General features: G+C 44.7%; 3 protein-coding genes across 6 annotated transcripts in view; 1 reads left to right on the top strand and 2 right to left on the bottom strand.

Annotated features, from left to right (window-relative positions):
- Erich6b (glutamate rich 6B) overlaps positions 1 to 44,019 on the top strand; it is a 51,544-nt gene extending 7,525 nt beyond the window's left edge. The window contains exons 3-14 of the mRNA XM_037208383.1: positions 5,448 to 5,985; positions 10,158 to 10,206; positions 12,378 to 12,547; positions 21,109 to 21,186; positions 24,967 to 25,049; positions 31,942 to 32,078; positions 32,996 to 33,057; positions 36,050 to 36,204; positions 39,531 to 39,616; positions 39,780 to 39,932; positions 41,721 to 41,949; positions 43,458 to 44,019. Of these exons, the coding sequence (XP_037064278.1) occupies positions 5,514 to 5,985; positions 10,158 to 10,206; positions 12,378 to 12,547; positions 21,109 to 21,186; positions 24,967 to 25,049; positions 31,942 to 32,078; positions 32,996 to 33,057; positions 36,050 to 36,204; positions 39,531 to 39,616; positions 39,780 to 39,932; positions 41,721 to 41,949; positions 43,458 to 43,667 (1,884 nt within the window). The 5' untranslated portion in view covers positions 5,448 to 5,513 and the 3' untranslated portion in view covers positions 43,668 to 44,019. The remainder of the gene's footprint in view (positions 1 to 5,447; positions 5,986 to 10,157; positions 10,207 to 12,377; positions 12,548 to 21,108; positions 21,187 to 24,966; positions 25,050 to 31,941; positions 32,079 to 32,995; positions 33,058 to 36,049; positions 36,205 to 39,530; positions 39,617 to 39,779; positions 39,933 to 41,720; positions 41,950 to 43,457) is intronic.
- Positions 44,020 to 49,509: 5,490 nt separating this feature from the next.
- Cog3 (component of oligomeric golgi complex 3) lies at positions 49,510 to 110,641 on the bottom strand. Its single transcript, XM_028878256.2, has 23 exons — positions 110,338 to 110,641; positions 103,110 to 103,256; positions 98,599 to 98,660; positions 97,360 to 97,525; positions 96,619 to 96,693; positions 95,505 to 95,597; positions 94,477 to 94,602; positions 92,530 to 92,610; positions 88,402 to 88,445; positions 87,449 to 87,575; positions 86,182 to 86,273; positions 84,835 to 84,974; positions 82,609 to 82,769; positions 80,550 to 80,655; positions 76,536 to 76,660; positions 73,484 to 73,573; positions 70,887 to 71,007; positions 68,224 to 68,312; positions 67,981 to 68,115; positions 60,414 to 60,489; positions 57,471 to 57,598; positions 56,629 to 56,727; positions 49,510 to 51,136 (listed from the first exon to the last, which is right to left on the bottom strand). Exons 1-23 carry the CDS (start codon positions 110,509 to 110,511, stop codon positions 51,107 to 51,109), a joined length of 2,487 nt encoding a protein of 828 aa, XP_028734089.1. The 5' UTR covers positions 110,512 to 110,641; the 3' UTR covers positions 49,510 to 51,106.
- A 5,490-nt stretch (positions 110,642 to 116,131) lies between these two features.
- Positions 116,132 to 142,844, bottom strand: Slc25a30 (solute carrier family 25 member 30). 4 transcript variants are annotated; one of them, XM_028878270.2, is made up of 10 exons: positions 142,739 to 142,844; positions 134,465 to 134,595; positions 132,496 to 132,643; positions 126,604 to 126,698; positions 125,228 to 125,313; positions 122,526 to 122,621; positions 121,768 to 121,892; positions 120,499 to 120,637; positions 117,982 to 118,062; positions 116,132 to 117,186 (listed from the first exon to the last, which is right to left on the bottom strand). In XM_028878270.2, the coding sequence occupies exons 2-10, from the start codon at positions 134,526 to 134,528 to the stop codon at positions 117,145 to 117,147; spliced, it is 876 nt and encodes a 291-aa protein (XP_028734103.1). In that variant the 5' UTR covers positions 134,529 to 134,595; positions 142,739 to 142,844; the 3' UTR covers positions 116,132 to 117,144. The 4 variants fall into 4 exon arrangements, with proteins under 4 accessions (XP_028734103.1, XP_028734110.1, XP_037064276.1 ...); XM_028878277.2 differs by having other exon boundaries at positions 142,671 to 142,757; XM_037208381.1 differs by lacking the exon at positions 142,739 to 142,844 and adding an exon at positions 141,994 to 142,537.
- Between the last annotated feature and the right edge of the window lie 1,335 nt (positions 142,845 to 144,179).

Raw genomic sequence — 144,179 nt, 5'->3', positions numbered from 1 at the left:
CTTTTGGGGGAATTGGGGCAAGTTAATTGACCATGTGACCTTGACCCATTATAGCTCACCTGGAAGCAAATTCCAACCTGAACCTCCATGGGACCACATAAAGTTCTTTTTGGATCCTACTTATTGTAAAGATTTGCATGCTTGCTGCAGAATACAAATAAGACCCAGTCAGGAGCCCTACCCTGGACCTTTCTAGGGCTGTTCCACATTTACAATGTATCTGAATTCCACAGCACAATTGGCCACAGGAGTTTCAGATGAGGAGTTAGTCTTAGGTGCATGGCTAATCTATAATATTGTGAAGGAGGGAAAAGCCTAGAGTCATGTGTGGCAAAGCAGAGAATATGTTCAAAATCACACATTTGGATTGGAGCCCGGCCAGGACGCGTGGTTTCTCCTCCCAACCCTGGCTATCACTTGTGAGGAGCCAGATGCCTGCTGGCCCCTGTTTCAATTTTGGCTTCTTAGCACTCTGGTAGTGTGGACAGGGTACACCCCCAAAATACCAACCTACCACAGTCCAAAAGTGAGATGTCTGAAGTTGAGTGTGCCACCTGTTGTACCCCGCTTTGTTGCTAATAGCTTGGGATGTCTGAAAAGGTTAATTAGAGGGGTTCCTGAAAATTAGTCTAGTAAACTTCTAACTGAAGATGGGTTTTCATGTAAATGAGTTTCTTTTTAGCAAGTAGGAACTCTGTCTACCTTATTCGTTTGTTCTTTCAAATAATTGCCATGAAAGCCTCTAGATATTTGAAGGAATTCCTGTTGTGTGATTTTTTTTTTCCTGGGGAGGCATGAGCAAATATTCACTCATTCCACAGAGGGCATTGATGTCAAACCAAACAATTACTCCACCCAGTCTAGCATAGTGAAGCAATGAATTTATTGGGATTACTCACAGAAGCATAGAGGGGGACTTTCTTGCAGAAGCGTGGGTGACAGAAAGCCAGCTCTGTCACCAGGAAGACCACCCAGTGTGGGTGATGACTCACAAAAGCTTCTTCTTCAGAAAGTCTTCTTCAGAGACCTTATACAGCCTTAGGGAGGCTCTTCCTGAGTCTTGTAACTTTCTGAGCACCCTGAGATGTTGCTGGAGGGCTTCTCTCCAGGTTCCCCAAGCCCCGCAGTCCCACAATCCACTTATAAAATAATCACTCAGACGCTTATATTACTTATAAACTGTATGGCCGTGGCAGGCTTCTTGCTAACTGTTCTTTTATCTTAAATTAACCCATTTTTATAAATCTATACCTTGCCACGTGGCTGGTAGCTTACTGGCGTCTTTACATGCTGCTTGTCCTGGCCGTGGCTGCAGTGTCTCTCCCTCCTTCTTCCTGTTTCCCCAGTTCTCCTCTCTCCTTGTCCTGCCTACACTTCCTGTCTGGTCACTGGCCATCAGTGTTTTATTTATATAGAGTGATATCCACAGCACTGAGACTTGCAAGTTTAGTGACAGTTTTAATACAGAGGACATAGCAGCACTACTGTCCCTAAGAGCTTGAACTGTTACATATCTTACTCATCTACTCCTAAACTGAATGTTTTATCTAGACTTTGGGATTAGACACAGCTAGAACAGAACCCCAAATGTGGTCCTTAGCAGCCATGGTCTAGGTAGGTCAACCCAACCTCTGGGTTGTTGCTGGTTGTTTTTTTTTTCTTCCTCTTTATTGGATGGGTGTAAATTTTTAAGTGAAAAAGAACATCAAAGCAGCTACCTTGTTCTGTTATAGGTACACAGTTGATGTTCAGTGAAAGACAGACAGCCACCATTCCTGCCTCCCCTGCTCTCACCCTCTTACTTTCTCAAGGTGGGTGGTTGTTTAGCTAGGGCATGTGAAGCCAGCCATGGGAGAACTAAAGCCAGCGTCCAGGGAAAAAACGCTAGCAAGAATCGCTAAGAAGTGCCCTTCTCCCAAGAATATATCCCTCTAGCCCCATGATGACTGGCAACACAGCACTCAGCCGCAGTAGACCTGGGTCCACTCCCAGGTGGCCACTTGTTACCTGTCTAACCTTGAAGGAGTAATTTGATTTCTCTGATCCGTAGATGCTTGAGGGGAGGTGACGGTGACTACAAGCAGCCATGGTACATAAAGACAGTCAGAGCATGTGGAAGCGTTTAGCCGATCAACCTATAACACACAGTCACGTCGTGGCGGGGAATAGGATTGAACCCAAACCCGGAAGCAAGAAAAACATCTCTTTTTCATAAAAAGAGAATACAAGGCAAATTTGAGCCCGTCAGTTTGATACTGATGATGGACACAATTCTAGAACATTCCTAGGAGATAACAGGGTTCTGGAGAATAAGAAATGTCCTGAAACATGTCACCTCTCTCTAATCGCCCCTTGGAGAAGGGAAGCCTTGAGGGGATGGGAGTCTCAGTGGAGGGGCTTCAGGGAGCCCAGGAAAAGAGATTCAAAGAGCTGGGGTGGGGAGGTCCCAGAGATTCAGTGGTGCTACCGGGAAGCAGGAACAGGAGCCTGAAAAGCTTCATGGAGCCAGATAATCCTAAGAACTGTGTCCGAGGCCTAATTTTCTCAGGAAAACAAAACCTGACACATGTCAGAGTAAGACCCCCTGACACACTTTGGCTTATTTTGATCCTCGGGAAGAAAACAAGTATTATCCTCAAACTGCTTTTATTTTTCGGTATTTGTAAATAAAGATTGCAAACACTCATGGTTTCCTTCAAAACCGAACCCCGCTTCCTCATCTATGAAGTGGTTACCATCAGGACCCTCAGAGGGTTACAGGCCTCATACCATGGATGCCATGGACGTGGCAGACCCCACCCCCCACGCCTCGCTGAGGACAACAATCAGCAAGGCGGAGGCCTGTAGTCCCTGTCCTTTGGGCTCTGTGACATTCTGTCTGTCAATGGTTTTAATGAAGACACAGGAAGTGAGGCTGGGAGAGAGAGAAAATGGATGGTGGGGGCTGGAAAGCTAGCTTTCAGTCTTAAAGGTTAAGACTCACGACTGAAATATCACGAAAATGGATGGTGGTGGATGGTGGTGCAATAAGACTTTGGACCAGTGGGGGGAGGGAATAGCTCAGTCAGATGAGAAAGAAGTAGATGCTGCCAGGCAGTGGTGGCGCACACCTTTAATCCCAGCACTCGGGAGGCAGAGGCAGGCGGATCTCTGTGAGTTCGAGGCCAGCCTGGGCTACAGAGTGAGTTCCAGGAAAGGCACAAAGCTACACAGAGAAACCCTGTCTGGGGGGGGGGGGGCGGAATAGAAGAAGAAGAGGAGGAGGAAGAGGAAGAGGAAGAGGAAGAAGAGGAAGAAGAGGAAGAGGAAGAAGAGGAAGAGGAAGAAGAAGAAGAAGGAGAAGGAGAAGGAGAAGGAGAAGAAGAAGAAGAAAAGAAGAGGAAGCTGAGAACACTGAAGAATTGAAGACCCTGGCCTCAGACCTTCTCTATGTGGGAGTACAACATGTCACCCATCTTGCTACACAGTCACCTCTGCCCCAGGCTCTGGTGCTGTTCCTGACCACTGTGTTAGGAGGCCCTCGGCACAGTATCACGCAACCAGAGGACAGGCAGAATGGTGGGAAGACCCTGGTGCCCACACCACCTGCTGGATGGGAGAACTTCAGAAGTTGGAATCTCCATGCACACATGCTATACATCCTAGAATTAGCATCACTTGACCCATGTCGGATAGGGATCTGAGCACTTGGGTCCTTGCCCTCAGGGACTCCCCTTCTGGACACAAAATAGACAATCACAACTGAGTGCAGTCCTTAGTGTGTTAGAAACTTTAGTGGGTTGCAGGGATCAGAACTGCCCAGCAGGGCAGGAATGGTAGATCGGGCAGCTTGATAAGAAGGTGCTGTGAGGAGGTGAGGGTGTGCCAGGTACAGATCTAGGGAACCAGCCCACGGGACAAGGAGAGTTCGGGCACAGTACTGTGGTGACAAGGAATTGCCTCTTGGTGCCATGACACCCGGGGCCAGAGACCAAAGGAAAGCCTCACACTGTTTCCCCAGGATCCTCAGATCTGACAGTCAGAAAGGTAGACCAGAGGAGGTGTGGGAGGAGGACACTGGTAGCAGCCAGGTCAGCACACCATGCTCTTGTCCATCTTCCTGTCCTTTCTACCCAAGGCCACATGCGTTGTATAAAAGAAACCCGTTCACCCTTTGGAACCAGCCTGCTTTCTTTATGCCTTTCCCTTGCTCCCAGGACTCAGTTGCCACACACCTTCAAACGTCTTTGTCTTCACTTCATTTCCGAGGCCTAAGGCATTCCAGCAAGTCATGGAGCTGCAGCCCCAGTGAGAAATACAAGGAAGAACTCAAGCGCTGAGCATCCCTCTGTTTATGGAAAGATTCCTGTAGGCTCTTAACCCACAAAAACCGCAGCCAGACACGGAGGCCTCTCCGATCATTCCCCTGGAAAACAGGCTTTTCTTCCTCTATGTCTAGTATTGAACCAGTCATCTGCCGAGGGAGTATTCTCTTCTGTTTGCTTGCTTGTCATAGCTACTTAGGTCTTCTTTATTTATTACAACTAAGAATGTTCACTTTGGGATAAAAAAAAAATGAGATCTAAAAATAAACCTCACTGAGGGGAAATCCATCATCCTTTCGTTTACTATGCAATGTGTAAGGCCTTATGCCAGAGCATCGACCTTGACAAAGTGCCACACACTTCACCAAGTACATGCACACAACCAGGAAGTAAGTTAAGCAAAGCACCTAGCATGTGACTAATACCCTCTTTGCTCATTCATTTATTCATTCATTCATTCGATTGATTTTGCTGAGCTCCTATTGCATGTACAAAATTGACTGTCGTGAGTATATGTGAAGGTGTTTCATTGCAACAGCCTCTGAGACAAAACACTTCATCTTGGAAGGAAGCTCTGTGCAGGATGTTCTAAGTGGAGGCGAACATCCCACCCTGTAGGAATGCTTCTTAAACTTCAGGAAATAAACAACTCAATAGCTTTAGGAAGTCCCTGAAACTAACCAATTCACTGGGTGACTTCCATTCCCCAGCTACAGGCAGAAGACACCATGGCAGGCACTGAAGGCCCTGGAAAACAGGGGCTGACTGCATAGCCAGGAACAGCTCATCTTTGAGCAGGGGCCTGGATGGTGCACCTCTGTTTATGGTGGCAGTCAGTATTTCTCAACTGAATAAATACAAAAGTTCTCTAGTGGTCACACCACCAATCCCTGGCCATGCCTTCACTTTCCTGCCTGTTGACTTCCTGTTGTGCTGGGTATATTTCCCTCCACCAGCTACTGAGGGCGAAGCCTCTGGTCCTTCTACTTGGGACAGAGGCAGGTCTTCATACCACCATGCACTCATCTGTACACATAAAGGGCCTCAAGAGACTACTGAAGGAATTGAGTGGACGAGTGGATTTCCATGGTATCGGTGGGCTTGTACTTACTAACAGGGTTTTATTCCTTTCTTGGCTTCCAGGATGGTAAAGTAACATTGTAACATTACCTGCTACTGAAAGGACGCGTCTGCTCAGGCTTCCTCATCATGTCTGGCAAGACTTCATCATCAGGATCTTCAGGTTCTGGCTCTCCCGTGGCTTCCAAATCCTCCACACAGACGGCATCCTCGGCTCCCTCAGTTCCCTCGGCTCCCTCGGCTTCCTCGGAGGGACAGGATAGTGAAGAGCTTGAGGATGAGAGTTCATTGGAGGAATCTCTGTCTAGTCTGGAGGATGAGTCTGAGGAGTATATGGATGACGAAGAGTCTCTAGGGCCTGAGGAGCTTATGGAGGAGGAAGAATCTCTCGAGGAGGAGTACTTGGAGGAGGATTACCTGGAGGAGTACGAGGAGTACAAGAAGTACGAGGAGGAGGACCTACAGGAGGAGTATCTGGAGGAGGATGATTATCTGGATGAGAAAACATTTTTGCAGAGGGAAGCGTATCTGTTTAAAGGATCGTTTGTGAAGGAGAAAACTTATTTGAAAGAAAAGGAATTTCGGAAACATCTGGCAAAGGGTGAGTATCTGCAGGGAAATGTGTCTAGAGAAGCACCTGGAGGTAGTGAGTATCTGCAGGGAAGGGTGTCCGAGAAACATCTGGAAGAGGAAGAGTATCTGCAGGGAGAAGTGTCTAGAAGATAATCTGGAAGGGGAAGAGTATCTGCAGGGGAGGGTGTCTAGAGAAGCATCTGGAAGGGGGAGAGTATCTGCAGGGGAGGGTGTCTAGAGAAGCATCTGGAAGGGGGAGAGTATCTGCAGGGGAGGGTGTCTAGAGAAGCATCTGGAAGGGGGAGAGTAGTTTAATGACACAGAGCATCTGGCCCTGAGTGAGATAGGAAGAGGATTGCTCTAGCTCCCTAGGCACTCAGGCAGAAAAAGCAAAAACACCGGGCCCACGCTGCTCTGTCCATGGTGCTGACAGAGAGGATGCTCACAATGTCTGCATCTGAGCACCCTGCCTACAGAGCATCCAGGAGACTTCAAGGGTGTGAAGGACCTATTTGGTTTGCTTGTCCATCTGTTCTTTTGCTCATTTGTTTGTTGAGACGGGGTTTCATTTATCCCCAAATGGTCTCAAATTCACCCTGTAGCCCAAGATGACCTTGAACATCTATCTGATCCTCCTGCCTCTACCTCCCGAGTGCTGGGGTTTCAGCCCGCTACCCCCACTCGCAGTTTATGTACACGTTCTGAAAGCACTCTGCCAGTTGAGTGACATCCCATTCAATCTGTTCGCTATAATAACAACACTGTCCTTTTTTAATGAGGAATGAAGTTTTATCACGGGTGCTTTAGAAACCATATACAATATAGGAAAAAAAGAAAAAAGTTTGTAAGGATGACACTCAAGGCTGTCCTTCAGGCTCCACCCACATGTGAACATGTGTACACACAATAAAACAAAAAAAGAAGAAGAAAGCAAAAATTGCCACCAAAGATGATGGCTTTGGTTCTACTCTCCTTAGACTCACATACACATATATGTGCACATATAACAGACTAATTGTATTACATAATTTACTAATAAAATTTTAGTTCTGTAGAAGTTACCAGATTGATAAATTTTACCTTTTGGAAAAGGATCATGCTCTCAGTAGCACTTGCTTGTAAGGTATACTGATTTAGGTATCTGTACCTTGAGACTATAAATATTATATTCCATGAACATAATTTTATATTTTTTAAATTGAATGTATTAATTTTTCTTTTTAATATTTGAACTGACATAGCACCTGTACACATTAATGAGCGTGGCATCACAATGCTGAGTCAGTGTGCAATGGTCCGATGAGGCAGCTGAGAAATCTGCCCTTCATACACATGTCTCTTCCTTAGGGTGGGAACATTCAAAATCCTCTCTGTTCACTCGTTTGAAATATTCAGCTAGCTGCTGTCGGCTGTAGTTATCCTGCTTTTCTATAGAACATTCGAGTCATTCCTCTTGTCCACTTGTGCCCTTTACCCATCCTCACCCCATCTCTCCACACACCCATCCACACTCATCCCAGGCTAAACCACAATGTTGCTCTTCAGTCCGTGTTATGGATCATTGTCTCCAATTTCAGTGTTACCATTTTCGTCTCATTTTGTTTTGTTGACAGGGTCTGCCTATGTAATGCTAGTGAGCATGGTACTCACTACGTAACTGAGGCTGGCCTCAACTTGAGGGCATCCCGCTGCCTCGGCCTTCTGAGCACTGGGGTTACAGGCCTGTCACCCCTCATGTATTGTTACTTTTATAAACAGCCCTTTGAGAGTGAAAAGTAGCTCATTTGGTAGAGTGCTTGTCTAGTACCCATGAGCCTTAGGCTTGATCCCCTGCACCACAGAAACTGGATGTGGTAGTGCATGCCTGTACTCACAGCCCTCGAGAAGCCGAACAGGATAATCAGCAACCCAAGGTTATCTTCGGCTGCATAATGAGTATTTCCTAGAACACAGACCTACAATCTAGGCCAGTCTGCTCCCCAGGGTACCTGCTCAACTCCCTAGAAGGACTATTCTTACAATGCTACTGAGTGACAGCTCTCATCCAAGGGCTGGCGTTTCTCTAGAGCACTGTTCCTGTGATGGGCAGCATCACCTCGAGTTGGGTTTTATTCTGGCGGCAGCCGCCACTGTGCTATTTGCTAGCTCTGGCTAATGTGTCCTGACACAGAGATCCATGTGGCATCGCCCCACGATGTCCGTAACTGCATGATAATATCTAGTTGGGTACAGAAATTTAAAACCACAGTTCATCTGCACCACCTTGATATAGACCTAAATTAAGAACTAGACAGTTTCTCTGGGTTCAGTTTTGTTACCCTCCGCCATTATCTTTACATCCTTTTGCATCTCATCAGACATAGCATCACTGATTTCAACTACCCTCATAGACGTCGAGCTGCTGCATTGCAGAAAGAACTGTGCCGTGGCTGGGAAATCCTCCTCTGTGAGCCTCTACCATCAAGCTTCCTCTTGGGATCTAATATCCCTGCTGTCCAAATACCAAGTGTAATGTTAATGCTGAAAAATAGCAACTTGTGCTTTTCTTCTGCACAGTATGGATCAAGCATTCTTAGCGTGTCCCCTCTGTGTGCTGGATCTCTGTAAATATATTACCCACTAGAGCAGGACAAATACAATGCTGTCGAGCAAATGGAACTGTGTATAAAGCACAGGCTTTGGAAATAAATGACCTGCTAGCAAAAATTGGAAAAGCACTGAAAACCCGGCAGGGGAGTGTGAGGACAACTTTAAAGGCACAGGGAAGAGCTCCTTGGGCTATGCCAACCCCGTACCACACTAGATTATACAAAACAGGTTATGAGGGGGTTGAAAAGAGAATTCTTAGGTTTTTTTTAAAGAATTTATATCAAGGTTTTTAATGTAGAATATTCTTCAAATATCTTTAAGATACAACTACTGTGGGACATGGTATTGAACAAGAATGCCATCCTGACCCATAGCAGACATGCAGCAAACTGAATCAACCAATCAGATTTATTTTATAAAGACACACACATACACACATGTGCACACACACACACACACAAATACATACACACATGCACATATACTTATTTTTAATAAATTAATTAGCATTTATAAAAAAGAACCTTAGAAAGAACATATGAACTACCATCTCTCATTCTAATAGGTTACTAGGAGTTAGAGGTGGGTCACTAACTTCAAGAAGATTGAGGGACCCTGTCTGGGAACAGCAGGAAAGGGTGTTGTTAATCAGCTAGTAATGTCTGCCACAGAATCAGGCAGTGAAGTGTGACTGCCATTTCTTTATTAGTGGCAGATAGGAGTCTGCCATAAAGGAAGTTTTTCTTTCTTAGTGGCCTGACTTCTTAGGCCTGAATGCCAGCTCTGTCCCACTTATGAGTTACCTGATCTTGGACAAGTCCCTTAATCTCTTGTCTTGGTATCTTCTCTTGAGGAATAGTAATAGACTACCTTATAGGATGCATCAGACACACAGTATTTTGAGACAATGTGAAAGTTGTTCATAATCTTATTATATATTATTCCCCTGCCACTGACTTGTGAGGGATCACATTTTCCTGCTTTGTGAAATGGACATAACCAAAAGCCAAGAGACCATGAGCCAGTGAAGAAGGGCATGTGAAACGCGTGAATGTCAGCACTGTCCCTGGAGTTGATGACAACTGTACTTGAAGTTCTTGATGTCATGTCATTAAAGACAATCAGATTATTAAGTGACCCCAGTGATTAAAATTCTGGTGCATGCCTTGAATCCCAGCACTCCAGAGAAAGAGGCATGTGGATGGATCTCTGTGAGTTTGAGTCTGGTCTACCTAGTGAGTTGCAGGACAGCCAGGGCTACATAGAGAAACTCTGGATCCAAAAAGAAGAAAGAAAAAAAAAACCTTTCTAATCTTAAACATCCATGGCCCCTGCTCCACATGACACCTTTGCTGCATCCCTTCATCCTGTGGCAGAGGGGCACTGTGAGCACATAAGATTAGTAGAGGAAACCTGGATTCTTGTCTGCTTGAGATCTCCCCAGTTTAAAACCTCCTAATGTTAAAGGGGACCATTAAGAGAGAGAACACTGAGGTGAGACCCTCTCATCCTCACCATCAGGGACTTAACAAGATAGGTTTAATGTGAAGAAAAATGCTCCCTAGGGATTGATAACGCCTTTCTGTTCTCCTCCCCCCCCCCCTCCAATAGAACTCAAGGCAGTCGGCAAAGCAGCAGGCAAGTCCAAACTTAAAGCAAGGTAATAATCTTTTGGGATAAGCCAGGTGAAACTCACCTTTCCAAAGATGGGGAGGGGTGGAGAGGGTCTTAGGGAGCAGGTCCCTGAGGAAGGGCATTGAGTAAGGAGCTCCTGGAAGTCTCCACACTACCTACTTGTGCTGTGCTGCCACTCACAGGGGAGGGTTCCAAGGTCAAGTGTCTGGGTGCTCAGGATGTCCAGCAATGAAAGGACAGGGCCTTCTGAGTTTGGTCAAAGTCTAGATCAGGGACAGGTACTAACCAGGGACGGGCAGTAACTAGAGGCAGTCAGCAAAAGGCTGGTAGGCAATGCTCTCCCTGGATGGAAGGGTGGATGGCCAAGGAGAAGCTGCAAGCGACACAGGGGAAGAATCAGCTTGAGCATATTCCCTAGGCTTACAGTGAACAGTGGCTAAAACACTGTACTAGGGACCGGCATGCCCGAGATGATGGAAATAAACATGTCCATGGAATAAGCACGTTCTCCTATGTACCCAGCTCTAAAGAAACCAGTAGAGACGTACCCAAGTGTCCCGGCATGCTGTCTTTGTCTTTTGTCGTGTACCCTAGGGTCACCCCACAAGCGTACTTGCAGAGGCCAGGATGGGTCATCACCTTTCTCCACTGATGAGATGAATGGACATGAGGTCTAGAAAACTCACAAGGCCATTTTTGGGGGTGGTAAGAAGTTAGGGTGAAATCCCTGCTTTACCACAAATCATAGCTCAGAGCAGCGGGCTGATCCAGGCAAGACAGCCCCCCAGTTCTGCTCTGCACTGACCCCTCTGGTCTATATTCCACACCTCTAGGGGCCAGGCAGGGTGGATCTGATGGGAACACCACACACACACACACACACACACACACACACACACCACACACACACACACACACACACACACACACACACACACGCACACACACAAAAGGGAATGGCTTGTCAAAGACACCTTCTGTTCAGTTACTCCTTCACTTGTTTAGGGGATTGGCTAAAAAGGGGACAGACAGACAGACAGACAGACACCCTGTCACGTCGATCTCACAGCTCCAGGCAGCCAGCTAGGCACTGCAAAGCAACTGCTTTTTCTCCCAGCAGCCAGGTCTTCACCTGGGAGGAAGTGTTTCCCCCTGCCAGGTGTAGAGAGAGGAGAGGAGCATCAGCCCAAGGGAGGTACTCCACACTCAAGTACGAAGGGTCTTCTTCACTCTGCTCCTCGTGGGTCACTGGGTAGACACTTAGCAGGCCTAGAACATGAGTCATGACCCCAGGTCATCTAAATTCCAAAAGTACAACCCCATCCCATCTTTGCCCATATTTCATTGAGAACATGTTCAATTCCCTGGGGTCCTACAGAAAACTCTGAGGGCCAGAGAGTCCTGGAGGGATGCTTAGGTGTCCATATGTCATTTGGCCTGAGTCCCTCAGAGAAGGACCCTACAGTTTCTTACCAGACACAGTCACCACCCCAATATCTCTCAGATCTGTCTCTTTGGGCCTGTCTCTGTCAGCCAGTGAATATTAAATAATTTCATGGTGGACACTCCCTTTCATTCCTTTGAATTTCAATATGGTCCCAGTGAAAATCCAGATATTCCTGAGAAAGGACATAGTGCGTTGGAATTGTCCTTCTTGGTCCTCAGCTGCAGGGAACCCACATCTTCACCCCAGCACCCCACCATCTACATCTACAACCCTTCAGACGGGAGTGAGCCACCTACAGGAGCACACCTCCATGCTTGCTTTTAAACTACTTGTCCTGGCATTCTATCCTTGTCTTTTGTCATGGTATGACATGTACTTCTGTGGTTGTCCCACTCCTGAAGCAACTGTGAGGCAGGAGGAGCCTCTAGAGATAATAAGCAGGGTTCTGAGCCAGGACTGTTGGGGAGTGTTCTAGAATATTCTGCTGTCAATGAAGGCATCCATAGATCCTTTCAGGTTTTAGTGAAACAGCACCTGGCTCCATGGAGGGGCACATAGGTCTTATTCTCTGTGATCCATAAGCTAGTGCCTCCTAGTCTTCTGGCCTCTGCCACCTGGGACTGGTTGGTGGCAGTCTGCAGGAGAGGAAGAGTAGCCACTGTCCTCCCGACCCCACAGTGCCATACATCTGAGATCCTAGCCTGACTTCTGTATGGAAACTAACCAAGCCTTTTGCTCCCCTTTGACAGGACCAAAGTTTCCAGTACTGTTCAAGGAATCAATCTCATGGCTTCCTCTCCTTCGAGCTCCGAATATGACCTGAAGTTCACAACATCTTCTTACTACAGTTTGACAGGAGTCTCTATAACCCTAAGAGACCAGAGCAGTCAGACAGAATGGCCCTACAAGAGCAATTTGGGTAAGGGAGGCTACATCCTACCAGGACACCATGGCCGGGTTCCTATGCCTGAGGTGGGAGGAATGACCCTGAGGCGTGTGTGTGTGTGTGTGTGTGTGTGTGTGTGTGTGTGGTGTGTGTGTGTGTGTGTGTATGTGTGTGTGTGGTGTGTGTGTCTGTCTGTCTGTCTGTGTCTGTGTCTGAGGTTTGAGTGTTGTCTCCCGTACTTATAACATGGCACAACTCTGGGTGATAAGATGCCAAGCCAGACATATTAGGTAAGAAGTGAACTCCCCTGGCAGCCCTGTCACCCACCACCACACATCCCAGACCCTCTTGGAAGTATCTGCAAAGAACTGATACAGGCATTGCCTTGCTGTCTCCTCTCCCCTGTCCTTTGCCATAGGAGCACAAGCAGCATTTCCCCCTTGGACAAAGGCATTGCCTTCACACATTGTGCACTGGTTCTTTGAGGCAATAGACCATGTCCGGATAACTATATGGAGACTCTCAGCAGGATTCAGGCCACCTCAGACTGTGTCTTGGCATGCAGTTGAAGCTAACTCCATCTCAAATCCAGGCCAAACCATCATACAATAACATACACAGAAGAGATTTCAGGGAGATGGCATCAATGGTCTCAATTCTCTACCCAGTTAAGATCAAAGGCCCTTCCCCCTGGGTCCTAGGGGTGGAAAGCTGAACAGCATTTCCTACCATTGTTAATCATTAAAGTCCAACCTTGGTAGGATTGACCCATGGCTGATTCACAGTGTTACTTCCCATCTGTAATCATGACAGCAGTAAATTGGATTCCCCGTAACCTCACCTCCCTGCCCCAACCTCTGCCTGCTAAATTTTGTGGCTCAAAGGTGGCTAAACAAAATTAGAAGCCACTCCAGAAACAGAGGAGACATAGAGGACAGGCCCACACAAGCCAGTGTATGATGGGCATGTTTTCCCAGGTTTAAGGGATTCCTTGGGTCTACACATGGATTCTCAGGAACCAACCCCGCCCCCCAGAACTGGAACTGTGCAGAGTTAGTGACATCTGTGGGAGAACACTGAGCTTTTATCTAAATATGCATAATTGAGGCTCTAAAGGGACTTACTAACTGCCTAGCAAGTGTCAACACTAAGTTGAAAGAATATGGGACAGAATCGGATAAAGAAGCTTTGTAGGAAGGAAAGGCCCAGGGTCTGACCATACCTACTGCTAACTGGAAGGCCAGCCTCCAGCAGCACTAGGGTATGCAAAAAAATTCATGAATGTGCTGAGGGCTAGACTTTTCTATCTGGGGGGAAAATAAGGAAACACACACTTTCTGATGTTAACTTTCTCTTTTACTTCATCTTGAAAAATCCTCTCTGAAAATCTGTCTCCATATAGTTACATTCCACACAGTTACATTCTCCATACATTCTCCACACAGCCACACATCTATACACACAATTACATCTCTTTTTTACACAGCTATACATCTCATCTACAAAACCCTCTCTTCACCGGGTGGCAGTGACGCATGCCTTTAATCTCAGCACTCAGGAGGCAGAGCCAGGCGGATCTCTGTGAGTTCGAGGCCACCCTCATCTACAGAGCAAGATCCAGGACAGGCACCAAAGCTACACAGAGAAACCCTGTCTCAAAAAACAAAAAACAAAAACAAAAAACCTCTCTCTTCTATCCATACATCTTTCCTCAGCTCTCTACCCTGCTACATTTCTTCACTCATAACTTGCATTTCTCTTCTGCATCACTCACTCACTCTCTCTCACTCACTTGCTCACCTTTTCACACACTTCTCTGCCATATAAACATATCTGTCTCCACAGCAAAGATCTAGACAAATTGACATTGAAAATCAGAACTTAAACAATAAACAGTTAGTTTGCCGAACCTTGAGTGGTAGGGAGTATGTGCAGAGAGTCAATTGCTACAGGGGATTTATGTCTACTAAAGTTGTTTTGTGCCTGACTTTGGTTCAACAAATACTTGGGAATTTGTCCTTGTATATTCTCTGCAGGGGCAGCTAGTCTGTTTTGAATTTGCTCTAAAGTCTAAAATCAGCTAAATGTGTAAAAGGCTGTCTTTGTCCTATTATTATTTCTATTCATCAAAATTATACAGCTTAAGCAGAAATCATCTTCCTGACCACCAACAGCTATATGTGTGCTCAGTGGATGGAATATATACAGAAGATAAACACACAAGCAGTGGGGAAACACCCATAGCTGTTTTTTAGATAAGAAATATAGCGGCACATGAGAAAAATTATAGACAGAAGCAACCAGTCATTTACAGTTAGTATCCCCATGGTCTTTACCAAGTGGGGCTTCCCTTCATAGTGTTATTCATCTGGTGGGTCGACCTGTTGAATACTAGTTGTCACCTGCTGTATATACCCACAGCCTCTGGCACATACCATTGTGGACACACACCAGAAAGACCCTCTAAGACCTTTGTGCCTCCTTCCTCACAATCATTTTAGTATCCATGCTTAACAAATACCACTCCTGCATCCACATTCAGGTTGTAAGCATCATGTACTCTGATCTGTGTGGGCATATTTGCAGCTATGCATCCTCCCAAGACTGGGTCCTTAAAGCCATCAGATACTGAGTAAACATTTATGAAGAACTGGGCAATCCATAGCCAATGTCCACTGGTGAAATATTAATGGCATCAGCAGCCACAGGTGTGGACTATTTTGCAGCCTGCAAGCCGAGCTCAACAACGACACACCCAGATTCCTACAGTTACTTGGGGAGAGAATCATGAACAAGTCTGTGGACTGTGGGCTCACACAGGGTGCATGGCTTTAATCAAAGGATCCTAGGCAGCATCGAGGACTGGAAAAGGTCCATACCCACTGCAGAGGAAAGGAATTACCTCTCACACTTCCTCTGCATTTTCAGTTACTGCAGGGAAAGGGACTACAACCTGTGGACAGGCCTGAACAGACTTTTGTTACATACTCTTGTCTTTCATTTTGGTCCCACTCAGTATTTCAAACAGAATCACCTGCCATCCTTCCTCTGTGCTGCATATCCAGTGGACTTTGTCCCGGGTCACTGTGTACTATCTAAGCCTACAGGATACCCTGAAACACCACGTGCTGTTCTTATAAAAACCTGTGTGTGTTTCCAATGCTGCTCCACCCCACCTCATCCCACCCTACACACCATCCCCACCACCATGGAAAGGGATTTAGAAGCTTCTAAAGTGATAACACTTGGTGGTTGCCTCCAAGCACCATACATGTGTTTATCAGCTCTCTTTAGTTGTCTCTTGTCAATTCATCCCAGCAAACCTTGGGAAGAGGAAGCCTCTCCCTTTTCCCAGGAGTCATTACAGCAGAGATTGAAACACAAAAGAGAACAAGCAGCTGCTGACAATTCATGGAGCATTTTCTTTCCCCTTCTGACTATGGATTATAATCTTTCCAGAGGATCTCTGATGGTAACAGGCACATGATTGTATGGTCAATGAACGGAGCAAGCAGAAGAACAAGGGGTGGGGAAATTTAGCGTCTCTCAGGGCTTGGTGTCTGCCAAATACCAGGAGCATATTTATGTCCTAAAAGACCACGCTGGCTGAAGAAGGCTGTCCTCTCCAGGGGAAGTCCCTTAGGTCAGGGAAACAAGATCACATGACCAGGCTAAGCCATGGAGGCAGCTTCCAAAGGCAAGCCCATCGTGCCTCCTGCCACATCATCCTGTGAACTGATTTTCAATTACTTCCCATTCTCAGCTTCATCCAAGTGTGTGCATGGACCAAAGCCCTAATTAATACAGAGATGCCCACCAGGGGCATCACAGGCTGGCTACGAGCTAGAGAGAGAGGCTAGAGAAAGAGCTGTGGCTTCAGCTTCTCCAAAGGGGATGTGAGAAGGAGACACACAGGAACCAGAAGCACAGATGGGGAAGTGCAAAGTTGAGTCAGGAAATGGGGAGGAGAGACACATAAAAAGACACTCTGTGGTGATAGAAAGGCCCCTGACACCATGGCATACTTTACTAAAGATTCCTACTAAAGGCATGGTGACACATGCCTTTAATCTCAGCACTCGGGAGGTAGAACCAGGCAGATCTCTGTGAGTTTGAGGCCAGCTTGGTCTACAGAGTGAGATCCAGGACAGATACCAAACTACACAGAGAAACCCTATGTCAAAAACAACAGCAACAACAAAAAATTCCTACACAGGACAGGGCAAATAAGGATCTACTTTCTTTGGAGAAAGCACCTTCCACTTATTGCAGAAACATGGCAACTGACCACGGGGCTGAGACTTGGTACTGAAGGCCAGCAGGGAAGGGTGGAGGTGAGACTAGACATGGCCTGAGTGTCCTCCACACCAGGTCCAGCAAAGATGCTCACTTACTTCCAGCCCTTATCTGAACCCTTGCCTGAGATGACCTGAAGTCTGCATTCTTAACACGGTCCCTGGAAGACTTAGCAACCTGAGCAGTGGAGAACTGGGGGCCTCTATTCAGTTCAGAATAATATCGTGGGGCCAAGGATCTTGTGTCTGAGGAACTCTTCATGATAAGATTGTTTAGAACACACAGGTCAGAAACAGTATCTTGTATGGCACAGATTTCACTCACGAAACTGCCCAGATAAATCCCTGAAACTTGTTCTCCCAGAGGATGGCAAGTCTGACATGGAAAGAATACTAAAGAGCAGGAAATGCCTCACAGTCCAGAAGGGAGGACCAGAAAGACTGTTTACAGCCCCCGAGAGACTGTCTATCTAGACACATGGCAGGTCATAAACAACGGAGACCAGAAATCCTAGCACTGAGTATTACATCTGTGCTCAGAGAAATCGAGACTTAGCACCTGGCACGTGGCTGGCAGCTATCCACTTGTTAAATCCCTTGGAGGATGTGATTGAAAACCCCCCTCGTGACTCAAGATAAGGTTGTGCAGGTAAAAAAGCACATCCTTCTCCAAAGAGACAGACAGAAGTATAAGCAAAGGCACTGTGTTTTAAAATGTGGATGAACAGGAGAGTGATTCTCAAAGCCACCTGGCAAGAGAGACGTGGCCAAGGTTGGAAAGCTCCCCAGAGTGGGAACCGGTGTGTGTTCACACAGTGTGTCCCTTGGCAGACATGGACTTGGATTTTATTTTTTCAGTGCTGGAAATGAAACCCAGCAACTGAGCATGCTGATGTGCTCCACCAAAGTCACATCCCTGGTCCCTAGTCTGTGATTCCAAAGAGTCATGTGCAGAGGTTTAAAAAATATAGGGGTATTTCTAGACATGAATGAACAAAAATAAACGGTGCTGAGCTTTAAGAATGTGGTCAGGAAAACTGAATCCCAGGAGAAACATTCCTGTCAAATAACAACAATAATGATAAAATAAAAAACAGGGGCTTGTGTTTGGCTGCCCCAATATCCACCCCATCTATGATCTGCTGCATCAGGGGGGTGTTCAGGAAGAATCCCATTGAGGGCCCAGTGTCAACGATGTAGCAGGAACCAGGAGCTTTGTACCAGACCAATGATTCTTTGAGATGAATGCCTGCATGTAAAAATCTATGGATAAAGGGGTTTACTGTGTGATTCACTGTGTCACACTGCAGCTTCCATGATGAGATTTTTCCTTTCTTCCTTTTTTTTCTCTTAAATTTTATTTTGTTTTTTATTATGGGGTGGAGGAGATGGGTGAGATCTGGAGACATGATGTGAAAGACACAAAGAATAAATAAAAAGAAAGTCAGAAAAAAAAAAACACACCAAAACCCAGGGGCTCTTTTATTTACACCTGCTTGTCTGTATGTGTACACCATGTGCATGCAGTACCCACACCACCCAAAAGAGGGCATTGGACCCCTGGAAGAACTACCATTTTCAGGCAGTTGTGGACAACCAGATTTGGGTGCTGCAAACCAAACCCAGGTCCTCTGAAAGAGCAGCAAGTGCTGTGAACCACTGAGTCGTCTCTCCAGCCCCGGGGGCTCTGTTAAAATGTAACTAGAGCACAAAGAAGGTTGTGATCGACCTGGCCCCTCTCCTCGGTGCTGGTGAATGGCACAGAGTCAAGCTCTACATCCACTCTTTGATATCTACTTCACTGGGAAAGAAAATCATCTTTGGATTAGAAAAAGCACAACAAACTGCATAAGAAGCAGCAGAAACCAAAATGGTTTAAAAGTCAGAAGAGAATGGCAACCGCTGCCTTCCAATCTAGACCCAACAGCCCCCAAATATAGAGAGGATAAGAATGACTCAACCATCTTTCTGGGATCCAAGGAATTTTCAGAAATTGGGGAGATGAGCTCATGGCCAGTCTAGGACAGGTATTGAGAGTAAAATGGCCTCCACAAACCAGTATGCAGCTAGCAGGGACAATCAGTTAGCGTCGGTTGTCATTTTTTGACAAAATGGCCATTGGCAAGTATAATAATCCTACAGAGTCAAAGCCCACCAGGCCTTTAATGCCCAAAGGCTTCTCAGTGCTTGGGGACAAGACAGCAATATGAGGTGGATGCTGAGGAGGGACGAAGAAGCATTAACAGAACAGCACCCAGAGAACCGTTGACTAGCTCAGGCTCAACCTGGTCGGTCTCTAGTGGAAAGCCACGGAGCTCTTCCCAGGGCAGCCTTTTGCAAATATGGAAGGGATATTCCTATTTGTGGGTGAGCTGTATGTGATAATATAATCAGAGTATAATCAGATAATATAAGTACAGGTGGAGGGGAGGCTGTGTACTGTCAGACCTCTCATTCAACATGTCCCAGTGAGTAAATGGGACGAGAAAAGTTACCATAACCAAGTGTAACTAGAGGCCCAGCCTGGGGGTGGTGTGTTCACTTTGGGGGAATGCTACGTTCTACAGGGAAAGAAGTATATTGGCTGGGGCACAGAGGACAGCTGGGGTTAGGTGAACCTGGACACCGTAATCCGAAGAACTGTTGAAGTAAAGCAGGGTACTCAGTCTGGAAGATGGCGATGGCTGTCAAGTGGTTGGGGGTGCGCAAAGCTACAAGCTGCCTCCTTCCCGTCCGCCCGGTGGAGCTGGGACAGACCTGCTCAAGGCAGAGGAAAGATGGCCCCTGCCAATCAAGGCAATTCCGTGCTGGCTAACTTTATATCAACTTGACACAGGCTAGAGTCGTTTGAGAAATGGGAACCTCAGTTGAGAAAAGGCCTCCATAAGAGCAGGCTGTAGACAAGCCTGTAGAGCACTTCCTCTATTAGTGACCAATAGGGGAGGGCCCAGCCCATTGTAGGTGATTCCATCCCTGCACTGGTGGTCCTGGGTTCTATAAGAAAGCTGGCTGAGCAAGCCATGAGGAGCAAGCCAGTAAGCAGCTCCCCTCCCTGGCCTCTGCATCAGCTCCTGCCTCCTGGTTCCTGCCTGGTTTGAGTTCCTGTCTTGACTTCCTTCCATGGTGGATTACAATGTCAAAGTATAAGCCAAATAAACCCTTTCCTCCCCAAGTTGCTTTTGGTCCTGGTGTTTTACCACAGCAACAGTGACCTTAACCAAGACAGGTGTGCTTTCTGAGATTAGTATCCTGTGCTTATGGAGGTGCTGGGGCTCATGCTGAAAGATGGTAGGTGCTGGCGGTGCGCGTGCCTGGGTCTCTCTTCCAAGCACTGAGAGCCTGATACAAACCTAACCCTCCTGTAAATGATGGAGCAGTGTGCTTTCTTTTCCTCATGGGCCTGTTCCTCTTCTGCCGCAAGAATGGAATGCACGGTGTGAGTGTGTGTGTATGTGAGAGGAAAAGTGTGTGTGTTTGAGAGGGAGAGTGTGTGTGTGTGTGTGTGTGTGTGTGTGTGTGTGTGTGTGTATGTGAGAGAGAGAGAGAGAGAGAGAGAGTATGTGTGTGTGAGAGAGAGAGAGAGAGGTGGGGGGAGAAAATGTGTCTATGTGTAGGTAAGGAGTGTATGTGTGTGTAAGAGAATATTGTATAAGAGTTTGTGTGTGTGTGTGTGTGTGTGTGTGTGTGTGTAAGAGAATATTGTATAAGAGTTTGTGTGTGTGTGTGTGTGTGTGTGTGTAAGAAAGAGTGTGTGTACTTGGGTGCACACCTGTTTAGGAACAGGAAGAAGAGATAGTAGCACAAAACCCAAAAAGCAGAAAGGGCAACGCTTCAGAAGACACAAACCAGAGTGACCGTGAAGTGTGTGAGGTCTAAGGAAAACACTGTAAAGAACTGCAAGCTCAGCAGATCTATCCGCCGGCTGTTTCCCATAATGCACCCCATTATGTGTCTCCTGGGGAGCTCTTGGCACACACAAAAAAAGCAGAGAAGTTTCCTTGCTTTGGTGACAAGAGTGCCCCACTGTGCATCCCCAGGATTTAAACTTCTGAGACCTCCCTGACCTCCAGCCCTGCCAGCCCAGGGACAGCCAGGGGAGACCACTGATTTCCTGCAGTCTTGCAGAAAGTCACCAAAGAAGTCAAGGCGGCCATACCCTGAAGCCTCCACCCTTCCCCTCCCTCAGTCAGCCCTTGGGCACCAAGGGCCCCAATGTACGGGCTCCATGTGTTCAGCATGGACCCGTTGCAAAGCCCACGCCTGGGATCAGAACGGCTACTCTCTTTCATCTTTTCACAGGAACGCCCTTAAAATCAAAAACAACACTAGATCAAGACGACGCCTCCGCGTTAACACATAAGAAATCTGACTTGGAAGGTAATGCTTGGGATGACTTTAAATGACCGTAGAAGGTACTAACCCAGCCACAAGAAGGTAAGAAGTGCAAATGTAGCCTGGCCCGGGCTGAGGAGAACGCTCCCTCAGCCAGGCATCCTCACTGACGGTCCATGGCCAAGGCATCACTCCTAGAACGTAGCACCAAGGAAAGACACCGAATCAGAGGCAGGGCCCTGGAGGTTTTCCAAGGAGAAGAAACAGCATCTATGATTGGAGGCAGGTGGGAAGATAATGGTCATCAGACATGGCATTTTCTTGTTCACTGAGCAGGATATTGAAATGGGCAAAATGTAATGAGAAAGAAGAAACAGGAACAGGGGGAAGGGACCAATGTTTACTGAGGGTCACTACAGGCCCCAGACTGCTGTGAACCGAGCTTCTCTCTGCCTGTGCGATCTCAACCTCCATCACCTCCCCTTACCCCTCAGCTTAAGAGGTGATTTTAAAACCAATTCCCCCAGGGATGAAAAGGTCCACATATGTGGCAGTAATAATTTCTCCTATTCTTTTTGGCATTTGAGGCCCGTAAAACAGAGAAAGGCAGATTGCAGTAAGAGTCCAACTTGACCTATTATTTAGAGATTCCTGCCGTGTGCTGTGCGCTGGGGAGGCGCCCCGGGTGATTGCTCCCTTGCTAATGCAGCTTATATATATCAAGTCCTGGAGAGGAACCTGGGGACATGCTGGCACACAGCCCCCCGAACCTCCTGAAGGAGAATAAAACAGAAAATAAGAGTCTGCAGAGGAAAGCAGAACGGCCGGTGTGGGAAAGGGCCAGAAATCCGTCTCCATATTCCAAAGTACAGGGAGGAACTTATATATGGGCCTTACTGGGGACCAGTGCAGTAAGACCAAGAGATGCAGGAAGGACCTTGGCAGTGGGATTTTGTGATGGGAGAGAGAGACAGGGCTTCATTGTGAACACAGCCTTGACAAGAGGGATTCACATCCAAAGAGCAGGCAGAGGTGAATGGATAGAAATGCCTGTGAAGGAGGCATCAGGGGGAGCAGGTTCTCACTGAAAGCCAGCCCGAGGGATCAAACACCTAGCTTGGTAGATTTTCTGAACCAGTGAAGAACCAGGCCTGGGCTTGAGAAGCTCAGGTCTCGGGGGTGTGGCGCTCCCACTAAACGGACTCAGGAAGGCCTTTGCTACAACTAGGTTTCAGAAAGACGTGAACAGACAGGCCAAGGAGACGACAGTTGAGAAGGTGAGTAAACTTTGGCCAAGCAAAGGTTCCTGTCATTGGAATATGGGGACCAATGCTCCCACTCTGTGTGGGAAATGTACACGGAGCAAACACCCCAAATTCAAGTGTGCGGTTCTATCAAGAAGAGCCTTGGCAGAGAGGCACCAAGACAAGGTGGAATCAAAATTTGCTCTTAATCAGATGAGAGGGAAAGCGTGCTACTGGGGACTGTGTGTCATCGGGCATCGGGCTCCGTCAGGCCTGGTCTCCGAGCCACCCTGAAGAGGAGCATTTTTGTCCTCGGGGTACAGGTGAAGGGCTAGGCTGTCTGAGGGGCGAGCGACATGGCAAGTGGCACAGGTTTTATGAGACAGGGCCACCTCTTGCTCCCGGCCTGGTACACCCCTCTCCCCACCCTCCGTGGAACAGATAACGATCTCATCAGCATGGAAGCAGAGGCCACAGGAAACCCCCAAAGGAGCCATTAACTAGAAATAAAGATTCTGTTATTCAGTCCAGTCACAGCTCCGCCACCGCCGTTGACGGTGTTCCGCGGACACGTGGACGGAGCCCGGTGATGTTAATAAGCTTAATAATCACACCGAACCCAGCCCGGCTGCACCGCTGCTTAGTGTTCAGGGGTGCCAAGCTCACCTCCTTCTTGCAGGAAACGCTACTCACTCTCTTCCTTCGGTTAACTCTAGATTATTCGGTAAAGCCTGTTAAAATAAGGAGTCACCGGTGAGGAGGTTTTGCCGGGCTGTCAGGCCCCAGCCAGGCTCAGACTCCATGTCTGCTGGCCACAGGAGTCAGTGGCGCCACATCGCAGAGCCTCTTACCTTTGCCACCTGCCCTGCGGTCTCTTGGGCTCCTGTCGTGCCCATTCACCCGCTCCTCTTCTCCGATGCTAGCCACAAGGAGCTCCTGAGTGCTTGCTTGAACCCTGATGGGTTCTTGTTGGGTGTTCCTAAATGGCTTTTCAAAAGTACTGTAGGGACATACCGTGTTCTTAGCACCCCGGTGATGGTGGCATGCGTGCCCCTGTAAGGGTAATGGGGGAAATGGCCGCCTGTGAATTCTCAGCTACCACAAGCTTGTCTAGAACAAAGCACCGATATGCAGATGAAATTTGCAGACAGAAAGAACCAAGTCAGGCACCCTGTCAGGAGTATGAAGGAGTAGAGGCTTTTTCTACTGAACCCAAAATTAACACGTGGGGACCACAAGGAGTACCCCTACCCTGGACCCCAAATGCATAATAAGGGGACAGAAGTAAATGTACTAAGCCATCCCTGTGACTCCCCGTTGGGTTTCCAGGGCTCTCTGGATGTCCTAGCTTGAAGGACCTGTATCAGCCTGAAGCTGAGGCGACAAGTCACTGTCATTTCCCTAGGGAGCCAATATTCAGCTAGAGCTGCTTCCTCCGAGCCCTGCCTTGGGAGCCACACCTTCCCAGGAGTGGGGGAGAGAGAAACCAGAGTTATAATTATCAATTCCACAATTCAGTTTGCATCCCCATCACCCTGAAGGCTAGAAACCCTTCTCTATTTCCCAAGCCTCCAGGCTAGGGCTGACCATGAAATGCAAAAGCGTGCACCTTTTCTGGTAGACGCTCTTGACCGTTTTGGACTGGGGAACCCTCTCCTAACTTGATTAGCAATGGTGAGCCATAGGCAAGTCTAGACATCAGCAAATTTGAGAGAGCTAGTGGGAGATCAATAAAGTTCTTGGAACTTCTGACATAAAACTAAATCTCCATAAAGTTCTTGGAACTTCTGACATAAAACTAAATCTCCCGCCGGGCGGTGGTGGCACACGCCTTTAATCCCAGCACTCGGGAGGCAGAGGCAGGTGGATCTCTGTGAGTTCGAGGCCAGCCTGGGCTACCAAGTGAGTTCCAGGAAAGGCACAAAGCTACACAGAGAAACCCTGTCTCGAAAAACCAAAAAAAAAAACAAAAAACAAAAAAACTAAATCTCCCTTGAGAACATGAAGTCCCCCTTGATAATCCACAAGGACCTCTGCAGCTAGCCCCTGCCCTCCATTTCCTCTGCTGGCTCCCCAGTCACCTTCTTACTGCTCCACACCAGGTATCCCGTGCTTTTGCAGTTTTCCAACATGTGTGTACCTGTCTCTCCAGTCTCATTACTGGGCAGCAGTAGGGCAGGGCGGGACGGGGCGGGGGAGGTGGTAATACCACCCAATCTCTAGCCATCTGCCTGCTCTCCATCTACTTCATTCAAGCATTACTTTGCCAAGCTGACGTTCACCAGACATCAGGACCACAGTAGTTTCCTTAAGTCGGCCACTGAAATTACTTATTCCATGCCTATTTTATTATTACCCCCATGTTGAGTCGTACATAATTTGATGAATTTGCATCCTTGGTGATGCCTATGGTTTTCTTGTTGAACTGATGAGAGTGAGGTAATAAATCTATTTCCTCTCTCTCTCTCTCTCTCTCTCTCTCTCTCTCTCTCTCTCTCTCTCTCTCTCTCTCCTCTTTTCTCTCTGGTTTGATTTTCCCTCCAAATGCACTTCCTTTCGACGTTCCTTCCCAAACTGAAAGCCTCGGAGAGCTTCCCTCAAGGGTCCTTTTGGGACACTATACTAAATGAGCCTTTTGACAAGCAGGAAGATGAAGCCTATGAAGTAAGTGGGTGAAGAACTGCAATCCCCTACCTAGAAGGAGACACAGCTTTCACATAGCTACATGGGAGCTCCCATCACAAGTACCTCAACATCCCAGGGCTTTGCCACTAGAGGACATGAAACACAACCAGACTTATTATTTATTGCCTTCAGTAGTCTGATTCAACCTTGATTTTTGAATATTGAAGTTACCTTGTGCACATGATTTTTAAATATTGAAATGGTAAAAAGGCTATAAAATAAATTTTTCAACTCTCCTCTTTACCTCCCAGAAATAGCTATTATATAGTGTACTTTATGGACATGCCTGGAAAATTTAATACATATTAAATATACTTATTACAATAGCACAACTAGCCACTTATGAGACCAGAATATACATTCTGTCTATTTCTCACTTTTCCCTGGGTAATATATTTTGACCTCCATGCACGCTCCATAGCCTCCATCTCTCAGTCGTACGTGTAGAAGGAAGGTATAGGCAAGCCAACCCAACCAAACTTCTGCGGACAGGGCAAAGGGCTCTCTGGGTTACACAGACCATAATAGGGTTAGAAGCCTCACTAGATTCTGGCTTCCTCACTCCCCCACCCCTGGCCTCACTAAACTAAAGGAAACATTCTCCAATTAGCCTAATCAACTCCCATAGCCCTTCCAAACACCCGCGGGGACCTTTACTTAACTGGTATCCTATCCCTATCATTGGGTACTTTTCTGGTAGATGCAGTATTTAATACATGCACGTGTGTGTGTGTGTGTGTGTGTGTGTGTGTGTGTGAGAGAGAGAGAGAGAGAGAGAGAGAGAGAGAGAGAGAGAGAGAGAGAGAGAGAGAGGAGAGAGAATCTGTATCCTTGACTCAAAAGATAATGACAGTTGTGATTGCTGCAGCCTGAGAGACCAGCTCTCAAGGCTGCACCTAGGGTTTTCTTCCCGCGTTGCAGGACTTTAGGAAACTTTTATCTGAGGGTCTTTAGGAGTAAATTTCTATCCATCGGAGGGAATCAGACTCAAACACGAACTGAGGGTATCTCACTTGATTCTCTCTAGCTTTTTTTTCCCAGCTCTAATTCTACCTATTTTCTTTGTTCTACCCAGCAATATACACATTTTACAGGAGGTTTGAGGCAGGAAAAAGAAAAGTTGCCAAAGCTACATCTCAGGGTCACAGCACATTCCTTGAGTAAATGATAAGGAGCAGAGCAATTTTCCATGGCAACGCACAGGTAGGGCCTTGGTGCTCAGCACTTTCCCAGGGACTGGCATTGAAAGTGCCCCAAACCTAAAAATATATTCTCTTACCCTGTTTGTAACACCAGATCACAAGGAAGGGAGCTGGTAACCCTTTATTTAAGGCTGTGAGGCCAGACCATCCTCTGTAGCCCTGGCTAATTGTGAAACTTTTTTCACGGTTTAGCTAGACATAAAGCTATTTCTCTCTGGACTTGATTAATTGTTATTTGGGACCTAAACAGTGAACAATTAGTTAGTTGAACCCTAAGTTTTATATCATATACTGAGGTTAGAAGTTTGTGCAGAGTGTTAATTGTTAAGGAATTTAGTAGGGAGTGGCCACTGGTCTGTGTTATCAGCTAGGCCTGGCTAGAGAGACTAGCATAGTATTTTAGGTTGCCTTGTGCTCAATAACCTTGATTAGACATCTGCAACTTTGTCTTTGTGAATATCTGTAAAGTTGTAACTTGTGATCCATTTACAAAGATGTTCAGTCTAGTTTGAATTTGCTCTTGAGGTTTTGAATCAATTAATTGTATGTGGCTTGTCTTAGAACTGAGAAGAAATTGTTGTTGTTGTTGTTGTTGTTTATGCCAGTCTGAGCTAGTGATAAGAAAACAAGGCCTAAGTGTCTTAGAGTCTTCATGGAACAACAGATCTAGTTATGAAGCATATCCTAGTATGTTTTCTATTTATCAAAATTATACAGATTAAGGAGAAGTCATCTCCCTGACCATCCACAGATATCTGTGCCCATAAGATTGAGATGTAATCATGAGCTTACATTACATACACACATCACATGAAATTACACATTACAGTGCAGGTATTGGGTCTCCCCACAGCTGTTTTTGCACATGTGAAATTACAGACAGAGGCAATCGTTTTCAGAGTCTGTGGTCCTGTAAACCTTGCTTGACAGAGTTCTTCCATCAAGGAGTAATTTCTCTGATGGATCAACACCTGAATTATCCATTGCCATCTGCTGTGTATTCTTGTGGCCTCTGGCGAAGCCATTGCTACCAGCAGCTCTCACTAGTGTGTGATGACCACACCTGTAATCCCAGCACTGGAGAGGCTGAAGAAAGAGAGACTGAGTCAGCCTGGGCTATGCTGTAAAGCCCTGTGACAGAAACAGAACAAACAAGACTGGCAGGTTTCCATCCAAGTAATTTCATTCATTTTCCTCTTCCCAAGAGACCGTGAGAGAGCCCCTCCATGAAGGTGAGCAGCAGGACCCATCTGGCAGGGTGGAAATGACGATGTGTTGCCTTTTGCACTCAGACTGCATGATAATGGGGTGTTTTTTTCCTGCTCATAGGCCTCATGTGTCTCCTCTGTGAGCACCCAGTGGGAGGGTCTCTTGGCTGTCCTTCCATTCTGCTGCTTACAGCTTTTCCTACCCGGTTTATAGGAACTTCTTTTTAATTTATTTGTTTTGTCTGCATGTGTGTCTATGCGCCACAAGCATGCTTGGTGCCTACAGAGGCCAGAAGGAGTCAGATTCCCTGGGACTGGAGTTACAGACAGTTGTAAGCCACCATCTGGGTGCTGGGAACCAAACCTAGGTCCTCTGGAAGAACAGCCAGTGCTCTTAACCACTGAGCCATCTCTCCAGCCCTGTGGACACTTTTTGATAAAGAAAGAACCTAGTCCTTTTCCGGCATCTGTGTTGTGAAGGTTTTTTTCAAATCTTTGTATTTCAAATCCTTAATGGTCTTCCCCACAACATGGTCATTTTTCATTTTTATGTAGTCTCATTGATCAATATTTTCTCTTATGGCTCTCAGCTATTATCTTATGTTTATTAAAAGGTCTTTTCATACTCAAAAAGGATTTTATAAATCACTTGGGTTTTTTTTTTCTACTTCTGTTAGGATTATTTTAAAAAGTATAACTGAGATGTATTTGAAACATATACTATATACTATTATTTACATACATATATACATAAATGTGTATGTGTATGTATAGATGCATATACATGTAAATATACATACATATATACACATATAACTTAGTAGATCCAGCCAGAGTGCCCTGAAATATTGAGAATCAGTTTTGCATTTCTAAAAATCACTCCGGTAGTTTTGTAGATGGTGGGCTGCAGTGGAGAAACTGAGGACAGGGAGAAAAACAATTTCACAGGATTAGTACAGACGAGCAGTAATGTTGTCTGGCTGCTCAGGGACGTGACATGGGATTCAGTGACACTCAGGAGACTGGGAAAGCCCAGAGGAGAAAGGCACGCTTGCAGGTTGAAGCAGAAACTTCCACTTGGTCCACACTGAGTGCTAAGTGCCTGTAGGAGATCCAGATACGGTCCAGCTAAAAGCCAAGGAGGAAGATCTTGGTTGCAGAGTTTGGTGTGGGATCCTTATTAGTCTACCAGAGTACTGAGGGGCAGTTGGCTTAAACAGCAGAAGTGTGTTGACTTTCAGGCCTGGAGGCTGGAAGCCCAAAGTCTAGGTGTTGGCAGTCTTGACCCTTCTGCGAGCTCTGAGGGAAGGCTGTGCCTCAGGCCTCTCTCCTAGGCTATGGATGGCATCTCCTCCCAGGTCACATCATCTTCTCTCCCTAGCCTTTAGTATCCTTTAGTATCCTCTCCCCACTTAGGTAAGGGTCTAAGTCATATTGGATGAAGGTTACGGTAGTTCATGTCGATTGTCGACTTGACGAGATCTAGATCAACCCGAAGACAAACCTCTGGGCCTGGCTGTGAGGGGTTCTCTCTCCCTAGCAGTGAGTGGCACCCCTCCATGAGCTGCGAACCTGGACGGACATGGAAGGAGAGGAGGAGGTGGGCAGCTGTGCAGTGGGCCACTCTGCTGCTCAAGGGCTGCTGCCCGCAACTCAGGGACAGCGGCGCCAGGCCACAGACACCAACCCCCTGAAAGACAGACACTCAACAGCTCTGCACCACTGTTACGGAACACCAGACACAGGCTGCTCACACTGAAACTCATTTGGCCTCACTGGTCTGGAGGTTCATATCCAAGACTGCGGTAGCCCCACCCATTTCAGGCCTCTGTCGTCTCCTGAGCCAGAAGCAAGGGGCAGTGGGAGAGGAAGGTCATGCAAGCCCTTCAGGTGGTGTGCCTCCAGCAGCCGAAGACCCTCTCACTAAGAAGTCCCACATCTTAAAGTTTCCATTACCATCATGGAGCATGCAGCCTTAACACGTGGACCTTGCTGGGTTCATTCAACTTCCAAAGTGTGGTTCTCAGCGGTATAACCTAGCAAAACAGTACTTCTCCAAGCAACCTGGTAGAAAACATGTACTGGCAAGTTGAGCTAGCCTAGGAGGAGAAATGTCACATGGTACAGGCAGCTGCTAATACTTCAAAGGAACCTTTTGAGGGGATCCCAGAAGCCACTAGAGTACAACTAAACAGAAGGAGCTTGAGCTTGCTTAGTGGTATCCTGACACCTCAATCCACTTGTTATTTCTAATTACTATTAGAAAATTGCTTATTTTTACTCCTAAGATACATGAGTGCACCACAAGTTTTTCTGTGCAAACATTTTTTTATTCTAACAACCAGAGATTTACCTAGGGGGGTCTCTGGGCATAGGAGACCTTACCTCTCTGGTGCCAAATAAACTCACCATCATGGAGAGAATAAATAGCTTCACCCAACAGGCTGAACAAGCAAATGGAAGGACCCCCCACATGATGTCACATGATGTCACATGGCTGGCTAAATGGAGTAGAGCAGCACAGCCTAGGTACAGACATGGACCTTGCGTGAACCCATTCCTTGGGTCCTACTACCTGGGGAATACAGTGGGCACTGTATTTTCTGGCAAATAGAACATGGAATGTAAAGTATGGTGAGAGGTCATTGGCCAGTCATCCCATCCCTTGGGAAGGGATGTCACCAGGGACATGGAGGCAGGAATGCCAGAATCAAGGGCCTTTGTAGCAGGAATCTTAAAAGTTCTTATTAATAAAATCAAACCTGAGGCCAGTTATTGGGGTAAATACTGGAAGATCAGAGAGACAGAACAAGCCACAGCTATCTCACCTCACCGGATCCTCAGCTGGTCCTGTTTCCTCAGACCGGAAGCCTCTAAGTCCTTATCCAGAATGAATCCCAGCTGAATTGTGCTGCTTCAAAGCCTGAAAGCTTAACCAGCCAAATGCTTAACCAGCCAAATGCTGCTAGTTTCTGGTCCTCACACCTTATATATCTTACTGCTTTCTACCACCACTCTCTGGGATTAAAGGCTGGCTTTCTGGGATTAAAGGTGTGTGTCATCTGCTTGGCTGTTTCCAATGTGGCCTTGAACTCACAGAGATCCAGAGGGATTTCTGTCTCTGGAATGCTAGGATTAAAGGCGTGTGCTATCACTGCCTAACTAGTGGCTTTTCTTTTCTCTGACCCCAGATAAGTTTATTAAGGTACACGATATTTTGGGGAACACAATACCACCACAGGCCTTAACCTCAAACTTCCCTGAAACAATGGTGTGGGCAGTAGAGAAAAAGATATTCAGAGATGAGGACCGGGCAAGCCAGTCCTAAACTGTCCCCTTAACCTAGAAATACCACAAACCACAAGCTATATTCCTGTAACTAGCCCACATCATATGTAACTTTGAAAGGTTAATGTCAGTCATTCACTCTAAGAGGTCAACAAGTTAATGATACACAATCTGTTATCACATATTGAACAATAATAACCGTAACAACCTCAACTTGGAGATACACTGGGAACAGGTAGGCTCAGTCCCTAGTTCCTCTCCAAGAAGTCTACCTTCATCTCTATCAAAAAAAAACGTGGAAAAAAAAAAAAACAACTCACCTGTGGGTCCGTCATAGTCAGCAGCAGGGCCCTGGGACAGAATGGTCCCATTTATGAACACATAGACAGAGAGGAAGACCACAACATAAGCCCCTTTGAATGCAGAACTACCCCATACACTAGATGTTACAAGCCTTGACCTTTAGTAAGCCAGCCATCCCTGGGAGTTCAGTCACATGTAAGGTACAGAAAGCCTGCTACATACTTCAAATATGGAGATGTGTCTGTAGTCTATAACCATTTCCACAGTCAAAACATGATTTTATGTTCCCAAAAGATTTCGTAACATACAGATACTAAATATAATTCTTCAGGGAATTGGGGGAGCAGGCAAGAAGAAGATCTGATAGTAGTGGGAGATTTCTTTATCCTTTTGTATTTTTATGGGGTGTGTGCGTGTGCGTGCGTGTGCGTGTGTACCACAACACATTTGTAGAGGTCAGAGGACAAGTCTCAGGGGCTGGTTCTTGCCTCTCCCGTATTGAAACAGAGTCTCTCTTGCTTTTTCTGCTGCCACTCTGCAAACTCCATGCTAGTTATCCCAAGCTTCTGGGTAATTGTCCTCTCCTATCATAGGAATGCTGGGATTACAGATGCAGGCCACCACATCGAGATATTTACATGGGTTTCAAGAATCAAACTAGAGCCATCAGGATTGGGTGGCCATCATCCTGGCCCTGGAAGATTTCTTTAAGAGAATCCTCCTGGCCCTTCGGCAGCCTCACATGCACAGTTGGTATTTCTTAGCAATATATTAAAGTATCACCTGGTATGACTGGGGTCAGAAAAGTTATTAGCTGACAAAGCCTCAGTCTCCACTCCCAGGCTGTTTCATCCTGTGATCCTTTTGCAGTCTCTTCCCAGCTCCTATCAGTCTGTGTTTAGGGAGATAGTCACTGAGCTGGCGTCTCGCCACCAACTGGAAGAGGAGCTGGACATGCCCTTGAGCAAGCTGATGGAGGGTGAAAACAGGAAGAAGCTGGGGCTCCTGTAAGTAACTGTCGAGGGCAGCTGGTCAGTGGGTGCCAGGAAACCAGATGTGGTAACAGGGCAAGGGTAAGCCCTGAAAACCTGGGGAAGAGACCCGAGCTAGGGTCAGGCTGGAGCCCTGAGTCAGGACGCAAGCCTGGGCCAGACACATGCACATGGGTAACGCCCAGGAGTCAGTGCACATGCGATCCAGTTACTAGACCCAGAGTTCACATGGAAGGAACCGTAAGGATGTGGGGCACAAAACAGAAGCCAAGGCAAGCAATGCCTTTGATTTGTACATTGACGTGAGCTCAATGCCTTGATCGTTGTGGAAGGTGGTGCTTGGTCTGTCTTTAAAGATAAGTCACATTGGCTGAGCCAACTTGACCTTTTCCTACCAGGACCGATTTGCTGTCTATTTCCCATGGATATTAGTGTCATTTCTATTTGGTTGGATGTAGCTATTTGAATGGTTGCATGTTGCTTTGAGTTTCGAGGGGTTTCCAAATGGTTCTGGACAGTTCGTGGACAATGCTATTTTTCCAAGCCATGTCCAGATGTAACCCCCATGTGATTCAGATCAGGCATAGGAAAGAAGGATGCAGGGACTTAACTCATACAGCTACCCTGGCACCTGGACCTCCATGCCTGCCCCTGGCCCCAAGATGACCCTCTCTGGATTCATTTTGAAAGATAATTCAAGTACCCATGCTGACCAGTTACAGGCTATGTGGGAAGAACTGAGGAGATGCCACATGGCATCCCTTAATTCTTGAGAGTACCGACCAGAAGGGAACCTGGGTCAGAAGCGGAGCCTTCCACCTAGCTTTCCATGATGTTAAGACTCCACAACCTCTAGGTCCACCTTATCCTGTATTGTGATACACAAACATGGATTAAACTTGACTTTTGAAAATTATTTACATTCCTTTCAGATTGAAGAAGAATTTTGAAAAATACCGAGAAACGATTATGTGGATTATTAAAAAGCGTGAAGGTAAGCACCATTCTACCAGTCTGTACCCATGCCTGATCTTTGTTTGCCTATTTGCTTGCTAGGTTTCTCCTCTCAAATACTATTCAGGACTCCACCACCCCCAACTGCCCCACTCCCCCACCCCATCCCCCACCTAGGGAACGGTGCCACCCACGATGGCCTGTGTCCTTGCACATCAATTAACAAGACAATTCCCACAATCAAGACTGACCCACAGACATGCCCACAGGCCAAGCTGATCTAGATAATTCCTCAGTAAAACTCTCGTCTCATGTGTTAAAACTAACCAGTTAAAACTAAACTTCTAATTTGAAAATGAAATAATAATATAATAATAAGGCTGGGTTCACCATAATGCACCACCATCATGCCTGTCTACACCCTGTTTCTCTGGATACCTGAAGCCTAAAATGTTTGAGCAGCCTGTACAGAGAAGCAATGGTTTTAATTGAAGAGTGGCTTCCCCTTCATGGTCCTGATAAAGCCAGTTCCAAGGAAACCTCTAGACACCTTTGAGATGCTGTTCACTTGCTTCTTGTCTCTGGCCTACTGTCCCGTATTACTGATCTGTCTCCCCACATTTCTGGACACTCTCATTTCCAAGCTAAGGTTGAGTTAACATGCCATCATATAGGGAGCCACTTCAAGAAGAGCTCCGTGCTAGTTACAAAGCCCTGCTGGCCTTGTCCTGAAGTTCTTAGTAATTTCAGAACAAGGGTCCTTGCATTTTTATTTTGCATCGTTAAGTGAGATAGCATCTCCTACCCAGAACCATCTATCCCAAAGAAAAGGCACACCGTAGCCAGGTGGTGGTGGTGCACACCTTTAATCCCAGCGCTTAGGAGGCGGGCGCAGTTTGAGGCCAGTCTGGTCTACAGAGTGAGTTCCAGGACAGTTAGGGCCACACAGAGAAACCCTCTCTCTCTCAAAAAAAAAAAAAAAAGGAGAAGGAAGAAGAAAAGAGGCACATGAGAACATGATACAACTTATCATCGAAATGCAAAGCTCTTGGTTCCCTTGGGCACTGGGACTTAAGCCCAGGGTCTTGTGCATCTGTCACTGAGCTACACACCCGGTCAGTCTGCAAAGCTGACCTTCTGCTGGGTGGCACCCTGTACACACTGTCCCATTGCAATGCCATGGTCGTTAGAGTCTAAGTTTTTCCATTTCAAGGAATCTGGGATTTGGACACTTTGACCTTTTCCTTGAGATCTGATTCCCACTGACTCCTCCCTTTCTTCACATTGTTCCCATACATTACTTTCATAACTTTTTTTTTTACAAGGTTCTCCACATTGCCTCTCCAGCCACACTGCCTTTTTGCCCCATCATTGCGGAGTCAGAGGCCCCCTGCTGTAGCGCCTCAGTAGTACTTTCTGTTCCCAGGACACTCTTGTCTCCAGCATCCTGTGGCTCACTCCCCCACTTCAACCAGGACTCAGCTTAAATGTTCCATTCTCAGAAATCTGTTCTTTGGCTCCCCTCCATAAAGCAGTGTGTGCGCATGCCAGCAGGCGTCCTTCTCTGCACAGTAGCTCAGTCACAGTACCTGTAACCAGCTGGGCAAATCACATGACACAGCAGGGGCCGTAGCCCACCCCACCCCCTCCATGCTTAGGATGGTTCCTTGTACTCAGGATGTTCACCGAGAGCAGCAGCAAACCGGTGGTCTAGACGCGCCTGCCTCTACCAGGTCACCTGCCTCTGCCAACCCATTCCCACTCCAGCGGTCAGCCACACAATACTCATGCCAGGACCCCCTCACACACTGCATGTCACAGACATGCTGTCCTGAAGTCACCTGGGCTTCAAGAGCTGCATTCCCTTTCCCTGTGAGCTCTCGTGGCAGCCTGCACTGGCCCCAAATGGTAGACACTCGGGGCTTGCTTAACTGATCTCCCCCAACCCAGGTGCCCAGTAAGCCAGGCTCCTTATCCCCACCAAGAGGGACGCCAGGGGCAGCAAATCCTCACTGTGGCTCTTTGTACCATGTTCAACTCACCAAGGAGTATGGGAAGGGAGCTTGTCCCTCCAACTCTACTGTTTAAAAAGGACAAAAAGATTAATACAGAAATGTGTTTCCATGAAAACTATGTTAAATGCTCTTTTAAATGCTCGATAAGAAAATAACTTCTTAAAAACCTGCTTTCAGTACAATGGGAACCAAACATGCAAAATGTTTGGAGACTGTGTAGAATATTTTTAAAGAGGATCAACCTTTTAGAAACTGCCAAAACTGAACAGTAAGAAATAAACTATGGGGCTGGGGATATGGCTCAGTTGGCAGAGTGCTTGCCTTCCATGTACTAGGTCCTGGGTTCAAATCCTAGCACTGCATTAACTAGGAGGTGAGGCATGTGCCTGTAATTCTAACACTCCAGAAGTAGTCAGTGGGATCAGGGGATCAATGCCAGTCTGAGCTACAAGAGATCCTATTTCAATATACAAATGAATAATTTAAAACTAAATGCAATTTAAGTAGAAATAATCACAGAGCCCCAGTCACCAGACCTTAAAAGAAAGGCTTTTTCCTGTATCTTAAATAACACGTTATCAGACATTTATATTTTACATTAAAATAGCATGTCCAAGGTACATTGACTTTTTCGGAAAAGTTAACCCTTGAGTGAGCCCATTTTTTTCACTCAGCAGCTCTTGAGTTGGGCCAAGTGCAGCACCCATTGTTCTGTAGTGAGCATGCAGCTGCACCCCTGCCCCCTCAAGGCTGTGCAGGCTGCACCTCACCTCTGCTTGTCATCCAGCCGTGGGCTGGCACGCAACAGACTCATAACAATACCTATTGAGTGGAGAAATGGAGAAATAGGCCGCCGGGATTCCAGCTCCCTCCTTTCCATTTCCAAAGGCCTTGCTTCCCCTGCCCGCCCCCCCCCAGCATCCGCCCCTTACCTGATCCCTCCAACCCTGTAGCACCTCAATAGACGGACTGGTGCAGTCACCCAGCTGAAAGCATTCTCATACGCTTGTTGAACAGCAAGTCAGAAGATGGCAGAGAAGTGCACTACCATTACCTACCTCATATCAACTCTGCTACAGCCCCAAGAGCCAGAGCCAAAAGAAGTCGTAAGACGGGTTTCCACTTTCAGGAGGTTAAGACTAGACACCGAATGGACCCGGGCAAAGATGAAGGTAAAAATGGCAATGTGTTGGTGCGTTCACTGTGAACAGGCTTTTTGTTTCTGTTTTCGGGTCCGGTGAGGCGCACACGTCATCAGAGAGCTGTCGATGCCAATATATAAAGCAGACACAAACAAGAAAAAATGTTCTCAATATGTGGAGCCCCAGCTGCCTGTGTAGGCTGTTGGAACATTGACTAGAGGCCTGGTTGAGCGTCTTCTCCCTGTAGGACCTGGATTAAGTAAGCAATTAAATGTAAGGATCGGAATAAAGAAACTGCATCACAGGACTGGAGAGATGGCTAAGAGAATGTACTGCTCTTCCAGGAGACCTGAGTTCAAGTCCCAACACCCAATTCAGGCAACCCAACTGCCCTTAAATCCAGCTCTGGGTACCTCACATCTCTGGCCTTGTCAGACACCCACACACATGGCATTCACGCACACACGCGAACGCATGCATGCGCGCGCGCGCGCGCGCGCGCGCGCGCGCACACACACACACACACACACACACACACTTTAAAATTTAATAATAATAATAATAATAAACTATGTAATAGAATAGGTAGTTTCCTTGGTAATAAATTAGAATCACTATTTTTAAAAAAACAGTTACACAGTGAATAGATACATAAACTGTAGTACATGCATAGAATGGAGCTAGGAGGCTGAGGCAGGAGGATCATGAGTAAGAAGTCAGTCTGGGTTATATATCAAGACCTGACAGAAAGAAAGAGGAGGGATGGGAGGGAAAGAGGCAGGGAGAGATGGAAGGAATGAAGAAAAGAAGAAGAGATGGAGGAAGAGAGGAGGAAAGGAGAGGAAGAGGGAGGAAAGGAAAACAGAAAAAAGAGAAACGTGAGCGGTCAAGCTGAGGAGAGAATGAGGAAACTTGAGTTCATCTTACTAAGTGGAGGGAGCCAGCATGGCAAGACAGCATGGACCAACCGTCGTCTTGCATTCCGGGAAAGTGACGGCTATGGAGAGCATAAAATAATGGGTAGCTGCAGGGGATATTTAGAGTCAGGGGATAGGAAGAGCAGAGGATTTTCAGGGTCGTGAAGCCACCCGCTGGGGACCACACTTTCAACGCGTACATTTTTGAGGGAGTAAGATCCAAACCACAGCATCGGCTAATGGCATAGAATCCTCTCTCCAGGCCACTGAGGCGACGAAGTCAGGACGGTACTCATAAGCCACCGCAAGCAAGCAGCTGAGCAAGCAGACGCCCGTTTCTTGCTCATGTCACATCCATTTCCCTTCATCTCAAAGCTCTTTTGAGTGGTTTTCCTAGGAGATGGGTCTCAGAGATCTGGGTCCTTCTATCAGTGGTCTTTATCATCCCAGAGTTCTGGTGTCTACTTGCCTTGACAGAATTCCCAAAGCCAGAGCCACATTTAAATCCCATCAAGGAAGACTACTCACACGACCCCCACGTAGCTGCAAGGGAGCTGGGCAGGAGATTCCTGCTGGGTGTCCAGAGCGGAATGTTATCCATTTGTACTCAGAGGGAAACCAGCCAGCAGTGTTCATATGACCCTGGCGGCTTTATTTATGGCGAAGTGGAAGAGAATGAAAAGGGAGCACTGGCCACCATAGCGCGTCTTCCAGCCTCCATGCACGCTCCACAGCCTCCGTCTCTCAGTCCTACGTGTAGAAGGAAGGTATAGGCAACCCAACCCAACCCAACTTCTGCGGACAGGGCAAAGGGCTCTCTGGGTTACACAGACCATAATAGGGTTAGAAGCCTCACTAGATTCTGGCTTCCCCACTCCCCCACCCCTGGCCTCACTAAACTAAAGGAAACATTCTCCAATAAGCCTAATCAACTCACATAGCCCTTCCAAACACCCGCGGGGTCTCTGCAATGACTGGGCACACAATAGCCCACTGAGCCAACCTCAGCAAACATCATATAAACTAGGTCCTCCTGCTCCAAGGCATTTATTTAGTAACAACGATGGTATCGCCAAATGTACCATATCCATTGCCCAATGTAAGCTTTGGCGTCAAAGAAGAAATCATATTGGCCCCTGAAAATATTAACATGAAAATGAAATAGCTTCATTCCCGGGAAAACAGCTAAAACAATATCTGGACCTCATTGTTTTCACTGCTCATAAAAGGGAAGAAGGGGGTGGGGTCATGAAGAAGAAGGGAAAAATCATAGTTAGCATTCAGATCCAGGAAAGAACTTTACAAGGAATAAACAAAGAACTAGAATAATTAAAACATAAACCAGTGTGTAGAAAAAAAAAAAAAAAAAACTAGTTAGGCAAGCAGCCTTTCTGGCAAGATTGATCCAGGGGAAAAAAAGTTTTTAAGTATAAAAAGAACGAAGACATAAGGACAGAGGAAGTCGAGATTTTTTTTTTTTTAACATGCAAGCTTTGTATGGCAATAAATGCAAAGTTTTACATAAAATGATAATTTCCTAGAAAAATCTAATCTACTAAAACTAATTCAAGAACAAGCTTAAAAAACAAAACAAAACTAAACTTACTGGTGTTGTGGGTTGAGTTGTGTTTCCTTAAAAGGACATGTCAATGTCCTAACCTCCAGGGCCGTAGAGTATGGCCTCATCTGGAAAGAGCATCCCTAGGGATGCAATTAGTCAAATAAAGATGAAGGTGTGCTGGAGTAGGCAATGAGTAGATAGGTCCCTAACCACTTACAGGAAGCCATGAAAGGACACCTTACCTCACAGAAACAGAGGCAGAGACTGGGGTGATGTGTGTCAGAGATGGTGGGATCACCAAGCACACAGGAGGAGCCTTTCTCCAAGGTTTGATAGACTTTTTTTTTTTTGGTTTTCCGAGACAGGGTTTCTCTGTGTAGCTTTGCACCTTTCCTGAAACTCACTCTGTAGCCCAGGCTGGCCTCGAACTCACAGAGATCCGCCTGGCTCTGCCTCCCGAGTGCTGGGATTAAAGGCGTGCGCCACCACCGCCCAGCTGGTTTGAGAGACTTCACCCACACCTTCATTTCATACACATTTGCCTCTGCAATGGCGAGAGTATATTTCTCTTTTTAAAGATTTATTTACATATGTGAGTGATTTGCCTGCATGTACGTATGTGCACCATGTGCATGTCTAGTACTTGTGAAGGTTAAAAGATGGTGTTGGAGCCCTCGGAACCAGAGTTGCAATTAGTTGTGAGCCACCATATGGGTTCTGGGAATGAACTGGGTCCTCTGCAAGAGCAACTAGTGCTCTTGATGGCTAAGCCACCTTCCCGGGCTAGGCAGCAGCGTATCTTGGGTATGGGTGCTCAGAGCACGTAGATGCAGGGACCAAGCATGCTAGTGACGTGACTCCTTGTCTCTTCTTCCCAGGCACATCAAGGTGATGGAAAATTAATTGCCTACCACAGTGGGAGAAGTTTCCGTGTTCTCTTTCCTAATTGCACAGGCCAGATATAGTATCCCCTAGGGAAGAAGGGATGCTCACGTTGACACCTAAGGTGTTCGCGTTTCGAGCCTAGCATGTGTTTTGACTGAGAACTGTGTCCTCTTTGGTGTCTAACCTTTCTCTGGGAGAGGGGGCTGTCCCAAGAAACTGCTTGTGCCTTAACCAACTCACAGCTATCCGTCAGGGAACCTGGCTCTGCTTATCACCCGCCAAGGAGTCGCAAAGGTCACGTACATTGTTCTGGAAGACTGTGTAAATAAAAAGATCCGGGGCCTTGTCAACAACTCTGGCCATGCCACCTTCTACAATGAGGATGGAGGGCTCTGGTAAGTTTGGGTCTTCGGACGCTGCCACTGAGGCCATGTGGAAGCTGTAGGGTGGCCATCTGGTCCCTGTCTCCTAATTGTGCGTGTTAGAAACATGAGAAGGGGTTCCATGAAGGACTGGAACAGAACCTGCCCTCAGAGAAGGCGTCATAGCATTCCCCAGAGTAAAAGAGCAATCACGGCCTCTGTGGCCACAGGCCACTGACTTTACCTCTAAACACTTCCCAAGAGCCCAACCTGGTGAGAACTGTCCCAGAATGCCCTGGGGCCCACTATTTTAGGAGCCTAGGAATGAGGCCTAGGGACATACACGTCATATGCAGAATCCAGAGTCAAAAGGCATATTCTAAATATTTCATTAAGATCTAACTTGTTTCTTAAGTCTCTAGTTCTGGTAAAGCTTTCTCTCTCCAGTTCAAGGGTGCTGGGTCCCCTCAAACTGTCTCTTAGCCTTTCTAAGTGCTCAGTACTTCCTGTTCCAACGGAAGAGATGACAGTGTGGAGGAAACGTATTATCCTGGGCTAACCTGTTTTCATCAAAACCAAATGTGCTCTTATTTCTAAGTCTACCCTCATCCACCTGGCCTTGGCTTTCCATGCCATCTCCTGGTTGGCTCATTTCCCCTTGAGAGCTGTCTGCTCTCCTCTGACGGTCCCCTGTGCAGAACATGCCGTCTGCAAAGTCAGCTCCCCGGCGGCGCAACGGAGCACAGGGCCCTGAGGCAAACAACGCCCATCTTGAATGGTCGCCAATCTTGTCTGGTGACATGCAGTGGGGCCTCTTCTCTCTAAAGTTTTAAGGCCAGAAGAAAACTGGAAAAAATCAAGGACCTGGTCACTGTAGGTGAAGAAACTTGGACCCGAAGGATGATAGCCACTTGCCCTGAGTTGTACATAAAATTAGAGGCACCAGATCTTAGGACATTTACTCTTCCTGATAAAAAGTTAGTCTAAAAGTCATCGACTAGCAGCGATAACCCCGAGGTGTGTTAACACCCAGAGGGCAGAGGGATGGTCAGAGCAGGGGTGAGAGCTGACTCCATCCTCAAGAGTCTGCTCTGTGGGCCTGGGACCCACAGGGTGGGGAAGGGTGCTGCCACGCTCTCAAGGGAGCCCAGGAGCAGGGAAGGAAGCGCAGGAAAGGAGGCTGTGCTACCTGAGGCCAAGGGAAGCCATGACTGAGCCTAAAGCCAGAACCTGGACTTGGGTGCACGTTCCTTGTTGGAATCTCTCTATCCCACTGTCTCAGTTAGGGTTACTACGGCTGCAATGAAACCCCATGAGCAAAAGGCAAGTTGGGAAGTGTTTATTACATTTCCACGTCACTGTTCATCAAAGGAAGTCAGGGCAGGAGCTCAAACAGGGCAGGAACCTGGAGGCAGGAGCTGATGCAGAGGCCATGCAGGGGGGCTGCTTACTGGCTTGCTCCTCATGGCTTGCTCAGCCTGCTTTCTTATAGAACCCAGGACCACCAGTCCAGAGGTAGCACCACCCACAGTGGACTGGGCCCTCCTCCCCCATTAACTGCTGATTAAGAAAATGCCCTACAGGCTTGCCTACAACCGGATCTTATGGAGGCATTTTTCTCAGCTGAGGTTCCCACCTCTTAGATGACTTTAGCTTGTGTCAAGTTGACAGAAAACTATCCAGCACACTGACCCTGTGGGCCCAGGCGGAAAAGGGAGAGTGGGAGGGGCGGGGCGGGGCGGGGCGGGGGCCATGACCCAGGAGAGCTGTATCCCAGGACCCAGCACCAGACATGGTTTCTGACCCATCTCCTTCCCCCAGGTTAAGCCTGAGCAAACTCCTGGGCTACTACTTTCCCAACGGCAAGCGTCAGAAGGCCTGGAACTGGTGGAATCTGAGCATCCACGTGCACGCGCCCCCTATCATGCGCATCACTTTGCAAGTCAACAAGTACGTCCATATCCAAATAAGGAGCCAGGCGAAGGTCCTCTTCTGTTTCTTCCCCCCCAAGCAGAAGAAGATTTGCTTAAACATGGGCACCAAGTTCAAGGTAACGGCTTCACTCCCTCCCCCGACCAGACACCAGTGAAAGGGAATACGAGAAGGGATCGGGGTGAGGGAAAATATACAGCCTCCAAGAACGCACACTTGATGGCCGGCTTCCTCCAGCCAGGCTGCACCATCATGTTCAGAATCCACCAAGGGATTGATCCGCATCTGAAAATCACCGTCGCACATACAAACGTGTGCTTCAGTACTCTCCGAGGTGATTCTCAGTCCAATCAAGAGGACAATCCTGTCTTAGTGTTTCTGTTGCTATGACAAAACACCATGACCAAAGCAACTCATTTGGGGAGGAAAGGGTTTGTTTGGCTCACACTTCCACAGCACTGCTCATCACTGAGGGAAGTCAGGACGGGAGCTCAAGCAGGGCAGGAACCTGGAGGCAGGAGCTGGTGCAGAGGCCAAGGAGGGGGGCTGCTTACTGGGTTGCTCCTCATAGCTTGCTCACCTTGCTTTCTTATAGAACCCAGGGCCAGCAGCCCAGGGGTAGCACCACTCACAATGGGCTGGGCTCTCCCCCCCCCCCCCCGGCCCCCCATCAATTACTAATTAAGAAATGCACTAAGTTAGCAAAAAACTACCCAGCGCAACAACAAAGGTTAACCACGGTCTCAGTTAGGGTTTCAATGGCTGTGAAGAGACACCATGACGATAGCAACTTTTATAAAGGAAACCATTTAATTGGGGCTGGCTTGCAGTTCAGAGGTTTAGTCCATTGGCATTATGGCAGGAGGCATGGCAGTGTGCAGGCGGACGGAGGCAAGAGTTCTACAGTCGGATGGGCGGGCAGCATGAAACCGAGACACCCCGGACCAAAGCCGAGCTTCTTAAAGCTCAAAACCCGCCCCCAGTGACACACTTCCTCCAACAAGGCCACACCTACTCCACCAAGACCACACCTTCTAATAGTGCCACTTCCTGAGTCGGGGGGGGGGGGGGGGGGCTGTTTTCATTCAGACCACTACCATCTTGCCTTCTTTTCCTCATACTCCGCCAATATACAAATGCTTCCGGGTAACAGGCCAGCACCTCAGGGTTGCACACCAGAGAAACCAACGCACCAAAGAGCTGCCTGTGAAACAGACTCACGCTGTCAACACGCACTGCCCCACTTATTCACAGCAGCCCTGTGGGAAATTAAGGCCAGATGCAAGACAGGAGATTTAGGCTCTTTGGTCCTCCCCCCAAAAGCACTGTCCTCACATACGCACCCCAAAATGGCTCAGAACAGCAGCACAGACACAAGAGCTGGCTCACCTCCAGCTCTGCTGGAAAGCAGCGTCATCCGCAGGTCACGTGACCACAGGAGCCGGCCAGGTGGCCACTTGGGTCCCAGCAAGAAGGTCACAGGTAGCGGGGCTAGGGAATGAGATCCGCCCTCAAGGGTGAGGGTCCCAGAGACCTTCATCTTGGCCACAGTGGGGCTAAGCCCTGGGTGGGGACACGGCATCTGAGCAGGGTCGGTCCTCACCCAGCCTTCCACACACCCCGCAGTTTCTAAACCTGAAACTACTTCAAGTCATGAAGAAGAAGGCAGTCCTGGAGACAGACCCCCGCCCAACGTCGTGGAAGATCCAGGCTCTTCTGGGGAAAATGAGCAAGAGTCTGAACTTCCTGACCCTGTCCGACTTGGAAGACTTCACGGAGGTCGTCCAGGTGGCGCTCAACAACCTCAGTGCAAGGAAATCTCGAATCTGGGTTTAGGGCAGCCACCACTGGGTGGTCCCGGGCCTCCACCGCATGTCTTGGGAAATGAGAGACCTCGGGAGCTGCAGGGACCCCACAAAGACCCGTTTATGGCTTTGAGAGTCAGCCTGTCGTTCAGGACCTGTCCCAGCTCCTTTGCTGAGGGTAAAAAAAAAAAAAGGTGGGGATGGGTAAACAGAATCTGTGCCTGGGCACAGAGAAGGCTTAGTAGTCAGCCCTGACACATCATCGCGGTAAGTAACATTGGTCACCATCTGTCCCCCTTGTTCCTGTCCCAGCTGTACGGAAATTCCCCGGCTGTCAGTACTTGCTGTCCCTGAAGACATAGACCACCAGGCTCTGTCCATCATTATCTGTGTGTCTTTGGCAAGCAGCGTTCCCCCTTAGTTTCTCCATCTGTAAAATGGGACTACAAAGAGTTCCTGCTGTGACAGAGTCGAGAGTATCGAATTCATCCGTGCAGGGCGTATCCCAGGGAGTGAACCCCCACAGCCAGCCTCACTCAATTACTCGAACCTTGCCCCCTCCACCTCCAGTGTGCGTCTCTTGGTTAAGGCTGGGGGTCTGCGTTTCCCTTGGCTGACAGGGTCAGTCCCCATCCTCTGTCCTAGGACTTTTTTGTCATGATTCTAACTGCCATTTGCCAAGCCCGTGCCATGAGCTAGTTGGGCCACTTGGCTCTGTGTCGGAGGCCAGGAGAGGCACAATGACTCCCTCGACAGCCTATAAGCTACCTGTCTATGAGGTGACATCACCCTCGTAACTGCACCCCATCTCAGAGTATCTCCAAACCTCAAGGTGACCCCAGAACACTCCTACCCTTCCTCCACTTTGTTGCAGGACCCACACCCATCCCAGTCCAGACTGGGGCCCTCTGGAAGACTGTCCCAGCCATCAAGCTGCTGCGGACATCGCACCGGTCACACCCCACTCCCGGCCTTGGCACATTTGGGGAACGGTGCAGAATACTGTTGCTTATGCCAGGCTGAGAAGGCAGTAGAAAACTCTCACTCCAGGACCCTACTGTTTCTGCACTGCCCGGAGGGCCGTCACTAACACTGACCCCATCACAGACGGCCACTTGTCCACCCAGCTCCGTCACAGCAAAAGAAAACCTAGACAGAAACCCAATACCAGTCTGCACTTAGTTCCCTAAACAAGAAGCTGAACTGAGGCCCACAGAACCCACAAATTCACTCCTCAGATAGCAAGGGCTCTTTGGGTCATTAACTCGGTAGCTAGACCGAAGCAGGAAGTGTGTCGTCTCCTAGCTAAAAACACTTCACCAAAGAAGTAGTAGTGACTTCTGAATCAGAGCCCTTCCGTCCTGGGGTACCCAGCCTGTCCTAAAGAGGCTTTCTGGACATCTCAGTTCACAGGCTTCTGTCCCCTGAGCACTCTGGAAGACCCTAGTGGTCTCTGGCTCACCCTGCTTCAGAAGAGAGGGGCAGAGGCAAGCTTGGGTAGAAATCGCCTTACAATGGCGTATCCACCTGGAAAAAAAAAAATGGCATTGCTGGATGCAGCCAGCGTGAAGGAAATCTTCTTCAGCTTTGGGTGAGCTGCTCCATCATGCAAGTGTCGGGGTGGGACCACAGCTCCTTCCATTAAAACAGTGGGTGACCCAGGGACAGCCCGTCGATCCAGCTCACAATCGCGCAAACTGAAGGCAAAAGGCACTTAACAAAACACAAAATAACCCTGTGGTTTTTTTTTATCCTGGCTGCTGGATTCAGACGCCTTCGGTCCAATCCAGTGTGGCAAGGGAGGGTCGAATTCTATAAACAAAGCTCCGTGATACCAAGCCCGGGGTGGAGCAGTTTGTAGAAAAGTCGGAGTTGAGCTCGGTGGCCCCCCCACAAAGTGCCTTTTATACAGACATGGAGTCCCCATTCTTCCCAGGATGACCTTAACCCCAGGCTCAACCAAGAACACCCACCACCTCTCAGCCCAGCCTGGCAACTAGCCATTCTCCAGTGTGAGCAGTGACATCTAAGTGCCACCTCCGTGTCCTACGGCCCTGATGATTTCCCACCCACCCACCGGGTGCCACCCACTCCCACCAGTGTCACCCCCCCACCGACCATCCCCTGAGCAGCTGGAGTGGGAAGGTGGCGCTCAGAGGAGCCACACGGGCACTTCTGTGGGACCGCCACACCGTATTGGTGAGTGGCGTCACTGCAGAGACAGAGCACGGTCACAGGTAACGAGCTGTGACAAACATGGCACTGTGTTGGCATCCCCACACACCATCACCAGCACTTCAGTGACTGCTCGGCACCACATCGGTGCTCCGTGTATGTAGACCCCTTTTTACTGCGCTCTGGATCTTAAACCCCTTGTCCCGCCCTGAACTGCATCCAAGGCTCGGTCTCCAGCCTGATGCACTATTGGGAGGTAGAGCAGCTTTTCAGAGGTGGGGCCCAGTGCAAGGAAGTTGGGTAACTGGGACGTGTCCTCTAAAGAGAGATTGGAACCCTGGCCCCTCCTCTCCTTACTTCCTTGATGCACCAAACAAGCAGTTTTGCTACGTCGTTCATTTCCCACCATGACGCTCAGCCCACCACAGGCCCAAAGAGACGGCACCAAGCAAGCGTGGGCTGAAGCCATGACCCAAAACAATCGCTCCTTTTGCCTCAGGACCCCACACACTTGTTAGGACGACCTAAGGGTCTTCCGACATTGCCTCTGTCCCCTGACGAAGATGCGGGGTATGCGGCAGTAGATCCCGGCAACCTGTTGTGTTGGAAAGGGGGTACTATCTAGTTTGTTATGGCCAAGTGTGTCCGCCTTAGCTAACATTTCATGTATTTGGGAAGACCATATATACTGTAACTTCAGAGTATCTAATTTACTAATGGGAAAATTCAGGAAAATCCAGACTTTGGATTATTATTAAGATAGCTAGCCTCTTTAAAACAGAAGTCAAAGGGAAGGAGGGAGGGAGGGAGGGAGGGAGGGAGGGAGGGAGGGAGGGAGGGAGGGAGGGAGGGAGGGAGGGAGGGAGGGGGAACTTGTCACCAAAAAAGTTGAGGTGATCAAATCAAAAGGAACTGAAGAAGGGCAGGGGAAACAGGTCAAGTGGTTACCAGGCAAGCCTGAGGAACTGAGTTCAGATCTCCAGCACTCACAGAAACGCCGAGCAGATGTCCTGGTCCAACTATAATCCTGGGACTTGCAAAAGAATATTCTTATTCTTTAAGAGATTGATGCTAAAATATTTAGGAGCAAAATGTTTTAAGTACAACTTGAAAACACTCCAGCAAACTAATGTGTGGTTCTACACACTAATTAAAAATTAAGTGTGTGTTGCCGGGCGGTGGTGGTGCAGCCGGGCGGTGGTGGCGCACGCCTTTAATCCCAGCACTCGGGAGGCAGAGCCAGGCGGATCTCTGTGAGTTCGAGGCCAGCCTGGGCTACCAAGTGAGCTCCAGGAAAGGCGCAAAGCTACACAGAGAAACCCTGTCTCGAAAAAAAAAAAAAAAATTAAGTGTGTAAAAGAGCCCCATCTGGTAAGAAAATTTGTCTTCAAGTATACATAGAAAACTCTGGAAGCTATATGCCGAACACTTCATGGTTTGCTCTGGGAAGGGGCGCTCACTGATGAGACGTTCATGCTTTGTATCGGAATTCAAACACTACAGGTGACTAGTCGTGAGCTCTGTTTGCGTAGCTGGAAAATGTCTCTTGAAGCTGTATTTTTTTTTAAAGGGAAATTAAGGCCTTGGTCAGGTGACTGTATAACCGGATGCCTCTGTGCTGGATTCTACGGGCCTCACCCTTTTCACAAGGGTTCCCACTGCAGCAAGGTGTGGCAGGCAGCATGCCACTGTACCACCACTTCCACGAAAAGCAGATGACTACTGAACAGGAGGCCAGCCTCGGCTACATAGTGAAACCCTGTCTCAAAGTCAACCTAGAAGACAGAAAGCGCCCCAGAGGGAAAAAATCCAAGTTCCTCTGTCCTGAATAGGGTCCAGCGCCAACATCTCCAGGTCCCTCTAACCCAGCGGTTCTCAGCCTTCCTGATGCTTCAACCCTTTAATGCAGTTCCTCATGTTGTGCTGACCCCCAGCCATAGAAGTATTCTTGTCACTACTTCATAACTGTAATTCTGTTACTGTTATGAATCATAATGTAGATATTTTTGGAGACAGTGGTTTCCCAAAGGGGTCGAAACCCGCAAGTTGAGAACCTCTGTTTTAGCCGACAGCCCCCTTTAAAAGATTGACTGTATGTCCTATTATAAGGTACCAGCATGGGAGCATTTAAAGATCTGGGGCTGTTAAGCCAGGCAGAAAATACAAATTTGTGTGTATTGTTATTACAACACTACTTAATTTCAATGCAACCATCTGTGCTGACAGTACTTGGGAAATTGGCAGTTTTACAATTAAAAAAAAAAAAAAAACCACTTTCTCTCACTCTAACTCCGATCTGGAATGTCTCCCAAATATCCATGTGTTAAAGACTTGTTCTCCAGCCCCTAGTGCTACCAAACGTAGCGGGACTGGTGGGAGGTGGGCCTTTGAAGGGGTTAGAGGACCCAGGCACACACACACATCCTTGACTTCCTTTTTTGATTCCTAACCTTTCAGGGGTATCTTCGCTGTCCCATGGTCCCCCGGCCATGGTAGGCGCCTCACCACAGGCCCCAAAGCAATGGGGACTGTAATACACAGTGTATTAGTGACTACACTGTCGTGCGCTGTCCCCCAAACTGTCCTGGGTGAGTTGCAGGCCCAGTCAGGTTGACACCCCCCCCACCCCCCACCCCCACCCCGGCTCTGTGACGGGGCAGGGAAAGAAGCAAAAAGTGAAGCGTTTCCAGCAGAGGTTACCATTGTTGTATCCCGTGTATAAAAATGCCCGCCTGGGACGGGGCAGCTGGACGCTCACCCAGGAAGAGAAAGCTCAGGTTGGCAACCCTACTTGATCTCCGCCGGCTGTTGGGAGTCCGATGGGGTTTCCTTTGTCTGCTCTCCATCAGGCTGATCCAGTTTGTGCTGGACGTCAGGAGTGCCTGACTTGACGATGCTCTGGTTATCAGAGGTTTCTATCTGCACTTGCTACTTGTGCGTGCTACATAATTAATAAACTCACTCGTCTGAAACCAAGAGTGGCTGTAGTAGATTATTCTCCAGACTATAAAACAGGACTAGTCTCCAGTCAATGCATCATGCCAGGAGCCAAAACCGTGAGCCAAAATGAGCTTTCTGTGTTCCTAAGTTGACTTATCTCAGGTATGCTACAGTAACAGAAGATGACCCCACTTCTAACTAGTAAATCACTAAGGTATCTCCGAGGCTGGGTGTGGTGCGCAAATCCCAGCACCTGGGAGGCCAAGGCAAGCAGACCTGAGTTCGAGGCCAGCCTGGTCTACAAAGCAAGTTCCAGGACTGCCAGGGCTACACAGAGAAACACTGTCTCAAGAAAACTAAAAAGAGAGATTAAAATGTCCTTTCACAATGATTATCACACAGGAGAGCCAGGGAAAGCTAAGATTAGCAGAGGGCACTGATGTCAAAAACTGGTTATAGTGAACCCCACTGCTTGTGAGATGTCACCATTGAGCAGAACCACATAAAGGGAACTCAGGTACTATTTCTTATAACTACACACGAGTCTACAACTTGTCCCAATAAAATCTGCAATCAAAATATTCTTAAAGAGTCCACATGCATACCAAACACGTGACAACAAAGTAGGAAGCAAAGATCTTTATTTTTTAAAAAATTTATTTATTAAAAACAGCAATTTCTAGCTAAATAATATAAAGCATTTAAATTAATTATTTCAAAGTATGTACACTCTGTATAAGTAAACACTTGAAACTGTACAGATTTAAACAAATATTCATTCAGCAAACAAACTGGATCAGTACCACCTTCCCAGCACTTGGAAAGGTGTTGAGTGTTTTCAGAAATAAAAAATCAAATCCCAAGAACAAGTGTCTCCTTGGAGATCACGTCCTGCCCTGTACATCAGACGACTGAGTCACAGTGCTGTACAACAATTATGCCCTCGCTTCTTTGGAAAGGCTATTTGAACACCAAATGTACATATAATACACAGAACTGGATATTACAGTTTGTCACATTAGACATGTATTAATATAGTAAGTACAATCTTCCTAACTCATTCATTTTATAGCAAAGAAAAATATGGACCCTCTTACTTTCGAGTTCCCCAAAATATAGAGTAATATGCTCTACCAAGCAACGTCCACCACCGATTTACACTGGGTTGAAGAACAAGTGGCCTGTTGCATCAGGACGGGTCACCCACACGCACACTGTGCAGGAAGGTGCTCCTGTCACTCACCTGCATCATGAGGTCGCCTGCCCTATTTCAGAGCCCCCGGCACCATCCCACCCTCAAGTCTACAGTGAGTAACTGAAGAAGCAATCTACAAGGCTACATTTACTCTAACACCAGGGTCTAAGCCTGGATCCAATCTCAAATTCAAAGAGGAATTTGTAGGAAAATTCAGGGATGCTTATAGTCCTTTGACCTTGACTGGTGTCCTATTGAAGGTATGGGCAGTGTTTGCCACCTTAGGTGTTCGGCTGTGGCAGGACTGGGGATCCCAGAAGGCTGGTGTCTAGTACAATGTAGGCAACCAAAGAGTAGTCACTTCATAAAGACTGACAGCAACCAAGGCCAGCAGAAGGCCAGCAACTAAGCTCCACTCCTGAGACCCGCTCCTCACAGACTTCCCTCTCTCCAAGATGTGCCAGACTTAAGAGCCCATCACTGGTGACTCCTCCTCACACACTGGCGCCCATACTGGGAAGATCTGATACCTGAGACACAGCTGTCTAGTGAGGAGAATACAGTTCAGGAGAGGACCTTACATGAGGCCTTGGCTTATTGCAACTGCCTCACATCAAGTCCACAGGAAGATGATAGCCTGGGTCCAGGAAAAGCAAGATGTCTTCTTGGAAGCAACCAATCTACTCCCAGCTCCACCTCAAGATGGCAGGAGAAACACTGCATCAGGATACAGAAGGAAGATTTTCCAAGTAGCAGTCACCGTGGACTGCCTGGCGGCTAATGCCTTGCAGTGTCCACAGGAGCAATGGTGACCCAGCAGCTGTCCAGGTAGCTGAGTTCCTATGAGGTCCTTTGCACTATTTATTGTAACCCACTTTTATTGCACAATCTCTGTGAAGGAGTTTCACTGTGAACCCGTGGCCACCTCTTAGACCCCTCCATTCCTGGAGACCGTCTCGATGAGGTGGCACCCTGCTGTCAATCTTTGGCATTTCCGTCTTCTCCGGCTTCACTCAGGCTTCCCTCTGCAGGCAGCATTGAGCAGCACACCCGTGTTCCTCAGGAGCCATCCCACATGGGGCCTTGGGCATCTTTGCAGCTGCAGGACTCCTCAGGTCTCTCCCGGGGGACAGTCCGTTGACACCCAGGGTCCAATGGTACTATTTAGAAACCGACAGCAGGAGGTTCAGCTGAAAAGCAGCAGAGAGGCCTGTGTTAGTTGCTCTATGGACTTTCACCCTCAGAAGTCTCTAGTCCCAAAAGCATGAGGAGAGAAAAGGCTGAGATTTTTACAGCCGTGGGCGGCCCAGCAGGGAGCTGTACTCCCCTGCCAAGTCTCAGGTCACTGGCAGTACAGTAACCCGGCGATGGGAGAGCTCTACACAGCGCACAAGAGGAAGGCTGGACACTCAACTCATGCCACGGTTCTCTACCCAGGGCTCTGGAAAGCACCACCGTAAGCTGCGTTCTTTCAGTGATGGTTTTACTAGTTTTGTTTATTTGTGTAAGGTACAGCCAGGCTAGCCCTAAACTCAACATCCCCCTATCTCAGCTTCCTTAGTGCTGGAATTTAAATGATTTTTAAAAAGGACAGAGACTCACGTTGTTCAGGCTAGCCTCAGACTCACTGTTTAGCTGAAGGTGAGCGTCACCTGACTCCCTCTCCCAAGTGTTCAGGTTAGGGGCATGCACTAGGCAGGGCTGCAGGGTTTCTGTGGTGCTGGGGTGCTGGAGACTGACCCCAAGGCCTCCTGCACTGGAGGAAAGCACCCTGCCAACTGAGCGTCACCTCCAGCCCTTAGGTGACTTTTTCAATGCCAGGAGCAGGCATGCTAGATGAGTTCTGGCTTACCCACGAACTCTTATCCTCACAGGGAAGAGACTTGTCATTCGGGCAATGTGCCAATAGGTGACGGAGGCCGGAGACTCCAGAGCCAGCTCTCTGTGGTCCTCCAGGCCATGGAGACCTGCTGTAAACAGCTGACTCCCCTTCTACATGGTAGCTGCTCTGGTTATTAGTCGTCACTTCATCTTCTCTATGACTGTGTACTTGTGGGAGAAAGGAGACAAAACCCCCTGGGCTGTTCCTGCCAGGAATGCAACCCTGAAACTAGCTGCGTGAAAGAAACACACGATCATCCCGTCTTCAGAGGACCCCTCCTAGCCGACAGGCAGAGCGGCCAAGGAAGGTTTCCTCTTGTATGGAGGAGTACCAAGCAAGCATCTCCCACTTCCTCTCAAGGGAAGGGCTGAAGGAAAACTAAAAGTAAGAGGTTAAAACCATCAGAGAAGTCAGGAATGGGGTAAAGAACGAACACAAAGGAGCTTCTTACATCATTCCTGTCTTTTCTGCTACATGCTGGAGCTGCCATTTGGTTCTGGAATGCTCCCCAAAGGCCCATTTGTCCAAAGCTTGGTCCCAAGCCACTTAGTGCCAAGAGGTAGCGGAACTTGTAGGGAATGGGGCTACAAGGAGGTCTCAAGTCTCCAAGGGAGGAGACCAGCTCCTTCCTCTTCCTTTTTGCTTCTTGGCCACAGCAGAGCAGCTTAACTGCACCACATGCTTCTGCCACAACTGCCCCAAATGGACCGGAAGCAACGGAGTCAACCAAGGATTTTTCTGGAGCCCACCAACTAGGCCCCAAACAGGCTCTGTCTGTCACAACGATGGAGGGCTCAGTAATACAACGGACTCTGATCGTCCAGCTACTCCACACTTATTTCCAAGCAATTCACAACGACTACAGAATAAAGACAACTAGACAGCTAAGATTCAGATTCCTGACCACCATAGTTAACCAAGCCTTCATCCTCAAACTCCCCCCCATTACGACTTTCACTCGGAGACAGAAGCACTGTGATGAGCACCTCCACGAGCCCCATCAGCCCAGCACCGCACATCTGTGCCACACACTCAGACTTCACTCAACACAAGTGAGCGTCTCTGTCTACTACTATGCTATGCTATACTATGCTATACTGTCCTGTACTATACTGTACTATACTGTCCTGTACTATACTGTACTATACTGTCCTGTACTATACTATACTATACTGTCCTGTACTATACTATACTATACTGTCCTGTCCTATACTATACTATACTGTCCTGTACTATACTATACTGTACTGTACTATACTGTACTGTACTATACTATTCTGTCCTGTACTATACTGTCTATACTTTTTATACTGTCCTGTTATACTATACTGTCCTGTCTATACTTACTATACTGTCCTGTACTATACTATACTGTCCTGTACTATACGGTACTGTACTATACTGTCCTGTACTATACTGTCCTGTACTATACTATACTGTCCTGTACTATACTGTACTATACTGTCCTGTACTATACTATACTGTCCTATACTGTACTATACTGTCCTGTACTATACTATACTGTCCTGTACTATACTGTCCTGTACTATACTGTACTGTCCTGTACTATACTGTACTGTCCTGTACTATACTGTACTATACTATACTGTACTGTCCTGTACTATACTATACTGTCCTGTACTATACTATACTGTCCTGTACTATACTGTACTATACTATACTATACTGTCCTGTACTATACTATACTGTCCTGTACTATACTATACTATACTATACTGTCCTGTACTATACTGTACTATACTATACTGTCCTGTACTATACTGTACTATACTATACTGTACTGTCCTGTACTATACTATACTGTCCTGTCCTGTACTATACTATACTGTCCTGTACTATACTATACTGTCCTGTACTATACTGTACTATACTATACTATACTGTCCTGTACTATACTATACTGTACTGTCCTGTACTATACTGTACTATACTATACTATACTATACTGTCCTGTACTATACTGTACTATACTATACTGTCCTGTACTATACTGTACTGTCCTGTACTATACTGTACTATACTATACTATACTGTCCTGTCCTATACTGTACTATACTGTCCTGTCCTATACTGTACTATACTGTCCTGTCCTATACTATACTGTCCTGTACTATACTGTCCTGTCCTATACTGTACTATACTGTCCTGTACTATACTATACTGTCCTGTACTATACTATACTGTACTGTACTGGTCTGTACTACACTACACTACATTACTCTACACTACTCTATACTATACTACACTACTCTGTACTACTCTGACTGCTTCTGAGACACATTCTCTATGCAGCAGCCTCCAGAACAGCACTAGAAAACAGAACAAGAGTTCTACAAATTCACCCTGTTCCACAATTCTGACTTGGGAACAACAAGATATTTTATATAATTCAAAGGCAAAATTAAGGCAAGCAAGATGGCTCAGTGGGTAAAAGGTGCCTGTCACCAAACCCGAGGACCTAGGTTTGATCCCAAGACCACACAATAAAAGGACTGTCTTGCCTAAGTTGTCCTCTGCCCTCCACATACATGCTGTGACGTGTGCTCACGTGCACGTGCGCAGGCACTCATGCACACACAATAAAGGTAATTAAAAAATACTACACAAACAAGGAAAAACAAATCAAAGTGGGGAAACTTTCTAAATATTATAGTAAGCCTAAATGGTCAAGAGAGAAGACTCAGTGACTAAGAGCACAGACTGCTCTTCCAGAAGACCTGAGTTCTATTCCCAGTACCCACATCAGGCGGCTCACAACCACTTGTAACCCCAGAGGATCCAACACCTATGGCCTCATTAGGCAGGCGCGCGCACACACACACACACACACACACACACACACACACACACACACACACGCACACAATTAAAAACAATTTTTAAAAGTTTAAAATCCTAGCCAGGCGGTGGTGGAACTCGCCTTTAATCCCAACACTCAGGAAGCAAAGGCGGGTGGATCTCTGAGTTTGAGGCCAGCCTGGTCTACAGAGTGATTTCTAGGATAGCCAGGGCTACACTGAGGAAACCTTGTGTCAAAAGAAAGGAAAAAAATTAAAGTTTGACTGTAGAACACTAGTAACACTGGTAGCCATAACTTTTTCCAATACGACCCCAGCTCTTCACATACACAGCTCGGAGGAATGAAGGAGGGAAGGAGGAAAGGAGGGAGGAAGGGAGGAAGGGGGGGAGGGATGGGGGAGGGACAGGGGAGGGAAATAAGGATGGGAGAGATGGTTCAGTGGATAAGCGCACTTGCTGCTCTTGTGGAGGACCCAAGTCTAGTTCCCAGCACCCACATTCTGTATCTCACAACCACCACTTCAGCTTGAGGGGCCCCGACCACCCTCTTCTGGCCTCCATAGACACCTGCATACCCACACAGAGACCCAGACATACACAAATGATTTAACATTTTTAAAAAGTAAATCTAAAAAAAATAAATAAATAAAACCACATGCTGCAAAATGTGTGAGCCTTGAAGGTGTGCTGGGTGACAGACCCCGTTAGGAAAGACAGGGCACGACGCCACACGATGACATGCCAGCATAAGCAAATTCATGAAGAAGAAGGGAGAGGGCGGGGGGGGGGGGGGGGGCTGGCGAATGTTAACTGTGAGGGGTTCTTAAGGGAGTAATGAAAATGTTCCAGAACCAGATGCTAGTGACGGCTGTCTTGTAAATATACTAAAAACTGCTGAGCTCTACATTGCTGTGGGATGGTCTGTATGTCAAATCTGTTGCTCTGATTGGTCAATAAATAAAACACTGATTGGCCAGTGGCCAGGCAGGAAGTAGGTGGGACAATTAGAGAGGAGAGTTCTGGGAAGCAGAAGGCTGAGGCAGAGAGACACTGCCAGCTGCCACCATGACCAGCAGCATGTGAAGACGCCGGTAAGCCACCAGCCACGTGGCAGGGTATAGATTTGTGGAAATGGATTAATTTAAGCTGTAAGAACAGTTAGTAAAAAGCCTGCCACGGCCATACAGTTTGTATGCAATATAAGTCTCTGTGTTTACTTGGTTGGGTCTGAGCGGCTGTGGGACTGGCGGGTGACAAAGATTTGTACTGACTGTGGGCAAGGCAGGAAAACTCTAGCTACACTACATTTTAGCAGGAGAATTTTGTGGTATATGAAGTGCATCTCACTAAAGAAGAATGCAGCCTCCCCACAGCTTTCTTCCCCCTGTTACAGTAATATTCCTACAAGTATCTACACTGGTGGTCTCACGTCCTCCCCAATCTCTCCTCACACTTCTCTGAGCTCACCTGGCCACTAACCTAACCACTAACCTGACCATTCCTGAGACTCTCTGGTCCTGAAGGCAAGAAATGAAGTTATTTTCCAAACGCCAAGCTACTCCTACTACATAACAGGAGTCTGGTCCAAATTTCCTGGCGGAATTGAGTAATGAAATGAATGCTGACACAAAGTGAGCTCTAATTTAGGTTTTTAAATTTAGAAAGAAAAAAACACACAGAAAAAAGTCCAGCATCGATTCTAATTCCTAAAATAAGTTCCATTTCAAGCACTTGTGTGCTGGCCTGTGTTTGGAACAGAGTGATTTGGCAAGCTGACTACTGAGTCTTTCACAAACATTATCAGAATGGATTAAACAAGAAATTAAAGCTCTAAAACCATTCCCCAGAGTTAGACACAATTCAAAGTCTGAATTCTTACTCATCAAAATTCAACAATGTAGAGGTGCTCGAACATGTTATCTGCTCAAGGGAAATAAATAAGGGGCCTGAAAGACTCAGAGGCCCATAGTCTGTGGATACCTGTTCCATGGAGGGGCAAGCAATGATCTGGATGTCTTCAGGGCTGAACTCTTCCTTTAGCAGAGCATGGAACTTCTGGTAGACTTGCTGAATGTTATTCTTAGAAAGAAGAAGGAGAGACCGTATCAGGCAGCCCAGGGGATATATGCACACGTCATAAACAAGAAACACTACGAGTATTAAATCATCACAGTTCTCGCCAAAATGAGTAGAGGAAATATATTTTTATGAGATTACCAAAGACATATAATTTGTACTTTAATATTTTACATGCTAGTACAACCTGATGAAGACTTATCAGATAATTCCTGGAAACATTAAACTCTCATATATCTTATCCCCCCAGAGCATAATAAGTCTTCAGCAATTTCTTACACAAAAGATAATAAAGTTTCAAGACACATAAAATGCACTTAAAAAAAAAAATCAACCAATGCCTTGGGTAAAGCTGTGAACTCAACACGAACTGGAAGTTATGAGTCTTAAATCTACTCTGACACTTAATCCCTTGGTGGCTGTTACAAGTCATTTATTTCTTCTACTCCCCAGTAAAATGGGGCATAAATCCTGAAATGCTGTTCTCCCAAGTATTGGGCCACAGTGCAAGGTGCAGATCTGATTGTTTTTTTGCTTATTTATTAATTTCTACTTTCAAAATTAACAAAAAACTTCAGAGGAAGTGAGCAAGGAATAAGATATAAGCAGACAGACGTAGGCTCTGGCGCCTCTAAGATCACAGAAACCATTAACATCACTAACGTCCCGAATGTCTGTAGGAAGAGAAAATGACAGGAAGAAAAGCACACTTTAGTCACCAACCAACATGCTGCCACACCACTTACCCTGACAGGCTTAAATAAGATGAACTCGGTGTCCTTATTGGACAAGTACAGTGACATGCTTCTCAATGTCAGTGGCAGCTTTGTTTTTATTGTCTTGTAAGCAGTGGCCACGAGGTCATTGACCTTTGCTGCAAAGGAATTACCCTTGTTAGTGTTACAAAGAAAAAGAAAATTTTCCATTTTAACTCAGAGGGAAATAGAAAAAAAAAAGCAAAGATTTTTTTTCTCCCCTAAAATCTTTATTTCCCCAAAGAATCTGTTCCCTACATCTTGTTATTTATCAAGTTTAATCACAAGCCCTCTAAACATTCACTAAGTATATGCTACATACAAACTCTAAACCCAAGGACTGATATAGCCAGAAGTTCCCCAGCATGATTCAGGACGTTCACAGGCTCTGTAATTTGTGCCTTTGGAATGTGGAGGCAAAAGATGAGGTTTAAAACTTCAAATTATTTTTAGAGAACAGCAGGAGTGAGTTAGTAAGAAACAAGCTTCTCCATGTGCAGAGTTCACCCAGGCAGGTGGCTCTAGCTGTTTGGCCCATTCAGAAGATGCTCATCTACACATGGTGAAGCTGAACTATGTACCCATTTATTACTTTCTTAAACTCCTGGGCCAGACAGAAAATAAATTCCACATGTTTTTAAGTAAAGATCTATGCACCCGAAGTGTAGCATCTGAAAGGGCTATGTGGAAATAAGTGTAGTCAGCCATCTGAATGAAATATTCAAGAGGAAAAGATGATTCACAATTTCTAAAATGCTCAACCTCACTCAAAATTCAATACAAATTAAACCAGTGAAATACTGGTAAAAGGATTTAGATTTCCATGTTGACAAGGTGTAGAGAAATAGGTAAACAACCTTCAACATCCTTTGGTTAACATAAAAAACATTCAAAGGAAAACAAATGAAACAAAAAACTCCAAGCCAGACACAATGGTGCACCCTTGCAATCCCAGCATTCCAGAGAGCATATATATATAGTTTACTACAGAGTATTGGAAACCCGACTGAAACATTCACTCTAGTCATTAGTACAATGACTGAAGGAATCACGGGGTGGTGAGGTGTTCTATGTACCCACTGAACAGAATGACAGTAGGACACCCCGGGATCAAAGGGCTGCAGGACAAGAGCCTTGTGTTCCGTCCTAGTGAAAGGTAAGGAGGACGACCAATCTCGTGGGGACTACTGCAGCCTGTGTGTGCTGGTGTTCATATGCAAACAGCTCGGGGAAAGATGCCACGGCCACCGTTATCTTCGAGAGGACTAGTTTACATACACAGAGAATCAGGGCAATGTTTATATCATGTAAAAACGTCTAGTTGACCGCCCAACTAAGCTGTCTAAATTTTTTATGCTAAAGGCTTTTTCTTTTTGGCAGGTAGAGGGATCTCCAGTGTTAGGCACTAGACATTTAGTCACAACCCTTTGGGTTATTTTTAGCACATTTTAAATGGCATTTTCAGCTAACATTAACCAGAATAAATTTTGTTACATTATATTTCTGGCCATCCTATGACCCATATTTTGAAATTGAGACAGTGGTGAAGGAACAGCGTCTTAGTCATGGAGAAACTGTTTCTAAGTTGGAGGCCTGCTTCTTGAGAGATCCAAAGTGTGCCTCTGGCTTCCTGTCCATAGGGATTGGCAGCTGCAGGTACCTAACTGGAATCACCTTTATAATACCATTGCTTTTCTGCGGAGTAAGAAAGCCATGCCTGTTAGGTCTGCATTTCCTTTGAGTGGGGGATGATACAACCTCATGCAGGTGACTTTTAAAGGCCATACAGCATGTTCACCAACAGTTTGGGAAAGAAGTTATAACGGCGGTTACCTTTGAGAGAAGGACTAGTTTGCAGGTGGAGAATAAGAAGTACTTTCCATTTCACATTTTTCACAGGTCAAATTTTAATGCCATATAAAAATTTTGATTGAAGCTGTCCTGTCTCAGGATTTTCAGTCATAAATGCTTTGGGTTAATTTGAAGTAGAAGTAAGAAGTAGCTAGCACTGTCTCTTAGGAAGCTGTGTGTGCATCTTCACCACCGTCTCAGTTTCAAAATATGGGTCATGGGATGGCCAGAAATATAATGTAACAAAGTGTATTCTGGTTAATAGTAACTTAAAATGCCATTTAAAAATGTGCTAAAAGTAACCCAAAGGGGTGTGACTCTAAATGTCTAATGCCTAACACTGGAGACCCCCTCCACCTGCTAAAAAGAAAAAGCCTTAGCCGGGCGGTGGTGGCACACGCCTTTAATCCCAGCACTCGGGAGGCAGAGCCAGGCGGATCTCTGTGAGTTCGAGGCCAGCCTGGGCTACCAAGTGAGTTCCAGGAAAGGCGCAAAGCTACACAGAGAAACCCTGTCTCGAAAAACCAAAAAAAAAAAGAAAAAGAAAAAGCCTTTAGCATAAAAACTTTACATTTATGGAAGAGAGTGACTGGAAATATCTCAAGTGAATCGCAAGTCAGGCGGTGGAACTGCCTGCCAAATCCAACTGACTCCTTCATTTTTACACGTTTTTCCCCAAACACTCTAAATTGTCAACAGAGGATGTAACTTGGAGAAAAATAAGGAAGAAGCTAGCGGCCCAACATTTCTTCGAGTGCTGAAAATGAGCTCGTTCCCGCCATCACTCCTTCGGCGCGGCACCGTGTTCCCACTAAAGCTCAAGTCTGCGGGCTCAAAGCGGCCAGGAAGTCAGGCTTTGCTTTTAACTGAGTAAACTTCCAAACCTCCTCCCCTCTGGAAATGAACGTTTGTCAGATGCAAGCAGTGCTGGCCAAGTGAGCCCTGTCATCCCCAAGCAGAATCTGACTTTAACCCACATCTAGAAACCCAAAGCAAGGAGGAACCATGTCCCAGAGAGGCCTACACATACCCAGATTAGTAACATCCTAAAAGAAGAATTCCAAGAAAGTAAACTCCAGATACCTGGTTGAGCCCAAGGCTGCTGTGAGAGGGTGTATTTGGGGCCTCCCTGACTGGCCATGGTTTTTAATGCTGACACCTAGTAGAGGAAATAAAAGCAGAGGTTTCATTTCACCAATGGCAAATAAACAGGAACCGCTCTCAATACACAGCACCATTTAAACCTATTAAATAAGGCACACTGGGAATCCCATGCACAGTCCTAGCAAAACTGCATAGACCCTCACAAGCTTTTACAGCTGGACTTTTTTTTTTAAATAAAACTCTTGTGATTTTAAAGTATGTGTTATTCTGGGAAGAAAAACAAACAAAAACAAAACAACAACCTACCAAGCATTCTGCCTAAGACCTTTCAGAACAGGAACCTCTGAAAGAATTTCACCAAAAAAAAAAAAAAAAAACCCAGTCCCTCCTAAAAAGACCGCTGTGCTACTACTGAGCCATTATCGTTGGGACAGGGTCGCCATAACTGCACGAAAACCTCCTCACAAGGACTTTGCCCCCTTCTTTTTTAACCCCATCACAGACATAGGAAATGTCATTAAAACAAACAGTAACCAGGCTAGAAGAGGCCTGGAGTTTAGTTCCTGACACCTGTAATTCCAGCTTCTGGGGCAGGATGCTCTCTTCTAGACTCCATAGGAATGCACACAAATGGCATACATTCACACAGACACGGGCACAAAGACACAAAGACAAAGACACACACATACATACACACACACAAGAATTTCAGTTGGGCATGGCAGATGCACCTGCAGAGTCAGCATCTGGGAAGCTAAGGAATAAAGTACAAGAGTTTGAAGCCAGCCTGGGCTACATAGTGAGACCCTATTTCAACATACAAACAACAAAAACACACAAGGTATTCAAATATCATACAAGGCATACTTGGCCAATATATGCTGAAGATAGACACTTAGAAGCCACTTTTGTATTTTTCATTCTGCTAAAGCAGCAGAGGAAATAATACAAATATGTCAACCTAGCTATTAGATAGGAAACTTGATGGGACTAAACATAAACTACTTTTTTTTTTTTTTTTGGGGGGGGTGGCTTGAGGCAAGGTTTCTCGGTGTAGCCCTGACTGTCCTAGAACTCACTCTGTAGACCAGCTAGCCTCAAACTCAGAGATCCGCCTGCCTCTGCTTCCTGAGTGCTGGGATTAAAGGCGTGTGCCACCGACCAGTGCATGAACTACTTTTTAATGGATAGACATGGGGCAAAGGTCCAAACCACTAGAAAGACTGAAGCATTAACTCCAACTTTCCCATAAGGGCCAACTATTCTGACAAAGGGCAGTCAGAGCAACATCCAAGCGTTAACTGAGGTCTCCTTCACCTTCTCTCTAGTTCTGCCTTGTCTCTACTTCTACTCCATAAAAATCCAGACCTTTGATCTGATGGTCCACTGCAGACCTCATCTCTACCCCCTTCCACACAATTTCTTCCTGCTTTATTTTTATTGTTGAGATGCAGCTTTAAAAATAAATTATAAATGGCTGAATGTGGTGACACATACCTTTAATCCCAGCACTCAGGAGGCAGAGGAACCCACATTTCTGTGAATTCCAGGCCAAATTGGTCTATATCGTGAGTCCTAGACTAGCCAGGGCTACACAGTGAGACCTTGTCACAAGTAAGTACATATAAATTAATTAAAATAAAATAAATTACATATATTATTATAAATTAAACAATGCTAACAGGAAAATAAATTTACCTTTAGTATACATTACCCCAGTATTTTCCAGTGTAAATATACTCATGTATTCACTTATAAAAATGGGAACACAATGTTCATAACTGTTTTCTAGTAGCTATATTCTAGACCTTTTTCTAGCCCCGAAAATTTTGTTTTAATAATAACCACTGCCTACTACTCCACTGACTGTTCTAGGATCTCACTAATTCTCTAATAACTTAACTTGGGCTTTTTAAAAAAAGAAAAACAACAGCATCATACTATATAGACCAGGCGAGCCTGAAGCGCACCCTGTAACCAAGGCTGGGACTGGATCCAGTCTTCCTCCATTCTTAGTTAGGGTTTCCCCTGCTGCGAAGCAACACCATGACCACAGCAACTCTTATGAAGAAAGCATTTAATCGGGGCCTTGCTGACAGTTTCAAAGGGTCAGTCCATTATCATCATGGTGGGACAGGGTGGCGGGCAGGCAGACATGGTGCTAGAGAAGGAGCTATGAGCCACATCCTGATCCAGACAGCAAGCAGAGAGAGCAAGACACTGAACCTGGTGTGGGCTTTTGAAACCTCAAAGCCCACCCCCATAGACACACTTCCTCCAGCAAGGCCACACCCACCAATAAGGCCACAACTCCTAATTCTTCTAATCCTTTCAAATAGTGCCACTCCTGGTGACTAAACATTCAAATTTATGAGCTTATGGGGGCCATTCTTATTCAAACCACCACATCCTCCCTCAATGTGTGCCATCATGCCTGGCCAGCTGTTTGTTTAAAACCACAAAGACTTCTATATTCACCCTGTTTACTATCTGCATAATTTACTTCTCTTTAAGTCAAATCAAGGCTCGTTTCTTCAGGAGTTCTCCTAGGTCTGCAGAGGCAAACCCTCCTAACAAAAGCAGCCAGAGACAAAGGAGGAAGAGCTTGGCTCTTCTCTTAAAGAGTCTGGAGGCGAGTGCAGACCACGCCCCCCCACCTCACTGCTCTACTCGCTTTAATGCTGATGTAGTTTATATCTGGATTTCCCTACCAGGTTACAATTCCTTGACTGCAAGAATTAAATTTATAGGCAGAGGCAGGCGGATCTCTATGAGTTCGAGGCCAGCCTGGGCTACCAAGTGAGCTCCAGGAAAGGCGCAAAGCTACACAGAGAAACCCTGTCTTGAAAAACCAAAAAAAAAAAAAAAGAATTAAATTTATATGGTCAAATTCTACTATATACACTACATTAAGAAAAATCTTAATTTATACATACCATGGAAACTAACAATACTTCAGAGGGAATAATAAAAATATACTTACAAAATTTTATCAAACAACAACAAAAAAAAAAAATGCAAAGCTTTTTTGTCTGTGAGTTTTAGCAAAGGCCAGCTCCACCAGAAGGAAATACTTACAAAATTTTAGCAAACAAAAAAAATGGAAAGCTTTTACCTGTGAGTTTTGGCTCCACCAGAAGGAAATACTATAGTGCAGTCATATATATATATGACTCAAATATAGCCTATATAAATGATGGAAAACAGAAAGCTCCTTCAGAATGCCCTGATTTATACTTTCCTGACACAAAAAACTTTAGTTCAGTTCCATCTTCTTTTACTATAGCTTTTCTGAGGAGCTTTACAATCACAAAATCCTTACACATTGTCTTACGAAGTCCTCATAACAGCCTCAGACAGCGTGGATGGTTGCTGCAGCTCAGCAAGAGGTTTGAGAGGGAGACTGGAAGCCACCACTTGCTGGGGATTTCAGTTGGAAGGTGGCAGACAAGGGTCCAGGCCCACCCAGCTCACCCAACTCCAAGTCATTGTGGTGGTGTGAAAGGAAACGGCCCCCACAGGGAGCGGCACTATTAGGAGGTATGGCCTTGCTGGAGGAAGTGTGTCACTGTGGGGGCGGGCTTTGAGGTCTGATGCTCAAGCCACACCCAGTGAGACAGTTCTCTTCCTGTTGCCTGAGATCAAGATGTCACCTGCACACCACCATGCCCTGCCATGGCGATAATGAACTAACCCTTTGAAATGTAAGCAAGACCTCAATTAAATGCTTTCCTTTATAAGAGTTGCCATGGTCATGGTGTCTCTTCACAGAAATAGAAACCCTAAGACAGGAATTGGTACCAGGGACTAGGGTATTGTGATAGACTTGATCATGTTTTTGCTTGAAGGAATGTGGACCTTGGGACTGTGGTTTAGAAAAGCAGTTGATCGCTTTAAGTGCTGCTTAATGGGCCATCCCAGTAGGAACATGAAAGATAGTGGTGCTGAGTGTGATCTGAACTGTGGGTGCCTGGCTCAACAGCGTTCAGAGCAGAGAATGTAGTGCTTTTTGTCCATGTCCAAAGAGCATGCCTGAGGCTAAAGTGAAGAGATCTGGATTAATTCTGTTGGCAGAAGAAATCTCAAAAAAGTCTAGCATAGACTCTGTCCTGTGGTTATGGGTATTGACTCTAATGAATATTTATAAAGAAAAAGTGCAAATTGAGTGCAAGGAAGAATACAAAATGTACAATTTGAAGAGAAAAGGAACACCAAGAAGTGGAATGGAACCAAGTCCTATATTCAAGGAGAGAAACAGATTAAGAAACGAGACAGAGGGAGTGGTGACCTCAGGGGGACCCCACCCAGCTAAGTTTCCAACCTGCGAAATTAAAGAAAATCTTAGAGCTGGGTGTGGTCCACACCTTTAATCCCAGCACTCCTGAAGCAGACGGGATCTCTGAGTTTGAGGCCAGCCAATTCCAGAACAGCCAAGCTCAGGCATTGAAGGAAATGATGGAAAAACAGAAAGCTGGTAACAATGTAATTAAATGAGGGGCCATGTTCCAGCCCCAGCAAGAAGCAGAACTTGGAAGCTTCAGCCATGTGGTTCTGGCTTTAGAATCAAGGATAGAAGTAAGAAGTTATGGAATCTTTCTCCATGACTAAGGTAAGCTGCTAAGGCCAGGCATGTGTCAGGGGTGTCTCTGAATGGAGGCCTAGAGAGGCCATTGGGTGAAGCTGTGAAGTTGAAGTGTGGATTGCATTGGAGACCCCAAGATATTGGAGATGCCAGAGCCATGGGAAACCTGCCAAGGAAAGTTGTTAACAGGGGATGGAACCAGCCCAAGAGAAAGAAGTTGTTGCAGTCAACAAAGCTGAAAGGAGTTGGAGATCTAAGGAGTGTTTTGACATCAGACATGAAGATGCAGAGTTTGGAATTTGCCCAGCTGGTTTTCAGTCTTGTTTTGGTCCAGTACTTCCTCATTCCCCACATTTTGGAATAGTAATGCATATCCTGTGCCATTACATATTGGAAATATGTGATCTGCTTTTTGATTTTGATTTTATAGGGGATTACAGTTATGAATCTCAGAAGAGACTTTGAACTTTAGACTTTTAAATAAGTTTGAGATTGTTATATGAGACCATGGGGATGTCTGAAGTTGGACAAATGCATCTTTGCATTGTGATATGGCTACAAGCCTATGGGGGCCAGGAGTGGAGTGTGGTTTGAAAGGAAATGCCCCCCTAGGAAGCAGCATTCCTAGGAGGTGTGGCTTTGCTGGAGTAGGTGTGGCTTTGCTGGAGTAGGTGTGGCTCTGCTGGAGTAGGTGTGGCCTTGCTGGAGGAAGGACCACTGTAGTGGTGGTCTTTGAGGTCTCCCATCCTCAAGCTACTCCCACTGTCACAGTTCACGTCCTGTTCTCTGAGGATCAAGATGTAGAACCCTCAGCTCCTCCAGCACCATGTCTGCCTGTGTGCCACCATGCTCCCCACCATGATGATAATGGACTAAACCTCTGAAACTTTAAGCCAGTCCCAAATAAATGTTTTCCTTTATAAGAGTTGTCATGGTCATAGTGTCTCTTCACAGCAATAGAACAGTCCTGTACTTTTTCTATACCTACTATGACTCAAAGTCCTATTTAATAGTTTCAAGGAACATGTATACCATAGTAGTCTAGAATGAAAATGTATTGCAGTTCTTAAAGACTTAAAGAATATAATCTGAGCCAAATATTTTCATATATATATCTATCTCAACATTTATCACAGTATTTATTCTCTAGGGTCAGCTATATTTTTTGAGAAAAAGTTGTTTTTCCAGGGGCAATTTTTACTTTTCAACTTGATGGAATTGAGAATCACTTGAGAGACTGGCCTCTGGACATGCCTGTGAGGGGTTACCTTAACTGAATTAACTGATGTGGAAAGTCCTACTCATTGTGGATAGTACCATTCCCTGGGCTGGGATCCTAGACTATCTAAAAAAAGAAAGTGAGAGCTGAGCACAAGTGATCTTCACTCTGCTTCTTGACTGCAGATATAACGTGACCGGCTGCCTCAGGCATACGGTGCAATGACTTCCCTGTCACGATGAACTGTAACCGGGAACCTCCTCCCTTAATTTGCTTTTTTGAGGGTATTCTATTGTGTCAACAGGATAGTTAAGACAGGCAGAAAAATGAACCAGAGGAATATATGTGTCATAATATATATTGTTTTATATATCCTTATATAGATGAGAATACATTATATATGATATATATTCTTCTGGTTCACTTATATATTTGTATTATACATACACACCATACATAAATATGTGTATGTGTACATATATATGTATATATGTGTTTATGGTGTGTGTGCGTGTGTGTGTGTGTGTGTGTGTGTGTGTGTGTATTCCTATACTTTATTTTTCTCAGGAAAAACTACTATCAGATCAAAAATCAAGGAGGAACACAGTTGAACAAGATACAAAAAGGTTTATCCCACATACAACTGATGGTTCAAAACTTCATTTCTCAATCTGTGAAAGCCACTTCCCTAAGTTAGTCTGGGTACCAGGGATATGGTAATGATATAAGAAAATCATGAGTTCGGGGCCAGCCTGGTCTATAGAGTGAGTTCCAGAAGAGTCAAGGCTACACAGAAACCCTGTCTTGAGAAAAGGGGGAGGGGGGAGGAAGGAAGGGGAGGAGGGAGGGAGGGAGGGAGGGAGGGAGGGAGGGAGAGAGAGAGAGAGAGAGAGAGAGAGCGAGCGAGAGAGAGCATCAAGAAATGAAGCATCTCATCAGAGTCCCAGGAAAGGAGTGTACAAGCACAGGCTGGTCTGTAGCTGGTGAAGGGGACCATCTACAGCTCATGAAGGGACTGGACTCACATCTACACAGTTAATACTCAAAAAACAAGCCTCCTGAATACTAAAAATGTCCTCTATGTACAACATGGTTTGTTTTGTTGTACCAACCTATATTTGCATTTTTTTCAAATGAGCCTGAACACAGAAGCAAGCCGAGGACATATTGTTAATGAGGCTTCTATTCAAATGGCACATATTCAAATCAACAAACAGAATTGTAAACACTGGTTAGTTAGTAGAGTGTTTGCCCTAGCATACACAAGGCCTGAGTTGTATAATAGATGTGGTAGCACATGCCTGCAATCTGAGCTGAGCTCTTGGGAGATACTGGCAGGAGAGGCAGAAATTCAAGGTCATCCTTGGCTATATCAGAAGTTCAAGGCCAACCTGAACTTAAGACCCTGTCTCAAAAAAATAGAAAGAAATTGTGACTGCTGCCACACAGACCTGAACGGGAGCCAGAGGGACAGATTCCAGCAAACTGAGAGTCCCAACCAGCACAGAGAAGACTTACAATGTAGATAACAGAACACACCAAACAAGGCCCAGCTATAACAGCTCTGCAGTGTTAGAGCTTCTTCAAAACTACATGCTGTCAAGCTCACATTCAGAGCTGCAAACCAGCTTCTGTGATAACTTCCCTAGAAAGACGCAGTCAGAGCCAGACTTACTCTCCTTCCTCTATGTTTTCACAACTCAAAAGCAAGCTAGGAAAGAAAGAAAGGACTAGAAAGTCTGCACCTTTGTCATAAACTCCTCCAGCTGCTCTACAAATAACTTGGTCTGCTGCTGAATGAACTGCTCACAGGCTGACTTCAGGTGACGGTCTACATCCTTCTTAGAATCCAGGTAATGTTCTCTGATCTCAGGAGTCCCCTGAAAAAGATAAGTCAATTTCCTTCTGTTTGCATGTGCCTAGAAATTACCAGACATGTAAAGAATATTATTTAGCTCCCACCACCAATGAAACCGAGTCCTTCTCACCTCCAACAAGAACTCTATCAAGGCATTGTTGCTATTCAGCCTAAAAAATCTCGGAACAGTCATAGGGTTCAGGATTTTAAATGCTGCATCTGTGAAACAAAATTACTCATCCAGTGAACAGGTACAGGTTCAACAGAGAAGCCCTGGGCAACAGCAGCTCTCTACTGATGCCAAGCCAGGAAGTATTCATCCTCACTAGATCCCCATCAGGAAGGGCTAAGTGAGATGAGCACCAATGATGACTATACATATACCCACACAGTCATTTCCAAAAGTCACAGTTATAAAATTACCATTAATCATAATGATCTATTTATAGAAAAAAATGATGAACAGAATAATACAAAGAATTTCAATGCTTTGCCTTTAGATGTCAAGTAGAATTTTTTAAAAATTCACATACTTACCCAGCTTCTTTATGATCTTGGCTGGCACAGAAATTTATTTACTTGAATGACAGTGAATAAACAAATGTGTCAGCCAAGAAGAAAACACCAAGAGGACATATTTACCTTAACCTCCAGACTAACTAGAATCTCTGAGAGTACTGACTGAGGTCTCATTGATGTTCAAATGCAATAAGATATACATACCATTAGTCATGAGAGGTTAGAGGCTTAAAAGTTAAGATAGGAAGTATTATTAAGTGACAGCTTTCAAAGACTATGGCTTTGCTTTTCCAGGATGAAAAAAGCAAAGTACACACTGCTCCCAGTCCTGCTCTGTAGCACATGCCATGGTCCTGAGTACTGCCTGGACCTGGGGCTTAATGAAAAGGAACCTCTGTCAGAGTCAGTACTCAGGAGAGACTGTTCACAGTGAACAGAGCCAAGTCACCAACCACATGGCAGATTCAAATGACCTTCATGATATGGTAGGGAAAGAAATCCTGCCAAAATCTTAGTCTATTTCATTTTCTCACACCTCAGCAGACTTAGAGCAGAACCAAGTGGCAGCAACATCCAGATTAGAAAGAAATAAAAGTGAACAATCATGCTGCATCCTATCATCCAAATAAAGGCCATCAGCAGCCACGAGCTCCACGCAGTTCAAAGCCCCATCCTCATACCTCACACCAAGAGAAGAGGGTCAACCAGGGAGCAAGGGGAAGACGCTCCTCGTGCAAATATGCTTTTAAAGACACTGGGCATTCTTTAAAAGCAAAGCCCAGAAAACCTGAATCCCATTGAAAAGTAAAAATGACCAATTATAGGAATAATACCCACAGGCTTTACAGAGCCAAACAGCATTTACTGTGATGATCACGTGACAGCGTTAGGAGAGACACAGGGCCACCTGCTCTCATAGACTCATCAGGGGACCAACAGGGCCTCAGCTGAGGTAAATCAAGTCCTCCCTTTCAGATAACCACAGGGATCAGGGAGCTAAAAGCCGGCTATCTTTGGGATTCTTTATTAGGCATTTCTGAATCACAGAACACAGAAAATAATTAGGGTCACTATTCCTTCAATTGCCTCAAGATTAAGAGGGAAGTTAATTCATTACACAAATGAATGCTTAAGGAATAAAAGTTTAAATGTCTGAAAATCATTAAGGAAAAAACAGCTTACAAAAATCTGTAAGAGAAACAAATAATATTTATGGTGTGTCCCTAACTATTTACAATCAAGAGCTCAGACTGTATGTATTTTGATCTCTTAAAAAGCATTTACTGTGATGATCATATGACAGCATTAGAGGCTGGAGAGGTGGCTCAATGGTTAAGAGCACTGACTGTTCTTCCGGAGGACCTGAGTTCAATTCCCAGCACCCACATGGCAGCTCACAACTCTCTGTAACTCCAGTTCCAGAGGACCTGACACCCATGGCAAAACACCAATGAACATTTAAAAAAAAAAAAAGGCCGGGCGGTGGTGGCACATGCCTTTAATCCCAGCACTCGGGAGGCAGAGGCAGGTGGATCTCTGTGAGTTCCAGGCCAGCCTGGTATACAGAGCGAAATCCAGGAAAGGCATAAAGCTATACAGAGAAACCCTGTCTTGAAAAACCAAAACAAAAAAAAAAAAAAAAAAAAAAAAAAAAAAAAAATCAGGAGAAATGAATCATCTTTTCCAAGATGAGTCAAAATCCTACATATTTCACATCACCTTGCTTAACAATAAGCATCTTGATGTTACCTTAAGCACAGTGATGTATCTTTGTAATCATTGTCAATCTTAATGATCTTGGTAACCAATGAATGTACCATGACAAGGTCACTGTGCTCCTTTTACACAGGAGGAAGATGGGCCTTGGGAGTTAACCACCCCTCAGTTCAAGTTTACACAAGAACCAGGAATGAAACCTGACTCTCAGACACTTAGATAGACCCCAACTTGCCGACACATGCTATTTATCTTATAAGTATTTATTACAGTGATTTTCATCTTTTAGTAGCTTATGGTAATATGTGGAAGGGCCCAGGAGAGTTAAACTGTATTATACATGGCTATGCTCAGATATAGCTCCTTTCATAAAGAAAATACAACAAATTAGAAGGAATTAGGATACCAACAGCTCAGTTTAGTATGAATAAGTAACATATTTAGCAAGCAAAGCATGCAAAAGAAATTGCAGATGAACATAAATAAACCTGTAGCCTGTGCTGACACACCTGGACAGGTCAAACACACCCAACTGTGCCAGCCAGGACAAAAAAGTACCTCTAGTTTTCTTGAGGTCCAGGGAAATTTCCTTAATGGTGAATTCAGTGTGAAACGGAGCAATTTGTTCTCGAAGAATCAAAAGGTGCTTAATTAAGAAAAGTTGTCCATCAATCTGAGTCTAAATTGTAAGACAAAAGAAATGGATATTATCACAGATTAAATCAAACTTGGAGCATATAAAATACATTACCACTCAACATTAACTCCATGCAGATTTACAGCCTTGAGGGGCCAATACTCTGCAGCACAATAAACTCTCTCTAGGTCACCATGTCAAAGTTCTCTAGAAAATTCTTACTTCACACTCTGACCATTATCCCTTGCTCTACTTAAGGAATCCAAGGGAGCAAACCCACACAGGCTAGGAAAAGATATCAAGCCTGGTAACATGACACAGAGGTAAAGGATGCTGCCACCTAAGAGCTGCCCCGAGCAGCAGAGTCGCTCAAAGGATGAGTCTGAATCCGCTTGCTCACAGCCTTGTAGATTCTGTAGATTCTGAGGAGGACGTTCGTCCCCATTTGCCCACATGGTTTTGATATCTAGAACATGAGTATAAAGTGGACTGGCATCCCCACCCTGGATTACCTGCCACCCACAGAGCACTGGCTGTCCCTACAGGAACCCTCTGCTGTCTCGGGACTGTCTGCGACAGCCCTGTGACTTAAGTGGAGCTCTCAGCTCTGACGAAGGCCCAGAACAACAACTGCAGGCCTCACAATAGAAGTTTGTATATTAATAAAGCCAGACTGCTCCTCATGGCACAACTTTCTTTTGAAAACATTTCTAATAAAGTTATCCTTCATAAGCAGTCTAAAAGGATTCATAAAGTGGCAGCTCCTCAATCTCTCTTTCCACCAACTTCTAGTAGATACAGTCATTATCAGAGCAAGATGTGTAAGGAAAACTCCCTTAGCTGCGGACCACGGCGGCAGACAAACATGGAATGCTGTGCATTTTAAATACTTGTTCTACTTGTAAAAGGACAAGTTTGACAGCAAAAACTGCATCACTTAGACTTCATTTACTTTATTAAAGCCATTGTAACTCAAGAAAGTAGTATCATGTTAATTTATTACAGACTAGATGTTCAATTTGTCTGTAATGATAATTTACCTTAAAAAAACTAGAAAATCTCCTAAGTTGAAAAGCAAAAATTATACAGTCTCAGCCACAGAAACAAATAAGCTAACTGTGCTTACCAAGCAGAGGGTTTCCCAGACATACACAACCCCTTCTACCATGCAGGAGCAATAACATAAAGGACGGTGACCTCCAGGTAACGAGGACAGAGAGGCTCAGGGGCTTAAAGCAGAAGACAGCGTGGAGAGGCCACAGCACGTGACCGCCTCTCCAGTTAAGTCAGTCTCCCTCCTACTGAGCTGAGACACATGCTCACTGTGCAAAACGTACGTCTAATACAGAACTGTGGGGGGGGGGGGGGACGAGGGCAGGGATCAGCCAGGCCCCGCTTCCTTCGGGATGCTTAGTGCATACAGCCAGTCTGCGTCTCCTCTCTGTGCTCTCCTTTACGTCTCAACGCAGTCAGGTAACATCTACTGTCTCAGTCTCTCCTCTGCAGCTCTGTCCCGGTTTACTTAACCATCGCCCCGTGATCTCAGGCATGAGAGACATGAGACTTGCAGACATTATTGACACCTTAACTCTGCCTGTCTAGGACTTGTTGCTCCACGCTCTCTCAACGCCATGCACAAACGGAGAAAGAAGCAGCACTTTTCTGCTAACAAGACAGCAGATTCTTTATCACCAGACTCTTCTCGATTATCTCAAGTTTTGAAGTTAGAAATGGAATTTGTAAACCTGGAATTCCTAGGCTTGAACACTGCAACAATGGGGAAATTCTGGCTACAAGTGATAGCCCTCTGCAGGCAGCGGGCACGCTAGGCAGAGCCTAGCAGGGCAACACTGCGGCCCGTGCTCTATTTTCCGGAAAGGCCGAGGGAGAAGCACGACCAGAAGTTTCCAGCCCCGCAGCCCATGCTGATTGCAAACCATAAGCCACGGCAACGACTTTAAGTCACACAAGACCTACAGCTGCCTATCCTCAAAGCTAACTGCTGATTTCCTCCAGGTGAGACCATGAGACTATTCAAAACACTGTAGGGGTGGCCGGGCACGATGGCGCACACCTTTAATCCCAGCACTCGGGAGGCAGAAGCAGGTGGATCTCCGTGAGTTCGAGGCCAGCCTGGTCTACAGAGTGAGTTCCAGGACAGTCAGAGTTACACAGAGAAACCCTGTTTCAAAAAAACCAAAAACAAACAAACCTGTAGAGACAATGCTGCTTCCTTGAACTCACTTTCTTGGTATTCTGGGGAAATAGCAGGGCCATTTCCTCATCTTTATCCTTCAGCATTAGACCCTCAGTACCATTTCTGGTACATCAGAAAAGTACACTCTCTTAGTGCAGTCTTAAGAGAGCACTACAATGAAATACCAGTTTCCTTCAAAATTCACTCCGAAACAAACAGATCTTACTGCTAAGTGGCTTTAAATTCCTGTGGTTCTAAATAAATGCCATACTGCACAATTCTATTATAGGTAATAAAATTTCACCTAACACTTCATCAAACCTTGTTTTTGCTGATAGACTCTGATGCTCCTAGCAAGGACTGTATGCAGGCAGACAACGCTTCCTGTGATAATCCTTGGAACACCGCCCTCTGGTGGAAGAAGAAAGAAACATCAGCCCACAACCATTCACAAAACAAAAAAAAAAAAATGTAAAGCCATAAAGGCAAAAAAAAAAAAAAAAAAAAAAATTGTTTACATCCCTATCCCTTCATCATTGGATTAATACTTGAACCACTTTCCCTCAAAATTTTTTATGTCCATTCAATCTTTCTTGACTGCCACATGGCTCTGTAATATGCACTCATGTCTTGAAATGCCCATGTGTCCTTTACACATTAGCACCTATTCATGGTTAGCACTGTGGTGGTCCCTGGAAGGTACAGAGATCAGTTAGGTAGGTAGGGTTAGCTACAGTGTCCACTCCAGAACTATCTCATGTAGTGAGCTAGAACTTGCCATATAGTGCAGGCTAGCCTCTAACTCCAGACCCTCTTTCCCCGGCCTCCGAGGACTGAGCTCACATAGAGATGTGCACCACCACACCCAGCTAGGAGGCTGTTTCTAAGCTCAAAATTACCTACAAAACAAACCATCAGTGTATCATCTAAAAGTGTATCCCAGGTGGTTAGAGATGATGCTTTAAGATTCACATACAAGGCTCTCCCCTGCAGTGTTCTTTTAAACAGAAGGAAGACAAGAACACCGTCAAGAATCAACAGGAGAACGCTGACCCAAACAACCAGTGAATCAGAGAGTAGAGTGTGGAAATACAGAGAATGCAGAGGACTGTGGTCAAATTCTTATAAATGGGGGCTGGAGAGATGGTTTAGTGGTTAAGAGCACTGCCTGTTCTTCCAGAGGACCCAGGTTTGATTCCCAGCACCCACACAGGGGCTCATAACCATCTCACTCCAGGTTCACTTGTGATGCCTTCCTCTGCCCTCCTCTGGAACAAGCCCACACGATTCCCAGAAATACATGCAGACAAACCTACACACATAAGATAATTGTTCATTATAAAGTATAATTCAGTGCAGCCAGGCTTGGTGGCACCTGCCTAGAATCCCAACACAGGACAATATTGGTGACATTATCAGAGAGGAGGCCAGCCTGGAGTACAAGAGACCTTGTCTGGGAGATGGGGAAGAAACAAACAAAAATGAAAACAAAAGATTTCTACTTCAGGGCTGGGCACAGTGGCTCATGCCTACAACCCTAGCACTCAGAAGACTGGAATGGGACTGCTGAGAGTTTGAGGCCAGCCTGGGCTACATAGTTCTGGTGCAATACTGGCTACTGGGTAAGACTCAGCCTCAAAACAGAACGCAAGATTTAAACGTGAGGTAAGTGGAAAAAGAAAGGGTAACCCTGAGGCATAAGGCAAAACAGGCAGAGTAACCTGCCAGGACCCACCTATGCCTTGGCTAGCGTTCCTGTCAGCATCCTCAAAGCTTTATGCACTGAGGTCTGGGGTAACAATGGGCACATGTGGAACATGACCTTTGCACATTCCACAAAAGCAAGTTTCTGACCCCTGCATCACTCCCTCCTGGGAACTGAAAGAAGCAGAGATGCCAAATGTCCTCCTAGGCCACGAGAAGAGATCCATGAATCACAGTTTACATCAAGTAGTGTGGGTGACTGATGCCATGAGACAAACGTGAGACCTTATTTTGTCCTAAGAGTCTGAAATATGAAACAGTGTGTGTGTGTGTGTGTGTACTGAACACATACAGAGAGTACACACCTACTCCCCTTGAGTCATATTTTTTTTCTTCCTTTGTTTTTTCAAGACAGGGTTTCTCTGTAGCTTTGGTGCCTGTCCAGGATCTTGCTCTGTAGACCAGACTGGCCTTGAACTCACAGATCCACCTGGCTCTGCCTCCCGAGTGCTGGGATCAAAGGCGTGTGCCACCACTGCCCGGCAAGCCATAATCTTAAAAAGTAGTGGGGTCTGGACAACTCATTACGTGACTACTAGATACAATCACTTCTCTTCACATGCAGTAGAATTACAGCAATCAGTTAAAAAATAGAGAGTTGAAACCACCAAATTCATAAAACTATTTTGCTTTAAGTGTAAACCACTGACAGCAAATATGTAGCTAAATCTGCCACTGCAGGGAACGGCAACCATTATCATTAACTCAGCATGCTTAAAACAACTACTGCCCAAAACAATGCACGGTGCTCTAAAAAGGTGCTTTAAAAAAATTCTGCTAACTTCAGCAAGTAACTAAACTTATTCATGACTAGGAAGCCCGGCACTCATGCACTATTTGTTAAGGATGCTGACTGAGATAAGTGCAAAATTGGATTTACAGGGCCTGGGCACATCGGCGCCCACCTGAAATGTCTGCGCAGGGAGGCTGCAGCAGATGGATCTGCAGGTTCAAGGTCAACTAGAGCTAGCTACTGAGCAAGACTCTGTCTCAACAACAAAAACCATGTTACAGTGGCTGTATTTAATACTAAATACTATGCCAATGTGGCATTCCAATACGTTGCTCTCCATTCTTGACTACATCTTTACTGGGCCGCTTTACTTCACATAAACCAAAGCAGACAAATTCATCAGTAGTTTTAAACTTAGTTGTGGTCACGGGCTCCTTCTGATGGAAACTACAGCCTTGGTCCTCAGAAAGATACAAAGATAAAAACACATTAAAACTTACCCACAGTTTCAACGAGCCCCTAAATTAGATCAATCTTCAAGTTACCACCATATCTAAAAATCATGACTCTAAGAATATCAACAAAATACTGCATCAAGCTCTTTTTTTTTTTTTTTTTTTTTTTTTTGGTTTTTTGAGACAGGGTTTCTCTGTGCAGTTTTGGTGCCTGTCCTGGATCTCGCTCTGTAGACCAGGCTGGCCTTGAACTCACAGAAATCCACCTGGCTCTGCCTCCCTGAGTGCTGGGATTAAGGTGTGTGCCACCACCGCCCAGCATGCATCAAGCTCTTAAAGTAGATTAGAACTTAAAAATATTCCAAACAAATTCTAGAATAAGCAAAGTTCAGAGTAAAGATAAAAGAATTCACACACATACATCTATGCATCTATATAATTTGGAGAGACAGACAAGCGTTCTTCGCACTGTGGGATACCACATCCCGTGAAGATCTGCTGGAGAAATCGTGCTCTGTGGTCTAGGATTGAGGGAATCTGTTGAACCTAAAACCCAAATGGAAAAGAACATATATTCCAGGCATGAGGATATCTGTCATACAATAACTTACATGGCAGCTATAAACTATTTATTCTCATTGGCTATCAATGGCTAGAAGACCTCAATTTCCTCCCTACCTCATATTTAAAAAAAAAAATACCCTAGGAAGTCTAAACCAGTGACAGATAAGGGTTAAGACTGAGAAAAACTGGACATGGACATACACATTCCAGCTGTACACATATGCTCAATACCACTCAACATTAGTTATTTTTCCCACTAATCTTTATGTAATACACAACAGCATACTTATGGAACACACCCAGATTCTAGAAGGCAGATTTATATGCAGTGGGTACCAATGATGTAAGAGTGTGACAAGAAAATGAATTTTTTCTGTACTGAGGATTAGACCCAGGGCCTCACACGTGCTGGGCAGCACTCCATCACTGAGCAGTAGCCACACCTTCTTCTCCTTCTTTTCGACTTTTCCATTCTGAGACAGGATCTTGCTAAGTCGTTCAAGCTGCCCTAAACTCACTTCAGTTCAGGCAGGTTTTCAACTTGTGAGCCCCTGACTCCTCAGCCTCCCAAGTAGCTGATGACAGGCCCAGAGCAGGCGTGGTAAGCAGGACAACTTTAAAGAGGAGCATGGATCAAAGCTGGCTTGCTGGCTGGCACCTTGCCTCCGTTCTAAGCTGCATTAGCTCCCAGATGATAAGAAGCGCCCCCACCACTCCGGTGAGAAAAGGCAGTTTGCGGCAGGAGGAGTGCCTAAACAGGACACCTTCACAAGAGAATCACAGTCCTCTGTATCCAGAGCCAGCCTGAAAACACTAAACACTTCTCTGGGACAAGAGGCGACACTCATATACGAACTATTCAAGGACATCTTCAGAAACTACACTTTTAGCTCAGTAATAACTTGTAATTACAGAAGAGATGTCCTCATTCGAAGAGATGCAACAGTACTTGAAGGCAAAGTAGCAAGCAAGGATGGATACCAACAATGTGAAGTGTCTGGCTATCTGGTGTAGTGGCCACACCTTTAATGCCAGCACCTGAGATTAAAGGAGAATTGTGAAGTCCTCAAAGCTGGCCTAGGCTAGATAGCAAAGCCCTACCAAAAAAAGTGTGTTTGTGCGTGCTTGTGATAAACACTAAATCTCAAAACTAGGTGGTGCATATGTGTGTTCATTTTATCTTTCTTTTCACTTCTCTACATATTTTTTTCAATAATAAAAAATGAAAGTCTATGATGAATTAGTAATGTTGCAAAATAAATATTGTTTCTTAAAAATATCTAAACCTGGATTGTTCAAAAAATCTGAAGGAGGGGCTGGAGAGATGACTCGGTGGTGAAGAGCACAGCTGTTCTTCCAGGACCTGGGTTCCATTCCCAGCAACCACATGGCAGCTCACAACCCTTGAGAACTCCAGTTCCAGGGGCTCCGATGCCCTGTTCTGGCCCCACAGACATACATGCAGGCAAAACACCCAGAAAAATAAAATAAAGGGGAAAACTTTTTAAAATAAATAATAAAAGATCTGATGGTCCTGTGGCACAGACTGGGGGAGAGAAATGAAGAAAATGTTGAAGTTTAATTTTTTCATTTGAAAAGACAAATTTTAAAAAGTTCTTTCATTTTGTATTTTGGTAAGCATTTTTTTTTCCAAGTCATATAGTTTGTATAATTTTTTATCTCTCCCATTAAGGCCACTCTCAATCTAAGATCTTTTTTTTTTTTTAAGATCTTCTTTTAATGTCTTAAAGATAGTGGAGTGTTTGCCTAGAACAAACAAAGCCCTGGGTGTGATCCCTCAGCACTGTAAATTCTGAGGACAGTGGAGCATGCCAGTGATCCCAGCAATTCAGGAAATGGAGGCAGGAAGATCAGAAGTTCAAAGACAGCCTGGTCCACATAAAACCCTGTCTCAAAAGAAAGAGAAAAGAAATGTGTGTGTGTGTGTGTGTGTGTGTGTGTGTGTGTGTGTGTGTGTGTGTGTATACACATATGTATATATATGCATGTATATATATACATATATCAAAGAACACTTAGGCAGGAGAGGCCCTAGAGTTTTATTGAAGTCTACTCTCTGTAGGATCCCTCCTTCCATACAAGAACTAAAAAGTGCCAAGTAAGAGTTGAGCACTCTGAAGCTGCAGCCAGCTTGTCCGCTCACTTTTCATTTTCGTAGTTCACTTTTCCAGGGGAGTGTCTCCTGGCAGAGCCACCTTGTCAGGGCAGGGCAACTTCTATGGTCCTCCTGCAAGTCCCCCGCCATCGCTCTCCCCGCCCCTCACTTCCGTACATAAGGAGGAAGCCTGTGCTCTTTAAGGGACTGAACCTGGTGGCTTCACAGAACAGTCCCCATAGCACTCTGCCAGGTCACCACTCTACTTTATGAACTCACACAACATTTCAGCCTTCCTCTCGGGAGGTACTAATTCTCTTACTTCCCACACATGAGAACTGGGGTGATGATTACACTCATGGCTACTGTTCCTCATCTTACCAGCCTCCCATTCCCATGCTAACGGCAGCACCATGCAGATGACATGGAATCCTGACCTTCTTAGTGTCAAGGGTCTTAATCCTCACCAACTTTCCAGACTCTCGGACTTTTCACCTTACTTTCTTGGAACTGTATTCTCACAACCTTCTCAGATTTTCCTCTTCCTCCCATTAGTCCACCGTATTGCAGCGGTGTCCCGTTCTCTAACGAGTTCATCATCCTCGACTGTTTACCACCTCCTCGACTGTTTAGCACATCCTCGGACTTGAGTCACACTTGCCTGCTCTTCCTCAGTCAGTCAGTTCCCTCCTCTGCCCCCACTAGCTCGGTAACATGAACACTGTCAACATCTCCCCTTCCATACAATGGCTGGACTCTGTCCTGGGGTGATCTATAAACTCAAAGCATCAACCATGCCTCAGTCTTTATCAACAAACGAGCCTCCTACTATAGCTAAAAAACAGTGCTTTCAGAATTATAATATAACATTATGTTATGTTATTATGACAAAATTATAACAGAAGTCAGAAATGTGGTACATTAAAATGCCACCATAAAAAAGTAAAAATAAATGGAATTTTAATGTCTTATTTAATCCAATAAATCTCAGATATCATTTTGAAACTGGTAAAAATGACTACCATAGTAGTTTCCATTCTTTAGTTCATGCTAAATCTTTGGTTCTGGTATGCATTTACCGTGTCTATGGCACACTGTATGCACTCGTCACATGTGGAAACACCATCCCCATTCCACGTGCTCAGTGGAGGGTGGTGGAACACTGGAGGACACAGCTCTAGATCCCTTCCCTGTTGGGTGTCTTCCCTGTTCCGATGATAATACACTGACCAAAACTAACTTAGGGAGAAAAGGGCGGATGTGACCTGTAACTTCTGTGTCACACTCCATCACTGAAGGAAACCGGGGCAAGAGCTCAAGGCAGGAACCTGGAGGCAGGAGCTGAAGCAGAGGCCATGGAGGGGTGCTGCTTACCGGCTTGCTCACCATAGTTTCCTCAGCTTTCTAATACAGCTCAGGACCACCTGTCCAGAGATGGCACCATCCAACTTTACCTGACTCTCTCACAGTCTCTATAAAAACACACTCTAGCTTCCAGACACCACACCTCACACTGACCCTACTTCCTGCACTGAGCATACGCCCTTCCCAAATTCTATGCCCCCACGCTCTTCATGGTCTAGGAGCATCCAGCATATTCCACTAGCATTTCCCTCTACTGAACACCATTTGGGATCTATCAATCTGCCCCCAGAAAGTAGGAAAGCACAAGCTGTTTCACATGCCAGAGACAGTCCTCGATAAGGTTAATTAACTGACTGAGTAAATGCCAGAAGTTAAGACATTGGAACATACCAGATTTTCTTAAACTGCTGGACTCTCCTTCTTCCAACTGAACATCTGAAAAGGAAGCTTCTGAGGGTGTCTTCTTTTGCTCATCTTTTAAACTCTGAGCAATTTGCTACATAAAGAAACAAGAAAGAACATTCAGGTGTACTTCCTCTTAATGTCTTGCAATCTGGATTAGGTGAACAGATGTTCTGGGAAGAACTATAAAATTCAAGTATCATCCAAAAGGACCAACTCATTACAAAGAGGAAATATGCCTGGCGGTGGTCAAACACATCTTTAATCCCAGCACTTGGGAGGGAGAGGCAGGTGGATATCTGTGAGTTTGAGGCCAGCCTAGTCTACAGAATGTGTTCCAGGACAGCCAGGGTTACACAGAAACCCTATCTCAACAAAAAAAAAAAGAAAGAAAGAAAGAAAGAAAGAAAAGAAAAGAAAAAAAGAAGAAATATACCTTCATAATCACCTCAACCCTTAAAGGTAAAACCTCAGATTACAGCCCTCTGGTATAATGAAAAAGTACACATCAGCTATTCAGTATTCTCATCAAAACAATTTTTAAAAAACAAAACAAAAACAAAAAACAGAACAAAACAAAAAAAAAAAGAAGAAGAAGAAACAATGAGACAGATCCTGGTCTCTTCAAAACAGTCAGTTATAAAAATAAAACACAAAACGAAGTGGAGAAGTCTTAATTTCATTCTTTAGATTTTTTATTTATTATTTTGTATGTCCAAGTTTTTAATTCATAAAAAACTAATGTGTTTAGGAGTCAAGAGTCAACCCAGATTCTTAGTCTGGCCTGGAGTAATGACTCAGAAGCTAAAACAGATGCTTCTCTTCCAGAGGCCCCTCACTTGGTTCCCAGCTCCCATGTCAAGTGACTCATAACACCTGTTACTCCAGCTCCAGGGGATCCTACGCCCTCTGCTGGCCTCTGAGGACACACGTGTATATACGCATAAACTGGAAAAACAAATTCTAAGTATTCCAACTCCTTTCAAATGATTAAACAACAAAGCATACTGACAAAAATATAAGGTGCTGTGACAAAAGCATTAACCACAGCCGACTCTGAAACCCTGGCTAGCTGAATCCAGAATGTTAGGAACCCTGTCATGTTTGGGTAAGAAATTCTATCATGACTGTGTTCAAAACAAAACTACCCTTACCTTTCAGAGTTACCTACCAAAATATTTACAGATTGAAACAATGCCTGAAACCAATCACCCTAAAATGATTGATGGGAGCAAGGAGGTAAAAATGAACAAGACACTGAGCTGCCATCATGGAGACATCACTGCCTTATTATCGATACTTTTGCTTTTATTTGTAAGTTTTCACTTAAAAAGCTCTAGATTCAGGCCGGGCGGTGGTGTCGCACACTCTTAATCCCAGCACTTGAGAGGTAGAGGCAGGAGGATCTCAGTGAGTTTGAGGCCAGACTGGTCTACAGAGCGAGTTCCAGGACAGCTGGGACTGCTAAACAGAGAAACCCTAAACCCTGTCTTGAAAAACAAAAAGACAAAAAAACAAAAACAAAACCCTAAATTCTAATAACCCTGTTACAGCACCAATATTCTAGGCAGTCTTTGAACTCTATCCAAAGATCACAGAAATGTAGGAACAACAGTCAGAAGGGTCAGGGCAACAGCTGGAGCCTTCAAGACATCATCCAGAATTGGTACAAGATAATCTAGGAGTAGAGCAAAGGGCCATCCTGGCGCCACCATGGACTGTGGCGGCCGCTGTGCTGCCAAGCCTCTTACAGCCATCACAAAGAAATAGAGAAAACGCAGAAAGCACTAATTCCATTTCAAATTTAAGGATACACATATCCTGGCAAAGGGGAGAAAGCTATATAGTATGCTTACCAAACGTAAGTACAAAGTAACAACTTATTTGTGTTCAATCCTTGAGTTTCATTTCCTTCGACTTCTATGGCGAGTACATTTTGATTCTTCTATTTTGAGTGATAGTTAAAAGAGTAATATCCTATCTTAACAAGGTATCTACAAGCCATGTGGGGTCAGGGAGAAGAAGAAGTACAGGTGAAGAGACCCACCTCCATCATGACTAGCTTATCAGGATATGCCAAGTCTCCAGGAGCTGGTTTGTAGCCGGTGATGTCTGTCTGAATGTAGATATGGGTCCGGTACACAAGCCTCTCTTGTACATCTTCCAACATCTGCTTTACTCCAGCAGCAAAAGCCCCCAGTTGTTCAGCTGTGAAAAGAAAAGGCCATCATCCACTCCTCAGAGTTAGGAAAGTGCTTCCTTTAACTAAGCAGAGAATTTCTAAATTGCTCTGACACCGCATGACCACTGTTTGAGAGACTGTAGCTGAACTCTATTCCAGTATGACTCAATGATCTTAAAATTTTTGATAGCTTTCAATTTCTTCAGGATGAACCTGAGGAAATACATTGGCCCTTCCACCTTCTTCCCAGGACTCTGAAAATTTATTCCTATTACTTATATAATGAATTTAGGTTTTAAGAGTGCACTACACTAAGTTAATCTACATAGCTTCAGACCAATACTAAAAAGATAGCCAAGGTACTTTATTAACTGGGTTGCCATGCTCCATTTAACAAGTAAACTGATGTCTTAACATTTTTACAAAGAAAAAAGTGAGATATGAGTTTATATAGTATTTCTCCTAATGTTAAAACATGAATCAGCACTACCTACCTTTCTATAGTATTTCTCCCTGATGTTAAAATATGAATCAGCACTATCTACCTTTCTATAGTATTTCTCCCTGATGTTAAAACATGAATCAGCACTATCTACCTTTATATAGTATTTCTCCCTGATGTTAAAACATGAATCAGCACTATCTTTATATAGTATTTCTCCCTGATGTTAAAACATGAATCAGCACTATCTACCTTTATATAGTATTTCTCCCTGATGTTAAAACATGAATCAGCACTATCTTTATATAGTATTTCTCCCTGATGTTAAAACATGAATCAGCACTATCTACCTTTATATAGTATTTCTCCCTGATGTTAAAACATGAATCAGCACTATCTTTATATAGTATTTCTCCCTGATGTTAAAACATGAATCAGTACTATCTTTATATAGTATTTCTCCCTGATGTTAAAACATGAATCAGCACTATCTTTATATAGTATTTCTCCCTGATGTTAAAACATGAATCAGTACTATCTTTATATAGTATTTCTCCCTGATGTTAAAACATGAATCAGCACTATCTTTATATAGTATTTCTCCCTGATGTTAAAACATGAATCAGTACTATCTACTTTATATAGTATTTCTCCCTGATGTTAAAATATGAATCAGCACTATCTACCTTTATATAGTATTTCTCCCTGGTGTTAAAACATGAATCATGACTATCTTTCCAAGGGTCAGGGACTAGAGAGACTGCACAGAAATGGAAAACATTCATGGCACTTTAAAATCAACCTAAATTCAGAAGCACTGAGGTGTGAGAAAGCAGACCACAGAAAGACCTAACACACAAAGAAAAACTTGAAAGAGCAACAGGACGCCTGTGGACGGAAGCACAGCGGCAATTAAGTCCCCAGGAAAAGGACGACTTCAAAGGATTTTAGAAGCTATCAAAAGCGTGTTCTCTACTGCAATCTAATCAAATGGATAGTGACTGGTCAGACAGTTAAGTGCTACTCAGAGAAATGCTGCTCTTTACTGCAATTTGAAGATGACAGATCATTATTGCCTGAGAATGCTAAATAATCCCAGGTTTTTAATCAAAAGCACGAAATGAGGGCTGGAGAGATGGCTCAGAGGTTAAGAGCACTGGCTGCTCTTCCAGAAGTCCTGAGTTCAATTCCCAGCACCCACACGGTGGCTCACAACCATCTGTAATGAGATCTGGCACCCTCTTCTGTATACATAATAAATAAATAAATCTTAAAAAAAAAAAAAAAGCACGAAATGAGTTGACTCTGGTGTGCTAGATCCCTAACACAAGCCAAAATTCAGTTTTTCTCTGAACTTCAAATGCCAAAATGAAGTGACTATTTTTATTACTGACTTCACAGATTTTAAATTTCTTATCTGTTTAATTTATAGCATTAAATGGTTCCAGGTGAAGGCATACCTTAATTTGAAAAGAGTGAGGTATCATCCCAACCTCCAAATCCTTAGCCTTCTACTTAAAATTTTAAAACTTAAAAAAAAAGTATTTATGAACTGAGGCTGTGGAGGAAAAAGTTCTTTTTTTTTCCTCACATTCACTGAGCCACAGACACAATTAAGTCCTTTAAAGTGATCACTTCTGTATATTTACCATTGTTCTGTACATGGTCTTCAAGCACTTCATTTTTAAGAATCCCACAAAGCTCTGATAGAGTCTCTAAGTGAATGACATGGATGATCAATGGCCGGAACACATCATACAAGGACACGCACAATTTCTCCAAAAGCTCACTAAAAGAAAGGACAAAATACACTTGTTAATAGTCAAATTTTCAGGAGTTTTCCAACGTGTTCAAAGTTCCGTGTATTTCTTTTAGCCAGTGAAAAGAATAAATATCTACTGGAAACTGATAACTGGGCACATTATACAGGGAGGAGGGAAAATGAGTCTGTAAACTGCTTGTGCTTTAAAAGCTCAGAATTGGTACATAATCTGTAACAGTTAATTCAAATTAGCTGTCCCCAACCACAAGTCAATTGATTACTTACTTTTATTTTAACAATAATTTCATATTCTTTAAAAATACAGAAATACAGATTATTTTAGCAAATAATATTACCTTTTATATTCACTGCAGATCAAATGGTTATCACCCCCCCCCAACACTAAAAACATGTTCAAACTTAAAAAAAAAAACACTAGGTAGGCATGGTGGTGAACACCTTTAATTCTAGCACTTAAGAGGCAGAAGCAGGCAAATCTCTGAGTTCAAAGACAGCCTGGTCTACATAGAGAGACGCTGTCTCAAAACAAAACAACAAAAACAAGTTTTAAAAAACTTAAAAAAAAACAAAAACAAAAAACAAAAACACTCAAGTACTTTGTGCCCATACCACGTATTTTGAGAAATTTTAAACATTTGAAAAGAAAAAGGTAGGTGTATATGTTTTTCAGATTGTCAAGAGTGCCCTTCCATATACAGTACTTCATTAAGTAACCACCCCAACCAAAATCAGGAAGTCCATTTTTCTCTTCCTAACACGAGTCATAATCTTAGGATCTTTATGAGTCAAAAATAGTCAACGTGAGGGAATCAAGTGACTAACAGTGGACCTGAAAGTCACTTTGAAAAAACGAAGATTATCAACTAACAGCTACGTTTCTAAATGTTGTTCAGTTAGAGGCACAGAATTTCTAACCCAAAAGGGACTATCACACTTGGTGTAGATAAAGGGATCCAGATCCCAAGACTTGGTTTCTCTTGGTAGACTTCTTGTTATCATCCCATAATGTCTCCAAAATTTTACTACAAAAATATAAAAGCCTTTTAACTACAGACTTAAGAAAATAATTACAATCAACAATATTCTGTTTCCATACCCAAAAAAGTTCAAACTCTGCAGTTAACTGTAGAATGTCTCTACAATATAGTAGTCCATTATTGTCAATAACAAACTAAATCTTATCCACAAGAGCTAGATTCTATGTATCACTTACTCTAATTTTGACGTTGGCTTTGTGAAGAATTCATTGTAAAGCTGGTGCTCATCCTGGCATACATGGACCATAAAGGCACAGCCACTGCGAACCTGCAATAAACAAGCAGACCCCACCTACAAAGATGCACATTGGCTCTTATGAAATAAAGCCTATACTTTGCTTGCAAAAATTACACACATATATTTGCTGTGGGATGTCTTTCTATATGATGTGAATATGTGTGGTTCCCATTGGATAATAAATAAAGCTGTTTTGGCCTATGGCACGAAAGCTTACAGCCAGGTGAGAAATCAAAGTAGAGATACAGGGAGAAGGGTGGAGTCAGGAGAGATGCCAGGCCACTGCCAAAGGAGCAACAAGATGCCAACAGACTGGTAATGCCATGGTCACGTGGAAACATACAGATTAATTGGAATGGGTTAATTTAAGATGAAAGAGTTAGATAGCCAGAAGCTGAAGCCAGAAGCCATACAGTTTGTAATTAATATAAGACTCGGAGTGATTATTTTATAAGCATCTGTGGAATCGCAGGGTCGGGTGGGACCAGAGAAATTTCCAGTTACATATATTCATAAGCAACTAGTTCTCAATGGATTACTTCAAAATAGGATCCAACTTTTAAGTTCTTACTTTATTATTTTCTAAACTTTCGATAATAAACATTATTTTTTGTTAAAAGGGAATACTTTTAAAAAGAACTTTTATGTATTTTTCTAAGGTATGAATTAAAACAACATTAAACAAAGGCCATTTCTGCATCAAAAACTAAGCTGAGGCATGGTGACACAAACATGGAATCCCAGCATTCAGAAGGCTAAGGCAGGATAAGCAAATGTCAAGGCCAATCTAGGTTGCAGAGTGAGACTCTATCTTAAACAAAATTAAAAAAAACCCACCTACAATTACATTTTCAACACAAATCCACTAACTCTGGAACTTCATCCTTCAAGGAAGAACACATACTTGTAAATCTTCCTATCTTAAGAAAAATTAACATGAGTCTATTTTACAAAGTTGAGCTAATTTCCACTATCAGAACTAGAAAAAATGTTGATTTGGGAAACAGAACGATATCAACTTGCTGAGGCAGGTCTGAGTTCTTTCGCTCCCCAAAGCTGTGTGCTACAAAACTTAGGTTAGAGGCAACTGCTCAGAAAGTGTCAGAGACACAGCCAAACTGGAAGGGGTGCTGTCAGGGAGAAGGGGAGCAGGCAAGTATCAAACAGCAAAGAGCAGGCAGGACTCGCCGCCAGCAGGCACTCACCAAGGCACAATGGTCTCTGTTATTTTGGCTCGTTAGCTCCGTGACAGTACAGGCAATGCTGGGGCCCAGAAGGAGCTCCCGCTGATCAAGGTAACACTGGTGGATATCATTGAGCAGGTGCTGGTATCTGATGGGAGGCAAGTAAACAACACGACAAGTGCTGTGAGTCCTCTCCTGCATAGAGGATAGATCTACACAAATGCACGCACACATGCACGCACGCACGCACGCACGCACGCACGCACGCACGCACGCACGACATGAAAGTAGAGGGGCGTGCTGGGGAAAGGAGGGGACTACCGAGGACTAGAGAGGGGGAGGGCATGGGGAATGAAAAAGCTCAAAATACATGAGATGCTCGAATTAAAGGTCTTTATGCACTGCGCGGTGGGGCACGCCTTTAAGCCCAGCACAGGGGAGGCAGAAGCAGGTGGATCTCTGAGTTCAAGGCCAGCTTGGTCTACAGAGCAAGTTTCAGGACAGCCAGGGCTGCAGGGAGAAACCCTGCCTCGAAAAAACAAAATAAAAATAAAAAATTAAACATCTTTATGAGCCCTTCACTATGGACAGTGAATATATAATATTTTTAACTAGAAAAAATAGTAAGACTGAAGTATACATTTTTTATTTCAAATGCACAAATGAAATCTGATCTTAAATTCCAAAACTGGTTGCCAGGCTTCTAAAGCCAGAATGGTGGCCTGTCATGTGCCCACATTAAACACTCAGGAATACAGACGTAGAACAAGAACCATATGAAGTGATACAAAAACCTTCAATAGAGACCTCGCATCCACCTAATTGAGGTAGAGGGAAACACACTGTCACCACGATAAACCTGCTGAGTCAAGCGTGAGACTCTGCTCTCTAAACAGGCTGTGTGTCTGAGAACAAACACCAAGGACATGGGGAAGAAAGGGCAGGACAAAAGACAGGAGCTACTGAGTACTCACTCGGGTATCTTTTCAGATCGTTGCTCTATTTGTTCAATAAGAGCCTGTAGGGTAGAGAAAGACAATATGTCCACCTGTCTGTCTCAACTGTACTTTTCACTGCTTACTGGTTATATTGGTATCCCTCATTTAAGATGTAACAATGTAAGCAAGGTGGTGGTGGCGCACACCTTTAGTCCCAGCACTCGGGTGGCAGAGGCAGGTGGATTTCTGTGAGTTTGGGGCCAGCCTGGTCTACATAGTAAGTTCCAGGACAGCCAGAGCTACACAGAGAAACCCTGCCTTGAAAAAAAAAAGAAAGAAAAAAACAACAAAACAAAACAAACAAACAAAAATGTGAAAAGATTAAAAATAACATATAGGCAATGATACCACAGTATATATTTTTCAGTTTTTATGTCCAGTTATCACATTTTCTTTCTTCCTGTTTTTATTTTGTTTATAAGTATGGGTGCTTTCCCTGCAAGTGTGTTTGTGTACGTGAGTGCCTGGTGCCCATGGAGGTCAGAAGAGGGCATCAGATCCCCTGAGAATGGAGTTACAGACGTTGTGAGCCGCCATGTGGGTTGTGGGAATCAAACCTGGGTCCTCTGGAAAAGTAGTCAGTGTTTTTAACCAACGAATTCTCTCCAGGCCCCATATTTTCTTTTTAATCGAAGCTGGAATTGTACTATTTATTCAGCTCTATAATCTATATCTTAAAAACATTTCATATTTTTCTATCATAAAACACTTTTCAATAATAGATGAAAACACATAGAAAGCCTTATACACCTCCTATAAACACTCAATAAATTACTGCAAACAGCATTTAAAATATTACATAAAACTGGATATGGTAGCATATGCTATAATCCCAGTACTTGGGAAGGTGGAGCAAAAGGAGCATTGGGGAGTTCCGGGCCAGTCTGAGCTCAGCGGTGAATCTGAAGCCAACGTGGACCACACATACAGCAGCAGTCCATCTCAAACAACAGCAGCAACAAAAATTAAACAAATGAGCAGAGCATTATATGAAATGGCTGTGTATTATCCTGTGGATAGACACACTCAAAATCAACTATTCTGTTCAGCATTTCTTTCCAAAGACTCACAGTCACCAGTTCACAGTCTGGAGTCAACGAGCTGTCCTGCTACATCAGTTCCCAGCAGGAAGGTCCACTTCTCTGAGCAAACTGCTATGAATAACTACCTTTCTCTCTTTTTTTTCCCAAATTTTTATTTTTTATTTTTATGTGTATAGGTTTTCCCTGGTGTATGTCTGTGCGCCATGTACCTGAACAAGACAGAAGAGGGTATCAAACCCCCTGGTACTGGAGTTACAGACTTGGTTAGCCACCATGTGGTTGCTGGGAATTGAACTGGACACTCTGGAACAGCAGTCAGTGCCCATAACCACTGAGCCATCTCTCCACCCCAACCCTGACTCAGTGACGCCTGTGTAAGCACCACTTTGCGAGCGCTCCAACACACTGACTCAAAAGAGAGATATACTTCATATGTCTTTCATCTGCTCTGCTGAAACGGTTTTTGGAAAGAATCCATGTACACCCCATCAGCAATATTACTCCCACTGAATCCTCAAAAACACTATTATACTTTAATTTGAAAATTCTGAGACAAAAAAAAAATTAACATGCATTCCACACTTTGTGAATTATCTAGTCATTTTATAATAGATACTCACCTTTCTTAACAAACATTCCAGTTTCTACCTTTGTTTTTCCTATTTAAGAGTCAGATTTTTTTTTTTTAATATCCTTAATCTTTTTATTTGGTCATTTTCCCCCAAATAATTCTTAGTTGTACTGTGGAGGATCTATTTACTAGTTTAATATTTATTAATCACTTATAATGTATTCTGATAACGTTATAAAGTAAAAAGGGTTCTACCCAAATACTTAGAAAATTTTCCAAATAACATGTAGAAAACTCTAGCTCTTCCTTTTTATTTGAAATATTCTAAGGTCTAGAATTTTCCATGTCAGTGATCTGTCAGTAAATTCTTAATTCATCACTACACTTTCCAAAAATTTGTTTTGTCTTTCTGATCTGAAGCAATCTTTTTCAACTTTAGCTACCAGTACATTCTACCCAATAAATTACACGGAAAAGAACTGACACTTCAAAATTTAACTCTCTCCAACCAGAACCATGACAGCTTTATCGTCTTTTCAAACTTTCACGATCTTTGTCTACTTCTGTCATTTTATTCATCCCCATATATTCCCACTGAGATTACTGCCACCTCAATATCTTATCCTTTCTATCAATAAACTAAATGCAACCCCATCATGTACACTAAGTAGTTAGTGTAAAGCAAAGCCACAAATCATAGGCAATCGTTTTATAGTCACCCACTACACTAAGTCCTCTTATCCACACCATTTCTTTCCAAATCAAATAGTCAATATTGGCTTTAGCTAATAGACAACAGAACCAATCAGGCAAAATCCAAATCTCATTACCCTCTTCCTCAGTCTTCTATACACAAAACCAAATGTCCTCCATCTGAAAAACACAGGTATTCTCCTTTAACTAGCTGATTTTCAAGGAAGAGCATGAAATCTGTCAACAAAAGTGTAATATTCCTTCTAGTGACAAAGAACATACATGTATAAGCTCCAGATACCTATCCCAGCTGGTGTAACATACACAAATACTGGTGTGACCGTCCCTCCCCCTTCTAATTTAATCAGGACAAACACACTGACCGTCCCTTTCAATCCACATGCTTCTAAGGAAGGGAGGCACATGCGTAGCCTCATTCAATACACTACCAGAGCCTTGTCCAGCTCCTACACCTCTCCTGAACAGCTGCACGCCTTGCTTGTGAATGGTCCCTCCTCCCGACTTCAGATTTCCCTTCACTATAATTCATTTCTCTTCACTGCTCCCGGAATCTATAGAATCTGACCGCAGCGCTCTGTTGCGGGTGAGTCATGTTTTCTACTCTCCATGAATCAGCCTGTCATGCAACATCCTTGTCACGTTTCCTTCCTCTTTCCCAGCATACTCTAATAACACCCTATAGTCCAGTTACAATAAATTACAGGGAATCCCCCCAAATGCATGTTTTCATGTCTCCATAACCTTCCCTTAAAACAGAGACTACTGGTCTCTGTATAACGTCCTCCAGCCCACTAGAAATCTGAGCTTGATTTCGTTTTACATTTATTTAGTGTATGCTATAGAGTTTTATGTCAACCTGACACAAGCTAAAGTCATCTGACAGGAGGGAACCTCAATTGAGAAAATGCTCCCATAAGATCAGGTTGCAGGCAAGCTGTAGGGCATTTTCTTAATTAGTGATAGATTTTTGGGGGAGGGCTCAGTGGGTGGTACCATCCCTGGGCTGGTGGTCCCGGGTTCAATAAGAAAGCAATATGAGCAAGCCATAGGGAGCAAATCAGTAAGCAGCACCCCTCCATGGGCTCTGCTTCAGCTCCTGCCTCCAGGTTCCTGCCCTGTTTGAGTTCCTGTCCTGACTTCTTTGATGATGAACAGTGATGTGGAAGTATAACTCGAATAAACCCTTTCCTCTCCTGCCGGGCGGTGGTGGTGCACGCCTTTAATCCCAGGTGGATCTCTGTGAGTTCTAGGCCAGTCTGAACTACCAAGTGAGTTCCAGGAAAAGGCACAAAGCTACACAGAGAAACCCTGTCTCGAAAAACCAAAAAAAAAAAAAAAAAAAAAACCTTTCCTCTCCTAATTGCTTTGGTCATGGTGTTTCCTCATAGCAATAGCAACCTTAACTAAGGGTGTGTGTGTGTGTGTGTGTGTGTGTGTGTGTACATACATATCCTGCAGAAGTCAGCCCTGCCCTTCACACGGCTTCCAGGGACTGCACTCAGGTGGTCAGGCTTGGCAGCAAGCACTTTTACATCTGAGCCATCTCGCCAGCTCCCCAAATGCAAGGTTTCATCTAGAAACCACCCTGAGCATCACAGGAAGGGCCAACAGACTCCTCTCTGTAGACTTTACTTGCTAAGTAGTGTGAAAGGGGCAATGCCTTCCTTTTACTCAAGTTCATTTCCTGGAATAAGCAAAAGAAAAGGCACAGGAGGACTCCCAAAGGGCTGGCTGAAATTTTCCACAGCAATATTCAATATGCGTCAACAGACTTACTCTGACTTTGGGGGCAGCAGCTCGGAATCTCACATAGAATAGTGTGAAGGCATTGTCTGCATTAGGTACTGACGAGGGATCCTAAAGAAACAGGGGGAACAGGGAAGAAAGGTATTAGCAAGCACATAATTCCACAGAAAAGGAACACTAAAGCCAGGCGGTGGTGGCGCACGCCTTTAATCCCAACACTCGGGAGGCAGATACAGGCAGATCTCTGTGAGTTCGAGGCCAGCCTGGTCTACAAAGTGAGATCCAGGAAAGGCGCAAAGCTACACAGAGAAAACTTGTCTCAGAAAAAAAAGGAACACTAACCACTTCATACGTCTACTGCTTGGCCTCCATTCCAACCAAAAGCTTAGAAAAGAAAATCTCAATGAGTGGTTATGTGTTAATATTGTTACAGCTGAGAATTAACGAAGCTATCACTCTCTCCTTTATAGTTCAAATTTATCCTGTATTACTTGAATTTTGGCAGTAAGTAGAACTGAATTCAGACAAACTGCTACTTATGGAGTATAAGATACTAGCCAATTGTTAACATCTCTGACATTTCAGTGCATGTCCTTGAGGAAGTAAGTTTTTACATTTCCGTTACCTCTTTCTTCTGCCTTAATAGGACTGAATCTAAGGCCTGGCACATTCTAGGCACTGCTCAACCTCGAAACAGCATCCCAGACTATCTTTAGTGTGGTGGTTTTACTTTGAGACAGGTCTCATGAGTTATACAGACTATCCTGAACTCACTGTGTAGCCCAGAGTGGCCTTGAACTACTCATCCTCCTGCCTCCATCTCCCAAACAGCATAGGTCATAAGAATGTCCAACTGAACAGTGAGCTTCAGAAGTAAAATATAGCCTTTATGGTGTTTTCCTTGGGGAAGAATTATGTTCAGTAACCAACCTAGACACCCTGCTCTTATTTTCTAACCTAGTCAGTGTTAGTTGGACCTAGCATCTACTAATTTGTAAATACATCTTTTCATCATTTTCACTAGTTATTATTTTTAAATACAATCTCACTAGGACAGCACGGACCTCATGAGCTCCTTTTTCACCATACATTCCTAATACATTAGTAACGCTAGGACACACTCGATAGAAATATGCATGCTGTAAGGCATGATGGCACGTGCCTATAACACCAGCATCCAAGATGCAAGAGGACCACAAATTCAAGGCCAGGCTGAGCAACACAGTGATACCTTGTCTCAAAACCCCATGGGCCGAATGTGTAACTCAGTAGTAGAATGCTTGCCTGGTGTGTCCAAGGCCCTGGGTGCAATTACAGGACTGTAATAGTTATCCATGGCCAAAGCAATGGATTCTGGGGGTTGACTATATAAATATATTTTTTTGGTTTGGGTTTTTCGAGACAGAGTTTCTCTGTGTAGTTTTGGTACCTGTCCTGGATCTCGCTCTAAAGACCAGGCTGGCCTCGAACTCACAGAGATCTGGCTCTGCCTCTCAAGTGCTGGGATTAAAGGCGTGTGCCACTACCGCCCGGCTGGGTTGACTATCCTGTATGACACACACATACATAGGGAAATATCCACGAAGTATGAAGAAAACCCGGTATTACGTGATAAACTGTAATTTGCAATATTTGTTTTCCAAAACATTTTTTTTAGCTTTTCCATAAAAATACTGACAGAAAATAAATCAAAAATAGTAAAATTGAGTAAGTTTGAATAGCAGATAATTAAAAATAATTTTCCTCTTTTAAAATATTTCCCCTGGTGCTAGGGGTTGAAACCAGGACTTTATAATACTAGGCAAGGGCTCTGCTAACTCAGCTACATGGGACAGTCATATTTCTCTATTATAAAAACTGCAGCATATACTCTTACTTAGTAAGGATAAAAATGTTAATCATACAGTATTAATCCAGACAAAGTTGTGGAAGGCAAATAAATGGAAATCAAGCTGTCCCTGGGATCAGCTAACTCACCCTTTTCAGTAACTGATTTGTGAGAGTCTGCAGTGTGTTCACAGTATATGTCTTCATGAGGTGCAAAGCTTTAGAAAGACATTGTTTAAACTTCAGTAAGTATACAGGATAATCTTTAAAATTAGGCTGTAAAACAAAGAAATTTACAAAAGAAATAAATATTAACAATAAGCAAACTTCCAATGAGAACCAAGGTGTCCTCTAGGCAAAGCAACATATGGAGCTCTGTAGATCCTAAGCTCCGTGAAGAAGACACCTGAAGGACTTGGTTGCAGCCAAATCCTCGGTGCCTGGCAAAAAGGAGGCTCAGTCAGCGTTCGCAGCTGCAAACAAAATCAATGTCAGAGCCCCGCTAACCCTGAGGCTGGTGTGAGGTAACAGAATGGAGCTGGGGAAATAAGAACAGCAGTGCATCCTCGGGAGGTCAGGAGAGGGCTAAGATGAAAGGGCTTGTCCCTTCTCTCCTTGCCCCCATCCCTCCCCGCAACCCCACACCCTTCACACGGGTAACTAGATTTCCAAAGAGCATCTCGCACATCCATGAGTGAACACCTTAAATGTCACATCCTTCTAGGTAGGAGAAAGCCAAATCAGAGGGTCCTTCCCACTCCAGGAGACACTCAGAAGCTGGAAGTACTTTGAACACTAAGAACAGCAATCAAAAGAAGCACTAGCTTTTCTTCAGCATGTTACAGATATATAGTCATCCCTCGGTATTCAGACAGCACTACTTCCAGGACCCCAAATGACATCATCACCGAGTTAGTTACTCATGAGATAATGTAACATAGCTATAAAGACAGCTATTGTTCCACACCATCCAGGGAACAATGACAAGGAAAACAGGCTGCACGTGCCCGGTACAAACAAACCAAAGGTTCTTTATAACCTGTGATACACAAGTGGCTGAATCCACCTAAGAAAGCCATACAGAGAAGCTGACTATACTTTTTCCACTGGGGAAAAATAAATGTATAAGTGATATAGCAGAAGTGTTAATATTTTTAAAGCATAAAAGTATGACTTACATGAGATGAAATGTATGTTATACAATCATCTAACTTGGCCAGCATAGGGATGAATCCTTCACTATTCACAGACAACGTGGGAGAATTCAGTTTCTTCAAGCAGAAGGAAAAGAAATAATTAACAACAAAAAAGTAAACATTGAAAACTATTAACTAGAACTGACGTATTTCTTTTTAAATATAATAGTGTACTTTAGGCTAATGAAACAGCCTTTAACAATCACTAAAATATCCTCAGCTGTGGTCCATGTATAACAAGCTAGTAAGCGTCAACCTAGCAAAACAAAGCAGAAAAGAACCCGGAAGTGTTTTCACTACGCTGTTGTGCAACAATAAACTGAATTAATACGTCTCGGACCCAAGTGCCCCACTCTCCACCACTTCACAACATACCATCCGTCTACATTTGGACACCGGCCACTTCTTGTGGTTAAAGACTTAACTAGCAGTCACAGCACTTGCTGAGCATGCTCCCGGGACTCTGGGTTCGATTTCCAACACAGAAAAGCAAAGCCAACTACCACTAGCCATTTATTCTGTCTTGATACAGAAGTGGTTTGCCCAAGAACCAATTCCCACAGCAGCTCACGTCTAAATGGCTGCCAGCATTACTTTTATGTCTTTAATATTAAGCTCCAATAATTACAATTGTTTTAATAATTTAATAACATGATTTATAAATAATTATGACTAACAAGTCAGAAACGTAGAAATACAGTTTACTCAGAAGCCCTTATTATCGTCTTCATGAGGACTATATATTTCTTCAAACTGAACATGAGTAGTGGCTTAAAAGTGTGTGTATGGTATTATAGAAACGCAACAAGACTTAAAACTGAACACTTATTATCCTAATTTTCACAGCTTAGAGGGAAGATTCTAGAACAAGAATCAACAAAAAGAGGCGTAACAATAACGCAATTGGAGAAATTCTACTTAAGTCTACTTAAATCACATGTGGAAAGTTCTGAACTGATAATGGTATCTTGCTTAAGTCAGAAACTCCATGAGCAAACAACTATTCAGTTCAAGCATCACTGTATACTCTTGAAGATTACTACAAAAGGGAAATATAAAATTTCACTAACTTTACAGAATAGTACCACACACTTACTGTGTTAATCGTCTCCAATTCATTAAAATAGGACAGCTTCTGCTGGATGTGCTCAGCAAGATCAGCAAGTTCCGACTCACATTTTAAAGAAAAAACAATTATTATAAAAACACACCAATTGGTACCCTAATGTCAAAACTACTTTGAACAGAGTTATATTTGACACTGAAGTTTAAATCAGATCATGTTCAAGTATTTCTGTACCCATGAACAAAAGGAGACAAGTATTATGTGATCTTTTATAAAAATAAGTGCCTGCCTTTTAAAAACACACAAAAATACAGAGAAAATTCTAAAATACAGTAACTTCAATGCTCTATCCGCAACTCACAAGTTAAAGTACAACCTCCTCAGGCAGCTGATTAAAAACAAAAACCCTTTGGCCTGAGCAAGTTACAGGACAGCCAGAGCTAAATTAAAAAAAAAAAAAAAAAAAAAATGCCAAACAAAAACAAAACAAAAAAAAAACACCCACCTACAGTGCAATCACTCTGCTTATCTGAAAATGTCAATAACAGTGGACAGAGCAAAGCAACCAGTTCACTGTGCAGCTGCACCTAGCAGATCAACAAGGAAGTCTGCCTCTGGCTCTGCTCCCTTTACAGCAATCTGCGTGTTTAGCAAAGTCTAATATAGAGCAACCTTCAGTGTCTACTCAGAGAAATTAAGGAAATTAAAATGGAATAGCATTCATCTATTTAACGTTAATCACTGACCCTCTCTCCCCTCATTCCCAATTACCTGTTCTTTTAGGAGCTGTTCACAGGCTTCATGAAGAGTTCCTGTCTTATTGGACACAAAAAGGTACTGCTTCTGCAGTGACTCCAGATGCTGAAGAGCACTGTTCACATCACTCAGTATAGCATCGCACTGTTCCTGAAACCCAGACAAGTAATCCCTCATCTGTCTAGAAAACAGAACCAAGACGGGATTGGCAATAATATTTTCCCCCAATAAGCAGAGTCAATAAACAATACCGTCTCATCTTTTCCAAAATCACAGATTTCAGGTGGAAATCCTGACCTACTCTTCCAAAATGTGTACCTCTCAGATTTACAGGAAAGGCTAGGCCATAAACTACTCTGATGCTTAGGAAGACGATCACTGTCACCACAACCAATAAAGGAATTGGCCTTCGAGCCACAACCTGGTTTCCTGCATGTAAGTCAATAAATCACAGGCATCAACCTTCAAAGATGGGGACATCGGGGCATCCCAAGGCAGCAAATAAGGTTACTCCTTCAGATAACTGCCACCTCCAAAGACCATGTGATGTGAAAAGAATTTTGGGTCTGAGACTAGAAGACAATGGTCCAAACTGGAGCTCTACCTAAGCCCAAATGACACTGGTAGTTAACGTGTCCAAGCCTCAGGCTGGCCATTTGTAAAATGGGAATGGGAATGTTTCCTTGAAGATCTGCTATCGATAAAATAGGATTATACATCCATAGCACACCGCCTAGCAATAATAACCATGAATGTGCCAGGCATAGTGATGCACACCTTTAATCCCACCACTTGGGAGGCAAAGACAGGCAAATCTCTGTGAGTTTGAAGTCAGCTTGGTCTACACAATGAATTGTAGGATAGCCAGGTCTATGTAGTGAGACCCTGTCTCAAAAAAACAAAAACAAAAAGAAAAAAAAATAATGGCCGTAAATAAATGTTAACTGAACATTAACGCAGAACCCATATCTAAACTTGGAGAGAAACTGTGTCATTCTTCCCTAGCCATACTAATCCAGACAGCCATCCCTAAGGCCGTCCATGATGTTTCTCCTGAAACCAAACCCCTCACAAGAATTCCCATACAACTTCTTGACCCAAGTCCTTTCTGCAGTTCCTTTTCTAAAATCACTCATAACCCAATCCTCGCCCTGACTAGTAGTAGGGAATATCTGACTGTTAAGTTTTCTGGTAACTTGAGATGACTATGATGTGAAAATCAGAAAATCCAGCAAATAAAGGACCCACACATACCTATATTTAGTTCCTTCATCCTGATCCATCTGAATTTGCAACTTTGCAAACCATGAGAAGAACTGGAAAATAGAAAATATTATTCTGTCAATCAAACTAAAAGAGATGAAGGGAAAGTGATCACATGGTATGGTAGATGATGAGTTAAAGGGCAGCATTACCTAATTAAGTCTTATTTCTAGGGCTTAGCCACTAATAATTAGCTTTGAGCTTCAGATAGATAGATAGATAGATAGATAGATACATACATACATACATACATACATACATACATCTATATGCCAGGAGGGCAAAGGATATGAAAAGCATTGGTCATTTCCAGAGTCAAGGAAGGAGCAGTATTAAAGACACATATAAAAAATAATTATTTCTTCTTAAGAAACTAATATCTGTTTCTTAGTTTGCTAAGTTTGAAGAATTACAGGGTTTGGGGTAGATATTAATGTTACCTAAAAAGAATGGTGAGAATATAAACTTGAAAATCACATAGTGAATTAAGAATATGGACTCTGGGGAGGCTGCAGAGATGGCTCAGTAGTCAAGAGAACTGGCTTGTTCTTCCAGAGGACCCGATTCAATTCCCAGCATCCTCATGATGGTTCACAACTGTCAATAACTAGTTTCAGGGGATCCAATGCCTTCTTCCGGCTTCTGAGGGCACCAGGCACATAAGTGGTACACAGGCACACATGCAAGCAAAACATCCACTCACATAAAATAAAAATGAAAACTGAAAGAGAATATGAACTTGAGGCTGTATCTGCCCCTACACCAATGTTATAGAAATCATCCATTATTTAAAATAGACAAAATCTAGCATGGTCATACATGCCTGCAATACCAGCACTTAGAAAGCTGAAGCAAGAGGATCACAAGGTCAAGGCCAGCCTGGGCTACACAGTAAAACACTGGGGAAGGGATATGGGGGGGGGGGGAACGGAGAAGAAAAACAAACACACACAACAGGTAAGAGGGTTCATTTACAAAAGAAATTTAGGGGGTGATAAAAATGTTTTCTATTTTAGCTAGGTATGGTGGCACACACCTGTAATCTCAGCACTTGGGAAGTAGAAGTTGGAAGATAAGTTCAAAACCAGCTAGGGCTGCATCGTAAATATAAGGCCAGCATGGTCGTTTGAAGGAAAATGGCCCCTATAGGCTCACAGGAAGTGGCACTATTAGGAGGTGTGGCCTTGCTGGAGTAGATTTGTTAGAGGAAGTGTGTCACTAGGGGGTGAGCTTTGAGGTCTCAGCTCAAGCCAGGCCTAGTGGCTCACTGTGTCTTCCTGCTGCCTGCCGATCCAGATGTAAAAACCTCTTGAGCACCATGTTTGTCTGAGTGACACCATGCTTCCCACCATGATGACAATGGACTAAACCTCTGAACTGTAAGCCAGCCCCAATTAAATGTTTTCCTTTATAAGAGCTGCCGTGGTCATGGTGTCTCTTCACAGCAACAGAAACCCTAACTAAGACAGTCAGCCTATACTACACAAGACTCTGTCTCAAAATACAAAAATAAAAACTGCAACAGTGCAGCACTTGGGAGGCAGAGACAGGCAGATCTGAGTTCCAGGCCAGTCTGGTTCTAGGACAGCTAGGACTGTTACACAGAGAAATTCTGAACAGGTTCCTATCAGGTTCATATCTTGATAGTGGTAGTTATACCAGTATATACACTCACCAAAACTTATCTGGCTGACACTTAAAGTAAGTTTTATCTTCTATAAATCATAACCCAACACAGTAGATGCTTTAAACTATTAGAGAGACATGCAAGTGTGAATTCAATAGAGAAGATTGTGTTTTCACAGAAGGGAGACTATTTGGTGAGACAGAATGATCAGCAAGAGTGGAGGAAGGGGTTGGGGGGGAAGTTGGGGGGGAGCAGGAGGGGGGAATGAGAGAATGTGGTTGGTATGTAAAATGAATAAAAAAAACCTCCTAATAAAAACAAGAAGAGTGGAGGAAGATGGGGAGAGAGGACAGCAAAGGGAGAGGAGAGCACAGACCAGTGTCAGATCAGAGCGCCATGCTGAAATCTGCCTGTTTGTATACTAAGATAATGTGGAAGGAGAAAATGATTGTTTCAAACAGTCCACTAACATTCACAGACATAGTACAAGATCACCGTCTCCAGCTCTCAAGTGGAAGTACAAGCTTGTCATCTAACTTGACTAACATTTCCTAAGCATTTATTGTGTGCTTCCTACACACCATATCTGCATGTGTTATTTAATTCTCATAAAAATCATATGAGATAGATATATTATCATCCATGTTTTACAGACTCAGAAACTACAGACCAAAAAAAATAAGTAATTTGCTAAAACTCACAGATGATGGTAAGTAATGGAGCTGACTTTAAGATGTAGGTCAGCCTAACTACAGCAGGAGCAGATGTGGGTCAGCCTGACTACAGCAGAAGCAGATGTGGGTCAGCCTGACTACAGGAGGAGCAGATGTGGGTCAGCCTGACTACAGCAGGAGCAGATGTGGGTCAGCCTGACTACAGGAGGAGCAGATGTGGGTCAGCCTGACTACAGCAGGAGCAGATGTGGGTCAGCCTGACTACAGTAGGAGCAGATGTGGTCAGCCTGACTACAGCAGGAGCAGATGTGGGTCAGCCTGACTACAGCAGCAGATGTGGTCAGCCTGACTACAGCAGGAGCAGATGTGGGTCAGCCTGACTACAGCAGCAGATGTGGTCAGCCTGACTACAGTAGGAGCAGATGTGGTCAGCCTGACTACGGCAGGAGCAGATGTGGGTCAGCCTGACTACAGCAGAAGCAGATGTAAGTCAACCTAACTTTACAACAGGGGAACACATAGGCCAGCCTAAGTAACAGCAAGAGCTCTCCTTTGCTTTCTTCACCGCCTCTTTTGACCTAGAATGCATGCTATTCAGTACATCTGCTTTATGTTTCATTTGGAAATGCCTCAGCTTTAACTCTTTTCGTCTTTGCTTTTGAATTAGAGACAGAACCTATGTAGCCCAGGATGCCTTTGAACCTGCTATATATCTGGCCTCAAACTGGTGATCCTCCTGTCTCAGCCAGCCCTAACTCTCCCCTTCAAGTACTAACCGGGCCCAACCCTGCACAGCTCCCCAGATCAGATGAGATCAGTGTGTTCAGGATGGTATAGGCATAGAGAGCTCTAACTCTCTTACCAAGTCAGAAGGAATAAACAGGGAAGCATCTATAGAAACTGCTACACGTTAAGGTTCATAAATAGCAATAAGGAAATACCAAAGTACATGTTAAATTACTGTAAAATAATTATAAACTTTCATCTAAAGAAAACATTTAGGATTTTAAGAGAATTACCAAGCAACAAGTAGAGAAGGACGTATGTATGCGCATCTAGATGTATGTATTTTTATAAAGATGTACTCTTACTATCTTTTTAAAAGTTATTTTATCTGTGTGAGTGTTTTGCCTGTGTATGTATATATGTTTATGTACCACGTGCATGCCTGGTGCCCACGAATGTCAGAAGAGGGCTTCAGATCCCCTGGATCTGGAGTTAAAATGTGAGAAACCTGACGGTGGTGGCGCACACCTTTAATCGCAGTACTTGGGAGGCAGAGGCAGGCAGAGTTCTATGAGTTTGAGGTCAGCCTGGTCTACAAAGCAAGTTCCAGGACAGCCAAGGCTACAAACAGAGAAACCCTGTCTTAAAAAACCAAACAAACAAAACAATAGCTCTAAGCAATCCAATGCAGGTGCTAGGAATCAAACCTAGATCCCCGGAAGAGGAGTCAGTACTTTTAACCAATAAGCCATCGCTCCAGCCCTATCACGTTATTCTATTATCTTATCATATTTTTATCTATATTGCAATACAATTGGGCAAGGTGGTGGTTTGAATAAGAATGGCCCACAGAGATTCATAAATTTGAATGTTTGGTCACCAGGGAGTGGCACTATTAGGAGGTGTGGCTTTACTGGAGCAGGTAGGGCTTTGCTGGAGGAAGTGTGTCACTAGGAGGTGGGCTTTGAGGTTTCAGATGTTCAGGCCAGGCCCAGTGTTTCTTCTCTCTTCCTACTGTCTGCCGATCCAAATGCAGAACTCTCAGCTCCTTCTCCAGCACCATGTCTGCCTGCATTCTGCCTTGCTTCCCATCATGACAATAATGGACTAAACCTCTGAAACAGTAAGCCAGCCCCAATTAAATGGTTTCCTTTACAAAAGTTACTGTAGTCATAGCATCTCTTCACAGCAATAGAAACCCTAACTAAGATAGGCAACAAGGTCTCTTAAAACAGTTAATACCCAAAACTAACAAAAAACCAACACTGTTCTGCAAAGACCTGATGCTAGTGCCCTTCTGGGTGTCCAACCTTTGACACTGTGATTTCATGTTGCCATCTGCAAGTGTTGGACCATGTTCATAGCTACCCTAGAAACATGGTGCAAATCAGACATGGCTACACTGTCCTTTTTTTTAGCCTGTGCTGAGACACCTAGAATAATCCAACGTCCCTAGAAAAGATGGTACCATTTACCTGCTGTGCAGTCTCAATTCTTTCTTCTTCCATTCCCAAGGAAGCAAAGCCTTTCAAGAGGATGTCTTCTGTAGATTCAGGCACTACAGCAGTCAGCTCAATGGGCAGTGACTGGGATGCCAAGCTGCAGACGTCTTCAATTGGGAGCTTGAAAAAGAAAGTCATACAATAACTTGAAAATTCTCTTAAATCAACTCAATTGTTTCTATCTTGTGTTCAAAGAGAAAGGGATATCCCCTTTAAGTCCTCTGAGATCAAGGACTGTCACACAGTAGTAACAATTCCCACTTGCCCTCTTTGGGATAGATGCCACTCTCAAGATGTAAACAGGACATGAGTGTCGCTCAGTAGTACGGTCTGATTGTTGAGTAGGCTTTCTAACAAGGGGATGACTGTGTAGAACCACTTGAACCTCTGTAAACTAGCATTAGACAAAGGGAAACCTGTGTGCTGTTGCAAGTAGTGTGTTCCCTGCAGGATCTAACACAAAGGCCTGATCAACCAACAGAATTAACAAATCACAATCATTAAACAACAAACTGTCTCCTCCTACCACCTCCACCCATGGTACACCTCACCTACACTGACATACTGTGAGATCCAATGACAGAGAAGAGACCAGGAAGAATCTCAGAGGAACCCAGGGACAAGGCCTCCTTGTGACACCAATGGAACTCTCTCAGTCCTCACTACGAATGATACTTTAGCTTTGGTATTAATTTACCTGAAGTCACATATTAGACAAGCTGTTTGCAGACCTAAAAGAAAACAGAAGTGGGGGCCAGGAAAGCAACAAGGCCTGCTGTTAGGTTCAATTCTACTTTTCAGCCTCAGCTCATGGCATTTAGAGTCTTCCAACATAAGTCATGACTCAAGGTCTTAGGAAATTGCTTTCTTTCTAAATGCAGACATTCCATCCGAAGACAGGGCTTTTTCTTTAAAGCTCAAATAAGCTAGATACACAAATATCCCACTACTAATCTAGAAACAGGAGTCTTTAATATGGGGAGGTTGCATCTGTGTTCACACAGGGCTATACTTCATGGTAAATACACTAAAGTGAAGCCTGGTTGAAGACCTCTTGCTTATATATAGGCTGGGTGGCATTGGGGAAAGTCACAATCCTAGTCCCCAATTTCTCCTCTTCTCACATACAGATCCAGTAGCAATGCGGAAACTACTGTGAGGAGCCAAGAAGGCGGGACTGGCTTCTCCGAGTGCTAGCCAACAGCAGCAAACATGATCAGGAAGGTCCTTGTACACAAATGACTCAGACTCAAGAGCCAGGAGGGTCCTAGCCAAAGGCAAGTGTCTTATCGGGACATCACAATGCATATACACCAGATATAAAAGTGCTGTGGCCCAGCAAGAATTCAAGTTCTCAAACCCAGTGAAATCTACCTTGAGTCTAGAGTGTCACCAGCAACTGTGTGCCGCCATTAGGGGTTCTGAAGACAGACTGTAAATGAGATAAACAGCACCTATACCCGCACTGTGGAAGCACCCCAATTAACCAAGGGGCTCACACACACACACACACACAGAGAGAACACTGCATGTAGAACACTTTGAACTACTGACATAGAAGTACTTTCTACTATTCTATTAATAGCAATCATAGTTCTTTATTACTCCCATTTAGGGGCAGCAACAGAATAAATAAATTTATTGATCTGAATCTACAACACTTCTTGAGAACAGAATAGTAACTAAGCTGTCTGCAGTATTGTGTGTAGTAAAAGTCCTGTAACAAGAGATCACGGTTAAGGTAGGGAAGATGTAAAGGAGAAGCAGTAATGTAAGTAGCAGCAGGTAAGTAAGATGTAAGGGAAGGAGTGATGCCCCCAGCTCGGAGCTGACAAACGTCCCAGTACACCTGCATGAAGAGACCGAAATGCATGCTGCTTGCACACAAACATGTAAAAGCTTAACAATTTACAAAAGCTAAGTATTCCTTTTTCAGTTTCTATTATATTTATTTAGCGTTTACATGTGACCTCTTGTGGAGGTCTCTCCTTCCACTCAGGTTCAATCAGTTTGCCCACAAAGACTTCTACTCACTAAGCCATCTTGCCAGCAAGGGTTAAGTATTCTTAAATACATCATAGCTCAGGCTGCAGGGTAACCATGCAAACTAAACCCGGGGGAAAAGGCTGAAGAGACGGCTCAGTGGTTACAAGCACTTGTTCCTACAGAAGACCTGGGTTCAATTCCCAGTACCCGCAAGGTGACTCACAGCCATCCGTAACTCCAGCTCCAGGGGACCTGATACCCTCTTCTGGCCTCCGTGGGCACTAGGCACAAACATGGTACACACACATAATGCAGACAAAGCACTCGTACACATAAATAAAATCAATCAAGCCGGAGAAAGACGGACATTTCCAGTGATGCCTTGTGGGAAACCAAGGGGAAAGGGATGACAAGCACCATGCAAGCAGCTAAAAAAAATTCTCCAATTATTTTGTCACCAACCACTAAGGACTAGAAGGTAAGTGGAAGCATCTGGAAGCCACTGACTCAGGAAGAAGCCACAGCTGCTCACAAACTCCACTAGAGAGCCACGGGCAAGCAGGTGAACAAGGTGGTACGGACCTGAAGAGAGGAGCGGCTGCCCCTATGGAAGGAGGGCAGGGCACAAAGCCCGCCTAGCCCTCCCTCCCCAGCGGATAAACGCCTTCGGCCACTGGGTGCGGTGGGGGGCAGCAACTTCTGTCAGCCACAGAACGCAGCACCCCAGTATAGCTGGAAAAGGGGGAAAGGAGAATCCTTCCACTCTGGACAACAGACAAGAAACCACACAGGACCCAGTCCATCAGAAGTCTCCCGCAGCTAAGGGAAACAGAGTCAATGGCAAAGCCCCAGCTCCAAGACCCAGGGACAAAGGACCTGCCGAAGACTGAGGCTGGACCTGGACAACAGAAAACTCCTAACCATTTCAAACTATCAAAACTCAGAATGTTTATGTCTTGTTTGGTTGCTAAGTCTTTACATTGATTTTTTAAGTGTACCATGCATGAATTTCTGTCATTTCAAATGGACCCAAGGGGTCATAGACATGTGCTCAGTTTATTTTAAACCAAAAAAAAAAAAAAAATGTTATATTCTAAATTATTTTACCAGAAAAGACTCTGGATCCATAAGAAGCTGCTCAAGATATTCCAGACACATTCTATAATCTAATTATGATTAGATTATAGTAAATATGATAGTCTAAGATCACATTTATCCAAGAGCATTCAATTTGATTACTTCAAGCACAAATACTAATTAATTTCCAATCATGAGACCTTTAATTATGGGGCTGGAGAAACGGCTCAGCAGTTAAGAATGCCAGTTCAGTTCCCAGCACCCATGCCAGGTGGTATCCACCCAGGAAGCATACAGATTCAGATCAATACCTTTAACTCCAGCTCCAGGGACTCCGACACCCTCTGCTAGTCTCCGGGGACATTCACTCTCATGCACAAACCCACACACAGACACACATGCATGTATATAATTAAAAATATAATATACAGCCAAGCGATGGTGGTGGCGACTGCCTTAATCCCAACACTTGGGAGTCAGAGGCAGATGGATCTCTGTGAGTTCTAGGCCAGCCTGGTCTACAGAGTGAGTTCCAGGATAGCCGGGGCTGTTATACAGAGAAACCTGTCTCAGGACAAATAATAATAATAATAATAATAATAATAATAATAATAATAATAAAAATATCTAAAAAACAAAAAACTTTAAACAAGAAGCAGGAGGGTCCCTGTACTCTTACTCTTACTAATAAGAAACTTTTTCTCTCAAACTAAGTAGGAAAGAAACCACAATACAACCACTTTAAAGAAATAATAATTTTAAAGAGAAATACTTTAAAGAATACTTTAAAAAAAAAACCTTTGAAGAAAAACAATTTTAAATAATAATTTCAGCATCTTGCTTTTAACAGCATAAGAGAAAATTACCCCTTTGGGTACTTATGTCCCACTAAATTCTTTTCACAAAATAGCAGAACTAGAGTGGCAGGTCATAGGGGGTGTGGCGGTGTCCTCAGCACACTGCTTCTGACCCAATCAGAGCCTCCCTCCCTCGCTGCCCTGCCCTGGCTTCAGGAGAGAGCAGACACACCACCAGACAGATGAGAGCACAGACGTGGCTGGCCGTGGTGGAAAGCTACTGTACAGCCTATACAAATGGACATGAACATACTAATAGTAATTACAATAAATCACATAGTACTACCTCAACCAGCTGAGCCAATCCAGGAAAGGACAAATGTCCCTTCCTCTCATAAGCCCTGATTCTTGAAAATCCTGGACTGGAAAAAAGGACTTTTAGAATCAATCTGATGAGTCCATTCCCCAGCTGAACTGACAACACTTTCTCTGTTTGGAGTCTATCATTGAGGTTGGAGTCTCAGAACCTTCCAAGGACCAAAACACTTTCTTTCTTTCTTTCTTATCTTCAGTCTCAGTGACACCTAAACTAGCTCCAGATTCTAATCTAGTCTTTTAAAACATTCATTGTTTGAAAGAGATCGCATGAATAATGTAATATTAGCAAGAAGCTTGCCATGCACCGTTTATGCACATGACTGCCTTTAATTTTCACAACTCCCCGTGAGATAAGCTTCTATTTTATACCAAAGAAAACAGAAGCATACAGAAGTTAATTATCACGACCAAGGTCACACACCTACAGGAAAACAGCAGCTATGGCAGTAAATTAGATAGATTTCAAATCAAATTAACTTAGCACTTCATCAAGAACTACTAAGCAGAAAAAGATTTGCTGTTATAGGAAATTTGCCTGACTACAAGAAACCACTCTACTGCATATTCTTTTATCTAATGCTATCTAAATATATTACACTTTTAAAAGAAAAAAAAAGGTGCAACTTCCCAACATAAGGAATTTTTATTACACTTTTTCATTTTATATGTTGTGTGTTCTGCCTCCATGTATTTGCACATGCACGTTTAGTGCCAGAGGTCAGAAGAGAGAACTGGTTATAGATGTGTTGTGAGCCACCATGTCAATGCTAGGAATTGAACCTGGAGCCTCTGCAAGCCCCAGGAGTGCTTTTTTTATAAGTGAGAAAGCTGCTTTCTAAAGATGTTAACACCTTTATGATATTTACTGAGCATTAGTTGAACACCAACTAGACCACTAAATCAGCCCAGTTCCAATAGATCAGGAAATACTTTATTGAAATGATACAGAGAAGTCTATGGACATACGTTGGTTAGACAAATTTCAATGGATGCATTCTTTTTTTTAACAGTGACGTTATCCCATCAGACATAGAACACTTTAATACAGGGGAATGAAAGCAGGGAGGACACGCCCCTCCGAGATCCCGAAGATGATGTAAATAAGCTTTTTTTTTTTTTTTTTTGAGCTGAGGATCGAACCCAGGGCCTTTCTACCACTGAGTTAAATCCTCAACCCTAAGCTCTTTCTAATACTGAGACCCTCCCCCAGTACTTGAACTTATTAAGTACATCCTCTACCCAATGCCTTATGCTGCTTTTTCTTCCAGCCACAAGGTTACTGACTTAGCCTCTCCCAGATTGGCTTCATGTTCTCCATGTCATTTCTCACACCAGGCTGTCCTTTTCTTTAAAAGGCCTCCCCTTCACTTTTACATCTGCCCTTACTTTTAGGCCTCCGATAAAAAGGCATCCCTCATCCATTCTGGTCCCACCATCCTATTTTAGTTTTCGGATATACTGAATGGATCAGCATCTGTACGGTTTTTTAGTTTGATTTTTATTTTCTATTATAGGCTCATGATCTCCATAATTATGTCAACTCCCTAAAACTGGAAATTTCATCTCTCCTATTATTTATTCCTATTATTATTATTATTGCTATTACTGTTCTCTATCCATAATCCCTACCACAGTAGAGGCATGTGGCAAAATGAGTTAAATAACAACATGAGATAACGGTAAGTCCTGTTGCATAAACAAGGAAGAATGGTGTAAAGTAATAAGATTCCCACTTACTTCCAACCCTCTCCATATTAAAACAGGATGAAAACTTAGTTCATACCCCATGGCAATAACAATGACGTTTCTTGTAGTGTACGCCTCAGCTTCAATAATGGGGCACACAAATTCTGAACAGACTGGGAAACACATAAGCCAGTTTCTGGGCTGAGGATGAATGTCTGTGGTAGAGTGTTTAGCCGGAATGGCAAGGCCCTAGGTTTAATCCCCAGCAACACACACACACCACACCTGCCTATAATCCGGGGCATAAAACAGAGGCAGGTCAAAGACCTTTTCTCTTGCTCCCTTGGTTACTCAGATCTATTTCCTGTAAGACATCCTGGAGGTGGGCAGGAAAACGCACCTGTGAACACCTATTTTTCCGGCACAAAGGTGCAGAGAACGTTTCTAATCACACCTCTATAAAGCGTGAGGGCAAAGGTGAAAACGCCAAATTCAATAGGCAATTGGAGAGAATTCCGAACTGAACAGAAATGCATGCCTCCAGCATCAAAAACAACCACCGCTGCTAATCAAATAACCCAAAATCTGGGCCTCGAAACTAGAAGAGCCTGTCAAACATCTAAACAATTGGTAAAAAAGTTCTCTTACTATTATAACTATACGGAAACGGTACTATCCACATAAAACTATCCACACAAACGGTACCATGCGTACTGCCCCTGTGGTAACTGGATTAAAATGTTAACGCTAAAACCCAAAAGCACTACTTAATGACTGAAGTCCACTTGCAAAAATAATTATTTTTTATTGCTTTACTACAGGTTAAATTAATCTCATCTCCCATAACCTCCACCAAAAGTTCACAGCTTGGTGTGTGATGAATGAAACTGTCACTCGGGACCAATTCGGATCCCCCTGATGCCCCTTCGCCCCCCGGGGACAAGCAAGCCAGATGACTCCCGGACGCAGCAATACAAGACTAGCAGGACCCCAGAGCACAGCGCCCCAGGCTCACGGGAAGCGGGGTTACCCTGACACTGGGGACCTCTGGAGCAAGACGCTCGGGGCAAGACTCAGGCCAACCGTCCCACGCCGCTGGGGGACAGGCGATGCCCTCGCGTGGACGTCCACGCAGGCTGGCAGGGCCAGCCGGGGTGGCCGGACACCAGGGCACACACGCAGGCCCCTCCCGCCGGATCCGCCACGGTGGCTCTGGAGGGCAGGCCAGATGCCCGCACAGGACGGGCGGACGGGCGCTGCCCACGCCCTCGCCTCACCTCGGCGGGCACCGGCAGGTTCTCCACCGCCGCCTTCAGCTCCAGCACCGAGTCCGTCTGCCTGTCTGTCAGCGGCGCCATCGAGTCGGGTCTCCGATCCCAGAGAGACAGCTTCTCTCGGGCGTCCCGCTCGGCCGCCGCCTCCGGCAGCAGCAGCAGCGCCGCCTCCGCCATCCCCGCCGCGCTGGGCCCCTCTCGGCAGCGCAGAACCGGACCCGGACAGGCAGAGCGGCCGGGAACTTCCGGGAGGACCGAGGTTTCCAGCGCCGCAGCGGCGGCGGGGGCGGGCCCGAGCGCCCTGGCCCCGGAAACGCTTCCCCGGCGTGGGGGCGGGACCGAGGCCAGAACAGACGTGGCTTTGGGCGGAGTGTAAGCATTTCCGGTTGGGCTGAACCCGAAGCTAGAGAGTGAAAGACAGGCGGCGTGGGCGGAAGTAGGTTTGCCCCTACCGGAAGCCTCTGCCTCAACATCCATAACTTTATTGTAATGTGTGGCTGAAGTTTTTTTGCCAAGTAAGGTAAGTCACCCAACAGATAGGGGAATTGAACTCCCAAGATCGACCGCTTCTTTGCTGTCAGGTAGTGAGTGATTTCCATGTTGACAAAGCAACCAAGGGCACAAAATTTTCGATTATGCGACTTCCCTTTTGGAAAACTAGTTTGTGGAGACACAGATTCAAAGACACACATATCAAGCGTCATTAATAGTATTAAACAACTGAGAAGAAAAAAAACCTAAACGGCCAACATTGAAGAACTGGGTCTGACGATCCCAAGATGAAACTGGGAAATTCTGCCGTTTAAATCATGATACACATTTGGACAGCTAAACAAATAATATTATTAGATCAAATCTACATAATTGAATAAATATTAAATATACACTTTATTACTATATAAATTGAGTATATACTAATTAATTGGGTAATTAAATGAAAAGGGGACAACCTTCTACATTACCAAAGAATTCCAAAAAAACGAGAAAAATGAGAGAAATGGAAAATTATCATTAGGTCATTACAGTAATAATTGTAGTAGGCAAGATAAAAGGGAGGATACTGAGAAGAGCAAAGTTCCAGAAGAAATGGCAATATGCATAGTTCCAGATAATCTCTCCAAGATAGTTACCAATAAGAGGAGGAAGTCAGGCACAGTGAGATACACCTGACGCCCAGTACTTGGAAAACTGACAGATAAGGACTGCAGCATGTTCAAGACCAATGGGCTAATAGCAAGAGCTTGTCTCCAAAAAAGGGAGTCGGGGTTCAGAATAATGACTTACAGTAGCAGACACCATCTTATGTGATCTAACTGAACATCATTGTCATGAAATTCCTAGATGGGTGGGTTGAGGGCATGATACTCCTTCTGTGGCCTTCTTACCAAAACTGCAAACCTAGTTTTTGTTGTGGAATATTACTTTAACTATGTAAAGATGCGTTACATTTGTTTAAGTTGCATTTGTTTTAACGATGTAAAGATGTGTTGCTTTGCCTGCCTAAGGCACCTGATTGGTCTAATAAAAAGCTGAACAGCCAATAGCTGGGCAGTAGAGGGATAGGTGGGGCTGGCAGGTAGAATAAGTAGGAGAAGGAATCTAGGCTCTAAAGAGGAGAGAGAACGAGGGAGACATCCAGGGCTAGCCAGGCAGGCAGCTGCCAGACAGACAGATGGAGTAGGACATACAGAATGAAAGGTAAAAAGCCCCAAGGCAAAAACATAGATAAGGAGAAACAGGTTAATCTAAGTTTTGAGAGCTAGTGGAACAAGCATGAGACAAGGCCGAGCATTCATAACTAATAATAAGTTTCCGTGTCATGATTTGGGAGCTGGTTGGTGGCCCAAAAGAAAGCCTGCTACAAATTCTAGTCATGGAAAAACAAAAGTCCATCACAAATGGACAGACATCCTACAAAACACTGAGCAGTGTTCTCCAAAAGTGTCAAGATCAGGGCTGGAGAGAGAGCTGGCTCAGGGGCTAGGAGAGTTTGCTGCTCTTTCTGAAGACTCCAGTCCAGTCCTCAGCCCCCACATTATACAGCTCACAACCACCTGCAGCTCCAGTTCCAGGGGACCCAACCCCCTCTTCTCGCTTCTCTAGGTACCCACATACACGTAGCACACACAAACTCACACATAAATTTTGAAATAAAAAGTAAATCTAAAAAGAGTTCCAAAGTAATAAAAAAAAAAAAAGGCAAGAAATGACTGAGGAGTCGTTATTACATATCAATTACTAAGAGATGTTTTCATCTCAGTGCAATGTGGTATCTTGGATTGATTCCTAGAACAGAAAAGGGATAATTGTGGTTAAACTATAGGATAAAATATGGTTCTACTGGAATAAAATAATTGAATATAGTAAGAAAAATGAAACCACATAAGACCCTATTGACCAAAGGCATTGAATGCTTTTACACTGAATGCTGTTAGAGCCGTGGAGGGGAAGCAGGGTTCTTGCTTTCTCTATTGTCACAGGCTGGAAGGGAGAGAGCAGATACGTAAAGTCATCGAAAAAATGCATCCTGGCGTGTGCCTCCACCCGAGGATCTAAATCCTTGGCCAATGTCTCATTTCCCTGCTGACAGTTTAATGAGGCCAAAGCGTGTCTAACAGGTGCCACCATCCAAGCGAGAATTCCACTGTCGGAGGCATTGGAGAGCCAGCAGCAGACATCTGGTCTCCCTGACCTTCACAAGAAATCAACGGTGTAAGAGCATGTCATTCCTTCTTATAGGTGAGAGAAGGTCCTTGCCCCCGCCCCTTTTTATAGAGCAGTGACATTGTCAGAAGTGTTGAAGAAACACAGGGTAGGGCACCCTATTTAATGACCTCCACTCCAGTAAAGTCAGATTCTTTTTTTTTTAAGATTTATTTATTATGCATACAGTGTTCTGCCTGCATGCCAGAAGAGGGCGCCAGATCTCATTACAGATGGTTGGGAACCACCATGTGGTTGCTGGGAATTGAACTCAGGACCTCTGGAAGAACAGCCAGTGCTCTTAACCGCTGAGCCATCTCTCCAGCCCAAAGTCAGATTCTTGACCATATAGTGAAAAGAATTTCAGGACAAAACAGAGTGAATAAAACTGCCACCAAGCCTGATGATGATATATGAACTCAATCCCCCAGAGTCCACACCAAAAGAAGTGACCTTCACAAGCTGTTCTCTGATCTCATGTATGGTGTGGCACACAAGCACCTCTCCCACACAAACACACATAAATGAATGTGAAAAATTGTAAGTGCAATTATAGAGGGCTTTCTGGAACACTGATTGGGTTTAGGGTTGGGAGCAGTACTGATTCAATTAAACTCAAGACCTCAACCGTTCTGGCCCTAAGTGAGGAAGGTTCATTGTTTAGCATCTTGAGATGCTGTTAAGAAAAGAAACACTCTCTGTAGACAAGCTGGATTTTATCTGTTGTGCCGAAGTCTCGACTGGCAGATGGAAACACTAACCAGATGGGAAGATGAAGGGCTCTCTTTCCCTCCCCATATCCACTTATTTTTACTCATCTTTCTATCTTGCCTCTAGTCTGTCATTTGACAAGGATGATATAAATCATTATATATGGTGTGCACTGTACCACAAGTGAACCCTAAGATAAGCTGTGGGTGTGGGTAACATGGTGTATGGATGTGGGTTCCTCAGTTGTAGTAAGCACACCTCTCTGGTACAGGATGCAGATAAAGCATGATGGAAAAGTACAGGAGTATGTGTACCTTCACTGAATTTTCCTGTGAAACCAAATGCTCTAAGAAATATATCGATTGATAAGCAAAGCTCCCTCTTTCTTACCCAGTTCTTAACAAACCATTCTATGTAACTCAAACGTTAAGAAAATGGACATGTACAAAATCCTTTTAAGTAACCAAAAAGTTGACCATCCAAGTCCATACTTAGTTTTCTGTGAAACAAGTATCCCTGTCTGGTCCAGCCAACCAGGGATCCCAGCTCTTGCTTCTAGCAGCACCTAGAGTGGTTGTGGGATGGAGGGGTAGTGATTGGTGTTGTGAATATTGAGCCTTCCTTGCCAAGCCAGCCTCAGAATCAAGTTCACTCCTTTCTACTAACCTACAGAGTACTTCACAAAATGATGGGTTGGGGGTAGGGGGACATCTCGCAAGGACAAGGCAAAGAGTGAGTTGATCCCCATAACTCTCATGCAGAGAGAGGTACCCATGACCACTTTCACCAAAACTGTTCCTCCCCCTGCCTTCTGGAGTCTGCCTTTGTCTAAATGTGTCTGTGTATCTGAAATAACCATGAGCCACTGTATCATCATAGATTATTTCTGTTTATTAAATAATGAAACAAGGTGTATGCCACACAGTCCAATCATGTATAAAGAGCTTGAAATAGAAAAGCTTGTGGAAAAATGTATATTCTTTACATAATACATACTATTTATAGCACATGAATAAATACAGAGAACAGGAGCCATTTTTTTACATTACAGGTCATCAACATAGAGCATCAGTAACAACACATTTTCCTTCAACTTAGTTACAAAACTTGAAATAGTTTTCACAATACTTAAGCAAAATGCCAAGTGGAAGTGTTTCGGCCACATCCATACCACCAAGCACTTCAAGTTGTCTCTGGGTTAGGAACATCAACGACTGTATTAACTCCAGGGAGAGGAAAGGCAGGTGAAGAGCCTGTCCTATAAGGCACTTAGGAAGTTCACGCCACCCTTGTCTTAAAACACTGCAATTTTGCCTTAAAACACGCTGAATTTTTACAGTGAAGTGTAACTTTCTTTTCATCCAGGTGCAGACACAAACATAATTTAATAAATTGATAATACTGTCTGACATCTGCTCTGCACGTGATCTTCAAAATGGACCTGTTTCTACTTTAGACATTACCTCCATACTTTAAAAAAAAAAAGTGGCATTTCTTTTTTTTTTTCTTGGCCAGTTGGTGGTGATGCTCGCCTTTAATTCCAGCACTCAGGAAGCAGAGGCAGGTGGCTCTCTGTAAGTTTGAGGCCAGTCCCATCTAAAAGAGTTCCAGGACAGCTAGGGCTGTTACACAGAGAAACCCTGTATCAAAAAAATAAAAAAACAAACAAACAAAAAAAGGCTTGAAAAAAATGCAATCCTTTCAACTCAAGAGAAAGCCTCTGTCGAGTCTATCACTTAAGGGAATGTCCAGGCCAGAAGAAAAACATCTCAGTGGAGGAGACAGGCCAGCAGCAGCTTGGGTCCTCTACTGCCATCTAGTGGCTTGCTAGGGACTTTATTCATCTTTAAGTCGTCTGTTCTCATGTGATGATTTTGTCTTGGCTTTTACTTTTAGAAATCGCACCCTGCTTCGCAAACGGTTTTCAAAGAAAACATTAATAAAGAAGCCAAGGTGAAAATTGTGAGAGAAAAAAGTGCTCAACCCTCAAGGAAAGGAAAACCTGCATGATTCTGCCTCAAGGAAGAGGCCCTGTGGGACAGATAAGGAATGTACCCGGCATTGCGCCCCGCTTAGAGTCCCAGTTACCACTGATACTTTCACAGGGTACACCTGAAGGGATTGAGCTCCTTTCTATAACTAGAAAGCTCGTGGCTAGAGACATCTTTTGCTTTGAAAAGTATAAGACGTTAGATCAGTCTCAGAAGAAACAAAGTAGGAAGAGGGCATTATATACCTCCTATCAGAAAGGAGATAAACAGAGGTGCTAAAGCGATCACTTTGGGGTGGGGGTGGGGGGCTCGGGATGGGGCAGACACCCAGAATGCACAAGAATTTGCTCCCCAACATCACAGAAATCAAAGGGAAAGGAAGAAAGTAGATCTTTTTTTTTTTTTTTTTAATTTCAAGGAAATTAACTAGGAAATCTCAGATAAAGGTTTTTAAACAAACCCACCTTGAGCTAAAGTAAAGGCTAGAAGTCTGGAGGCATCCTCTCTTCAGTTCATTAGCAACTACAGAACTTCACCTGCAGCATTATTTAACGGAGGTACCCCGACTGTTTACTGTGAGTGTGAACTGAACCAACTGTTTACTGTGAGTGTGAACACACTCACCTTGCACGTGGCAGCCTGTTTCCTCTTCATTTGACACCAACTTCACTCAGCATGATTATCCCCATTTGATCAAAATGGAAATAATCAACTTTGCAAAAAGTCATAGGGCAAATGCTAATGCTACCTCACAAAGGTCGAGTCTCCGAAGGCTCAACTTCACTTACTGTAAGTGAAAGACTGTGCCCAAACAGGAACTATAAAGCAGTGCAATGTTCTAAAAAAATCTACTTCCTGCACTGTCGAGGTCTAGAGTTTAAAAGTCCCAATGTAAAATCTCTTCAGCTGACAGGAAACTAAAGCTCTCAACAGTTTGGGAATAATACCAGCCAAGGGGGAGGGGCTCCATCACTCCGGAGCCTTCCCAGAACAAGAACACCAGCCTCGGGGCCGCCATCACTCCAGGAGCCTTCCCAGAGCTGCAGATGTTCACAGCTGGAGGCCCAGAGGCAGCGAGGCTGCTCTCCCAGGGGAAAACTGCACGCAGTTCTGATTTCCCTGCAAGTTTTCTACAGCAAGAAACATGTGTTCTGCACATTATCTTGGGTGTCAAAAGGGCACTTCCATGGCAAAGACTAGTGAGTACACGCTATAGTTTAATCTCTGAACACGGATGAAAAGCATCCAGCGCCAACATGACAATCTGAAGAACCCAGTCTTCACCCGTCGCTCCCATCCTAGAAGCTGTGATGAGCTGTGCAGTGAGAAGCAGCCAGAAGCACAGGAAGTTCTACCATTGCGGATGTTGGCTCTTCAGAAGAACAGCTTGTGTAGCATGGACTGGTCACAGGTCCAGTTTCTTCAGCTGCTCATATGTCAAAAAGAACTATGGTTATGGGTTAAGGCTGCCAAGAAAAGGTCATGTTACCAAGCCTGACACTCGGAGCAGACAGACAACTTAGCTTCTCTACTAGCCCATGCCTGCAGGCAACTTCAAAGGACACCATTCCACTTGAGTTCCATACAGAGTCTCAGGCTATGTCCCCAGATGTTGCCCCAGGTGAGCTCAGAATAGAGGGATCAGAGCTGAGCCCCACAAACCCCTCAGTCTTGGGCTCTTCAGGAATGCTATGCATTGTCTTCAGCAAAGACTTCACTGGGCAGAGTATAACAGAGGCCCAGGAAGCTCTTCTCCGGCATGTCCCCATCACAAAAGAAAGGGGGTGCCAAACCCGGCACCCCTACCTCTAACTTCTTTCCACATCTGCTGACCTGCCCCTCCTCACCTCACATGTCAATCACTTCAAGAGCTAAGTTCTGCCCATGTTCAGTAAGCGACCCACAGCAAGCGTGCCTACACACTGATGGCATCCACATCCTTCCCCAGGAGAGCAGGACATACATCAATCACATCACTCTGGAATCACGAACACCCAGAACTCCTTAGCAGATTCTAATGAAAATCGATACCTTTCAATTAGCAACACAATTAACTAAGAGTCTTGGTGTGTCGAATGAAGAGACCTCACATTTCCTAAAGTAGAAATGGAAAGGCTATTTCTTAGAATCAGAGGAACTCAAAAAGATAAGAACTTACTTCTTCATTTTAATTTATAAACAAAACCAAACAATATTCTTTAGTAATAGCTCTTTTTAGATCGACCACAGCAGAAAAGGATACAATGATATTCCAAGGACCAAGGCGCAACCAATTTGGCCAAAAACCTTTATATAGAGCAAAAAAACCTTCATTCTTCCATGTCTATTAAAAAAAAAACAAAAAAAGCATTAGCTTCCCATTTTCCAATTATGTCCAAGGCATTAATAATGTGCCAAATTGATATACCTTTTAGTCAAAATTAAATCCCAAAGTTGAGGATGCCACCCCGACCTAAATGGTGCAAGAGAACCGAATCCCACAACTTGTCTCTGACTGAGCCTGAGGAAACCCAAGCTTAGCAAAGTGGTCTTTCCAACTTGCAGGTGTGGCAAAGAGTGTCCCCACCCTGCTGCTCAGACCACTACCCCACCCTGCCCACAAGAGCCCATTGTGCTTAAGGTTGGCAGTGCCGATGTATAGCTAAGCCCGTGTGTTATGCCTGTAATGTGCAACCCGTGGGAGCTGCAGTTCCTAGTGGAACTACCTACTGGCTGCTGGAGGTAGGGGATTCAAAAGATGGGGAAATGCAGCCATTGGTCTTTGGAATTCCCTGAGACCTATTCCAATCTAGATGCAAAGGATATAGAGAAAGCAAGTGTTTGAGTGGACTCAACAGGCTTGGGGTGATGCCATTTCCAGACTACAATTTTTTGTTTGTTTTTTGAGGCAGGGTTTCTTTGTGTAGCCTTGTTGTCCTGGAACTCACTCTGTATACCAGGCTGGCCTTGAACTCAGAGAGATCCACCTGCCTCTACCTCACGAGTGCTGGGATTAAAGGTGTGCACCACCATCGGCCGCTACAATATTCTTCCAATGAAAACCATCAGGGGCTGTGCACAAGGCTGAGCTCTTCTTGGTCACTAACTCTACTCAAATGCATAATATTACAGAGAACGGCTGAATATTTTCAGCTTTAATCAAAGAATAGGAATAAATAAAATGCATTTTGTATGTTTACTCAAACATATGTTTAAAAGGACTGATTAGAGATCTTTGCTCGGCCTCTTTGATCCTTAAAGGCTTCTGCATGTAAACCACCGCAGACAGGAGGATGAACCCCACAGAAAGCAGGTAAACAAGAACTCAGTAAGAAAGAAATCAGACTGATTTCTAAGTCGGGGCCGGCCGTTAGCTCCCATGCCATCTGGACTCCTAAACCAGCCAGCAATAAACAAACACTTCTGATAAAGATACCTTCCAGAGCGCTTCCGCTCCCCGAGTTTCCTCTCTGCTTCATTAAAAGCAATAGTAGAGGAGCGGGGCGGAGCTCGGGTGCTGGAGTCCTTGCCCAGCAAGTACACAGCTGACTCACTTCCAAGCACACATAAGACCCACTAGGGTGGCTCAGGCCTGTAGCCTCAGCCCTTGGGAGGCCGAGGCAGGAGGCTCAGAAGTTCATGGTCACACCCAGCTACCTACCAAGTTTGGGACCAGTTAGATGATCTACCATCCTGCTTCAAAAAAAGAAGAAAAGGTTGGTGGGATGGCTCAGTAGGTAAAGCCGCCTGCTGCCAAACACGATGACCTGAGATCATGACCGTGATCATCAGAATCCATAGGCTGGGAGGAGAAAACAGATTCTGACCTGTGCGCTCATGCCACGGTACAGTGTGTATGCACGGCCAGTGCCATCACCCCTCACGCCCCGGCCCACACAAAATAAACAAACGTAACTTTAAACACGTGAAGCAGGGGGCTGGAGAGATGGCTCAGCGGTTCAGAGCACTAGCTGGGCAGCTCTTCCAGAGGACCCGGGTTCAATTCCCAGGAACCACGTGGTGGCTCACAGCCATCTACAATGAGATCTGATGGCCTCTTCTGGCATGCAGGTGTACATGCAGATAGAGCACCCTAGGTATATAATAAATAAATCCTAAAAAAGCTATTTTAAAAAATGTAAAGCAATCCTTGAAGACTAGGAAGCATTAGCATCATGCTGAGACCTGGAGCAAGTGCCCCTATGCGTTGGCCACTGGTGACAGACCTAGTAGGGAAGCTGAACACTGCTAAAACCAGTTCTCTAAGCTGGGAACTGTGGTGGGATTGATGTACTCCTGCAAGGCACATCTAGACGGGGATACTTATTCTAATTTGACTCAAGAAGGAAAAGATTCGCTTTGGAAACAGACAAGTTTTGTGACCACAGAAAATATTACTCTTTTAGCAACCTTCCTAGCAGAGGAGAAGTATGTGGAAAATGAACTTTAATTTATAAAATTTCACCTAGAACTTGGACCTTCAATTCCTCAGGGTGGCAAAAATGGTACGTCATGCCATTTTATCTCAGCAAAGGCAGGTGGAACTCTGTCTACACAGTGAATTCCATGCCAGCCAGAGCTGCATAACTAGAACTGTCTTAAAATTTTTAAATAATAATAATAATAATAATAATAATAATAATAAATGTTATATGTATCCCCAAGGGCTCTATGGCCTCACTCCTCTTAGTTTTAATACTTGTTACAGCTTAGTTACTTCAGTGTGTGTGTGTGTGTGTGTGTGTGTAAAACTCACAATCCTGCAGACACGTATTCTCACCTGCAATAGGCAATCCAAGGTACCCTTGTAGCCAGAACACCTGCCGTCTGGAAGGACTCTCTGATTCATCATACGGGTTCTCACAACATCGACAGGGTTTGAGGCCAAAGCCCCCACCAGACCGCAGGTGAAGCTTGAGCTATAGAGAAAACAGTATTGGAAAAGACGAGAACTCCCCCTCAGCTACAACTATGAAGGTAGGGGACAAGACAGCTCCCTCCCAACATCACCTGAAGGTAAATGTGGAGCTCCCTGAGCTGCACCATGAGGCCCATGGGGCTGGAGCTGGCTCAGCAGTTAAGAGGATATATTGTCCTCATAGAATCCAAGTTTAGATTCCCAGCACTCATATCAGATGCTCACAACTGCCTGTAACTCCAGCTCTGAGGCTCTGACATCCTCTGACCTCTGTATTTGTACCATGGGCACACACACAAACACATACATAAATAACCAAAAAGAACTAAGTTGTAAGGAAGACATGGAAATGTATCTGGGATATGGTGTCGCTTTTTTTCTTTTTCTCTGGGTAACCTGCCTCTGCCTCCCGGGTGCCAGGATTAAAGGTGTGCGCTACCACACGCTACGGAAAACCAGCCCAGCCATGCTGCCACTTCTTTAAGAGCAATACAATGCAAACATTACCTTGTTTATAAACGACATGTGATGTCTGTTTGTAAACATACTGTTTACCTGCACACAGGTACATATCAGTTAACAACAGCTACCTATGTATATATAGACTTTGATCTTGTCCTGTTTGACTTCTGTATTATAATCTTTCAAATAAGAAAGTATAATACTAGGCCGGGCGGTGGTGGCGCACGCCTTTAATCCCAGCGCTCGGGAGGCAGAGCCAGGCGGATCTCTGCGAGTTCGAGGCCAGCCTGGGCTACCAAGTGAGTCCCAGGAAAGGCGCAAAGCTACACAGAGAAACCCTGTCTCGAAAAACAAAACAAAACAAAACAAAAAAAAAAAAAAAAGAAAGAAAGAAAGTATAATACTGTTATAATGCTTTCTCTAAAACTTCCATAAATTTACACAAAATTTCACCCTAACTTAATGCATGCCTAAAACATTAAATTTTGTTTGTTTTTCAAGACAGGATTTCTCTTTGTAGCCCTGGCTGTCCTGGAACTCGCTTTGTAAACCAGGCTGGCCTCAAACTCACAAGAGATCCTCCTGCCTCTGCTTCTCTAGTGCTGAGATTAAAGGCATGCACCACCACTGTCCAGCTACAATATTAATTTTTAAAATCCATAAACATACAGAAAATGTGTAAAGACAGTGTCTCCCATCAGGCCCGAGAGTATCAGGTGCTTCTTGGTGATGTCATAGACTGGCAGCTCCACACCGACAACAATGGCGGCCCGCTGAGCCGTGAGAGACACGCCCTGGGTAAAAACAGGAACGGGAAAATGATTTTCACATCCCTCCAGAGAACGCCGGGGTCCAGAAGCTCTCCCCGACCCATGACGAGCTCTGTCAGAAGTGTGGAGTAACAGAGTAAAAAAGGGCCACCACGCACAAACTCTGATGTCAGTTCTGACTGTGGCCAGATCGTGGCTAGGACAAACCATCCTCCAAGGGGCCAGTTTCTGTCACGCTGAGGGATGACACCAGGTGATAGTTAGGGTCTATTCTGTGACCCAATGAGTCAGGAGTCATCTACATCAGCTCTTGCCTGACCACAGACCTCACCTAAGCCAGGAAACTGTGTAAGTCAATCCCCCAGTGGGACGGGGACCCAGGGTCATTCTGAGAACGGAAACAACAAAAAGCAACCATCAGATAAATGAAAAGTGATCAGCTTCCCAAAATCCCTTAAGTGCATTATCTGAAAGGCACCTGAAACCCACAGCACATTCCTCATGTTCTCATTTGAAAGATAAGTTAAGGAGGAAGGTGTCCTCAAAGGCAGAAAACGGCATTCTTCTGACTCCGTGACCACACTTAGATTAAGAGGCATTGAGAAGAAGCGGGGTAGGGAAGAGCCAGTGTGTGTGGATTCCGCTCCGCAGGCTCACCTTCCACAGTCCTCTGGTCCCTTCCTGCTGGTATATGTTAATGAAGTTGCCTATCATTCCGCCTTGAATAGCGCTGTTCTGTGCTTGCATTCGGATCTACAGATCATCAGAAAGAACAGCGTGAGAAGGAAACTGGCCCACTCTCCACCCCTTCACCACCAAAGACGCACGAAAACCACCCATCAAGTGCTTAATGGTGCGTGGGGAAAACCAGCATAAAATGACTGGGATGCTACCTCCACATACCCTCGGTAGACCAAAAGCATCGGGCGGCCCTTAGCAACTCCAGAGTTTAAAGGGCTAAGCTGCATCACAGAGTCCTTTTGTTTGTTTGTTTGTTTGTTTGTTTATTAAGTCTTGAGTTTTTCTTTTTTTGTTCTTATGGGAAGGTCAGGTATAGCCTATTTCTCTCTATGATTTAATAAGAATGAAAGAGAGAGGATTTTTTTTTCCCCCGAGACAGTGTTACTCTGTGTAGTCCTGGCTGTCCTGGGGCTGACTTCAAACTCAGAGATCCACTGGTGGGATTAAAGGCATGTGCCACCATACCCAGCTAGAGAAAGTGATGCTAATTTTAAAGACTCACTGTAGCCAGTGAGAGTTACCCAGTGTGCTCAGCTGCAGTAAATGCCGGCAAGCCTAGCTCTTAAATTGCTCCACGCCACAATTATTTCCAGCTTGTCAAAGGTATGCAAATAAGCTTTCCACAGGATGCTGTTACACTTTCTTACCCTTGAACTTCCACAGTTCACAAAGCCCAGGAGAGCCACATGACGGAGATGCCACAGTTAAATGGAATGTTCAATGTAACCCTTTGTCTTAGAGTGAAGAGGTGGGCTGGGGAGGTGGCTCAGAGGTTAAGAGCACTGACTGCTCTTCCAGAGGACCCAGGTTCAATGCCCGGCACTCACTTGATAATTCAACTGTCTGTAACTGCAGTCCCAGGGATGGGCACCAGGCATGCAAGTGGTGTACACACATACGTGCAAACAAAACACCCACACACATTAAACAAATCAGAAGGGGAACCAGAATGAAGGACTTTTCATTTAAAAAAAAAATCAGTATCTTATATTTGTTGAAGGAGCAAATATATTGCCACTAACTTCAAAAGGAACTGTTACCGCCTTACTAACTTAGGAAACTAACCAAAATATAGACACCACCTTCTCTATTTAAGACATTAATAGGAGAGCTGGGTGGTAGTGGTACATGCCTCTAATCCCAGCACTCAGGAGGCAGAGGCAGGTGGAACTCTGTGAGGTTGAGGCCAGCCTGGTCTACTACAGAAAGGACAGCCAGGGCTACACAGAGAAACCCTGTCTCAAAAATAAGAAAGAAAGAAATTAAGAGGAGTATGGATAGACGTGCCATATCTTGCTTTTAGAGCATGTATTAAGTATTGTGCACCCAAAATGTTACAGTTTTGATGTCTGTCAGAGTCTATCGGAGTGAAGGCTTTCAGAGGGCAGGGTCCTCCCCGTACTCACTCGGGATGCTAGCACACAGTCCAAGGCACAGGATCTCATTAAATAATGGGAATGAAAAGGGGAGCTTCAGAAGGCATTCATATGGGATTTTTAAAAATTACTCATCCTTCCTTTGTCTTAATCCAAAATGGATTAGTGTCTATCCATTGTGTCCAAAACAGTTCATCGAGGTGTTGCTTCTAATTGTTAAAAGTGACATATTTTCATTTGTATTTCCTGACACAAAGGTAGTAGGAAAGAAAACATGTTCAGAAATGTTAATGGGGGGCTGGGGAGTCAGCTCAATGGTTAAGAGCCCTTGTTACTTTTGCAGAGGACCTGGGTTCAGTCCCCAACACCTACATGATGGCTCACAGCCATCTGAAACTCTAGTTCTAGAGGATCGGACGCCCTCTCCTGGCCTCTGCAGCCACTGCACACACATGGCGCACAGTCATACACGAGGGAACACACCCATACAAGTAAAACAATAAATAAAAAAATCTTTAAAAAAAAATTAACAAGCCTAGATTTATATAGTTTTCTGTAGCCCCTGCATTTTTAATGAACCAACAAAATAAAGGATATTTTCTATGAGAAACAAAATCAAACATATAACCAAAAGGTTTTTCACTGCTTAATCACTAAAATTTTTATCTTCAAAATGAACTCTATGCAATATCAAGCTCACCTTTATCAGTGGGAAATCCACTTCGTGGCTATTTAAAAGTCTGAAACTCAAGATGCAGTGTGGTGGTTTGAAGAAAGAAAATAGCCCCTATAGGCTCACGAGGAGAGGCACTATTAGGAGGTGTGGGTTTGCTGGAGTCAGTATGTTACTGGGGCAGGCTTTGAGTTCTCAGCTCAAGCCAGGCCTAGTGTCTCAGTTCCTTCCTGCTGCCTACAGATCCAGATGTAGAACTCTCAGCTCCCTCTCCAGCACCGTGTCTGCCTGCATGCCACCATGCTTCCTGTCATGATGAATGAACTAAACCTCTGACCCTGTAAGCCAGCCCCAATTAAATGTTTTCCTTTATAAGAGTTGCCATAGTCATGGCATCTCTTAACAGCAATAGAAACCCTAACTAAGATAAATTGCTTGTTACATTTGCAAAGTCTCATTATCTGAATGCTGTCTCCAGTTTAATAATAATAATAATAATAATATAATGATGATGATGATGATGATGATGAAAAATGGGAATGTGTCTCTATGATGCAGCCAGCACTTACTTTCAAAACATCGGTTGGATTAGCAATAGCTGAGGATATGACTCCAGACAGAATTCCACACACAACATTGATCAACAGGGTTTCATCTACAAACAAAGACATAGTGGTTGGCTCTGTACAGAGTTTTTCCTGTAAATGACTCCATTATAAAGAATGTAATCATATACTCTACCTGCTCACCCGAAGATAAATGTATGATCTGTGAATTAAGCAATTAATTCTAAAACAAATATCTACTACTCATCTTTGTTTTTCCAAATGGACATGTAGTCCAACTACCTTGTGAATATTCATGTTTATCCCACAGACTCATGCTGCTATCAGAGCCCTTAATAGTAAGACATGTATTCACTTAGTGCCTTCCCAAAAACGGGTGATACTTCACTCAATTTTTAGAAAACTTTCAGTTGACAAGCAGAACCTGTACAGCATGTAGCTAAGCATTTTGAACATACAGACAAGTGACTGTTCCCACCCCTAGCTGAGGGGCTACTGACAACTGATGACTTCGGGGGTAGGGAGAGCTGCTGTGCTTTAAGAGAACATACAGGCTGGAGAGATGGCTCAGAGGTTAAGAGCACTGGTTTCTCTTCCAGAGGTCCTGAGTTCAAATCCCAGCAACCACATGGTGGCTCACAACCATCTGTAATGAGATCTGGTGCCCTCTTCTGGCATGCAGTCATACGTGCAAGCAGAATACTGTATACATAATAATTAAAAGAAAAGAAAAGAAAAAGAAAAAAGAAAAGAAAAAGCCAGGTGGTGGCGGCACATGCCTTTAACCCCAGCACTTGGGAGGCAGGGGCAGGTGGATCTCTGTGAGTTCGAGGCCAGCCTGGGCTACCAAGTGAGTTCCAGGAAAGGCACAAAGCTACACAGAGAAATTCTGTCTTGGAAAAACCAAAAAAAAAAAAAAAAAAAAAAGAGAGAAGAAAAGAAAGAAAGAAAGGAAGGAAGGAAGGAAGGAAGGAAGGAAGGAAGGAAGGAAGGAAGGAAGGAAGGAAGGAAGGAAGGAAGTAGAGAGCATATGGCCTTTGGTAGGTCAACCACACACTCCAGTGGATGGTTCCACCCCCACGAGTACATGGCGGCACAAATGAGTCTCTGGGTCAAAAAGAAATGAACATGATGTCGGGAGAGGGTGAGGAGGCGGGGGTGGGTCTGGGAGGAGTATCTTTGAAAATACAAATGATCAAAATATCTGTACAAAGGTTCTTTCTCTCAGCTCAACAGTGAGCACGGTTTACTCTTTGTACCCAGTCTTTTCCCTAGTGGTCGAAAATTAACCAAGCCATTAAAAAACCCATTCTAAACTGTCTGGACTAGAGCAACTACTAACCCCCTGACTGTCCCCAGGAAAACCGGTTGCCACTCACCTTCTGGGCGTTCCACAGCTAATCGCTTCAAGCTCTGGTAAGTGCCAATCTTGATGGTTCCATAGGAGGCCTGACGCAGCATGGCAGGGGCAATCCTGTCACATGGAAAGGCAGGCAGACAAAAGCCAACCCACACGTCAGAAAACCTCAGAAAGGCTCAAGTACAAAGACACACTCCTGCTGGGCGGTGGTGGCGCACGCCTTTAACCCCAGCACTCGGGAGGCAGAGGCAGGTGGATCTCTGTGAGGTCGGCGTCAACCTGGCCTACAGAGTGAGATCCAGGACAGCCAGGGCTACACAGAGAAACCCTGTCTCGAAAAACTTAAAAAAAAAAAAAAGACATACCAATCTACATCTAAAATGTAATTTTTTTCTCTTTTGGATATTTGAGACAAGGTGTCTCTATGTAGTCTTTCTCTGTCCCAGAGCTCGATGTGTAGACAAGGCTGGCTTCCAACTCACCTGCCTCTGCCTACCTAGTGTTGGGATTAAAGTTGTGCGCCACCACATCCAGCTTAAAATGGATTTATTAACATTAAAAACGTAACAAAAACACAAGTGGGTCTTGAAATCAGAGGTAATTTTTAGGTCCCTGAATGGATGAAAATGTAAATATGGAGTTAATTTGCCCATTCCCAGTAAAATGCACAGGCATTCCTTTCTGAGTGTAGAGAACCCAGGAAGGCAGGTACCTAACTCCTGGGGCACACGGTCAGGTTATTTCCTCTAAGTTTTTCCAATACAATATCAAGTTCAAGGCCAGAATCAGCAAGCACAAGCCAAATGTCTCCATCCTAGACACCACCCTCCCATCCGCTGGGCAAGCAGCTGTGTTTTGTCCATGCCCCCAGCCCTTCCCCCAGCTCTTCCTGCATGTCCTGTCTCCTCCTGTAATTACAGCCTGAGACCCCTCTCCCCAAGGTGACCAGACGGATGGGTTACACAGCAGTTTCCACAGCTCAGCTCACGGAACCTCTGCAGCCTAGGCTCCCGGTCACCCTGTCACCTCCCGGTCACCCTGTCACCTCCCGGTCACCCTGTCACCTCCCACTGCTGTTCTCCACGCCACAGCATCCCACTACACCCTCTGGGCACTCGTCCAGATGCTCCCCTCTTCCTCCACACACTCCCCAAGACGTCATTCGTTCCCACGGCTTCACGCTCATCCTAACAGATGATTCCTAAATCCACCTACAACACGGTTCTGAGGAGTTTCCAGCTGCCCCTAGTTCCTCCATTTAGACACCCCCCCGGAAGTCCCTATCAGATGTGCTGCACTGAATTCACTCCCCTACACACACACACACACACACACACACACACACACACACACACACACACACGGAAGTCCCTATCAGATGTGCTGCACTGAATTCACTCCCCTCCTTCTCTAAGCACTCGCCCCTCTCTTCTGTTTCCTATGGGTTGGAGGCGGGGAGTTTGGCTACACCCTGGTTAAACCCACAAGTCCAGACCTTAGCGTTTCCCTCCCCCTTCCCACTACCTCTCCTACATGGGACCCTCATAGGGAAGTCCCACAGTGCCGCTGATCCTGCAGCCTAAACACTTTCCTGGCCTGCTTCCTCCTCCATCCTCAACACCAAACCTCAGCACACACCCTCACAGTCTCCGCTCCCACCCCGACACCTGTTTCTCAGGAGTCTTCTTTGCATTCTTCCTCCCCTGGCAGCCACGTGACTTTCGTAATGGAGATCCGCTCACGTGAGTCTTTCTATGAAAAATGCTTCAGCAGCTCTTGTCTACCACAGGCACAGCGAACACCAAGTGTTGACAGGCATGAGGAGGATGCTGGGGATGAGGGAGCAGGGCACACACACACACACACACACACACACACACACACACACACACACACACACACAGAGAGAGTCAGGCATTGACGTTATATAAGTCAGAGAAAACACCCCCAATCGAACCTACGGCTGTCGTAGTGAATGAGTCCAGGCCTGGTGTTGCTCTTCTCCTTTCTCTTGTTTTTAACATACAATTTCTCAGTTTTAAATATTAACTTGGCTGAGCATGGTGGCACATGCCTATAATCAGGAGGCTGAGGCAGGAGAATCATTTGAGCCAGGAGGTCAAGGCAGCCTAGCCAACACAGCATGACCTCCCTATGAATGTATGTATGAATAAATGAATGAATGAATGAATGAATATAAATAAAATGTCTTGGCTTGATTTAAAAACAAAGACCTCTGGTGATTAGTGAGTCCATGGAGGGGCTTAGGGCAACCAGTGTGGGGCGGATGCTTGGCCTGGCATAGGCTGTCTAGGTCCTGGCGCTCTAATACCACTCTGGCTTCATCTATTACATTCACCAACTCCCTACATGTGTATTCTGAAATAGGTGCCATTGCGGGACTATGATGCTGCTGAGCTCTGCAGGAACACACCTCCCCTCTCGCTCTGCCTACCTAACTCTTAAGCCTTCCAAGTCTGATTGTGTGCCTCCCAAATAAGTGGAGGGGCTTCCCTGAAAAGCCCCACTTCTCTGCCCTCGACAGTGTGGGATGGACACCAGATACCACCGTAATCCCCTTTCCGCATCTACAGCCCCCACCAATGGCAGTTCGCTGGGGACTGTGTGATGCTCTGACCTGCTGCGGGCCGCAGGAAGATATCATAAGAACTCAGCTGGCTATGGCAAAGTCACTACCTGGAGGGATCAGGGAATTCCTCCAGAGGAAGCTGAATTCCAAGGATCTTTTGGTGTTATTTGGCTTGTTATATATCAGCTGTCTTCTGTTATGAAAATCATGTGTGCCTTCAGAGTTTTCCCAATTGACTTTTCCCTAAGAAGGGCTAACAGTGTGGACTGATCACTCTCTGGACATACACATTCCAGGTTGCTGTGGGACGGTCTATATGTCAAATTGCTCTGATTGGTCAATAAATAAAACACTGGTTGGCCAGTGGCCAGGCAGGAAGTAGGTGGGACAAGGAGAGAGGAGAATTCTGGGAAGCAGAAGGCTGAGGCAGAGAGACACTGCAGTCGCCGCCATGACCAGCAGCATGTGAAGATGCCGGTAAGCCACCAGCCACGTGGCAAGGTATAGATTTATGGAAATGGATTAATTTAAGCTATAAGAACAGTTAGCAAGAAGCCTGCCACGGCCATACAGTTTATAAGTGATATAAGCGTCTGAGTGATTATTTTATAAGTGGATTGTGGGACTGCGGGGCTTGGGGAACCTGGAGAGAAGCCTTACAGCAACACCAGGTATTTGGAGAACAGCCTCAGGAAAGGCTTTCTCTGGAATCAGATATCTCCCTTAGCCACTCTCAAGGACTAACAGTAATAACAAGTCTCCTGATTTAAGGTAAATTTCACAAGGAGACACCACCTAGGTCAGGTGGACGTTAAGTAATAGCTTTACACAATTCAGCTCCGACCCTCCTTTCTTACAGCCTTACTAACTTTATAGACCGCTAACTCCTTACCTAACCACTTCTAGGAATATTTAGATAACCTTCTGTGCTGACAGCTATGCTCAGCCAGAACCCCAGTTCAAGCCTCCCTGTAATTATCATCATTGGTAGCATCTGACCAGGTCCATCCCCAGATGGAGGAAAGTACCTTATCAGAGATACCTCTGTACTCTCTAAGAACAGACTTAAGCATCCAGGTTACCTGTTTGAGAAGGCCTGATGGATGTGCCAATTAAGCTTAACTTCCTCCTTTCCCAAATCTTACCTCCAGGTCCAGATCTCCCTTTAACTATCACCAGAGGCATCTACCTGTACACAGGTTGCCTAGCGACTGAGCACACTTTCTCCCCACCCTGCAGAAAAACGACAGATAGCTTGGACAGATAGGAGCCACAGGATTAAAGAAGATAGTTTTATTTTCTCCCATTGACCTAGCAACTTATAGATTCTTAACATTTTCTACTAATCACATTTAAGACTACAGTTGAGCACATAAGATCCCTCTTCTTAGATATTACCTGAATTTGGCTTTTAGTTAATTCATTTCCCCATTGGTCACTTCCCTTTGGGGTTGCAAATGATAATTAACAGTTACTGCCTCTCTATGTGATTCTTATCACCTCTCCATTTGACCCTGGAAGCCTGGCTTTACACTGCTAAGGGAATACTGCTTGTAAATGTATATATACCAGGACTTCCAGGGCACGGGAGGATAGAGAAGAGAAAAGAGAATGGAAGAACTAGATGGGTAAGAACTGGAGAGGAACAAACTGAGATGGGAAAAACTAGATTGAAGGGCTAGAAGAGAGGACTAGAGGAACGAGATGGAAGATTAGGAAGAGCCAGATGGGGAAGAACAAGATGAGAAAGAACAAGATGAGAAAGGAGATGGGAGAGGAGCTGAGATGGGAAAGAACTAGATGGACGAGAACCTAGGAGGGGCAGAACTAGATGAAGGAATTAAGATAGAACCTAGAGGAGACAGCAGATGAATGTAGAGAGAAATCAGGCAAGAAAGGGGATAAAAATGAGAGCAGAGTATAAGCTTGTAGAGAGAGAACCAACACAAAATAATAAAGTGTAAGGACTAAGGAGTTTCGTGTACATAGATTCATTTCTTTTCATCAAAGATTAATTATCAGCTGGTTGCAGATTCTTCCCGGACCCTGGGAGGGAACTATCGAGGGGCTGGACCCCATAGTCTCTGATACTGACCCTCAGCTATCCTCCACATCCACGCTCACCATTCTGTGCCCTGAGAGGCTGATCCTTACAGACCACATCTCACAGACAGACACCCTTCCTGCTGACTTCCAGGAGTACAGCCCATGGGAGAGGAAGGGAAAGGGGAGGCAGCAAGACACCCAAGTGACCCCTGGGGGCAGGCAGTACCTAAGCATCTGCTGATAACAGTCTTCTCCCACAGGCCTCACCCTCCTGAGCTCTGGCACCATCATTGGTTGTTTAGCCCAGGGTCACTTGGCCAGTTTCTAGGTACCTCAGTATCTACCCTTCATTTGTTCACTTAAGCCTTGACTAGTCTCTTAAGATCCATCATTTAAACCATCAAAGGGTGTTGTGCTCCCTGAAGAAACCTCACTGATACACTGGCCAGGCCTTGTCTTGTTAACTTTCCTATCAATCACTCAATGAATTTAAAAGCACTTACAAGACTTAACCAGAAGAGAATGTATAATTTTATATATATTTTATAATTATATACTTATATATTTTTATAATTATATATTATATATATTATATATATTTGGAGGGAACAGTATTTTAATTGAATGGAAAACAATATGAAGGATTTTAGCTTGAGCCATCGCTAAGAGATTTTGAAGCATAAATGAGACTGAGTATGATACTTCATTTATCATAACTATCCTATCAAGTATGATTTCCCTTCATTCTATGGAACAAAACAGGATGTGATGTTTTTTACACTGACATGAAGACTATATGAGTTCTAACTCACATCCATACTCCTGTGTATTTGGAGAACATCTTCCCCGCCTAGGGAATTTTATTTTTCAAAATTAAAATTTAATTCTACTTTGTTTTTGTTCTCTATTTTTACAAGATAAAATTTTTATCATGGCGAAAACCTTGATACTTCAGAATAACTAAGGGAAGGAGCTATTCTTTTAAAGATTGAAAAACTATTTATTGAAACATTTTAAACATGTGTACATTATATTGTTGTTTTTTAATAAAAACAATTTTACCAAAGCCTTATAACATTTAATAAAAACAATTTTACCAAAGCTATATAACATATGTATTTAGATAAGAGTTAAATTTAAAAGGAAAAAATTACCATGCTAATTTCTCTTTCATATACACTCTAGTGTTCAACTTTTTCCTCTATGAAGGTGCCGTTTTAAGTATCCACTTGGGAGGGCCCACAGTTAAACACAAATACACAAAAGTATACTCACCCTGAATACAGCGCCCTCAGCCCTTCTTCTTGACCTATCCTCATCAGTGCGTGCAACATCCCTCGGTACCTGATTTCTCGGAAGTTGGCATCATTTGTCTGGCCTTGAATCTGGAGCCGTGTCTTGGTTAAATCAATTGGAAATGTGCCTGAAGAAAAGAGGTCAGGGGTTTAGCTTGGTGGGAGAGTACTTGCCTAGCAATCACAAGGCCCTAGGTTTGGTCCTCAACTCTAGGGGGGGAAAATGTTAAAGAAAAGGAAAAAAAAATATCTCCCTGAAAAAAAGAAACATTAAGAAATGTCAGGGCTCGGGAAATGGATCACTTGGGAAAGTGTTTGCCTTATAAGCATAAAAATCTGAATATGATTCCCAGACGCCATATGAAAAGCTGAGCATGGTGAACACTCTGGGAAGTCAGGGGCTTGCTTGCTGGCCAGGCAAGTTCCTGGGCAGTGAGAGATCCGCCTCAAAAAGAAAAAGAGAGAGAGGGGAGGGAGGGAGGGAGGGAGGGAAACGAACGGACCAAGGAATGATGATTCCCAAGGTTGCCTGCGCTTGCGCTCTCTCTCTCTCTCTCTCTCTCTCTCTCTCTCTCTCTCTCTCTCTCTCTCTTTCTCTCTCTCACACACACACACACACACACACACACACACACACACACTTGCACACACAATATTGGCAGCCAGGCATGGTGGTGTACACATCTATAATTCTAGAACTCAAGGAAGCAGAGAGATTGGTTTGAGGCTACACAACAGCATCTTGTCTCAAATAAACAAATGAAAAGACAAACTACATAGTCTTTTATATTTAAAAAAAAAAAAGGTGGGGAAACCAAAAAATTAACAACCCCTGCCCCCCAAAAAAATGAATTAACATTGTTTGCTGTTTTTGTTCTGTGAGACAAGTTCTCATGTTGCCTATCCTGGCCTCAAACTTGCTATGTAGCTGAAGTTGACCTTGAACTCCTGATCTGTTTGCCCCCACCTCCCAAAATGCTGGGGTTACAGGTGCATGCTTACCATACTCAGTTAAACATTTACTTACGCTCCATCTTTTACATAAAGCTGAGAAGGCTATATCACTATAGAACGCAGATACACAAAATCATTTACACAAAGAGGAAATCCACTTAAAACCCCAAATAACTATATTCTTTATGTCAGAAAAGGCTAAGATTGGGTTCAGTAATTGAACAGAGGTTTTAAAAAGTTTAAGGAATTTTCTGAGCAAGGAGTGTTTATAGTCTAAAATGAAATCTGATGAGGCAGGTAAGGATCCTTAATACCAAACCTACCATTTACTCACACATATAGAATCCATCCTCAAACAGTAACTTTGGCTCGGTAAGTCCAGGCTAATTCATTCAGGGAGAGGAACCAGTCTTTCAAACTCCTCAGTTCGTTCACAGAAAGTGGGTAATCACGAGTCTTACAAGTCACCTGAGCCAGGGGAGTGTCCAAGCCAGCACAAGACACTCAGAAGCCAAGTAGTCAACCAGTGCTTGATAAACGGAGCATAAACACAGGAGCAACGCAGTCGGATGCGGAACCCAGTGGGTGCGGTCAGAACGGAATGCAGGCCATGCACCAAGTTAGAAAGTGACGGAGTACAGTCGGTCTACTCGGGTTCAGAGGGGTCCCTGGGGCTTGCCACACTGCTCTGCAGCCAAATGGGTTAATAGTGGCGAGGTGGCAAAAAGGGTGGGGTAATAAGGCCAAATCACCCAAATGGGAATCTTCAAATTGTTTGGTCAACTTTCTCACTGCTGCACTTTAAACCCCAAATTGCTAGTAAGTAGCCCAAGTGACTAGTCCATCTAAAAACATACTCAAAGAACACATGTCTGAATATCGAGGTTACTATTTCACAGGCTTGCATTCTGCAGTTGAACACCAGGCACACCAAACACAAAACTTGACGGCCACCACACCCACCAGGCAAGGCTCTGGCGCCCAGGGCTCCTTACCGCATTCTGCTGTGATGGAGGCCAGCCCTCCATACACAAAGGGCTTCCAGTTGAGGGCTGACATTTCCACTGTCTGGTCTCCTTGGAGTTACTCAAACATTGTCTCCCACAGGTTTGCCTCCAGGTTTGCCCTGAATACAAAAGGGAAAAAAGGTTCAAAACCATGACGTCTCAGTCACTGTTCTATGGCTGTGAAGAGACACCATGACCACAGCAACTCTTATTAAAGCAAAACATTTAACTGGAGGCTCGATTACAGTTTCATAAGTTTCGGCCATTATCATCATGGCGGGGAGCATGGCGGCATGCATGGGGCCGGAGCAGTAGCTGAGAGCTACATCCTGATCCGCAGGCTAAGACAGAGAGACTGGGCCTGGCATGAGCTTTTGAAACCTCAAAGCCCGCCCCCAGTGACACACTTCCTCCAACAAGGCCACGCCCCCTAATCCTTCTAATCCCATCAAACAGTTCCATTCCCTGGTGACTAAGCATTCAAATATCGGAGCCTATGAAAGGCCATTCTTATTCAAACCACCACACATAAATTCCCATACAGGCAGCTTCTGCTTCACACTCTATCCATGGGTTTTATTCAGAGAGTGCCCCCAAACAACCCCATCAACAACTGAGGTGAACCCTGCCTTACCAAACAAAGCACAGCCCCTGTGTCCCAGGCCCTGTGGTGGTCTGAATGAAAATGGTCCCCATAGGCTCATAGGGAGTGGCACAATCAGGAGGTGTGGCCTTGTTGGAGGGAGTGTGTCACTAGGGGCGGGTCCTAGATGTCAAATGCGCAGCCAGGCCCAAGGGCTCTCTCTCTCTCTTCCTGCTGCCTGCCGATCCAGATGTAGAATAGAACTCTGTGCTCCTCCGGCACCATGTCTGCATGCCGCCATGCTGATAATGGACTGTATGTGCGCCATGATGATAATGGACTAAACCTCTGAACAGTAAGCCAGCCCCAGTTAAATGCTTTCCTTTATAAGAGTGGCTGTGGTTATGGTGTCTCATCCCAGCAATGAAACCCTAACTTAGACAGAACCCAAATGAGCAATCTCTAATCTTCCTTCTCCAGGGGCCTTAGCCTACACTCTGCTGGGCTGACACCCTGACATGTGTGTACACTTTCAGCACAGTGCAGAGGAAGCTGCTTTCTAGATGGTCTTATTTTAGCTTAGATCGCTATTTCCTCATGCAATGAAGATTTGCTATTCATTTGCCACTGTCTTAATGAGTCCCTAAGGGAAACATCATATATCCCTCAGGAATACTAAAATTGGAAACCGCTACAAACCTAGATTAGATCAAATGAAAATTCATTAACATGAACAAAGTCCTCTTTTGAGTGTGTACTTGGTGAATGCCCGCTCACTCCCTCCAGACTGTGTTACAAGCTTAGAGGACGCTCGGCATGAAGGAAAGAGAGGCAGAGCTCGGTCAGAAGTACACACTTGGTCCTGTTGACCCCCTATGCTAAGGATTCTCTGCACCAACACCACCATCACCAGATCAGCCAACCCAACAAATAGAGCACAGACTTATATTTACTTTTGGACAAATACATACATACATACACACATACATACATACATACATACATACATACATACACACACACACATATATACACACAGTGTATTGTGATTATATTCACCCCCATTTCCCTGTCTCCCCGTTCCCCCGAACCCATTCTTTCCACCTAGTTCCCCAGTGGCTACACCATTAAGAGAAAATGACATCCCCTCCTCCAGCAACCATTAACAGTCACTAGTTCCTCAGGAAGGGATGGGGCTTCAATATCTCCTCCTCTATGCATGATGGGAAGTTGAGAACCCAATCTAATGCAGGTATCCATAAAGGACGGATGTTCATGGTTGCAATATCATATCTGGATGGCAGTGTTACGTGATATTTGTCCCCATCTCCTCACTGGCCAGAACTTACTGATTCAGCCAGGGTGGCTGGCCATCGAGTCCCAGCACTGGGACTGCATGCATGTATCACTCACTATACCTGCCTTTTGACATGGGTCTGCGAACCAAACTCAGATCCTTGGCAAGCATTTAACCAGCTGAGCTATCTCCCCAGCCCTCCCCCACTAGAGAACAAGTTATCTCTGAAATGAACCCAAGGCTCTCACTATAGTCACTGCTCTATCTAGTCCTCCAAAACTCGCGTTATCTAAAAGGCTGCTCCCACCCCTGCTCAGCTTCTACATGGCTGGTTCCGAGCGGTGTGATGCTACACATGCATCAGGCACCTGTGTGGAACATGGGCTTCCTTAGCAGTTCAGCCTTGGGTGCAGACCAAGCATCCGCGCCATTTCTGTAAATCAGTAAATGGAAGAAAAGATGGCCTCAGGGGACCCTGTGACTTACATTTCTGCTTATAATAGCTGTTTTTCAGTATGACATTACAGTTGTGTCTTCTTCTCATTCATCTAATCTACAAGTCTTTTTCTACAATTAAATATGTAAACATGGATCTATATGGATGGGCATATCTGCATAACACACACACACACACACACACACACACACACACACACACACACACACACACACACTAGCCTCCAAAATGCCAGCAAAAGTTTATAGACTTTTTTTAACTATACTACCATCATACCCTCATGCTATGTCACTAATTAACTTTCTAGCTTTCTGTTGCTATTTTTGAGCTATCATTAGTCCTATAAGTTTTAATAGTAAGTCCTTTTTCTTCCCTTGGTTTTTGGCTTTGGCTTGTTTCATTTTTGAGGCAGTCTCCTATGCCAGGCAGCCCTGGAACTTACTCTGGAGACAAAGATGGCTCTGAACTTCTGCTCTTCCTGCTTCCTGCAAGTATAAGCATGCATCACTACACCTGGTTTTATGCAGTGCTGAGGATCAAACCCAGATTCGTGCATGGTAGGTATGATGGCTAATCTTGGCTGTCATCTTCACCCACTTAGGAAGAGGTAACCTCTATTGAAAAACTGACCTTTGGGTATGTCTGTGGAGCATTTTCTTGATTACTAGATGCTGGAGGGCCTACTGTGAGAAGTACCATCTCTAGGTAGGTGTGGCTGTACTGTATAAGACAGGTAGCTAGATGGGTGTGAGCCTGGAACAGGCCAGTAGCAGTGTTCCTCTGATCTCGACCTTTACTTCCCTTGAGCGTGGACTGTAACCTATCAGATAAAATAAACCCTTTCCTTCCCAAGTTGCTTTGGGCAGTGTTTCTCTCATAGCAACAGAAAAGAAAATAGCACAGAAATCAGTACCAGGAGTGGGGTGTTACTGTGATTAACCCTACCATGGTTTGTTTGTTTGTTTATTTCTTTCTTTATTTTTGGCAGGGGAAGACTATAGAAGTATTTGGAACTCAGACTGTTGAGTACTCAGATTTTAATGAGTGGTTGTTGTGGGAACTTTTGAAGATAACAGACAATGGAGGCGTGGCTCGGGACATTTTAGAGGGAAGCAAAGACTCTATTAGGGTCACTCATGTGATATTTTGGATTAGGAATCTGGTTGCTGACCTTTAGCTGAGGCTAAAGCAGCAGCTTGATCACCAAGAGACCAGCTCCACTCAAGTGAAACCTTTTGTGCTTTTCTGGGACAACAGATGCTAGTCATCTGGGGCTGAAGAATCAGCTGTTTCTAATAAGAGATCAGCCTCACTGATATGAAATATTCCGGGAATTATTTATTTAGGGTCAACACACAAGCTTCGGTCCGGGAGAGCCAAGGCTGTGTCTCAAGCTGCTGGTTGGAACTTGGTAATATCTAAGGGTCCCCCACATGGGTACTGGTTTTGAAAGCATGAGAGGCAAGATTGAAGGGGTCATAGAGAGCAGCCGAGGCTGAGCAACACCCAGGAAAGGCCACGGATGAAGGTCTAGTCTCAATTTCAGTGGAAACTGGGATACTAGAGATGTCAGACCTGTGGAATGTCTGCCAAGGGCAAGGGCAACTGTGGAGTTAAGCCGGTCTGAGCCTACAAGGCAAGCTGTGTGTGCTGCAGAAGGCAGAGCTGGAGAAGTGGGGCTGCCCAAGCTTTTGGGGACAGAGGATCACGAAGGAACGCCAGATACTGGACACTGAGCTACAGAATCTGGATTTGGGGAATGCCTTGATCTGACTGTAACTGTGCCCCAGTTCTCTCGGAATAAGAAAGTAAATAACTTAGTTTTGGTTTTACAGGTGCCCACAGTTAAGAGACTTTGAACTTTTAAAGAGATAATGAACTTTTAAAGCGTTAACGATTTTTGTTTTTAAAGATTGTGGTACTTAAAAGAATAAGCTGGCTTACAAAGAATTTACAAAGAACCAGAAAGCCTCAGGAAGGTGGACAAGCATCCAAATAAAACAGGCCCAGCTGGAGGCTGGTATCTGCCAACAGGTGTGTTCTAGGCTGTGCTGACCATGGCAAACGGCCAGAGGTTCAGTTAACTTGGGCTGTAACCTATGTTCAGTAAACTAACCAACCCATTTGTGTCTGAGCTCTCTTGGAAGGGCTCTCCCAGGCACATTCTTGTTTGTTTAATTATTTATTGCCCATACAGTGTTCTGCCTGCATGTATGCCTGCAGGCCAGAAGAGGGCACCAGATCTCATTACAGGTGGTTGCTGGGAACTGAACTCAGGACCCCTGGAAGAGCAGCCAGTGCTCTTAACCTCTGAGCCATCTCTCCAGCCCGCACATTCTTTACCCTCCTGTGAGGCATGATTCTTCAGAGAACCCCAATTCTATATGGTGAAGGCCAAGATGGAGATGGATGTATCTGGTGAGCATCTCAACTTGAGAACTAGCAAAGGGATTACAACTTGGCAGACAGCCAGAGTCAGGTGGTGGCCGTAGACCGCCTCCCATCATGCCCTTGTGTTTGGTCGCCCTCTGGAAGTCAGAGCTACAGCAGTTCTCTTTGCTGTATCGTAAACACAACACCGGTATCAGCTGTTATTCCGGAATAGCTGATGTCAGGCATTGCTATACACTTTCCACACGGAGGACTCGATTCGGTCCTCACGACCTGTGAGACAAACTGCACAACTGAAGCAACGAGGCAACTCTTCATTCACAATGGGGCACCCAGGCTAGTGTCCCTCTGAAGGACTGCCTGACCTTGCCTCTTCGTATTACTTTGCAGTCAAACAGTATCTTCCAGAGCTGTTAAACACATATGCGTGTGTGTGTGTGTGTGTGTGTGTGTGTGTGTGTGTGTGTGTGTTTATGAAGACTGAGGGGTGTATCTTGGCGACAGAGCACTTGTCTAGCATGTCGAAGGCTCAGGGTCCAATCCCTAGCAACACCACCAAATAAATAAATAGGTGAGTAGAGTGATAGCTGTACAATTTGGGGGGACAAGAGGTAAAAATCTCTTATTCTAAAATATATTTTCTGAATGAAAATATTTATACAAAGAACCTCAAAGATTCTCCCTACACTTAAGATATATACTGTTACCCATTCCATTATATCATCTTTTGTATGTTAATTAACATTTATTTCCACCTGACTTTATTTGTAGAACTATAGAGAGGCCATTAGAACATAGTACTTGGAAAAGGACTAAAACAGCACAGGAAATAAAACAAATAGGACTATACGAAATTAAAAGACTTCTTTTCATAAAGAAAATTATCAGGGTGAAAAGAGCCTACAGAATCAGAGGGGGAAATCTTTGCCAACTACATATGAGACAAGGGATTGATATCCAGAATGCATAAGCAACTGCAAAAATTAAATACCAAATCCAATCAATAAATGAGCTACTAAACTGGATAGAGGGCTCAAAAGAAACGACTGGCCAAGAAATGCCTCAACAAGCACTCAACAGCCTTAGTCTATGCAAATTAAAACTGCTTTGAGCTGGGTCTCTTCAATCCCAGCATTCTGGAGGCAGACACAGGTGGATCTCTGTGAGTTCGAGGCCAGCCTGGTCTACATAGTTCCAGGACAGCTAACTAGTGAGAACCTGTCTTGGAAACAAACAAAAAAACTGCTTTGAGGTTCCATCTCAGAGGTTCCAGCTCCAGACAGAATGGCTGCCGTCAGGAAAACAAATGAGAGCACCAAGAGGGCTCGGCAGGTGAGAGATTGCTCCTGTCACCGAGCCTGACACCTGAGTTCAATCCTGGAGACCTACAGAAAACCTGAAATCTAGAAGTTGTTCTCTGACTCTGCACCTGCGCTGTAGGTTCTCTCATGCATGTAAGGCCGTGTATGTGCATACACATATACATACACACACACTTAATTTTAAAAAGACTACAAATAGGGGGCTAGAGAGATGGCTCAGCGGTTAAGAGCACTGACTGCTCTACCAGAGGACCCAGATTCGATTCCCAGCACTCAGTGAGTTCAAGGCCAGAATGGTCTATATCAAGTTCTTAGCCAGCCAAAGCTACATAGTGAGACCCTGTCTCAAAAATAAGTGAAAAAGGGGGGCTGGAGAGATGGCTCAGAGGTTAAGAGCACTGACTGCTCTTCCAGAGGTCCTGAGTTCAATTCCCAGCAACCACATGGCGGCTCTCAACCATCTGTAATGAGATCTGGTGCCTTCTTCTGGCCTGCAGTCATTCATGTTGTATACATAATAAATAAATAAATCTTAAAAAAAAAAAGTGAAAAAGAAAAAGGGGAAAAAAGAGTGATCCACGTATACAATGGTATTTTACGCAGCCATTAGAAAAAATAAAATCATGCCATTTGCAGGAAATGTATACAATTGGAAATCACTATATTAAACAAAATCAGAAAGACAAAATATTGCATGTTTTATAATTGTATGTGTATTTTTAAGTGCATGTGCGTGTGCGTGTGCGTGTGTGTGTGTGTGTGTGTGTGTGTGTGTGTGTGTATAGAAAGAAGGTCATGAGAGGGGAGGAAGAAACCGTGATGGAGTGTGGGAAATAAGAAAGCAGAAGGGCTCTAGCTGGGCAAGAAAGGGAGTCAGATGGAGGGAGCTGGGGGCCGTTGGGTAGGATAATGAATGGGCACAATGACGTCACCGAGAAACTCACTGCTTTGTATGCTCATTTTTTAAAAATTGGTACTTGCTCCAAGTACTTCTAAGAGCTTTCCAAGTTTCTCTTATATAATTAATGAATCATTTTCATTTTAGTGTGTTCTTTCAGTGTACAGTCTTAAAATGTAATCACATACTCTACCCTTTAGTGTTCTCATAAATCTCTCCCCGGTTACACTGTCTTTTCGTAAACGTTTCCTATTCCCTATTCTTTTTTAAAAGCACATGGTGAGGGGCTGAGAGATGGCTCAGCAGTTAAGAATACTGGCTGCTCTTCCAGAGGACCACGGATTGATTCCCAGCATCCACATTAAGTGGCTCATACCTGCTTATACTCCAGTTCCAGGGGATCTGATGCCCTCTGGCTTCCTGCACACATGTGGTGCACATAAACTCATGCATAGACACATAAATAAAAATGAATAAATCTTTTTAACAAAAAAAAGCGCACAGAGAAAAATAAATTCATCACAGACTTGTGAAATATGGGGTTTTAAGAACATTCCAGAAATCGGTACCATTTCACGAGTTAACTGGTCCCACGTTACAAAAGTTGGCAGCGCCAATGCCAAGATCAAAACTCATGCCTTTCAACTTTTACACTACGCATCTCCGAATGTAGAATCTGCAAGGACGTTCCAGCATTGTTTTGCTATTCTTAGGCAAGAACAATCCTTACGACTGCGAGCGTCTTGCCTGAAATTACACCCAAAAAGACTTTAAAACGCATTAACACGTTAACTTCTCGAGCAATTCATTTGACAGGTTCAACACGAACGCGAGAAGCAACCCTGTTTTGTTCCACAAGCAATAGTGTGTGTGCCTTAAAGAAGATGGAACTGTTTATTATCCGTCTATTTAACAACGCTGAAGATTGCACCCGACACCCTGTATATGCGAAAGAGCTCAACCACTGGGTTACATCCCTAGCCCTCCACCAGCAATTCAAAGGTAGTGAGCCTTTTCCCGGTACTGAACTCGCGGGTGCTGAGGCTGCACCGTCTCAGCCCACGGATGGGAGGGGCGCACACCAGGGGGAGGAAGAAGTGCCGCAGCAAAGGGTGCAACCGCTGAGCCTCCCGGACGCCCCCCTCGGCCATCCCACGCGGCTCCCGCGGAACCATCCGAACCCGGGAGCGAGCCCGGGCCCGGGCGCCTCGTGCCCACCGAGCGCAGACCGCAAACCCCAACGCACTTCAGCCCCGAGCAAACCCGGGGTCCTCTGGTCGGGTCCTCAAGGCAGCAGCGCGGACGGGAACTCACCCAGCGGAGGAGGAGCGCGCCAGTGCAGCCGCCTGGGAGCACCGCGGGGCGGGAGCGGAAGAAAAGGCCGCCGAGCTGCGGGCGCGGCCCAAGCCTGGCTATGGCTCCGCCCATATCCCGCCGGACACGCCCACACCTCGTTCTCATTGGTCACTGCTGGCACCGGCCCCTCCAGGCCACGCCCCCGTCCACGCCGGTTTAGCCCAGGAGGAGCCAGACAGCGTCCCAGGCTCTTGCTACTGGAGACCGCTGGCTTCTACCTCTTGGCTTTCGGTCTGTGAAGGAGAAACCGGGAAGCCAGACAGCCAAAGGACTCTTCTCCAGAGGGGCTTCTCTGTGTGTCCTGGAGCCTCCGCCACCGCAAAGAAATCGTCTCACGATTACTATTTCTACCCTAGAGCTTTATAATTTGAGGCGTGAACTGAGAACTGAGAATCCTTTACCCAGTCCCCAAACGCTAGCATTTCGCAACACTTGCGTTCTTTCAGGCTGTATATTCCTCCCACACCAAACTCTTGAAAAACTACCACTCATCACATACATGAAATTGAACACATGTTCAATCATTTCCCATACACTGTCATATTTATATCTCCTTTGCTGTCTCAAAAGGTCGTAGACACATGCACACATTAAGTTCAGGAGATACTGGAAATTAACCCAGTGCATTTGAATTCACCTCTCGTAAACTTCTTAATCTAGAGCTGTATTCTGACTTTTCTAAACTCTTCTTAATTTTGGCATATTTGCAGTCCATTCCGATTGTCCTGTCATGCACGGGATTATTTTTCGCATGATTAGAGTCAGAAACATTTAGAACAATGGCGGGTACTCACATCACAGCTTGCACTTCTGGACATGCGCACTGCCAGTTTGACATCATTATCCACCAGGCTAAGATGCAAAGAGTCACCACTTGCTCAAGGCTCCTGTCTCTTCAACAAAGCCAGTGAAGATAAATGTCTCCCAGGATAAACTGAAACCTGGTGGATATTTTGTCCCCAGGAATACCTTACCCAATGAATACAGCACACACTGATTATCATTTATTACAACAACAGTAATTATATTACTTACAATTCTATCACCCCTTTTTTGTATTTTCCAACTGGTATGCATATCTAGAAAGGAGACTGCCTCTGCCTCCTCATATCCTTCCTTTCTCAATTGTCCTCCTCATTGCTTTGAGTGATGAATGCTGTGTGTGGTCTGGGATTGTTTCGAATTCAACTGCTAAAACCAGATACCAGTACAATTCTGGTACTCGGATTGCCCGACTCTGGCCATGGGAGCCCCTACACTGCTCGTATATCCTGGGGATGTTTTATCTTACAGCACTTCCTGCTCTGTAGTACAGTTCTCAAAACATCTTCCTTCCTCTTGCACTCAGAGAGTGTAATGTTATAAAGTCCTTTTGCACTTTTCCTTTTAGAGTGTATCA

The sequence above is a fragment of the Peromyscus leucopus genome, chromosome 9 (genome assembly GCF_004664715.2).
Source record: "Peromyscus leucopus breed LL Stock chromosome 9, UCI_PerLeu_2.1, whole genome shotgun sequence".
NCBI classification, from domain to species: domain Eukaryota; kingdom Metazoa; phylum Chordata; class Mammalia; order Rodentia; family Cricetidae; genus Peromyscus; species Peromyscus leucopus.
Note: the sequence above shows the minus strand (reverse complement) of the source record. Positions and strands in the feature narration are given on the sequence as shown.

Coding starts and splice junctions, on each gene's coding strand:
- Cog3 (XM_028878256.2), bottom strand. CDS start 110,511: ATGGCGGAGGCGGCGCTGCTGCTGCTGCCGGAGGCGGCGGCCGAGCGG. Junction 94,603..95,504: donor TAACATACATTTCATCTCAT/GTAAGTCATACT, acceptor TTTGTTTTACAG/CCTAATTTTAAAGATTATCC. Junction 92,611..94,476: donor CAAATCAGTTACTGAAAAGG/GTGAGTTAGCTG, acceptor CTGTTTCTTTAG/GATCCCTCGTCAGTACCTAA.
- Slc25a30 (XM_028878270.2), bottom strand. CDS start 134,528: ATGTCAGCCCTCAACTGGAAGCCCTTTGTGTATGGAGGGCTGGCCTCC. Junction 125,314..126,603: donor AGCTGTGGAACGCCCAGAAG/GTGAGTGGCAAC, acceptor CTTTGTTTGTAG/ATGAAACCCTGTTGATCAAT. Junction 118,063..120,498: donor CCTTGGATTGCCTATTGCAG/GTGAGAATACGT, acceptor TTTTTTTAATAG/ACATGGAAGAATGAAGGTTT.